We start from the raw sequence: 144,179 nt of genomic DNA on the forward strand, positions 1-144,179 counted from the left end.
CAATCCATAAATGGATTTCTCAAGCTTGCATACTCTATTTGGATGCTTCGCATCGACAAAACCCTCTGACTGATTCATGTAGACATCCTCAGCCAACTTTCCATTAAGGAAAGCGGTTTTCACGTCCATCTGCCATATTTCATAATATTGAAATGCAGCTATGGCAAGCATCACCCTAATAGACTTTATCTTCGCAACTGGTGAGAAGGTCTCATCATAGTCAACTCTGGGAGTTTGAGTAAAGCCCTTCACAACCAATCGTGCTTTATAAGTATGCAGTTTCCCATCCATGTCTGTCTTCTTCTTGAAGATCCACTTGCACCTGACTATCTTACGACCCGGTACATTATCAACCAAATTCCAAACTTGGTTGTCGTACATGGACTGAATCTCGCTGTCCATCGCCTCTTTCCATTTTGCAGACTCTAGGCCTGCCATGGCTTCCTTATAGCTGCTAGGTTCATCCAAATTTACTAGTGTACTATCACTAATAAATGTATCCCCTTCAGTAGTAATATGAAAACCATAAAACTGGGGTGGAACACTAGCCCTAGTGGAACGTCGAAGAGGTAAGGACTCGTCAACAGGTTCAACAAGAGTCTCCTCCTCAAGTTGAGTTCCAGTGTCAGAGGCTCCTTCATCATTTTGATCTTGAATCTCTTCAAGTTCAATTTGCCTCCCACTGTCTTCTTGGCTTATCAATTCCCTTTCTCGGAAAACTCCTCTTCTAGCAACGAAGACAACATTGTCACTCGGTCTATAGAAAAGGTAGCCAAAAGACTTCTGCGGATAGCCGATGAAATAACACTTCTCACTATGAGGTTCTAGCTTGTCGTGAGTCTCTCGTCTTACGAAAGCCTCACAACCCCAAACCTTGATATGTGCCAACGAGGGAGCCTTACCTGTCCACATCTCGTGAGGAGTCTTGAAAACCTTCTTGGTGGGAACTAAGTTAAGTATATGGGCGGCAGTCTCTAATGCATACCCCTAGAAAGCTATTGGTAACGAAGTCCGACTCATCATAGAACGAACCATGTCCAACAAGGTCTGATTACATCTCTCAGTGTGACAACCCGATATTTCAACTCTTTGTAACGACCAAAATGGGTCAAGTATTGTAACCACTTCTGAATAATAATAATTTACTTTCATAATAAAATGTACAAATAAGTTCTATTTAATTTCCTTCTATGATTGAATGTCTTTGAACCATGATCGTACATGAAAAGAACGCCCAAATCCGACTTCATATAGCGAAGTTATGATTTTTCCAAGTTCGGCTTAGCAACAGACAACTAAAAACTCGAATCGGAAATCGAGCGACTTTTGGCCGGAATGACCTAAACGAGAATCGAAGGTCTCGTCAATGGTATTCCAGCGGTAAAAAGTCTGGCAAAAACCGACATCAGATAAAGAAGTTATGAATTTTCTAAGAAATTCCTTAAACACGATGGATTTTTAATAAATAATAAAAATATAATTTTGGAATTTGCCGAAGGAGTCTAAACGAAAGTTGTAGAGCGTAGTCTCACCTACGCGATGATATAAAGACCATCGAAAACGGAGTTCGTATGAAGAAGATATGAATTTTTGAAGTTTATTAAATAAATTAATTATTTATTTAATTCAAAATTTGGATATTATCCGAAAGGGAGTCAGCATCCTCCTCCGAAGTACGCGCTGCGTACCCCTGTACGCCCCGCGTAACCGAGAGGATTGGCCTCTGATCGTCCATGTCGCACTATCCGAAGAGACCGACCCATCCGACCCGTCCGAAGCCCCCACCCATCCGACCCGACGTCCCATCCGACCCGGCGTCCCATCCGACCCGCGTACCCAGCAACCCGTCCCTTCCGAACCGAGGCAGTCGAGGCTTCGGTCATGCATGACGTACGCGTACGCGCTGCGTACGAGCATACGCCCCGCGTACCGAGGCAGACCAGCCTTACTATAAATAGGAAGCGAGGGTTTCCAAAGAAAGGGTTCATTTCTCTTCTCTCTCTCTCAACTTTGCCTCGTTTTCCGTGTCCGTTCAAACCTGAAGCTCTGGTCTTTTTGGCTCAAGTCCCGAAGGTCGATTTTACTCCCGAGATTCCCGAGAATCCCGAGGAAAATCCGTTTCCCGAGGTGAAACTCTGCCCGGTTTTCCATCTCGCTATCTCCAAAACTTTCAAGTGAGTTTCATACCCCTTAATCAACCTTTTTAATTATTCTAAATACTTTTATATGCTTTCAAGGGGGTATTACAAGTAAAACACACGAGTATTATCGTGTGTTACATAAAGAAACTCTTTTATATACTGTTATATATTCAAATCACATGCGATTTATAAACCTTTAAGGAACTTTTATATATATATATATATATATATATATATATATATATATATATATATATATATATATATATATATATATAACATATGTTACAATAGCATTCGATCTTTTAAAATATAAAGTTGTTGTAATGCCTGTATAAAACTAAACTGTTCTTAGATTATTCTTTTCTATCTTAGACTCTACACCAAAAATCTATGCTTTCATAAACAAGTGATTCTTTTTCCTAGGTATTTCTAAACAAACAAGACACACTTTTTGAAAACTATAATAGGTATAGTTTACGAACAAATTTCTAACTCTTATGTACTAGAAACATATATTTCAAGAAGTTTACTTTCGTATACAAGAACAAACGTAACATTTTAACAAGTAGATCTGTTTTTATACCACGGATTTGTGAGACACTAACTTCATGTACGTTCGAGTACACATTTCAAGTCCTATATTATATACCAGAATCCCTTGGAGGGGGAGCATGGTGTTTGTGTATAGATCTATACGGGCTTGACAACCCACGCCCTGACTGTTAGATGCAGTCCACCATTTGGGGTGACAAACGTCATAACATTCCAACGCCTGAAGAACGTTGTGTATAGGCATTCAGAGTCAATAGTATGGTTATAAAACTCACAAGGGGTATTAAAAATACATTGATTTACAAGGTTTTCAAACTCATTGGTTATTTTACATTTACATACATTTTGGAAACAAACATTGGTCTTGAGTGAAGGCTACTTTTATACTAATAGAAAATATAGGATTTTCTAAACACAAACAAACAAAGATAAAACATTTCATTTCATTCAAACATTGTCACTTAAATACTTATGAAATTCACCAGCTTAAATGCTGATCTACTCTTTCAAAATTACTTGTATGTCCCAGGAAATCAGTAATTTCAGGTATTCATTTCGCTTTTGATGAAGGGATGCTGCGGCGCCAGTTTAATCTCGTCTTTTGACATCATATTGTAATTGGGTTTTGAACATGTAACTTTTGACAAATGTAAACTTTCAATTATATATATGATGGTTGTATTACTTTCTTTACTATGTATTCATTTGTTACGCTACCACATGAAGTCATCCGCCCCCGAACGTTTCCGCCGTTCAGGTTTGGGGGTGTGACACTCAGCCACACCATGCAATTGTGGCGTCCTCGGAGGCGTCAATTGCGAAACGATTCCGCATTCTTTTAGATAGTCGTGAAACTCAAGACTTAGGTACTCTGCTCCTCGGTCTGACCGAAGCATCTTGATTTTCCTGCCCAGCTGATTCTCCACTTCATTCTTAAACTCTTTGAACTTTTCAAAGGTTTCTGACTTTTGCTTGATTAAGTAGATATATCCATATATGCTATAATCATCTGTAAAAGTCACGTAGAAGCGGCAAGCATCCCTTGTGGTGGATCTAAAGGGCCCACATACATCGGTGTGTATGAGATCCAATAAACCCTCTCCCCTTTCACAAGTGCCAGTAAAGGGTGAATTGGTCATCTTCCTAAGTAAACAAGATTCACACGTGTCATCGTCCCTAAGGTCGAATGACTCCAACACTCCATCCTTTTGGAGTTGGGCTATGCATTTCTTGTTGACATGGCCAAGGCGACAATGCCACAAGCATGCTTTGTCTAGACTAGTAGACGAATCAATATTCAAAACATTATTTCGTAAATTATCAAAAATCATCACAGATTCATAAATCCCATTACAAGGTAATGCATTGAAATAAAAGACACCATTCAAGTAAACGTTAATAGAAGCATTACTATTATCAAAAGAATATCTGAAACCTTGTCTAAACAACCCGTGAAAAGAAATAATGTTTCTTGCCATATCTGGCGAATAACAGCAATATTCTAAATCTATCCCTAACCCATTACTTAACACTAAAGAATAAACACTAACTTTGGTCACAGGCGACGATCTTCTGTTTCCCATAATCAGGTTCATCTTCCCATGTTCCATCTCCCTACTTCTTTTTAGGCCCTGCATATCAGAACGAATGTGGTAACCACACCCTGTATCAAGAACCCATGAAGTAGCAAATGATGAGTTATTAGATTTAATAGAATACATACCTGCAAAGGTGGGCTTGATCTTCCCATCTCTTATGTCCTGCAGATATTGTGGGCAGCTTCGCTTCCAGTGGCCCTTTTGGTGGCAATAGAAGCACTCTGCTTCTTTTGGATCGGAAGAGGGTTTAGCAGGGCCTGCTTTGGTCCCACTTGAGGATGAACCATCACGGGGTTTCCCCTTATGGTGGGTCTTACATGGAGCCTTCCTCTTTTTGCCCTTTCCTTGACCTATTGCCATCATAGGAGCGGCCACAGTAGGGGACGGTGCAACGGATTTGTCTTTGAGGTTGCTCTCAGCAGTCCTCAAGAGTCCTCGGAGCTTGCTCAAGGAGACCTCCTCTTTGTTCATGTGGTAGGTCATCCTAAACTGATTGTAGCAGGAGGGCAAGGAGTGGAGGATTATGTCGATAGCCAAATCCTCATCAAACTTAACATTAAGATTGAGAAGACGATCAACATACCTCTGCATTTTCTTCAAATGAGAGGTTAGGGATTCTCCACTCCCTATCTTAGCGGTGATCATGTTAGTAATGATCTCATAGCGCTCTTGCCTCGCGCTCTGGTGATATCTGTCCAGCAAATCCTGATGCATTTCATACGGATACATGTCCTCATAGGACTTTTGGAGTTCGAGGTTCATGGTGGCCAACATGATGCAGTGAACTTTCGTGGCATCATGCTCATGGGCCTCAAAGGCGGCCAATTCTTTAGGAGTAGCAACATATGGGATGATCTTCTCAAGCTTTTCATCGAGGACATATTCTTTGTCCTCGTAGCGCGTGATCATGCGAATATACCTCATCCACTCGTTGAAGTTTGAACCATCAAATGTCACTTTCTGACACAAGTTCATCAACGGGAATGACCCAGAAGCGTTGTTGTTGTTGTTGTTTGCAGACATCTGAAAAAAAAGGGAACAAAGTTTGATTAGAAATGAATCCCTAATTAAACACCCAAATGAGAAATTAGGGCTAGGATCCAACAACATTATTTACAACTTAGAAATGGATGCCATACTCTAAAAGTAAATAATTTGAAGGTAAGTGAATGGCGATTCACTAATTCTCTCCATGAAAAACAAAAAAGAAATTTAGGTTTTAAATGTATTGAAAACTCCTAGATCTTTGATATTAATTGAACTTTTCAATGGCATCTTTAAAGCTCTATATGCATTTCAAATTTGCGAATGGGATGCCGAGGATCGCACACAAATTTGCGAATAACCATGCGAATCAACGTGGTGCACTCAATGTCTCTATCACCTAATCAATGTGCCGGTAAACCACACGCGCTCCATTGATCTATGACAAGCATCGAGTCACCCTTCGCTACCAATGTCATCCCCAAATTGATGTGCCGGTTAACCACACGTGCTCCGTCAACGTTTGACAAGGGTACGAAGTGTAATTCCATGGATTAACACCATTTTCACATTTTACCCTAAAGTAACTAGGAATGGGAATTTATAAAACATGTAGTTACTTTATATTTAACATTATACTTTTAATGAGGAGAGGGTTGCCCTATCCTACCCATTCAGCTAACGACCCTCCACCAGTCAAGCAAGCGGTAGGTGTGAGTGTACACCCATTAAGCGCCATTTTATAGGCAGCAACCTTATACCCACCTTATAGACCAGCTTCGTGAAAGAGGCCTACTAACGGTAAGACTAGCATTTTAAGTTATACATATATATATATATATATATATATATATATATATATATATATATATATATTAATTAAACTTGTAATAATATATAATAGTATAGGGTTGAATTTTAAACTTGTAAACTTCTAAGGGTTTGAAATTTAAATTACTCAAAATTAAACTTTTAATCATAAATTCAAATTTCAAAACTTGAGGGCAAGAATTGAACTTTTCAAAACACAAGGGATCAAATAACAAATAATTCAAATTAACAAATTAATTTGATAATTATCTATATTTGACCTAATCTTATTTTAGCCATTAGATAATTACCAAATAACTTTAGATAATCCATATTTATCACATAAACAACTAATATTTAAAAGATTTGAAATTATCTATTGTTTTGGCAAGGATAATCACTTAATTAAGATAAAATTCGGATTTTAACTTCATAAAACCATTTAAGCATCAAATCCAAGTCAAAACAGCAGCTAAAACCCGAAATACCCTCTACCTAACGCACTGACTCGCCGAGTCAGAGCTGGACTCGCCGAGTAGGGGTCAACTCGCCGAGTCCAGATACTAACTTGCCGAGTTGAGTCGGCTAGGGGCCAAAAAATCAATTTTCAGCAACCAAAACAGTTAAGCATCACATACAACTAAAACCAATCAAAGCTCTGATACCACTGATGGGTTTTATGCATAAGAAACATTCCTATGTGCTCATACAAACCCTAATACTTGGATCTAGGTTTCTCTATTGAACATGCTTGATTCCAAGACTTACAAACCCTAATCTAGCATACAAATAACAAAAAATTACATATAGAATCAGATCTAGATATTTACCTCTTTAATTGTTGGCTTAGATCTTCTCTTTCTTCTTCTCTTGAGCTTAGAGTCACAAATGCAACTCCTCTAATGGTTCACAAACCCCACAAGCAAGAAGGCAATATAAGAGAGGGAGAGAGAGGCTAGAAATCGGCCTAGGGATCTCTTAGAATCAAGTGGTAGCCGAATTCAATGGCCTAGGGGTCATATCTATACTTACAGGTTACTAGGGTTTCAGTCTAAGCCCTAATGGACAGCTTAGCCACCAAGCAGCCCAAGGAACCTTCTGGAATAAGGCCTTGGACAAAAATATGATGGATACCCATCATAATTTCGTTCCCCCTTAAGCCGATTACGTTTCCTTAACCTAAAACTCAACTATCATACATTTGACAATTTATACCCCTTTATTCAATTAATCTCTTTTGATCACTAAATTAATTCCTAATTAATTTATGACCAATACTAATTAAATAATATGATTTCTCCTTTAATATATTATTCTTATAATGTATTAATAAATCATAATACTCTCTCTTTCTCCTTAAATTACCTTGTCAAGTTGCTTTGGAGAAGGCAACCCAAAAGGACCATGCACAACCGGGTCAAGTACATACCAAATATAGTTACGGGCTTAGACACTATTCTAACAATATGTTTACAAGTAATTAGTGATTTAAATTCTAATTATACACATATAGACATCCGAATGTGATTAAAAGCCTTATGGTCGAGTGCTAGAAGACTAATGGGTTGCAAGGAAAGGAGTATAAGACCTCACCATGGAGTTTACTCTTTTAAAACTCACCTTGAGTGAGTTTACGGTTGGGGGACCATTTCCTCCATGAGTTTACAGCCTTGAACTCATGGAAGAAGTGGGTTTTAGTGCTAAAAGGGTTCATACACAACTAGGGGCAGTTCTAGGGCTTAATCCGAGGCTTAAGGGGGGTGTTTAGGGTTAAAGGAGGGTACTCCCTTGGAGTTTACGGTCCAAGTACCACTCCTTGGGAGTTTACAGTCGTAAGTGTTGGATTAATGTCTAATTCAATAACTATAATTGGTAAGACTTGACCCGACCCGGCATGGTCCATTTGGGTTGCATGGCATCATGCACTTGGATAGACTAAATAAGAGAAATAAGACACTTATGGTTATTAATATATTATAAGTTCTAGTATATTAATAATAAGAATATTAAGATTATTTAATTAGTATTGATCAAGAATTAATCTAGGATTAATTAACTGATCAAAAGAAGACTAATTAAATATATGGGTTGATTGTGTAAATCATCCATACTTGTATAGTGGGCTAATGCTCCATGGATAATGAAGTTGGGCTAAAACCCATAGGATGGTCCATGGATGCTCCATGGTGTATTTGAACCCATGGATCCAAGGAAATGGAAAGTCATGACAATTAGGGTTTACACTAATTGTAACACTATATAAAGATCACATTCTTGGGAAAAATCGGCCACTAGAGAAATTAAGAAAGGGCTAGCCGATTTTCATGAAGTGTAGAATTCTATCAAGTCATTCCATTTGTATTTGGTGTTGTGTGAACCATTTGAGGTGTCACACTTGGGGCACTAGGCACTCAAGCTTCATGAAGACTTTCTACATCAAAGAGGGATATATTCTATCTTGTTACATTCATTGTTTTGTATGCTAGATTAGGATAATACCTTGGATGTTCTTATTTGCATGTATAATAGAAAAAACATAGATCCAAGGTATTTAGGGTTGCATGTACACTTAGGAGTGTTAGAATGCTCAAAACCCAACAGTGGTATCAGAGCCAGGTTTGTTTTCTTGTTATACCTGCAATAGAAGCTGAAAAAAACGAATTTGTTGCTGTCTGATCATCAGACTCGGCGAGTCCATCTGGAGACTCGGCGAGTCCATGCCTAAAATGTGATCAATTCGATCCTACTCGCCGAGTTGGTTCATGCACTCGACGAGTTTGACCACCAGACAGCATATTTTCGAGTTTTTTTGGCTAGAAATGGACTAGGAGCATTACCCTCAGTTGTTTTTAAACTTATAAACTTGTTTTTTGATGTGGTAATGTTCATGCTAATCCATTTTCAAAGATAATTGTCAATAGATTCATGTTTTGTATTAGTTTAAGGTTTAGACTAATTACTTGAAAAAGTTTGATTTGAATTATCTTGTTCTTATGAGTTGCTTAGATTAATAGGAAAGTTATGTGAAATTATTGTTTTCAATCCAAATTAATCTAAGAGTTGATTCTAAAATGTGTTTGTGTAACTTGTCCTCAAGTTATATGAAAAGTCACATTTAAGTTTCATAAAACTCATAAAAGTTGGCAATGGTTACAAAAGATGAAGAGTCTTGTCCTTAAGTTATGGAGGTTCAAGAGTCACTTCATTAAGTAATAAAATATGTAACCATAATTAAATCCATAAGTTATAAAATAAAGAAAAGTTAATTCTTTTATTAGTTTGAAGTCTTCCATAACTTGTCCTCAAGTTATGGAACTTGAAGAGTTTTTGGATTAAAACTAGTTTAAACACATAAGTTATGGAATTAATTAGTTTTGAATAGTTTCAAAACTTGCCCTCAAGTTTTGGAATTTGTAAAGTTTTCTCTTATGAATACTTTAATTCCAAGTTAGCCCTTAGAATTTTAAAAGTTAAAATTCAACCGTTATACTTTATAATATTATAAGTTAATAATACATATATATATATATATATATATATATATATATATATATATATATATATATATATATATATATATATATATATATGTATGTATAAGAGTAAAGTCAGTCTTACCGCTAGTACGCCTCATTCACGAAGCCGGTCTATAAGGTGGGTATAAGGTTGTTGCCTATAAAATGGCAACTTAATGGGTGTCCACTCTCACCCACCGCTTGCTTGACCGGTGGAGGGTCGTTAGCCGAACGGGTTTGACAGGACTATAATTCTCCCTTCATTAAAAGTATTAATGATAAATACTAAGTAACTAAACTCTTAATAATACCTAATCTTAGTTACTTAGGAAAAAGTGAATAAGGTGCTAATCCATGAAATTACACTTTGCACTTTGTTTAAGTCGGTTAGTGGAGCGTGTGTGGTTAACCAGCACACTAACTCGTATTTAACAAGGTAGGCAAAGGGTAACTTAATGTTTATCATAGTATCGATGGAGCGTGTGTGGTTAACCGGCACATCGATTAAGGGGTAAACACTTAAGGGTACCAAGTAATTTTAATGGTTACTTCACACCTTGTTTTGTGATCCTCGGCATCCCAGTCACAAAACCTGAAGGGAACACTCGAGATTGAAACATGCCTTTGAAAAGTTCAATGAATCTCAAAGATCTAGGAGTTTCAAAACCAATTAAAACCTAATAATACATTTCGTTTATCTTGGTGGAAATTGGTGAATCGTCATTCACCTACCTTCAAATATTTTATAGCTTGGATTACGGCATCCCTCTTCTAAGTTATAAAATAGTTTGTTGGGTCCTAGCCTTAATATTTCATATTGGGTGTCATATTAAGGACTTTAAAATCAACTATCTTGAATATCTCCCAAAAGATGTCTGGTTTAGACACCTATGATCTTCCCAAATCTCTTGAAACAAGGTTTCCTAATGAAGATGATGTCCTATGGATATCATACTTCTTTCTTCTCCTCCAATTATTCTCCCTAACCCACAAGTTCTTGAAAAGTTTAAGGTCACTCAAGCCCTATTGGCAAGGCAATGGCTAGGTGTGATCACATCTTGGAGATGTAGTCACATATTGACAAGCCGGGAGAGTTGGGTGTCAAAGTCTTGAGAAAGTTGGTGGTTCAACCACATTCTAAGTCACATAGTGAGTTCTTTTGGAACACCTATGAAACAGACTATGACAAGACCCTTAATGATCTTATCTATTTGCTAAGATCAACTTCCTTAAACTTTATGGACATTGACAATGATGACATTGGATATCTAGTAAAGCTCTCTCTTCCCAGTGGAAAGGGATCGACCACAGTCAACTCGGGTGACCAAATGGTAAAGAGAAAAGCTAAGTCTGTGATAGTCCCGTGTACCTTTATCAAAAGGGTCCATATGTTTATATTGCCAAAGGAAGGGGCATTGGTTGCGAAGCTGCCAAATTTACCTAAGGATGTTAAAGTCAATAAGTTTGACTCTACTTCAGGTAAAGTCCACTATCTAACTTTGTTAAGTTTCTATTCTGAGATTCTTGATACATGATGTGACTGGGTCACATGGTGATGTTTTAAGAATCAAAGAAAAGTGAAGAAACTTAAAGAAAGAATATGCTGAATCTGATCGCATAGATGGATTTCTATCGCATAGTTTGAAAAATCGGATTCTTGAGCTACTTCTTAGGAGTTATGAGATATTGCTTAGGAATAGATAACAACAAGTTTTCATATGGATTGTAAGGATAAGTTTTTCCGCAAAGTTTTAAAATAAAAGAAAAAATTTTAATTTTATTTATTTAAAATATCCTTACAATGGCATTAAAGGAAAAATTGTTGCTTATATGATTCCATTAAGAGCAAGAGTGGAAATATGAAATTGATTCTTTCATTTGTGGTAATGTCTAGATTTACCAAATAAGGAAAGATTCTCATCACCCAAGTTTCAATTGGACCGGGACTTGGAATCATGCAAGGTGTATAGCATGATGAATGAGAACTTTAAAGTTTTGGAAAATTAAGACTAATTACTTGTTCACATGGATGTGTGAGTCAAGTAAAGGACTAAGGGATCGAGTACACATTCTTGTGCACTGATTAAGTCCACCACAAAAGTTTGATAAGACTATTCATCATGGTTTACAAAAGCTCAGTAAATATGATTATACTTACATGCTTAAGTGTAATTCTGAGACATTGGAAAAAGGTTCCAATGTATGGCAGAACGAATAAGAAGAATCAATCTAGGCAGAAGGATAAAAGTTACTCAAATCTGAAAAGATGGGAGAGTACTTTAGTATTAGCTTTTGTGATCATCTTAATGATTAAGAAACCATATCACAATTAGTTCTCTAAGGAAATATCTTACGACTAAGAAGAGGAACTTGAATTGTTGAAATGGTTAAATCAAGAAGATGAGTCATACTTCATTCCAGAACAATTTTTAGAGTCATACTCCAAGATTGTAACTTGAGTGACATGTCTTAAAGAAGGTTTAAAAACACTTGTCAAATGTAAGAGTAAAAGTTTCCTACTCTTGTACATTTGAAATCGGTAAGTTGTGATGTTTTGGATAAAACAAAGACCAACTTAGGCCAATTGTGTGAAGTGTTTGTCCTGATTAGAATCCACACTATCTCTTGAATATCTGACAAGGGAGTCTTATATGTCAAGAGGACAGTGGGAGTCTTAAAGGTCTTGAAAGTCTCAAGAACTAATCAAGAATAAAACCTGAAGTTCTTCACTAGCACACGACTTGAGGTTTATAACCTATCGTGTTGACTTTTTCTATGCCCATTCCAGTTAAAGTTGGCTTTGCATATGAGTTCTTAGAGTTCTCAATGTGTTGCACAAACAAATTGGAAGCAATGGCAGGCCCTTGAGCTGCCAGGTGGCAAGAAATTAAGATTGAGTTCAATCCATATGTTTTGGATTTGTCATTATCTTTGTCTTGTGATTATGGTTTTGACAAATTCATATGGGTAGGAACTCATACACCATTTAAATCTAAGTGACATAAGGTTTCTCTCTGATTCATGAAAATGATGGTGAGGAAACACTTTCACTAAGTAGATTTTAGCTAGATAGCAATTGTGATATTTGCGTTCTCAAAGTTGTTAGTGGAGCGTGTGTGGTTTACCGACACACTAACCTGGACTTGTGAGAAGTGGCAAAAGGTCTAACCATTATGATTACGGCATCCCTCTTCATAATTGTTTAGACACACAAGTGTGCTATCTAAGGGAAGGTGTATGATTTTGACAAAGTTTTATCAAAACAATCACGTATCAGAAATCTGGACTTTGGTGAGAAAGTTAGCTGATTTCTTAGTACATGTCAAAGCTAGTGGGAGCATAAGTGTTATGCTAATAATCATCATGTTAGTAGGAGCATGATAATTATGATAAGTATTGCAAGTTAGCAATGTTAATTATAGAAAACAAAAAGTTTCAATTCGTGAGGTTGCAGGGGTTGAAAAAGTTGTTTTGCTATAATTAAGGGAGTGGAAATTATACTTCATCTCAAATCTATAAGCTTAGATCGTGAGGTTTTAATCATTTAGTCAAGGATATATATGAATTTCATGATGGAATGGCTCAACATAAGGAAATTATGTATATGAGTCCATTATTTTAGTTCTAAAATTCGATTATGATTACGGCATCCCTTTTCATAATCTGAATTATGAGAACTTGGCAAATAGAAATTGAATTGTTATAGCAAAAGACTGGTTTAGTCTTTATGTGAGACATCATGAATCGTGTCCCATATGCTTCGGATATAGGATGGATTACATGTGCTATATTCATCCTTTCTAAAATTTTCCAAATTCCTGGGGCATTAAGGAGGGAAAAGGTTTAGAACTGGATATGACTAAAAGGATTAAACAATTGTCGAGGACAATCTAAGGTTTACCAAAGATTGTTTACTCAAGGACAATTGGAAGTATAGTGATAATTCTGGAAGGACCATATTGACATAATCTGTAAGGAGGCAACTCTTGTTCATAAGTGATAGTCAAAATGGAATCTGGAAATGTTTCAAAGTTAGAATTTTCAATCTGTGTAAGATTAAGGAAACTTAATACAAGAAGGATATTTCCAAGGAGTTGATCTCCTTTGGAATACTCTGCAATGATTGTTGCCAAGTCTTTGTGGGTTTGTGCATAATCGTTACAAGAGGATCAATGCATATAAGTTTAGAATCTAACAGATTTCAGTAAATGGCAAGAATTTGGATTTCTTGCATTTGCAGTAAGGATTTTGGAGTGTGAAAAGAGAATCATTGAAGTTATGTTCAATTGATCTAGTTCACAAAGTAAAGATCATAGACAAACATAGTATGCATACTTGGTGTATGGCATGACTAGTGTTTAAGAAAACATAGTGTACATGCTTGGAGCATGGGACAACTATTATTTTAAATTCAAGAATAAAGTTGATAGCTGAAACAGTATACAATGAATAATGTGTAATCATATGGTGATAAATAAAAGGTGTTTTATTTATGTTCATAGGTTTTGATACCATATTGGATTCAATTATTATTGTGTTTCATTCTGCATGTTTTGACTTCCAGAATAAACTAGGTTATTCTTCCGGGATGACTAAGTTATTCAAACCATCCACAGTCGGTCATATGTTGGAGGTAGATATGAATTAAAACTGTCATGGGTTGGCTTGTAGAGGTCTAAGGTGTTGGACAAAGGGCTACAACACTCATGAGTGCTCATGAGTTCTAAGTATTGGATTCAACCCGTGCTCATTGGAATCACTTCATGGATTTTATCACGAGTGATCATGAGATGATAATATCTTATATTCTTCAAACCTAGAGATATGAGTTGATAGTACATTGATTGCACGAAAACGCATTTGGTAACTCGGTGCTATAAAACGTGCCTTTGTGTATGATTCAACAAGTAGTAGAACAAGCCATATGAGTCGAATTTTATCCGTTCCTTTTACCTTCGGGATAAAAGCGATATCTGTGGGCCCCTCGATGATTTGATGATGACAAATGAAAGTGCTCGGCTGGGCCAGGACTGATTTGATTTGTTCAATTAGTCAGTCGTCATAAATCGGAAATCGGGAAACAACAAATGGATAGAGAGAATGATTATAATCCATGTCTCAGTCCATATGATATCTAGAATGGAGGAATATATGATCCCTTATCTAATGGACAAGTCATTGACAAAGGTCAGAGTTCATCAACAAGGTCAGAGTTCGACAGAAGCTTTTGAGAGCTACGATTGCCAGTTGGTTCTTGAAGTCATACGCAATAATAGTTTTAGACTTATCCAAGTGGGAGACTGTTGGATTAATGTCTAAGTCCATAACTATAATTGGTAAGACTTGAACCGACCCAGCATGGTCCATTTGGGTTGCATGGCATCGTGCACTTGGATAGACTAAATGAGAGAAATAAGACACTTATGGTTATTAATATATTATAAGTTCTAGTATATTAATAATAAGAATAATAAGATTATTTAATTAGTATTGATCAAGAATTAATCTAGGATTAATTAAGTGATCAAAAGAAGACTAATTAAATATATGGGTTGATTGTGTAAATCAGCCATACTTGTATAGTCGGCTAATGCTCCATGGATAATCAAGTTGGGCTAAAACCCATAGGATGGTCCATGGATGCTCCATGGTGTATTTGAACCCATGGATCCAAGGAAATGGAAAGTCATGACAATTAGGGTTTACCCTAATTGTAACACTATATAAAGATCACATTCTTGGGAAAAATCGGCCACTAGAGAGAGTAAGAAAGGGCTAGCCGATTTTCATGAAGTGTAGAATTCTCTCAAGTCATTCCATTTGTATTTGGTGTTGTGTGAACCATTTGAGGTGTCACACTTGGGGCACTAGGCACTCAAGCTTCATGAAGACTTTCTACATCAAAGAGGTATGTATTGTATCTTTTTACATTCATTGTTTTGTATGCTAGATTAGGATAATACCTTGGATGTTCTTATTTGCATGTATAATAGAGAAAACATAGATCCAAGGTATTTAGGGTTGCATGTACACTTAGGAGTGTTAGAATGCTCAAAAACCAACAGTAAGCCCCATGGCTTAGGCCGTGAACTCTTGTGCACCCTCCAATCTTCGATTTTTAGGTCCTTGGCTCATTCCTAACAAGTTCTAGTGAGGGTAGAAGGCTTTTTTAGAGGTTTAGAGGGTCATTTAGCATGCTTTGAGGGAGTTTACGGTCTAAGCATATGATTGGGCCGTAAACTCTAGTTTACCCTTCAAATGATGATGTTTAGGTGTTCCAAGTCTGAAATAGTAAGTCCCTAAGTCGTATCTAAGCCTAAAATGGGGTTTGGAAGTGTTTTGGGCTTGATTTGCATGCTTAGAGGGAGTTTACAGTCTAAGCATATGCTTGGGCCGTAAACCCTATTTCAAGCCCTAAAACTTGTTGATTCAAGGCTCAAACACTTCTAGGTTTAACCCAAAGCTAGTTTCTAAGCCTCAAGGAGAGAGTTTTGGGCATTTTGGCACCATTTTAGGGGTTCACGGCCTAAGGAGGATCTTAGGCCGTAAACTCCTCTTTTTCAGCCTTCTTGCATGATTTTTGTGCTATATCAACAAGAAATGATGTTTAGAACAAGTTAGGGTAAGGGAACTTACGTTTTGAAGGCGGAAACTTGCGGTTTCGAGGTGAAATCGGACTTGAGGAGAGAGAGTAGAGAGAGAAATGAGTCTAGTGTGGTAAAAGGGTTCTAAGGAGTGTCCACCCACCTTTATATAGGGCTTGGATGTTGTACCCGGTATACAACTACCCGATACTTATGTTTAACGAGGTTTTAAATTTTTACCCGGTTAAATGGTCGTAATAAAAATAAACTTTTTCCAACTAAATGGAAATGTAATTTAGGTGTTTTTATTTATTTTATTAGGACGATAATAACATAAAATAAAAATAAAATAAAACATTTATTTATTTGTCGACCCCAATTTAACGGAACTTTTATAAAATAGAATATTTTATTAATGGGAACGGGTTATAATGACGGAATAAATTTTGGGTCGTCACATCGTCCCCCCGTTAAGGAAATTTCATCTCAAAATTTAGAATTCAAGCAGTTAAGTTATTACAGTACCACTAATCAAAGAGATAAGGATATTTGAGTTCCATTTGATCCTCACGCTCGTAAGTGAACTCCGGTCCTTGTTTGGCGTTCCATCGAACCTTCACAATTGGGATGCGGCTTTGTTTCATTCGTTTGACCTCCCGATCCATAATCTCCGCAGGTTCTTCCACGAAGTTGAGGCTCTCGTTGACTTCGATCTCGTCGAGTGGAATTACGAGAGTCTCGTCGGACAGGCATTTCTTCAAGTTTGAGACATGGAAGGTAGGATGTATGTTACTTAGATCATGGGGTAGGTTGAGTTTGTAAGCTATGGGGCCGATTCTAGCGAGAATCTCGAAAGGCCCTATGTACCTTGGGTTCAGCTTTCCACGCTTTCCAAAGCTTATCGTGCCCTTCCAGGGTGATACTTTCAAAAGGACTCGGTCTCCCACCTGGAATTCCAAAGGTTTTCTTCGTTTGTCTGCATAGCTTTTCTGTCGATCCCTAGCGGCTTTTAATCGTTCGCGAATCTGCACAATCTTCTCGGTCGTTTCTCGAATAATCTCCGGACCCGTGAGAGTGCTATCAGGAACTCGTCCTTTAGCTAACTGAGTGTCACCCACCTCAGCCCAGCACAGAGGGGATCTGCACTTCCGAACGTAGTGGGCTTCAAATGGAGCTGCCTTGATGCTCGTATGATAACTATTGTTGTAGGAAAACTCCACAAGGGGTAAGTGTGTATGGCTGCACACTCATGTGCTGGTAAGGGTACTATTTATAGTAGCTGAGTTGTGTCAGATTGTACTTTTTGCTGAACACTGCAGTGAGTGTACTTTCTCAAGGTGTACTTGACATTTATTCGTAATAGAGTAGTGCATGCTTGATGTTATCTTTCTTCTACTCCTTCTACATTTCATTTTGATTGCAATTAACTTCATTGATTACTGAATTGGATCCATAATTTTGGGGACTAACACTAGCCCTTGTTGCGAAGGGCAAAAAGGTTGCAAAATATGGTTCTAAGTCTAATCTTTCAGACTGTGAGCTTACAAATGAAGATTATGCATTTATGGTGTTGAATATGAAGCGATTTGCAAAGAAGAAGTTCCTTTCTAACAAGAACCGAAATTGACAGGGCAATTATAGCTCTGAAAAGGTAAAAGTGGAGACTGCAAACGGATCTCAGAAAGAGGAAGACAAGAAGGAGAAGAAGCTCATGGGTGACTCTAGCTATGATTTCAACTATTATCATGGAAAAAATCACTTAGCCAAGGAATGCATGCTGTGAAGGTTAAACCAGAAGAAGAGAAGGAGAAGAAGAATTAAGATGAATCTAATGATGTATTCAATAAATTGAGTGATGCTCCATATACATAGATTCTCTCACACACACTATTCTTCTCTCTAGAACATGCTCCTCCTTTCTCTCTCTTCTCTGGTCTTACACTCCCACATGCACTCCTTTATTTATAGCACTCCCAGCAGTACACGAATGTACAGTTGCACATGTGTGTACGGCCGTACACAGGGTGTGCGGCTGCACACACATGTGCAGCCGTACACAGCCACAAAATTACATATTACAATATAGAAAAATATATTTTCCTAGAAAAGCAAAGTATAAACCATATTTTTGACCCAACAAAAGTCAAAAGTCCCTAAAATATCACAAAAGTATTTGAATGAAATTGCCTCATGAAAAATCCTGAAAAACATGCAAAATGCATGAGTTTAAGCCTATATGCAATGTACTTTTATGAAATAAAGCTACAAAATGGGTACATGAAATAGACCTAACAGAACCGGACAAGAGTCCGATATTTCAGATAGATGGCAGATAAGTTGCGACCTGGGAGGTCTCGACTGCTTTTGGAAATCAGCTAGGAGGCATCATGATGTTTTAGGCAGTAGTAGTGATTTGGGATTCGTGTGTGTGGGGTAACTTGTTGATCGGGAACTACTAATTCACTTGTAATGGGATTAAATAATCTTAGAGTAACTGTTTATTCGAGTTTTCTATTAAGTATAAGTGTTCTGCAGCTGTTTAAGGTCATGCAGTGACCTTGTTTCCTTTAGCCGCATCAAGATAATTAGGGTTGGAGGTGTTTGGCTTAGTCTCTTTCATTGAGGACTTGGTTGGTGAGGAATCAGCGTGGGCGATCTGTCGGGGAGTCAGACCAATGTAGATTTTAGGTTTCAGAAAGGTAGAAGTGGATATCTTTAGGCGCTAAGGATTTGTTATTCTTTGGGTTGGAAGTTCCTGTTTGGGTTGGGTTCAAATGTCTTGGGAAGGTTGTTTATGTGTGGAATTTTCAGTTGCGTTCCTCAGGTCGTTTGGCATGATCTAAGTGTTAGTAAGGAGTGATTTCGAGGAAAAAATCTAATTTAGGCGGGTGATAGTTGTAACACTCGATTTCGAATTTGCTTCATTATTCGGACCTGAGGCCCAATCATCAGTTCTCATGAGGCTTATGGCTTGGGGAAGAATGAATTTGGCCCTTTTTCAGATGCGCGTATTATAGGTTAAGTGATCCGAGTGTTCGATGGTGCCTTCGGAGGTTAATGGTATAATTGTAATTTGATAATTTAGCCTTTTATGGATTTTGGGTTTTGTTCAAGAAGTTTTAAGGCTATGGTGTATCATTAGAAGTGTAGGGTATCATTAGAAGTGTAGGGATTCTCACCACCATTCTGTGGATATAAGTTTTGTTGGAAACGGACCAAAAATGAAGAAGTTATGGCAATTTGAAATTTTTGGTAGAAATGGCCCTTGGTGGAAAATGTTGGCAAGCTGGTCCCATGTGTGCATGGTTAGGAGGGCATGTGCATGGGTGAGTACGCCCAACGTAATGAGCAGAGTGCCAAACCCTAATTTTTAGGATTTTGGCACTATTTATACATCTTTATGAGCTTAAGGCTCTTTGATTTCTTAGCCTCTATTGTCTTTAAGCCTTATTTTGAACCCTATTCCCCTTGGTGGTGCTTGTTGAGCTCGGAGGTGGTTTTGAAGGATTCTTAGTGTTATTTCAAGGAAGTGGGTCTTGGTGATCAAGCTTTATGTAGCTTTAGGGTTTTAGATCCAAAATCTTCACACTCTCGGGAAGCTTCAGGAGGTAAAAAGTTCTTATCTTGACTTCTTTTTATGCTAGTTTGAGTTTAGGGCAAGATTTTAAGGGCTTTTGTGGTGTATTAAGTTCTCCTTGTGAGTTTGATGCACTCTAGGATCTTGGAGTGATAGATCTTGCCTCTTTTGATGATTCCGGTTCATAAAAATACTTTTTTTGATGTTTAAGAATGGTCCATGCATGATCTAGTTGGATTAGAATGAGTCTTAATGTATTAAGATGGTTGTTAGGTCCCACTGAGTCATGCAAATGCATAAAGGTGCCGACTTTATGCATTAAGAGCTTAGATTAAAGGTCTTCTGAGGTTCTGATGCAAGGACTTAACGGATTAAGTTGTAGTTTGGGTTTTAGAAAAGTACCGGTTACACCCCACATAACTAATGGTATGCCCAATGTAGCAAGCTAATGTCGCTATCTGGATTTCTCGAGTACGCCCAGTGTAGCTTAGCATACGCCCCACGTTCGGCTTGGAGTTGGGCTTGGTGTAATTTTGGGCTTCGCACCTTTGGGCTAGTTTATCGGAGTTGTTGCTTGGTCCTTTGGGCCATCTGAGATCAATTATTGGACTAAGGGAAGTTTTGGGCTTTAGAATAAGACCAATATAGGGTTGGGGCTAATTTGGAAAATTAGGCAATTAGTGGGCCTTTATGAATCTTTTTGGTTTTAGGTCCTTTAGGTCTTGGGTTTGGGCCTCAGTTTTGGTTCATGTTGGGTCAAGGGTAAAATGTTCATTTTACCCCAAGTATGGATTATGGATCATAGTTTGGAACCCAATTGCTAATTGGGTGTTATTTTGGTATTGATAGCTCGAGGAGTCGCCAAGGCAGTAGCTAGGGATTCCTTTTAATGAGCTTTTGCATTCGAGGTGAGTTTTCTCACTGTTCTATGGACCGAAGGCACCAATGCCGGCCCATTTGGTTTATATATCATTGGAAGACCCGAGGGTAACCCTTGGCAGCTTGTATGAAAGACATGGAGGCGGCTCCTGGCAATCTGTATGCAAGAGCAGAGTCTCAACTTTGGAAATTATTGGTTAAGTTGCTATAGATTTTATGCTAGTTCCCTTTTTTATGCTTGCATGGAAGACCAGGAGGTGGCTCCTAACATGTGTAATTAAGACCCAGGGCTTTCGCCCCTGGCCTAGCAAGGAAGACCACGAGGCGGCTCGTGGCATAATGGCAAGACTATGGTTGGCACATAACACTTTTATTGATTGTTTAGAAATGTATGACATGTATGCCTCGTATGATATGTATGGTATATGGTATTTTGGGAACTCACTAAGATTTGTTCTTACAGTTTGTAGTTTATGGTTTCAGATACTTCTGGTTCGAAAAGGAAGGGCCTGGCTTGATCGCAGTGCTCACACCTGTGTTTTTCCGCAACTTATGATTTTGGGAGTCACTCTAATAATTGTTTTGTTTTGGAATACTTTAAATGTTTGAATAGTGAAAATGGATGTTGAATATATATATATATATATATATATATATATATATATATATATATATATATATATATATATATATATATATATATATATATATATGAAATTTTTACCCATGATTTTTGGGACGTTACACTGACTTTGGTGCCTTCGACCTATATGCATAGTGAAAAAAACTCACCTTAAACCAAGATGATAGCTGAAAAGAATAAAACTCCGAATATCAACTCTACATGTCATCTATACAGCAAAAGAAAGGACACCACCCAAATTACCGTAAATTACCAAAAGTTAAACTTGGTCAAAGTCAACAGTCAAAGGTCAAAAAGTCAAAAGTCTACAACAGGCTGAGTATGCCCTACATACTCCATCTCTACGCATGGCGTTGAGTACCGTCCCCAATTACAGAGTTCAGACATGGTACATGATGCATAGTTCTAGGTACGCCCTGCGTACTCACTCAGATCCAACTTCCTTTTTACGTGATTATTTGCTTAAGGCCTTACTTATAATCTTAGATCTAACCCCAAATAACCTCCTTAATCATAAAGTTTCCAAATTTATGACTTTGCATGGCTAGAAAGTGTCCAAATCTAAAACCCTAACTTATCACAAGATTCTAAGCCCCATAACCCATGCATGGATGAAAGGAAAGGATCAAGATCACATTTTAATGACTTCATGCACTTCAAAACGTTTGAAAAGACTACTCATATGGTCTGGAGTAGCACATACTCAACTAGACCAAGATTATGGGACCAAAATTCACAAAAACCATAGAACTATCAGGATATGGTAAAGTATTCAACAAGTTCAAACTTTATACCTTATGGAGGTTGCTAAGGAGATGTAAGATCTATATCCACAAGGCTTGAAACTTCTAAAATGCTTTCCAAGAGATTCCTTCCTTCAAAGATGAGCACAAAACACTAAAAAGGCTCAAAACTTCACAAACGGAGATTAGGGTTTACAAGGGGTTGTTTGGGAGATTAAGGATGAAGGTGGAAGGTTTATGAGATTTAAGGTTGTTTAAATAGGCTCAAACCCTCAATATTAGGGTTTGCACTTTGGCCGAGTACCCCCTACGTACTCCTCAACTACACCCTACATAGTTCATTAATGTCCCACCATCATTCATCCTTCTACGCAACGCGTAGAGTCTATCTATGCCTTGCGTAGACTTAAAACTCACAACAAAAATTACCGATTAAAGAAGGGATTTTTACCTAAAATAAATGGGCGTTACAAATTTCTTAATGATTTTCCGTAGGTAATCTCAAAAAAGTGATAAAACATTAAGAAACAATAAATTAGTGATCAAAATGCCAAATAAATAAGTAAATAAATACACCTTATTAAAAAAATTGCCTTTCGTTGTTAAAATAAAAAAAATTAATTTTTGGATTTTACTAAATGTATGTCCAAAAGAATTAGTTATTCCTTTTACTAAAGATAGATTTTAGATTTCATTTATTATGTTATATTACAAAGATAAAAGTATGGTTCCAACTTCTTTTGATTTTAACCATGATTCATCAAATCAAAATATATTATCATCTCTCCCCCACCTCACCCGTCAATCGACCCACCCCACCCTCCCACACGCAGAAGCCCACACCAATGCCAAGAAGTATGTATAGGTTTGAATGGGTAAGAATTTAATTAATGAAAGTTTTATCATTTTTATTACAAATAAGAATAAATTAAAAAATCAATAAAATGATATTTCGGTCATATTTTATAATTGTTTTCTAATATTATTGATAAATCTGTAATTGTTAGAACACTGAAAGTGACCCTCTTGAACTTTCCAGAACCGCAGCCAACTTGCTACCGCAATGAAACCATCCACCGCAGTCAGAAGACAGCAAGCCTTAGTACTTAGTCTTTTTGTCTTTTCTTTATGCTTTCTATTTTACAGTATGCCTTGCATTGCTACTTCTAGAACTTATCTTTTTTAATGCTTGAGTCTCTATAAATAGAGCTCACTTGTTCTAAATCAAACACGCATCTTCAAGTATCTTTACTACTTATCTCAGAAATCTTCTCCTCTCTCATTTCTTACTATTATATCTGATCATAATCTCTCTTCGGAGCAAGTCCTTGTGACTTCTTCACTAAGTTTGATCTCACTTACTAACATTGGTTTGAACGCAATCCAAGTTATGAATCAACTTACGTGTATTCTTGATATAACAATTGCTGTCATTTACATTACTTTACTTTCCACATCTAACTCACTAACCTCTAACTATTAATATTATTGTTGAGCTAACAGATCCTTCGAGATTAACTATTCCGCTATATATTTGTTCTAACCATTTTTGTTTAAGTGTGTCTCAAAGTTTTTCTCTCAACAATTGGTATCAGAGCCAGAGTGGTTGCTTTTTGAATATCGAAACTCTGATTTTTTAAAGAGCCCTCTATACCACTGAAGCTCATTTCTAAACAAAATTTCTAATGGCACAATCGTTATCACTGAATGTTTCCAACAGTGTTGGTGGTTCCTATCAAGCCCCAATACTGGTTGCAAATGAGTATCACCACTGGTCTCAAAGGAAGGAGAGATATCTCAGACAACTTGGTAGAGACGCCTGGAGATCTGTAGAAGAAGGACCCAATGTTCTAGTCCTTACCCCTGTTCAAACTGATGGAGCCACAACAAGACTTGGAGGAGGTCAACCAGCCTTGAATCGTCCCACAAAAGATGATCTAAACAAAATGGAAAGTGATGCTATTGCCTTTTATGAAATCTCTTGTGGAGTTGCTCCTGACAACTTTGACATCATCATAAATTGCAAATCAGCAAAGGAGATTTAGGATGTTCACAAAAACTTGTATGAAGGTTCAGAGCAGGCTCAAGACATGAAGCTCACTACAACACTCAACGAATTCAATAATTTCAAAGCCCACTCCGGTGAAAGTATGGAAGATTCATTTAAAAGGTTCAACTTGATTGCCACAAAACTGTCCAATGTGGGTACCATCCGCAGCAATCATGAAACAAATCTGCAGTTTCTTAATGGCTTAGGAAGACACTGGACAACAACCAAAATGATTGTACAATGTGACAGGAAGATTCACTCCTTATCTCTCTATAAGCTTTATGGAGAATTGCAAGCTCAAGAGTCCACTGTACTCAAGGACTGCTCAGACTTTGGAGGACCAATCGCATTAGTAGCCCAATCACCTCACACTCAAACCTATCCCACCTCATATGACTCTCCACCGCAGTCATATGAAGCTGACTCAGAATATGACGACGAAGAAGAGTTTCAGAATGCCATTGCTCTTATTAGTCAGAAATTCAATCGCTTACCACCTTCATTTCGCAACAACCAACAATTTAATCGACCACCTTTCAACCGTAACTTTTAGAACAATCACTTTCGTTCCACTAAAAACCCTCTCCCTGCACCGCAGTCTCAGCAGACACAGACAAAAGAATTACCACCACAATCCCAATCAACTGACTCCGGTACCTCTATAGAAGACAAGAGTGATGTCATCATGTGTCACAAACGCAACAAGGAAAACCATTTTGCCAAAGTGTCACACCCCAAAACCGAGAACGAAGGCATACGTTTTGGGGTGGAGGACTTCATGTACAGTATCATAACAATTGCATAATAGTAAAAACAAGCGACAACAACCATTGCATTTACATAGTAAGTTTAATTACAAACATGTTCTGTAAAGTTTAATAGACACCAAAAGTATAACAAAATAAAAGATGGGTCTTGTATGTACTCCATCTTCTCCAAAAGCTGCACCAGTACCTGTCTATCATTGACCTGAGGATACAAGTTATTTTGAAAACGAGTATCAGCATAAAGCTGGTGATTTCATAAGAATTTAGTGTTGTTGTTTGTGTAAAAGAGAGTTTTACGAACATGTAACATAAAAACTAAAACTTATGTTTGTGAGTAGAAGAAATCCCTAGAAAATCCTATATTTTCCAGAAAGGTACATTTGTAAGTTAAAATCCTTTGAGTGTGTAAAAGTATTATTATTGAAACCTTCAGTTATAAAAGTACAGTAATAAAGCTCATTGAGTAACATAGCTGAAGAAATGTTATGCCTGCTAACAGTAGTAGTGGTGCAACTTCAATTAGTAATAGATATTTAATTACTTTGGGATATTAGCTTAGACTTTAAGTCTTAGTGTATTAATTAGAATATAGGTGTGACCCTTCATGTAACCAACTGAATGATAATAGAGAGCCCGATGACCTTCCCGGTCATACGTAGTGTAGTGATGTAGTGCCACCCCTGGGCCTGGTCGGCTCAGACTGTAGTTAAGAGTCGGGATGTAATTGCGTCTGTCTTGTATAGATCTATACATGTAGTGTTTCTTTCCTTCCGAGAAGCCCTGGTCACATGGTGTAAGCGCGGCAGAGTGCCTTATAGAGGGATAGTGTGTTATACTCTGGATTAGTGTATTCTCTTGTGTTATAGTATAGTAGACTTTTAGTATAGTTCATATAGTGTTCTTTCATTCGTGTATTAACTTGTAATAATAGCAGTTATAGTCAGTATAGTAGTAGTAGAGGTAACAAACAGTAGTCTTAACTATACTTATTATAGTTAACTAAAGTGTATGATTTCATGCCTTTGAATAACAAAGGTATTGTATAAGATGAAGAATTTCATATCTAACACAAATATATATATGATATATAACTAAGAAATCAACGATAGTCGGACGAACAACAGATACCCTAAGACCATATCAAACAAGAACAGGAAATAAGGCGAGCTATCGGTCCTAAGTCCTTCATGTCTTACTTATATAAATATATTAGTGTAGATATATTTTAAAAGAAAAGTAGTTTAAACATAGTTTTGAAAATAGTTTAACCACAATTAAATCTTAAAATTGCATTTGATAAATAATTAAAACAGTTTTATTGGTAAGTAGCTAAAAGTGTAGAAAAATCCCTTTTTGATGATAAATTGTGAATCACATATGATTTGATAATAAAACTTGTAGCATTATACTTGTATCCCCCCCACCCCCTAAAACATGTAAAAACATTTAAAAAGTTTCATTAAGGAGTATGAACTCACCTGCAATGAGTAGATCCGGTGGATGTGTCGGATGAGCGTTTGGTGTCAAGTAAAGACTTGTACACCCTTTATGACCCTAGTAACATATGAAGACATATGTGATGGGTTTTATGCATAAGAAACATTCCTATGTGCTCATACAAACCCTAATTCTTGGATCTAGGTTTCTCTATTGAACATGCTTTGATTCCAAGACTTAAAAACCCTAATCTAGCATACAAATAACAAAAAATAACATATAGAATCAGATATAGATGTTTACCTCTTCAATTGTTGGCTTAGATCTTCTCTTTCTTCTTCTCTTGAGCTTAGAGTCACAAATGCAACTCCTCTAATGGTTCACAAACCCCACAAGTAAGAAGGCAATATGAGAGAGGGAGAGAGAGGCTAGAAATCGGCCTAGGGATCTCTTAGAATCAAGTGGTAGCCGAATTCAATGCCCTAGGGGTCATATTTATACTTACAGGTTACTAGGGTTTCAGTCTAAACCCTAATGGACAACTTAGCCACTAAGCAGCCCAAAGAACCTTCTGGAATAAGGCCTTGGATGAAAATATGATGGATACCCATCATAATTTCGTTCCCCCTTAAGCCCATTAGGTTTCCTTAACCTAAAACTCAACTATCATACATTTGACAGTTTATACCCCTTTATTCAATTAATCTCTTTTGATCACCAAATTAATTTATGACCAATACTAATTAAATAAATATGATTTCTCCTTTAATATATTATTCTTATAATGTATTAATAAATCACAATACTCTCTTTTTCTCCTTAAATTACCATGTCAAGTTGCTTTGGAGAAGGCAACCCAAAAGGACCACGCACAACCGGGTCAAGTACATACCAAATACAGTTACGGGCTTAGACACTATTCCAATAGTCTCCCACTTGGATTAGTCTAGTAACTATATCTCACATATGACTTCAGAATCCGATTAGCAATTGTAGCTCTTATACTTCGCTATCAACTCTGATCAACTTGTCCTTTAGATAAGGGATCGTATAATCCTCTGTTCTAGATATCATGCTGACAATGCTTATTTTCCAGCAATAGTTCCTTGATTTTCGATTTGTTTGACATAGAATTTAGTTGAACACATCAACTTCATTCTGACCAGGCCGGGAACATAAGTCAAACCAAATCATCAAGTGGCGAATATATAACTTTTATTCTCATAGAATAAAAGGAATAGATCAACTTCGACTCATATGCATCTATTATTTACTAATGGATCACACACAATAATGTGTTTTATAACATCAAGTTACTGATGCGTTTACACATTAACAATGTATAACCAACCAACAAACAACAACCATATCTCTAAGTGTTAATACTATATGATGTTATCGCTTTGCGATCACTTAAGTTAAAACACCACGAAGTGATACAGCAAAATCGGGTTTAATCCAATGCTCAACTCATATTCATAAGCACTCATGAACTTTGCAACAAACATTTGCTATGTCTAAAACCTTTTAGACAATCTATAAACAATTCATGACAGTCTTCATTCATATCTACTTCCAAAATATGACCGACTGCGGACCTTTTTGAATAATCCTATTATTCAGGAAGTCAAAACATGCAAAATGGAAACAATAGATAAATAACCAACACAAGATAGTAGCTTTACTCATAAATAACACATTTTATTTATTCATCGAATGTCAAGTACAAACTATCTATTACACATTTCCTATCTAATCCAAACTTATATCATCCTTCAGCCCAATGCTCCTAGCGTGCTGCAAGTGTTTGACCCTACTCAGTCCCTTCGTAAGGGGATCTGCTGGGTTTTCTTCTGATGATACCCTCTTCACAACGAGGAGTCCCTCTTCTACCCGATGTATGATGAAATGGTATTTTCTATCAATATGTCGAGATCTGCCATGATCTCTCGGTTCCTTGGTCAAGGCAACCACTCCTTCATTATCACAGAAAATTTCCATCGGCTCTTTTATGGATGGCACAACTCCAAGGTCTCCAATGAAGTTCTTCAACCATATAGCCTCCTTTGACGCTTCGCTCGTCGCAATATACTTTGATTCACACGTTGAATCAGCTACGGTCTCTTGCTTGGAACTTTTCCAAGTCACTGCTCCTCCATTTAGGGTAAAGACCCAGCCCGACTGTGATCGGAAGTTATCCCGATCTGTCTGAAAACTAGTGTCACTGTACCCTCGTACCCATAAGTCATCACTCCCACCGAGGACTAGAAATCATTCCTTGGTCCTCCAAAGGTACTTAAGAATATTCTTAACTGCAATCCAATGAGCTCTACCAGGATTCCCTTGATATCTGCTGACCATGCTCAAAGCGAAGGCCACATCAGGGCGAGTACAAGTCATAGTGTACATGATAGAGCCTACTGCGGAAGCGTAAGGTACTCGGCTCATATCCGCTATCTCTGCCTCTGTACTCGGGCTCTAAGTCTTACTCAGCTTGGTATTGCTTTGGATTGGCAACTCCCCTTTCTTGGAATTTTCCATACTAAAACGCTTTAGTACCTTGTCCAAGTATCTATCCTGACTGATTCCTATCAGTCTCTTTTCCCTGTTTCTTACTATTCTTATTCCCAGAATATAAGCAGCCTCTCCGAGGTCCTTCAGAGCGAAACATTTCCCAAGCCAGGACTTGACCTCCTGCAAGGTTGGGACATCGTTTCCTATGAGTAGTATGTCGTCGACATACAATACGAGGAAGCTCACTATACTCCCACTGGATTTGACATACACACAAGATTCATCTTCGCTTCGCAGAAAGCCAAACTCTTTAACCTTCTCGTCAAAACAAAGATTCCATCTGCGAGATGCTTGTTTCAATCCATAAATGGATTTCTCAAGCTTGCATACTCTATTTGGATGCTTCGCATCGACAAAACCCTCTGACTGATTCATGTAGACATCCTCAGCCAACTTTCCATTAAGGAAAGCGGTTTTCACGTCCATCTGCCATATTTCATAATATTGAAATGCAGCTATGGCAAGCATCACCCTAATAGACTTTATCTTCGCAACTGGTGAGAAGGTCTCATCATAGTCAACTCTGGGAGTTTGAGTAAAGCCCTTCGCAACCAATCGTGCTTTATAAGTATGCAGTTTCCCATCCATGTCTGTCTTCTTCTTGAAGATCCACTTGCACCCGACTATCTTACGACCCGGTACATTATCAACCAAATTCCAAACTTGGTTGTCGTACATGGACTGAATCTCGCTGTCCATCGCCTCTTTCCATTTTGCAGACTCTAGGCCTGCCATGGCTTCCTTATAGCTGCTAGGTTCATCCAAATTTACTAGTGTACTATCACTAATAAATGTATCCCCTTCAGTAGTAATATGAAAACCATAAAACTGGGGTGGAACACTAGCCCTAGTGGAACGTCGAAGAGGTAAGGACTCGTCAACAGGTTCAACAAGAGTCTCCTCCTCAAGTTGAGTTCCAGTGTCAGAGGTTCCTTCATCATTTTGATCTTGAATCTCTTCAAGTTCAATTTGCCTCCCACTGTCTTCTTGGCTTATCAATTCCCTTTCTCGGAAAACTCCTCTTCTAGCAACGAAGACAACATTGTCACTCGGTCTATAGAAAAGGTAGCCAAAAGACTTCTGCGGATAGCCGATGAAATAACACTTCTCACTATGAGGTTCTAGCTTGTCGTGAGTCTCTCGTCTTACGAAAGCCTCACAACCCCAAACCTTGATATGTGCCAACGAGGGAGCCTTACCTGTCCACATCTCGTGAGAAGTCTTGAAAACCTTCTTGGTGGGAACTAAGTTAAGTATATGGGCGGCAGTCTCTAATGCATACCCCCAGAAAGCTATTGGTAACGAAGTCCGACTCATCATAGAACGAACCATGTCCAACAAGGTATGATTACATCTCTCAGTGTGACAACCCGATATTTTAACTCTTTGTAACGACCAAAATGGGTCAAGTATTGTAACCACTTCTGAATAATAATAATTTACTTTCATAATAAAATGTACAAATAAGTTCTATTTAATTTCCTTCTATGATTGAATGTCTTTGAACCATGATCGTACATGAAAAGAACGCCCAAATCCGACTTCATATAGCGAAGTTATGATTTTTCCAAGTTCGGCTTAGCAACAGACAACTAAAAACTCGAATCGGAAATCCAGCGACTTTTGGCCGGAATGACCTAAACGAGAATCGAAGGTCTCGTCAATGGTATTCCAGCGGTAAAAAGTCTGGCAAAAACCGACATCAGATAAAGAAGTTATGAATTTTCTAAGAAATTCCTTAAACACGATGGATTTTTAATAAATAATAAAAATATAATTTTGGAATTTGCCGACGGAGTCTAAACGAAAGTTGTAGAGCGTAGTCTCACCTACACGATGATATAAAGACCATCGAAAACGGAGTTCGTATGAAGAAGATATGAATTTTTGAAGTTTATTAAATAAATTAATTATTTATTTAATTCAAAATTCGGATATTATCCGAAGGGGAGTCAGCATCCTCCTCCGAAGTACGCGCTGCGTACCCCTGTACGCCCCGCGTAACCGAGAGGATTGGCCTCTGATCGTCCACGTCGCACTATCCGAAGAGACCGACCCATCCGACCCGTCCGAAGCCCCGACCCATCCGACCCGACGTCCCATCCGACCCGGCGTCCCATCCGACCCGCGTACCCAGCAACCCGTCCCTTCCGAACCGAGGCAGTCGAGGCTTCGGTCATGCATGACGTACGCGTACGCGCTGCGTACGAGCGTACGCCCCGCGTACCGAGGCAGACCAGCCTTACTATAAATAGGAAGCGAGGGTTTCTAAAGAAAGGGTTCATTTCTCTTCTCTCTCTCTCAACTTTGCCTCGTTTTCCGTGTCCGTTCAAACCTGAAGCTCTGGTCTTTTTGGCTCAAGTCCCGAAGGTCGATTTTACTCCCGAGATTCCCGAGAATCCCGAGGAAAATCCGTTTCCCGAGGTGAAACTCTGCTCGGTTTTCCATCTCGCTATCTCCAAAACATTCAAGTGAGTTTCATACCCCTTTATCAACCTTTTTAATTATTCTAAATACTTTTATATGCTTTCAAGGGGGGGATTACAAGTAAAACACACGAGTATTATCGTGTGTTACATAAAGAAACTCTTTTATATACTGTTATATATTCAAATCACATGCGATTTATAAATCTTTAAGGAACTTTTATATATATATATATATATATATATATATATATATATATATATATATATATATATATATATATATATATATATATATATATAACATATGTTACAATAGCATTCGATCTTTTAAAATATAAAGTTGTTGTAATGCCTGTATAAAACTAAACTGTTCTTAGATTATTCTTTTCTATCTTAGACTCTACACCAAAAATCTATGCTTTCATAAACAAGTGATTCTTTTTCCTAGGTATTTCTAAACAAACAAGACACACTTTTTGAAAACTATAATAGGTATAGTTTACGAACAGATTTCTAACTCTTATGTACTAGAAACATATATTTCAAGAAGTTTACTTTCGTATACAAGAACAAACGTAACATTTTAACAAGTAGATCTGTTTTTATACCACGGATTTGTGAGACACTAACTTCATGTACGTTCGAGTACACATTTCAAGTCCTGTATTATATACCAGAATCCCTTGGAGGGGGAGCATGGTGTTTGTGTATAGATCTATACGGGCTTGACAACCTGCGCCCTGACTGTTAGCTGCAGTCCACCGTTTGGGGTGACAAACGTCATAACATTCCAACGCCTGAAGAATGTTGTGTATAGGCATTCAGAGTCAATAGTATGGTTATAAAACTCACAAGGGGTATTAAAAATACATTGATTTACAAGGTTTTCAAACTCATTGGTTATTTTACATTTACATACATTTTGGAAACAAACATTGGTCTTGAGTGAAGGCTACTTTTATACTAATAGAAAATATAGGATTTTCTAAACACAAACAAACAAAGATAAAGCATTTCATTTCATTCAAACATTGTCACTTAAATACTTATGAAATTCACCAGCTTAAATGCTGATCTACTCTTTCAAAATTACTTGTATGTCCCAGGAAATCAGTAATATCAGGTATTCATTGTGCTTTTGATGAAGGGATGCTGCGGCGCCAGTTTAATCTCGTCTTTTGACATCATATTGTAATTGGGTTTTGAACATGTAACTTTTGACAAATGTAAACTTTCAATTATATATATGATGGTTGTATTACTTTCTTTACTATGTATTCATTTGTTACGCTACCACATGAAGTCATCCGCCCCCGAACGTTTCCGCCGTTCAGGTTTGGGGGTGTGACAGATTGGTATCCGAGCAATGTTTATAGTGAACTAAGTATATTGAACCACATAAGATATACAAACTATAAATGCTTAAGGGACTAATACTCTCTGACAAAACAAATTTTCTTTTTACACTTAAACAGCATTTCGTTCAACTTAAATTGATAGTTCATTTAAGTACAATTACATGCATACCACAAACTATTTTCATGTTATACAACTATACAAGTATTTAGACAAGTTGACACTACGATTGAGACTCGATATATGTAATCAGATTTTGGACAAATATAACATGATCAACTATATTCGCCCAAGATTGGACCAACGTATATCGAGGAATGATCGTAGTAAGCAACAAGTCAAAACCTTACCAAACCATTACAAGAATCAAACACAAGAACTTAAATACTATAGGAGTATTTGCTATCTAAACTAGTTTAACTTACATGTATTACATGTTCCGACTTTATTCAATTCTTATAACCCTATTTCTCGTACAGTCAAATGGCTGGATTTCACCACCCTGGCGACCCCTACTTTCCCAACCAAGGCAACGGAGGATGGATCGAAGATGATCCCGAAGAGGACGAGGAACCCATAGAAGTGGGTGATGACTCCGGTACCGACTCAGAGCCGGAAGTTATCGATCCACCACCCATTCAACCTCCTGTCTTCGTAAGGAACTTTCAAGGACCGACTCCCGTCTGGGGAAGTCACCTCCACCATTGGAGCCAACAGCAAATCCTACGCCCTCCATACGGCATGTGCCGGGACTTCTATGATGTCCGCGGCGGAGGTTCGGCTGATCGAGCACTCCCGGTAATGGTGGGTAAGTTAGCCAATCAGTCCTATCAGTCTGGAGTACAAGCTAGTCGACTCCGGGATATCAACGTGGAAGTGCAGGTTGACACTTCTGACATCCGTAGGCTGGACAAGATGCAAGACAACGCCCAATTCCAAGCTGAAGCGTTTCAAGCGCAAATGATTGCAGCCCTCGCCGAACTAAGGGAACAACAAGCCGCTTTCGTTAGGAGTCTAATGGAGTCAAAGCAATCAGATACGGAGTCAAGCTCCAAGCGCAACCTTCGACGCAAGTAGTGCTTGTCTAGGACTCAAATTTTGTTATAGATTAGGACCTCGGCTAAAAGTCTTTAAATTTCTCGAACTTTGTAATCGGAGACCCTTTTAGGGGTCAAGTTTTCATGATCGTTGTAACAACTTTTATATTAATATAAGTGGCACTATTACTACTATGTTAAGTATTTCGTTCGAACCTTGAATGGTCTTTGTGAACCCAAATACTTGTTTCATACCTTCAGTCTTACAAATAACTTTCATTCTTCTATTTTAAGACTCATACTATCATCTGTTGTTGAACTATAGCGATTCAGTTCATGAGACACATACATTTTCCATTCTATGAAATTCTTATCCTTGTCTTTTCAATCTATAGTTGAAGGATGCCTCCGCGTAGGAACCCAAGGCGAAACAACGGTGAGGAAGCACCTATACCACCACCACCTCCACCACCCCAATTTGATGCTGTAATGTTTCAAGCAGCAGTCACTGATAGGATTAATAACAACTTTTAATCTATGAAGATCGATTAGATCTTGAACAAGTATATGAATATGAAACAGTAAGAACACAATATTAATAACAAGACAGAACGCAATAATAAGAACAAACAGCTTGAATCAAACTTGTCGAATGATTAAATAAAATCCTTAGAAGAGCTCGATTAAGAACATCAACTGTAAAGGATTGGAAGATTACAAGAACGATTACTGGAAAATATTGTTCTCTTGATGAATCGCTATTTCGATAATCTCTAGAATCTTAACCTAATATGCATGCAAGCATTAACTTAAATACTATACATAAAAGGCTCTCGGTTGGACAGGCCCAAACCGGAGAATAAAAAGGCTAATCTAACGAGCCCAAAAGACGCAACATTAAAACTCTTTTCAGCCCAACAATCTCCCCCTTTGCGTCAATTTGGAGCGAGACCTTCACTTCCTACTTGGGCCGGCGGCTGAAGCTGGTACCTTCTTCTTCACGGTACTAAACAGACACTTGGTTATGGAAAGGATGGTCTGTCTAAACCGGATGTACCAATTGATCATATCATCGAAGTACTTGATATCATCAGCCGAATTGTCTTTACACCGCTTGACGATTGATAGGACGTGCTCCAAGCAAGTTGTGGTGTAAAGATGTTTGTCAGCTAAAGCGAAGAGACATTTCTGTCCTTCGGCTCTAGTGAACATCATAGAGTTTCGCCTCGAATCTATCTTGCCCATTTGCATTTGATTCAGATCACTGGCCGATCCCACAGGTTTGACTTTCGGTTTCTTCTTAAAAACTGTGGCAACCTCCTGATCCATTAGGGCCACCTCCATGATGTAGCATGCCAGCATCCTTTTGACATGGTCTAAGAGCGGACCATATTCGGCTTCGTTTGTCAGCAGGATATTGTACAAGACTATCCAATCATGAGGGTTCAGATTGGGCAGATCCGCCAGGGTGATCATGTGAGCAGTCCTTGCAGATCCACGGATAAGCTTGAACTTGACGTTTGTGAATCTCCCCACGGCAAAAGGCTTCATCACCCGAACATTGACAATCTTCTGGGCGCTCCATGTAAGGTATTGAGGGCGAGCGGCCTCCAGGTAGAAGTCAATGAGCTCCCTGTCAAGCTCATCGTTCGGATGCGGGACTTCAAAGATGTTGGAGAAGGCGTGGAAGATGAACGCCTTTCGAGTCAGTGGCATATCGAACTGCGAATCGATGGTGTTGTTGAAGTCGAACGATATCTCCGGCTCGAGCCATAGTATGCTTGGAGTCTCTATGGCCTCTTTTATCAAACGATCCCTGGTCCAGGCAGGGAAGAGCAACTTTCGGCTCTCAAGGAGATCGTTGGCTTCTTTTTGTTTACGTTCGGCTTCTTCAGCTTCACGTGCCACACGACTGACATCGTCATCAGTATTGCGACTGTTCTTTCTCTTTAACATGTCCGCAATAGTCTCCTTGTCTTCATCTTCATCTTCATCTCCATCCTCTGCTATGTGTTTGCCTTTGTTCTTCACACCCGAACCCGAGGCATGACCAGTTGGGGGTGGTTCGGTTATGTGAGTAGCTTTGGAGGACGGAGGTGGTTTCGATCCTTTCTTCTCATCTCCCCCTTGTTTCGGAATGGACACGAAACTCGGAAGGCCTTCAATTTTGCTTAAGAGGTCCATGGCCGGGGAGAGCTTTTCAGCGAGGGTGCGCCTCACCGAATGATTAAGGATTGGGTCGTGTGCTTCCAGGATGTTGGATAGAGCGGCGTGGACATCTGAAACACACGTCTTTATGACTTCCCTCTTGGATCGAAGAGCTGCCATTTGTTCTTGAGAGTTGGAAAGCTGTGTGCTCTTGACCCTTACGGCAGTTGTTTTACTCGCCAGAACGTCCATCAGAGAGTTCTCTGCCGCAAGATCCTCTTGTAGTTTTGCGAGACGGGCATCGATGGAGGCACGGAGTGCCGAGTTGTCGTCGCTGAGGTTTTGTCGTAGGGTAGCGAACGAAGTCAACTCCGTCGAGACTAACTTGGCCAATTGTTGAACAATCGGTTCCAGAGTTGTCTTTGTGGCATTGGCGCTTTCCTGCAGAGACTTTAGCAGGTCAGAAGCGTCGGAGAATAGTTTATCGACTTTTTCGGTCGCTGCCTCACAGGCTCGGGTGGAGGCGTCTATCGCAGCAGTTGCTGAGGCCACAGAGTCATGTTGAGCCCTGGAGAAGGCATCAACTATCCTCTGAAGGGCAGCTTCAGATAAGGATGACTGCTGGTTGGAAGAGGAGGCGAGAAGTTGATCAACCTTCTCGTTCAGCTCGCGAAGATGCTTCTTTGTTACTGGAGCATCATCCTTCTCATCACTTTGAACTTGAAACGGACTATAGTAGACCGAATCAAAGTTCAGGTGATCACCACCAAGATATTGATCATCACCATCGGAGGCGTCTTCTGGAGATTGAGGTGGTGGTGAAGCTGGGGGTGTTATGGGTTTGGTTGGTTCAGGTTGAGTGGGTGGGGGGTTAGTTTCGGGTGGTGGTTGTGTATGGGTTTCGGTTTGTGGAGGTTCAGTCACGGGAGGGGTTTCGGTTACAGGTGGTGTTTCGGTTGATGTGGTGAATATGGGTGGAGGGATAGGAATAGAGGTTGGGGGAATTGTGGGGTTTATGGTGGGAATGGAAATAGGTATTGTGGGTGGAGGGGAAGGAACTGGGGATTGGTGAAGTTCCATCTCCGGGGTTGGTGAGCGAGGGGGTGTGTTACCTCGCTGAGGAGATTCGTCTCCTTGGGATCCCTCAGAGTCCGAACTTCCACCTTCGGATTCACTGGAGGAGGGAATGAGTAGCTTTCGCTTTTGTTGGGTCTTCCTCCTTTTCGGTTGAGGGGATGAAGCAGCCTTCGGTTGTTTGCGCTTCTTGGGAGAAGGTTTTGGGGCTTTGGATGGTTTCTTCCCCTTGTCTGCCTTCTTACCCCTGGCCACCGGTTTGTCGGCATCATGAATCGATCGCAACATGTCCGATGTCAGTTCCCTCGGACCAGATGGCCCTAACTCCTTGATCGCCTTGATCATACTGCTGTCTGAAGGCACACTTCCATACATAGTCTCTGGGATGGAGCCAATGAAGGAGAATTTTGAAGCATCCGAGACGATGATCTTCTTGGTATGGAACGTACCAATAGAAGACATCGGGGCACCGTCAGCAGTTGGGACATCAAACCTGTCCATAGCCCATCTTGTGATCAAGATCCAGAACCGGGCTAGTGACACCTCGGAGTGTCGGGAAGAGGAAGAGAGGCTCTGAATCAGTTGTTGCCAAAGGACAAATCCATAGTCCAGATTGATCCCGTTGTATACCGCATACATAATCGACAGGAAAAGACGACTGGTCCTGTCCGATCCTGAGCTCCGTTCTGACAGTCCCTTGAAGAGAACTGTAAATAACCCATTCCACTGGGGCGGTAGGCAGGACTTTTTGAACCTTGCGACGGAGGTAAGAACTTCCGTGTAGCCCATGTTGTAGAGCATACCAACCGGAATTGTCTCCGGGTGAACACGCGATAGGTCAGCAGCAAACCCAAGCATGGTGCAGAAGCGGGGACGAGAAATCGACGTCTTGTATTCCGCCACTTCGAAAAAGACCCTGTCGACGGCCTTGTCGTAGTAAGCCGTTGCGTAGACCTGAGATAGGGCCACCATTGGCACCGTTTTAATCCGTGACAGTGCCGGAGCAAGCTGGGAGTATTTGAGACACTCGATGACCGGCGACATGTAGGGATCATAGGCCAGTGGGTTGAGATCAATCACGAGGCATTGCTGAGGACGGATTGGAAGAATTTGAGAAGTAGCATGGACGGAAGAGGATTCAGCCATTGTTGCAGGTTTGGAGAAGAAGATAACCGGGAGAGAGTTTGGAAGTATTTTTGCTTTGGAAATTATGGGGCAGTAAAGAGGTAAAAGGTGGTGTTGATGGGTTTTTATAGTAGGTGATAGGAGAGAGAAAGATCGTTTCAAATCTCTTATTGAAATACGGAAGGGTTTTTGAGTGACTGATTGGTGACAGTTGGGACGTGCGATGATCACGTAGGAGAGAGAGTGTCAGATTCCTAGGATCACGCCGCCCAATAAGCGCCGGTTCAGAGAGAGGAACCGTTTCCATTTCCACACGCGCCATTAATGCCAGATGGATGACGCTTCAATACTGCACACGCGTCCAATAGTGTCAGAAAAAGCGCGGCCGCTTCAAATTCATGGGCCCTCCTTTTGTACCATCGTTTGAATTTCTATCCTTTGAACTTCCGCCGCGTCAGCAACTTTTTGTCTTTTCCCCTTTTTAATCAGCTATATTCAATTTAGGACCCACGTGGCTAATTTTTGGCCACAACCTCATTAGTAATCCCTCAGTAATAAACCAGCCTGTAAAATAATTAGTAACGGAATTTTGAAAATCTTGGATTTTCGTGCAAAGAGTGTAAAAGATAAAGAAATAAAGCAACTCTTTTTGGGATAATCTGTGATGTCAATTATGACACGAAACTGATGATCCCGGGCACGAATCTCTTCCTTCAAGATCAAGAGAGACCTCAAAGTGTTAGTGTGGAATCCCGTTGAATTACGATCAAACATTTATTAATAAATGTTGAAAGGCTTCTTATAATAAGGCTAATTAAGGGTGGTTTCGCTTTGATTCAATAATTCAATTCTTGATATAAGAACGAATGTGAACAAGGTACTTGTGAGACCGGTGTAGTCTGTTGAACAAGTAGGATAGAGTTGATTTTTAAGTAGCTTGGATAAATATAAAATCTCAGATAAAAAAAATTAGAACTGGATCCCATGGGAAGAAATGTTATGGTGTGTAACAATTTCATTGGAATCACGAAAAAAAAATTGAGATTTCATGAAGGTACATTCGTCAATTCATTGGTGAAAACTTGATCAAATTAATTTGTCACCGTCAATTCTTTGGTGTTGAATTTTGGGTTTCACTTAACTCGTAGTGGCACGAAACTAAGATCATAAACACAGATGTTGTGTAACCATAAACCTCAGTGGTAGATTCTGAGAGTCTCAGGGGTTACAGGGATGAAACGAATGTAATGGAGAAGTGTAGTGGGGATGGTGAAAGAAAACATAGTACCTCTGCTGCGAAAGAAAGGACCAAGCAGGAGACTCTTAACTCATGTGAGAAGAGTGTGAGGTAGCTCACGATTAGAATAAATAAGTTAGCCTTATTGGGAAGACAAGGTTTGTGTATACCAGGTTGTGAAGGCAATTATTCAAAATCTTATGAGGCTTGGGACACATACAGCAGCATGCTTCTAGGGACACTTAAGTAATTTATCAAATATATCCTCATGAACAAACAAACACAAAAAGAAAAATGAAAGAAAATATTTTTGGAGTTTTTGAAATTTATATATAAAAAATTAATAAAAATAAATAATAAAAAAAAATAAAAATAAGACCTAAATAAAATTATAAAAGAGTAAAAAAAACAATAAAAAAAACTTGGAAAAAGATTGAAAAACCGAACCCGAGCGTTCGTTTGGTTTCGGTTCAGGGAAATTTTGAAAAACCGAACCCGAACCTTCGGTTGGTTTCGGTTCCACAAAATTTTGAAAAACCGAACCCGAACCTTCGGTTGGTTTCGGTTCCACAAAATTTTGAAAAACCGAACCCGAACCTTCGGTTGGTTTCGGTTCCACTAAATTTTGAAAAACTAAGAAATTTAGATACAAAAGAAATAAATACTTTTAACATAGAGAAAACCAAAATGGTACAAGAAATATACAACATAGAAAGACTACCTTTGAGGTGATGAGCGAGTCAGATGATTGAATCGAACTCAAACGTTCGGTTGGTTTCGCTTCTTACGGTTGAGTTTGAGAGGTAGTGTGAGGTACTGACTCTGATTCCATCATACCTTGCCCTTGCAAAATTTTATTGAATGATGCTTCAGGAAGAGCTTTGGTAAAGACATCAGCCAGTTGATCAGTGGTTCTTACGAAGTGAACTTCGACATTTCCATCTTCCACAGATCTTTGATGAAGTGATACCTCAGTGCTATGTGTTTGGTTTTAGAGTGTTGCACTGGGTTATGACAGATCGTAATTGCACTTTCAGAGTCACAATATAGTGGGATCTTCTTCATATTGAGTCCATAGTCTCGAAGTTGACTCTGGATCCAAATCACTTGTGATGTGCAGGATGCAGCGACAATATATTCCGCTTCAGCAGTGGACAGCGACACACATGTTTGTTTCTTGGATTGCCAGCTGACCAATTTCCCATCAAGAAATTGACAGCCACCAGTTGTGCTTTTGCGGTCGAGTTTACATCCTCCAAGGTCAGCATCAGAATAGGCTTGAACGAAGAAGCCAGAATTGGATGGATACCACAGACCTAAGGAGGTGGTTCGCTTGAGATAGCGTAGGATGTTCTTTACTGCCAGCATGTGAGGTTCGCGTGGGTTAGCCTGAAATCGAGCACAATAACACACAGAAAACATGATATCAGGCCTGCTAGCAGTTAGATACATCAATGAGCCGATCATTTGACGATAGAGCATGATGTCAACAGCCGGTTTATCTAGTGAAGGGGTCAGTTTGGTGCCGAATGCCATTGGGACTTTGACTTTTGAGTCTCCCATCATTCCAAACTTCTCTAGGAGAGTCTTTGTGTAAGCTTCCTGATTGATAAAGATGCCTTCAGGTCCCTATCTTATGTTTAAACCAAGGAAAAAGTTAATAGGACCCATTGAGCTCATTTCAAACTTAGTCTCCATCATCTTTCTGAATTCAGCTGTTAAGCTGGGATTCGTGGAGCCAAAGATGATGTCATCGACATAAATTTGAACTATCATAAGGTGGTTACCTTCCTTTTTGCGAAAGAAGGTTGGGTCAACCGAACCTTGTTTGAACTTGGACATCTTTAAAAATTTTGTAAGCGTTTCATACCAGGCTCTCGGAGCTTGTTTGAGGCCGTACACAGCTTTATCCAGAATGTAGCAATGATTTGGATGCTTTTCATTCACGAACCCAGGAGGTTGCTCCACATACACAGTTTCTTCAAGTTCTCCATTTAGAAACGCACATTTGACGTCCATTTGGAAAACCTCAAAGTTTTTGTGAGCAGCATAAGCCAGAAATATTCTAACAGATTCTAGGCTAGCTACTGGAGCGAACGTCTCTTTGTAATCTATTCCTTCCTCCTGACAGTATCCCTTGACCACGAGACGAGCCTTGTTCCTTATGACATTACCTTCCTTGTCCATTTTATTTCTGAAAACCCATTTAAGACCAACAACTGAAGCATCTGGAGGCGTTGGAATGAGACGCCAGACTTTGTTCCTTTCAAACTCGTTCAGTTCGTCTTGCATTGCTTGAACCCAATCAGAGTGATCGAGGGCAGTATTCACTGTCTTCGGTTCAACTTTTGACACGAATGAGTTAAACATACAAAACTCAACCTTTGAAAATAAGGATGTCTGTTTTGCCTTCAGTTGAGATCGGGTCAGAACCTTTTCAGATACATCACCAACTATTTGAGAGATGGGATGATCTCTGGTCCATTTGGTAAGAGGAGGGTAATTTGGATCGAAGGTTGGATCTAGTTCGGCGTTGATCATCTCTTCTGGCTCAGATTGGCTATCGAAATCAAGCGTCATATCATCATGCTCCCCCTCAATTGATGAGTCTTGAGAAACATGAGGTTCAGGGGTTTCTTGTGGTGCTGGATTTTCAGGCGTTGAAGCACCTTCGCTTGGAGAGAGATCTTCGGTTGAAGAGGTACCTTCGGTTGTAAAAGGACCTTCGGTTGAAGTAGTCGAGCTTGGCTCCCCCTGGACTTGTGAGCTTGGCTCCCCCTCGACTTGAGTACTTGGCTCCCCCTCGACTGAAGCATTGTTGGTTGGAGATTCATCAGTGGGCGATTCTCCTTCATGCATTCTTCTTGCAGCATCTTCGACCATCTGCTTCATATGATCTATTTTGTTGTCGGCTGCACCTGCTTCTGAGAGAGAAGCTTTTTCTGGCTCATCAAAGAGATCCAGAAAATTCTCGTACATATTGGCGATTGAGACTGTGACTTGACCAGTTTGAGGAAAGATTTCCCTGGCAGTGTCATCTATGGCCTGTAGCTTCTTGACATAGCTATCGTCGAAGGTCACATAGTATGTCTCTTCAATCCTTCTTGATCGTTTGTTTAGGACCCTGTACGCCTTTGAAGTGAGTGAGTAACCCAGAAAGATTCCCTCGTCAGCTTTGACATCAAACTTGTTGCGGTGTTCTTTAGAGTTAAAGATGAAACACCTTGAGCCAAACACATGGAAAAATTTCACGTTGGGTTTTCTGTTATTTATTATCTCATATGGTGTGAGCGTGAATCGCTTGTTGAGATAGGACCTGTTTTGTGTATAACAAGCAGCAGAAATAGCGTCAGCCCAAAAATAAAGAGGTAAGGAAGCGAAACATAACATAGTTCGGGCAGCTTCACACAACGATCGGTTTTGTCTTTCGACTATTCCGTTCTGTTGTGGTGTGTAGGGAGCTGAGAAATTATGACTGATTCCCTTTTCTACAAGAAACTCTTCAAACTCTTTGTTCTTGAATTCGAGACCATTGTCGCTCCTTATGTTGCGAACGACCTTCTTGAGCTGGACTTCAATTTGCTTGATAAACACTTTCAGCTTTTAAGTCGCTTCAGATTTGAGCTTTAGAAAGAACACCCATGTAAATCGAGAGAAGTCATCAACGATAACAAGAATGTACTTGCTACCACCGATGCTTTCAATAGATGAAGGACCACACAAATCGATATGAAGCAATTCGAGTGGTTCAACAACTTTTGTGTTAATTATTGATGGATGACTTTGACGACTCTGCTTTCCCATTTCGCATGCAGCACACAAATGCTCTCTGTCAAACTTTAGCAGTGGAAGGCCCCTAACATGACCTCCAGTGACAAGTCGGTTGATGTCTTTGAAATTGAGATGAGAGAGTCTTCGGTGCCACAACCAGCTTTCGTCGGATAGAGCTTTTGATAGCAGACATATGGCTGGGTTTCCTTTGATGGGTTTCATGTTCAGAGGAAACATTTCACCCTTTCGCTCTGACTTCAGAATCACTTTCTTTGTCTTTTTCTCTATGATTTCAGAACCTTCATCATCGAATGAAACTTTGAGACCTGTACTTCCAACAAGCTGAGATACACTGATGAGGTTGTGTTGAAGTCCTTCCACATAGGCCACCTTCCTTATGGTAAAATCACCATTCGTTATCATCCCATATCCCTTTATGGTGCCGAAAGAGTTATTTCCAAACTTAACATTGCCACCATTTGCAAGAGATCTGTATTCCCTAAGCTCCTCTTTCCTCCCAGTCATGTGACGCGAGCAGCCACTGTCGATGTACCATTCTTCGTCAAACTGCTCGTCACTTATAACCTGCAAAAATTAAGCAGATTTAGGAACCCAAAGTTTCTTGGGTCCATGTGAGTTTTTCATGGGAACAGGAATAGTAAGAGAGATGTCAACTAGATATGTTCGTTTTATTAGAGTTGTTTCATCTTTCTTTTTAATGGTGAAGACTTTTATTTTGTTAGGATTGGGTTTGTTCGGTTTGGACTCAGGTTTGAATTCATCGACCTTCTGCTTTCCCTTCTGTTCAGCAGATGGACGAGGTTTTTGAGAACCCACGGAATTAGCGTTAGAGCAAGATGGAGATGAACGAGAAGAATTAGGAAGAGAGGATTTGGATTTGGATGGAGGTGTCTTCCTTGCTGATGACTCTAGGTGACCCTTTTGCTTTTGATCGTTGGTGGAGTTAACCTTTGAGTCTTGTTCTCGTCTGACTTCAGAGCCGAACCTCTGAGTTCGGTTGGAGTTGTTCTTGGAACCGAACCTTTGGTTTCGGTTGAAATCCTTTTCAGAACCGAACCTTTGCTTTCGGTTGGTATTTTCATGCGAACCGAACCTTGGCTTTCGGTTGTTGTTTTCTTGCGAACCGAACCTTGGCTTTCGGTTGTTGGAATTATCAGGCTTTCTTACGGGATTATTTTCATACTTCAGATTCTTGTCCTTGTGTGAATAGTATGCATTCTGGGAGTGCCAGAATTGTTTCCTTTCAAAAAGGTTTTTCCTGTATCTTAGGTTCCTTTCTATCTTTTTATCCCTCATCTGTTTAGGTTGATGATGAACGTTCGCTTTCGCTTTTGATGTCACCTTGGCTGGTTCCTTTTGAACTTGAGGAGTTTTTCTTTGAGCCGAGGGAGCAGAGGGAATATCTGAAGAAGATTCAGGTTCCCTTGAGGAAGTGGAAGGAGTATCTGATGAAGTTTCACTTCGAGCTGTTGGCGATGAAGGAATGTGTTCTTTTGCTGAACGATCAACCTCTTGAGGAGTACCTTTTGTACCACTGGTGCTTGGTTCACTGAAATTATCAGGCTTGTTCAAGGGTTCAGGGATGTATCTACCTTTCTTCATCCAGGAGGTTCTTTCAGACAGGCCGACGGTTTCGTTTCCATTATCAATAGGAGCTTCCCAAAAATACTCATCACAGCCATCAGCATTGTCTTCGTTAACAATAGCTGTGAGTTCAGCTGTTTGATGTTCGGTTACTCCAGTCACCTTGTATACCTGATTCGGAGTGGTCCTGACCTTTTGATACACCACAGCTTTTTCTACTAATTTCGGGGACTTTTGTTGGGACAATCTAGCGAATTCCACAGAATTTTCAGAAATAAGATTTTTGTGGTTTTCAGTTTCGCTTTTAACAAATTCTGAGCAGTCAACCGTATCCTCCACAGAAATTTCACTCATGTTTTCGTCCTCGTTAAGCTCAGATGCATTTTCAACATCGATTTTGTTTTCTGAACTTACATTGGCGTTTAGAGTGTCAAATTGTTGCATGGTTTCGGTTCTCAGTTTAAGTCGGTCATTTTCGTCCAAAAGGTTTTTGAGCATGTCCTTGTGGTCTTTGGACTTAATGAAGGACTCAATTTTGTCCAGTCCAATTTTATAAGTTGGATTGACATCATCAGACGATATCACACTCTCACAATTGTAAGCTTCGGCATCGATTTCATCCTCCTTAAATTCTAGGAAGGGCAAAATCATGCGATGGATCTTTTGGCCAATCTCACAATCCAAGTGAAGTTGAGTAATATTGGAATATAAACGTTTAGCTATCAAACAAAAAACATTTCGTTGTTTTAACAATTTCAAATTGTCTCTCTGCAAATAAATGTTTTCGTCTTTAACTTTAATTAATTCCGACTCTTTTAACTCAATCCACATTCGCCGCTCCTCACTCTTCGACGCCACCCTGCTTAATTGATCAGTCAGGTTAGAATTGGTGACTCGAGTTTGAGTTAAGCTACTATCTAAATGAGAAATTCTTGTATTAACATTTTTTAGTTCTTTCTCATATGAGGATGATGGTACTTTAGATGAAATAAAAACAGATTGTACCTTCTTTATCAGTTCATCGAGCTCATTGAACTGTTGGCTGAGTGGTTTGGCCGTAAAGCACATATCCTCCTGCACCTTCGGTCCATTGCTTCCTCCATCGGTGTTGTATCCCCTCATTTGAGACACTTCAGTCACCATGAAGCATTTTCCACCACTGCTTTCCTCCTTAGCCACATATGCCTTTCCATGAGTAGGCTTCCTCACTTCTTCGTCTTCTGAGTCAATAGACCAAACTTCGGTGCTACCGAACTCATCGTCATTGACCGAACCCTGCACAATAAGAGCATTAATAGAAGGGTTAGCGGTAGACTTCTTCTTTCTCAACTCATCCAATCTCCTCTGCAGCACAGCTTCCTCATCATTTCCATTGTCCTTTTCAGCCATCTTCTTAAGAACACAGTCCTTAGCGTAGTGGTTCTTGCCACCACAATAGAAACAGCTTACTCCGGAATCGCCTTCTCCTTTCGGTTCCTTTTTGGGCTCCTCAGCCTTCGGTTCATTGTTCGCTTTTTCAGAGCTGTAACTCCCCTGCCAGTTTCGGTTTTTGTTGCTGGGGAATCTCTTCTTTATGAACCTCTTAGGATTGGATACCATCATGGCATAATCCTCAGTTGTGAGGTCATATTCTTCCAAGTTGAGCTCTTCGTCCTCCACCACAACTTTACTTTTAGATAGGAGGGCCAACGAACCAAGACTGGAGACAACATTCTTCTCTTGAACCACAATCTTCTCTTGGGACTTTAGAATACCCACCAGTTTCGCCAAAGAATATGATTTAAACTGTTCATGGGCTTTGACTGTGGAAACAACTGCTCTCCATTCAGATCGCAGTCCGTTCAAGAAAGTAACCTTTTGTTCAATAAGCTTCCTTTCAATGTCGTGTTTGATCATCTTGCTGAGAAGATGATTGAAGCGATCAAACGTCTGGGTCACAGTTTCTTCGGCCCCTTGCCTGAATTCACCAAATTCAGATAGAAGCAAGGTTTGGATGGAATGTTCAAGATCTTCGTCTGTTGAATACAGTTCGCGAAGTCTATCCCACACTTCCTTCGCCGTAGTGCATGAGCTGACCAGTCTGAATGTGTCGAACTGAAGGGCGAATCTGATCAACCTTAGTGCCTTAATATTGCACTGGAATTTATCTTTCTCTTCTTTATGAACCTCTTAGGATTGGATACCATCATGGCATAATCCTCAGTTGTGAGGTCATATTCTTCCAAGTTGAGCTCTTCGTCCTCCACCACAGCTTTACTTTTAGATAGGAGGGCCAACGAACCAAGACTGGAGACAACATTCTTCTCTTGAACCACAATCTTCTCTTGGGACTTTAGAATACCCACCAGTTTCGCCAAAGAATATGATTTAAACTGTTCATGGGCTTTGACTGTGGAAACAACTGCTCTCCATTCAGATCGCAGTCCGTTCAAGAAAGTAACCTTTTGTTCAATGAGCTTCCTTTCAATGTCGTGTTTGATCATCTTGCTGAGAAGATGATTGAAGCGATCAAACGTCTGGGTCACAGTTTCTTCGGCCCCTTGCCTGAATTCACCAAATTCAGATAGAAGCAAGGTTTGGATGGAATGTTCAAGATCTTCGTCTGTTGAATACAGTTCGCAAAGTCTATCCCACACTTCCTTCGCCGTAGTGCATGAGCTGACCAGTCTGAATGTGTCGAACTGAAGGGCGAATCTGATCAACCTTAGTGCCTTAATATTGCACTGGAATTTATCTTTCTCATCTTGCGCAATATTCGTCACGTCCTTGAGCAAATCGTTGTACTCTTTTTGCGTCTTGATTATTCTGGATGTCGCGGAATGAGAAAATGGTCCGTTGATGATAGCTTCCCATATGAGAAAACCATTGTCTTCCGATCCAATCACATAGTCTTCAAAATGATGTGCCCATACTTCATAGTCATGGGTGTACAAGATTGGAATCTTTGTCGTCGAACCGATGCTGTTGGAAATATTAATAGGGTTTGATTGCGTTGCGTCCATAATGATAGTAACAACCTGTTCAAAGATCAGACTTGTAATAAAGCAGATTAGGGCAAAACAATAAATACTAAGATACGTCAATTAAGATGACGGCTCAATAAATATCGATGATTGCGGAAAACCCTAATGGAAATCTTTTTCACAGAAAAGATGTGTATCGATTACACAGCCTCCCGCTCTGATACCAATTGATAGGATTAATAACAACTTTTAATCTATGAAGATCGATTAGATCTTGAACAAGTATATGAATATGAAACAGTAAGAACACAATATTAATAACAAGACAGAACGCAATAATAAGAACAAACAGCTTGAATCAAACTTTTCGAATGATTAAATAAAATCCTTAGAAGAGCTCGATTAAGAACATCAACTGTAAAGGATTGGAAGATTACAAGAACGATTACTGGAAAATATTTTTCTCTTGATGAATCGCTATTTCGATAATCTCTAGAATCTTAACCTAATATGCATGTAAGCATTAACTTAAATACTATACATAAAAGGCTCTCGGTTGGACAGGCCCAAACTGGAGAATAAAAAGGCTAATCTAACGAGCCCAAAAGACGCAACATTAAAACTCTTTTCAGCCCAACAGTCACCGCAGCGGTGGCAGCTGCCATGTCACAGATCAATAACTCAAGTGCTAATGGCTCGGGATCTGGCACACACCCATCCAACCATGGCGAGAGTCATGGACCACCTCGAGAATGCACCTATAAGGACTTCACTAATGCCAAGCCCCGGATGTTTTATGGTACTGGTGGTGTGATGGCCCTAAGGCAGTGGATTGAAAGGACGGAGGCAGTCTTTGAAATCTGCTCCTGCCCCGAGCACAGCAAGGTCAAATTTGCAACTTTCACCCTTCTCGATAAAGCTTTAACTTGGTGGAATGGCCACGTTAAAATACTTACCCTAATCGTCGCAAACTCCATAAGCTGGGAGAGCTTGAAGGCCATGATGATGAGGGAATACTGCCCACGGGGAGAAATTCAAAAGCTTGAACACGAGCTATGGACTCTCGGAATGGTGGGTACCGACATCGCTACTTATACCAACAGATTCTGCGAACTGGCAATCCTTTGTCCAGATATGATTGCTCCCGAGAGCAAGAAGATAGAAAGGTACATCTGGGGACTGACGCCCCAAATGCGATCAAGCGTGTTAGCTTCTAAACCTGACACCTTTGAAAGTGCTAAGGAACTGGCACAATCTCTGATCGACTACGGAGGTCATCAGAACTCAACCACTTCTGCACCAGCACCACAGAAAGGAAACAACAACAACAATGGCAGGAAGAGAGCGTGGATTAAAGGGAAGGGTGGGTCTTCCCAAGAATCCGCAAAGAAACAACTGGTGTCAGTAAATGCTGCCATTGTACCTGCTACAGCCCCTACAAATATCTACCCAACAAAGCCTTATATAGGCAACCTCCCAAAATGCACCAAATGCAATTACCACCACCATGGACCTTGTCGAGATATGCAGTGCGCCAACTGCAGCAGGAAAGGACACACAACCCGTTTCTGCAAGGAACCCGCAAAGCCGATCACTCAAGTTCCCGGTGTGGGTGTAGGGCAGGCTTGCTATGGTTGTGGCGAGGTGGGCCACTACAAGAGAAACTGTCCTAAGGCAGCAGGCACCGGAGGTGTGGGACGAGTTTTGGCAATAGGCCACGACGAAGCTGTAGCTGACCCAACTATAGTTGCTGGTACGTTCCTTCTCGATAATTCATACGCATGCATATTATTCGATAGTGGAGCGGAGAGAAGCTTCGTGAGTCAAAACTTTATTCATTTACTTAAACCTAAACCTAGCAAGTTAGAAAAATCATTCACTGTAGAGATGGCCAATGGAAAAACCGAAAACACAAATTGCATATACATGGGCTGTACGTTAACATTAGACGGCCATTCTTTCCCAATCAATCTCATGCCAGTTCAAATTAAAAGTTTCGACGTCATAGTCGGCATGGATTGGTTGAGTCTTCTTTGTGCCGACATCATGTGCTTTGAGAAAGCAGTCCGTCTTAACCTCCCTAACAACGAAACATTAGTTATCTACGGCGACAAATCTAGTGCAAACCTTCGCATCATTTCGTGCATCCAAGCTCGAAAGTGCTTGCGGAAGGATTGTCGAGCATTCCTAGCACACATCGTCGATACAAGTCAAGAACTGAAGGACATCAAGAGCGTCTCAGTAGTACGCGACTTTCCCGATATCTTTCCAGAAGAACTACCAGGATTACCACCACAACGTCAAGTCGAGTTCAGAATCGACTTAATTCCAGGAGCTACCCCAGTAGCAAAGTCGCCTTATCGTCTTGCACCAGCAGAGATGCAGGAACTTTCCAGTCAGCTTAATGAACTCCTTCACAAAGGATTCATAAGACCAAGTTTCTCACCTTGGGGAGCACCGGTCTTGTTTGTAAAGAAGAAAGACGGATCGTTCCGCATGTGCATCGACTATAGAGAGCTGAACAAACTTACTGTCAAGAACCGCTATCCTCTACCCCGTATTGACGACCTCTTCGATCAACTTCAAGGGGCGAACTACTTCTCCAAAATAGACCTACGATCCGGATATCACCAATTACGAGTTCTAGAGGGGGACATTCCAAAGACAGTCTTCCGAACTCGTTATGGACACTATGAATTCGTGGTGATGCCGTTCGGATTAACCAATGCACCAGCAGTATTTATGGACCTAATGAATATGGTATGCCGCCCTTACTTGGATCAGTTTGTCATCGTCTTTATCGATGATATACTTATCTACTCTCGAAGTGAGGAAGAGCATAGTCAACACCTACGAAAAGTCCTAGAAACACTGCGAACGGAGAAACTCTATGCGAAGTTCTCTAAATGCGAATTTTGGATTCGAAGAGTCGAATTTTTAGGTCACGTTGTTAGCGAGGAAGGTATACACGTGGACCCCTCCAAAATTAATGCTATTGAGAACTGGTCGGCACCAAGGACACCTACAGAAATTCGTCAATTTCTAGGTCTAGCTGGCTAATATCGCAGATTCATAAAGAACTTTTCGAGCATTGCGAAACCTCTTACTTCATTAACCCAGAAAGGTGTGGCCTTTGACTGGGAAGCGAAACAAGAGAAGGCATTCCAGACACTAAAGCAGGCCTTGTGCACCGCACCGATACTATCCCTCCCCGAAGGGATAGAAGACTTCGTAGTGTATTGCGATGCTTCAAATCAAGGACTTGGTTGTGTTCTTATGCAGAGAGGGAAGGTTATCGCTTATGCCTCCCGACAGCTTAAGACACACGAAGTGAACTATACGACACACGATCTCGAGTTAGGAGCAGTGGTATTTGCTCTGAAGATCTGGAGGCACTACTTATACGGAACAAAGAGTACTATTTTCACCGATCACAAGAGCCTTCAACACATTTTCGATCAGAAGGAACTCAACATGCGCCAACGACGATGGGTCGAATTACTAAATGACTACGAATGCGAAATTCGTTATCATCCTGGCAAGGCCAACGTAGTAGCCGACGCCCTCAGTCGAAAGGGATACACTGGTCGGAGGGTCAAATCTCTGACCATGACTATCCATTCCCACTTATCCACACAAATTAAGGAAGCACAAATGGGAGCTTTGCAACCTGAAAATGTGGCGGGTGAATCCCTGCGAGGAATGGAGAAGAATTTTGAAGTCAAGGGTGGCGGAGCCTACTATCTCATGGACCGAATCTGGACCCCAAATCATGGTGGTTTCAGAAACATAGTCATTACCGAGGCTCACAACTCAAGATATTCCGTTCACCCGGGTTCAGATAAAATGTATCTAGATCTTAAGAATCTGTACTGGTGGCCTAACATGAAAGCAGAAATTGCTACCTTCATGAGTAAATGTCTTACTTGCGCTAAGGTTAAGGTCGAGTATCAGAAACCGTCAGGACTACTACAACAACCAGAGATACCGGAATGGAAATGGGAGCGGATTACTATGGACTTCATAACCAAGTTACCCAAGACGACCAGTGGACTCGATACCATATGGGTCATTGTCGACAGATTGACCAAATCCGCACATTTCCTACCCATCAAGGAGACTGACAAAATGGAGATAGTAGTGCGACTGCATGGAAATGGGAGCGGATTACAAGAACTTACTTAAGGGAAGTAGTGCGACTGCATGGTGTTCCGATATCCATTATCTCCGATCGAGATAGTAGATTCACTTCAAGGTTCTGGCAGTCACTACAAAGTTCCTTGGGAACTAGGCTGGACATGAGTACAGCCTACCACCCACAGACAGACGGATAAAGTGAGAGAACAATACAAAATTTAGAAGACATGCTGAGAGCCTGCGTAATTGACTTTGGAAAGGCATGGGATATTCATATACCCCTTGTCGAATTTTCATACAACAATAGTTATCATACAAGCATAAAGGCTGCTCCGTTTGAAGCCCTCTATGGTCGAAAGTGCAGATCCCCTCTGTGCTGGACTGAAGTTGGCGATACCCAGTTAGCTAGAGGAAGAGTTCCTGAAAGCACTCTCACAGGTCCGGAGATCATACGTGAAACAACGGAGAAGATCGTTCAGATTCGTGAACGATTGAAAGCCTCAAGGGACCGACAGAAAAGCTACGCTGACCAAAGGAGGAAACCTTTGGAATTCCAGGTAGGAGACCACGTCTTATTAAAGGTCTCACCGTGGAAGGGTTTAATACGATTTGGAAAGCGTGGGAAACTAAATCCAAGATACATAGGGCCTTTCGAGATTCTTGCCAGAATCGGCCCTGTGGCTTACAAGCTTAACCTACCGCGCGAACTTAGTAACATCCATCCAACCTTCCACGTCTCAAACTTGAAAAAGTGTCTGTCCGACGAGACTCTTGTTATTCCACTCGATGAGATCGAGATCAACGAGAGCCTCAACTTTGTCGAAGAACTATTAGAGATCATGGACCGAGAGGTCAAACAAACAAAACAAAGTCGCATACCCATCGTGAAGGTTCGCTGGAACGCCAAGCGGGGACCCGAATTCACATGGGAACGCGAAGATCAGATGAAACAAAAGTACCCTCATCTCTTTCATGTTCACTAGTATCTTTACTACTTTAAATTTCGGGACGAAATTCTCTCTAACGGGGGGATGATGTGACAACCCGATATTTCAACTCTTTGTAACGACCAAAATGGGTCAAGTATTGTAACCACTTCTGAATAATAATAATTTACTTTCATAATAAAATGTACAAATAAGTTCTATTTAATTTCCTTCTATGATTAAATGTCTTTGAACCATGATCGTACGTGAAAAGAACGCCCAAATCCGACTTCATATAGCGAAGTTATGATTTTTCCAAGTTCGGCTTAGCAACAGACAACTAAAAACTCGAATCGGAAATCGAGCGACTTTTGGCCGGAATGACCTAAACGAGAATCGAAGGTCTCGTCAATGGTATTCCAGCAGTAAAAAGTCTGGCAAAAACCGACATCAGATAAAGAAGTTATGAATTTTCTAAGAAATTCCTTAAACACGATGGATTTTTAATAAATAATAAAAATATAATTTTGGAATTTGCCGACGGAGTCTAAACGAAAGTTGTAGAGCGTAGTCTCACCTACGCGATGATATAAAGACCATCGAAAACGGAGTTCGTATGAAGAAGATATGAATTTTTGAAGTTTATTAAATAAATTAATTATTTATTTAATTCAAAATTCGGATATTATCCGAAGGGGAGTCAGCATCCTCCTCCGAAGTACGCGCTGCGTACCCCTGTACGCCCCGCGTAACCGAGAGGATTGGCCTCTGATCGTCCACGTCGCACTATCCGAAGAGACCGACCCATCCGACCCGTCCGAAGCCCCGACCCATCCGACCCGACGTCCCATCCGACCCGGCGTCCCATCCGACCCGCGTACCCAGCAACCCGTCCCTTCCGAACCGAGGCAGTCGAGGCTTCGGTCATGCATGACGTACGTGTACGCGCTGCGTACGAGCGTACGCCCTGCGTACCGAGGCAGACCAGCCTTACTATAAATAGGAAGCGAGGGTTTCCAAAGAAAGGGTTCATTTCTCTTCTCTCTCTCTCAACTTTGCCTCGTTTTCTGTGTCCGTTCAAACCCGAAGCTCTTGTCTTTTTGGCTCAAGTCCCGAAGGTCGATTTTACTCCCGAGATTCCCGAGAATCCCGAGGAAAATCCATTTCCCGAGGTGAAACTCTGCCCGGTTTTCCATCTCGCTATCTCCAAAACTTTCAAGTGAGTTTCATACCCCTTAATCAACCTTTTTAATTATTGTAAATACTTTTATATGCTTTCAAGGGGGGGATTACAAGTAAAACACACGAGTATTATCATGTGTTACATAAAGAAACTCTTTTATATACTGTTATATATTCAAATCACATGCGATTTATAAACCTTTAAGGAACTTTTATATATATATATATATATATATATATATATATATATATATATATATATATATATATATATATATATATAACATATGTTACAATAGCATTCGATCTTTTAAAATATAAAGTTGTTGTAATGCCTGTATAAAACTAAACTGTTCTTAGATTATTCTTTTCTATCTTAGACTCTACACCAAAAATCTATGCTTTCATAAACAAGTGATTCTTTTTCCTAGGTATTTCTAAACAAACAAGACACACTTTTTGAAAACTATAATAGGTATAGTTTACGAACAGATTTCTAACTCTTATGTACTAGAAACATATATTTCAAGAAGTTTACTTTCGTATACAAGAACAAACGTAACATTTTAACAAGTAGATCTGTTTTTATACCACGGATTTGTGAGACACTAACTTCATGTACGTTCGAGTACACATTTCAAGTCCTATATTATATACCAGAATCCCTTGGAGGGGGAGCATGGTGTTTGTGTATAGATCTATACGGGCTTGACAACCCGCACCCTTACTGTTAGATGCAGTCCACCATTTGGGGTGACAAACGTCATAACATTCCAACGCCTGAAGAACGTTGTGTATAGGCATTCAGAGTCAATAGTATGGTTATAAAACTCACAAGGGGTATTAAAAATACATTGATTTACAAGGTTTTCAAACTCATTGGTTATTTTACATTTACATACATTTTGGAAACAAACATTGGTCTTGAGTGAAGGCTACTTTTATACTAATAGAAAATATAGGATTTTCTAAACACAAACAAACAAAGATAAAACATTTCATTTCATTCAAACATTGTCACTTAAATACTTATGAAATTCACCAGCTTAAATGCTGATCTACTCTTTCAAAATTACTTGTATGTCCTAGGAAATCAGTAATTTCAGGTATTCATTTCGCTTTTGATGAAGGGATGCTGCGGCGCTAGTTTAATCTCGTCTTTTGACATCATATTGTAATTGGGTTTTGAACATGTAACTTTTGACAAATGTAAACTTTCAATTATATATATGATGGTTGTATTACTTTCTTTACTATGTATTCATTTGTTACGCTACCACATGAAGTCATCCGCCCCCGAACGTTTCTGCCGTTCAGGTTTGGGGGTGTGACACTCAGCCACACCATGCAATTGTGGCGTCCTCGGAGGCGTCAATTGCGAAACGATTCCGCATTCTTTTAGATAGTCGTGAAACTCAAGACTTAGGTACTCTGCTCCTCGGTCTGACCGAAGCATCTTGATTTTCCTGCCCAGCTGATTCTCCACTTCATTCTTAAACTCTTTGAACTTTTCAAAGGTTTCTGACTTTTGCTTGATTAAGTAGATATATCCATATATGCTATAATCATCTGTAAAAGTCACGTAGAAGCGGCAAGCATCCCTTGTGGTGGATCTAAAGGGCCCACATACATCGGTGTGTATGAGATCCAATAAACCCTCTCCCCTTTCACAAGTGCCAGTAAATGGTGAATTGGTCATCTTCCTAAGTAAACAAGATTCACACGTGTCATCATCCCTAAGGTCGAATGACTCCAACACTCCATCCTTTTGGAGTTGGGCTATGCATTTCTTGTTGACATGGCCAAGGCGACAATGCCACAAGCATGCTTTGTCTAGACTAGTAGGCGAATCAATATTCAAAACATTATTTCGTAAATTATCAAAAATCATCACAGATTCATAAATCCCATTACAAGGTAATGCATTGAAATAAAAGACACCATTCAAGTAAACGTTAATAGAAGCATTACTATTATCAAAAGAATATCTGAAACCTTGTCTAAACAACCCGTGAAAAGAAATAATGTTTCTTGCCATATCTGGCGAATAACAGCAATATTCTAAATCTATCCCTAACCCATTACTTAACACTAAAGAATAAACACCAACTTTGGTCACAGGCGACGATCTTCTGTTTCCCATAATCAGGTTCATCTTCCCATGTTCCATCTCCCTACCTCTTTTTAGGCCCTGCATATCAGAACGAATGTGGTAACCACACCCTGTATCAAGAACCCATGAAGTAGCAAATGATGAGTTATTAGATTTAATAGAATACATACCTGCAAAGGTGGGCTTGATCTTCCCATCTCTTATGTCCTGCAGATATTGTGGGCAGCTTCGCTTCCAGTGGCCCTTTTGGTGGCAATAGAAGCACTCTGCTTCTTTTGGATCGGAAGAGGGTTTAGCAGGGCCTGCTTTGGTCCCACTTGAGGATGAACCATCACGGGGTTTCCCCTTATGGTGGGTCTTACATGGAGCCTTCCTCTTTTTGCCCTTTCCTTGACCTATTGCCATCATAGGAGCGGCCATAGTAGGGGACGGTGCAACGGATTTGTCTTTGAGGTTGCTCTCAGCAGTCCTCAAGAGTCCTCGGAGCTTGCTCAAGGAGACCTCCTCTTTGTTCATGTGGTAGGTCATCCTAAACTGATTGTAGCAGGAGGGCAAGGAGTGGAGGATTATGTCGATAGCCAAATCCTCATCAAACTTAACATTAAGATTGAGAAGACGATCAACATACCTCTGCATTTTCTTCAAATGAGAGGTTAGGGATTCTCCACTCCCTATCTTAGCGGTGATCATGTTAGTAATGATCTCATAGCGCTCTTGCCTCAGGCTCTGGTGATATCTGTCCAGCAAATCCTGATGCATTTCATACGGATACATGTCCTCATAGGACTTTTGGAGTTCGAGGTTCATGGTGGCCAACATGATGCAGTGAACTTTCGTGGCATCATGCTCATGGGCCTCAAAGGCGGCCAATTCTTTAGGAGTAGTAACATATGGGATGATCTTCTCAAGCTTTTCATCGAGGACATATTCTTTGTCCTCGTAGCACGTGATCATGCGAATATACCTCATCCACTCGTTGAAGTTTGAACCATCAAATGTCACTTTCTGACACAAGTTCATCAACGGGAATGACCCAGAAGCGTTGTTGTTGTTGTTGTTTGCAGACATCTGAAAAAAAAGGGAAAAAAGTTTGATTAGAAATGAATCCCTAATTAAACACCCAAATGAGAAATTAGGGCTAGGATCCAACAACATTATTTACAACTTAGAAATGGATGCCATACTCTAAAAGTAAATAATTTGAAGGTAAGTGAATGGCGATTCACTAATTCTCTCCATGAAAAACAAAAAAGAAATTTAGGTTTTAAATGTATTGAAAACTCCTAGATCTTTGATATTAATTGAACTTTTCAATGGCATCTTTAAAGCTCGATATGCATTTCAAATTTGCGAATGGGATGCCGAGGATCACACACAAATTTGCGAATAACCATGCGAATCAACGTGGTGCACTCAATGTCTCTATCACCTAATCAATGTGCCGGTAAACCACACGCGCTCCATTGATCTATGACAAGCATCGAGTCACCCTTCGCTACCAATGTCATCCCCAAATTGATGTGCCGGTTAACCACACGTGCTCCGTCAACGTTTGACAAGGGTACGAAGTGTAATTCCATGGATTAACACCATTTTCACATTTTACCCTAAAGTAACTAGGAATGGGAATTTATAAAAGATGTAGTTACTTTATATTTAACATTATACTTTTAATGAGGAGAGGGTTGCCCTATCCTACCCATTCAGCTAACGACCCTCCACCAGTCAAGCAAGCGGTAGGTGTGAGTGTACACCCATTAAGCGCCATTTTATAGGCAGCAACCTTATACCCACCTTATAGACCAGCTTCGTGAAAGAGGCCTACTAACGGTAAGACTAGCATTTTAAGTTATACATATATACATATATATATATATATATATATATATATATATATATATATATATATATATATATATATATATATTAATTAAACTTGTAATAATATATAATAGTATAGGGTTGAATTTTAAACTTGTAAACTTCTAAGGGTTTGAAATTTAAATTACTCAAAATTAAACTTTTAATCATAAATTCAAATTTCAAAACTTGAGGGCAAGAATTGAACTTTGGATAATCCATATTTATCACATAAACAACTAATATTTAAAAGATTTGAAATTATCTATTGTTTTGGCAAGGATAATCACTTAATTAAGATAAAATTCGGATTTTAACTTCATAAAACAATTTAAGCATCAAATCCAAGTCAAAACAGCAGCTAAAACCCGAAATACCCTCTACCTAACGCACTGACTCGCCGAGTCAGAGCTGGACTCGCCGAGTAGGGGTCAACTCGCCGAGTCCAGATACTAACTTGCCGAGTTGAGTCGGCTAGGGGCCAAAAAATCGATTTTCAGCAACCAAAACAGTTAAGCATCACATACAACTAAAACCAATCAAAGCTCTGATACCACTGATGGGTTTTATGCATAAGAAACATTCCTATGTGCTCATACAAACCCTAATACTTGGATCTAGGTTTCTCTATTGAACATGCTTGATTCCAAGACTTACAAACCCTAATCTAGCATACAAATAACAAAAAATTACATATAGAATCAGATCTAGATATTTACCTCTTTAATTGTTGGCTTAGATCTTCTCTTTCTTCTTCTCTTGAGCTTAGAGTCACAAATGCAACTCCTCTAATGGTTCACAAACCCCACAAGCAAGAAGGAAATATAAGAGAGGGAGAGAGAGGCTAGAAATCGGCCTAGGGATCTCTTAGAATCAAGTGGTAGCCGAATTCAATGCCCTAGGGGTCATATCTATACTTACAGGTTACTAGGGTTTCAGTCTAAGCCCTAATGGACAGCTTAGCCACCAAGCAGCCCAAAGAACCTTCTGGAATAAGGCCTTGAACAAAAATATGATGGATACCCATCATAATTTCGTTCCCCCTTAAGCCGATTACGTTTCCTTAACCTAAAACTCAACTATCATACATTTGACAATTTATACCCCTTTATTCAATTAATCTCTTTTGATCACTAAATTAATTCCTAATTAATTTATGACCAATACTAATTAAATAATATGATTTCTCCTTTAATATATTATTCTTATAATGTATTAATAAATCATAATACTCTCTCTTTCTCCTTAAATTACCTTGTCAAGTTGCTTTGGAGAAGGCAACCCAAAAGGACCATGCACAACCGGGTCAAGTACATACCAAATATAGTTACGGGCTTAGACACTATTCTAACAATATGTTTACAAGTAATTAGTGATTTAAATTCTAATTATACACATATAGACATCCGAATGTGATTAAAAGCCTTATGGTCGAGTGCTAGAAGACTAATGGGTTGCAAGGAAAGGAGTATAAGACCTCACCATGGAGTTTACTCTTTTAAAACTCACCTTGAGTGAGTTTACGGTTGGGGGACCATTTCCTCCATGAGTTTACAGCCTTGAACTCACGGAAGAAGTGGGTTTGAGTGCTAAAAGGGTTCATACACAACTAGGGGCAGTTCTAGGGCTTAATCCGAGGCTTAAGGGGGGTGTTTAGGGTTAAAGGAGGGTACTCCCTTGGAGTTTACGGTCCAAGTACCACTCCTTGGGAGTTTACAGTCGTAAGTGTTGGATTAATGTCTAATTCAATAACTATAATTGGTAAGACTTGACCCGACCCGGCATGGTCCATTTGGGTTGCATGGCATCATGCACTTGGATAGACTAAATAAGAGAAATAAGACACTTATGGTTATTAATATATTATAAGTTCTAGTATATTAATAATAAGAATATTAAGATTATTTAATTAGTATTGATCAAGAATTAATCTAGGATTAATTAACTGATCAAAAGAAGACTAATTAAATATATGGGTTGATTGTGTAAATCATCCATACTTGTATAGTGGGCTAATGCTCCATGGATAATCAAGTTGGGCTAAAACCCATAGGATGGTCCATGGATGCTCCATGGTGTATTTGAACCCATGGATCCAAGGAAATGGAAAGTCATGACAATTAGGGTTTACACTAATTGTAACATTATATAAAGATCACATTCTTGGGAAAAATCGGCCACTAGAGAAATTAAGAAAGGGCTAGCCGATTTTCATGAAGTGTAGAATTCTATCAAGTCATTCCATTTGTATTTGGTGTTGTGTGAACCATTTGAGGTGTCACACTTGGGGCACTAGGCACTCAAGCTTCATGAAGACTTTCTACATCAAAGAGGTATATATTCTATCTTGTTACATTCATTGTTTTATATGCTAGATTAGGATAATACCTTGGATGTTCTTATTTGCATGTATAATAGAGAAAACATAGATCCAAGGTATTTAGGGTTGCATGTACACTTAGGAGTGTTAGAATGCTCAAAACCCAACAGTGGTATCAGAGCCAGGTTTGTTTTCTTGTTATACCTGCAATAGAAGCTGAAAAAAACGAATTTGTTGCTGTCTGATCATCAGACTCGGCGAGTCCATCTGGAGACTCGGCGAGTCCATGCATAAAATGTGATCAATTCGATCCAACTCGCCGAGTTGGTTCATGCACTCGACGAGTTGGACCACCAGACAGCATATTTTCGAGTTTTTTGGCTAGAAATGGACTAGGAGCATTACCCTCAGTTGTTTTTGAACTTATAAACTTGTTTTTTGATGTGGTAATGTTCATGCTAATCCATTTTCAAAGATAATTGTCAATAGATTCATGTTTTGTATTAGTTTAAGGTTTAGACTAATTACTTGAAAAAGTTTGATTTGAATTATCTTGTTCTTATGAGTTGCTTAGATTAATAGGAAAGTTATGTGAAATTATTGTTTTCAATCCAAATTAATCTAAGAGTTGATTCTAAAATGTGTTTGTGTAACTTGTCCTCAAGTTATATGAAAAGTCACATTTAAGTTTCATAAAACTCATAAAAGTTGGCAATGGTTACAAAAGATGAAGAGTCTTGTCCTTAAGTTATGGAGGTTCAAGAGTCACTTCATTAAGTAATAAAATATGTAACCATAATTAAATCCATAAGTTATAAAATAAAGAAAAGTTAATTCTTTTATTAGTTTGAAGTCTTCCATAACTTGTCCTCAAGTTATGGAACTTGAAGAGTTTTTGGATTAAAACTAGTTTAAACACATAAGTTATGGAATTAATTAGTTTTGAATAGTTTCAAAACTTGCCCTCAAGTTTTGGAATTTGTAAAGTTTTCTCTTATGAATACTTTAATTCCAAGTTAGCCCTTAGAATTTTAAAAGTTAAAATTCAACCGTTATACTTTATAATATTATAAGTTAATAATATATATATATATATATATATATATATATATATATATATATATATATATATATATATGTATAAGAGTAAAGTCAGTCTTACCGCTAGTACGCCTCATTCACGAAGCCGGTCTATAAGGTGGGTATAAGGTTGTTGCCTATAAAATGGCAACTTAATGGGTGTCCACTCTCACCCACCGCTTGCTTGACCGGTGGAGGGTCGTTAGCCGAACGGGTTTGACAGGACTATAATTCTCCCTTCATTAAAAGTATTAATGATAAATACTAAGTAACTAAACTCTTAATAATACCTAATCTTAGTTACTTAGGAAAAAGTGAATAAGGTGCTAATCCATGAAATTACACTTTGCACTTTGTTTAAGTCGGTTAGTGGAGCGTGTGTGGTTAACTAGCACACTAACTCGTATTTAACAAGGTAGGCAAAGGGTAACTTAATGTTTATCATAGTATCGATGGAGCGTGTGTGGTTAACCGGCACATCGATTAAGGGGTAAACACTTAAGGGTACCAAGTAATTTTCATGGTTACTTCACACCTTGTTTTGTGATCCTCGGCATCCCAGTCACAAAACCTGAAGGGAACACTCGAGATTGAAACATGCCTTTGAAAAGTTCAATGAATCTCAAAGATCTAGGAGTTTCAAAACCAATTAAAACCTAATAATACATTTCGTTTATCTTGGTGGAAATTGGTGAATCGTCATTCACCTACCTTCAAATATTTTATAGCTTTGATTACGGCATCCCTCTTCTAAGTTATAAAATAGTTTGTTGGGTCCTAGCCTTAATATTTCATATTGGGTGTCATATTAAGGACTTTAAAATCAACTATCTTGAATATCTCCCAAAAGATGTCTAGTTTAGACACCTATGATCTTCCCAAATCTCTTGAAACAAGGTTTCCTAATGAAGATGATGTCCTATGGATATCATACTTCTTTCTTCTCCTCCAATTATTCTCCCTAACCCACAAGTTCTTGAAAAGTTTAAGGTCACTCAAGCCCTATTGGCAAGGCAATGGCTAGGTGTGATCACATCTTGGAGATGTAGTCACATATTGACAAGCCGGGAGAGTTGGGTGTCAAAGTCTTGAGAAAGTTGGTGGTTCAACTACATTCTAAGTCACATAGTGAGTTCTTTTGGAACACCTATGAAACAGACTATGAGAAGACCCTTAATGATCTTATCTATTTGCTAAGATCAACTTCCTTAAACTTTATGGACATTGACAATGATGACATTGGATATCTAGTAAAGCTCTCTCTTCCCAGTGGAAAGGGATCGACCACAGTCAACTCGGGTGACCAAATGGTAAAGAGAAAAGCTAAGTCTGTGATAGTCCCGTGTACCTTTATCAAAAGGGTCCATATGTTTATATTGCCAAAGGAAGGGGCATTGGTTGCGAAGCTGCCAAATTTACCTAAGGATGTTAAAGTCAATAAGTTTGACTCTACTTCAGGTAAAGTCCACTATCTAACTTTGTTAAGTTTCTATTCTGAGATTCATGATACATGATGTGCCTGGGTCACATGGTGATGTTTTAAGAATCAAAGAAAAGTGAAGAAACTTAAAGAAAGAATATGCTGAATCTGATCGCATAGATGGATTTCTATCGCATAGTTTGAAAAATCGGATTCTTGAGCTACTTCTTAGGAGTTATGAGATATTGCTTAGGAATAGATAACAACAAGTTTTCATATGGATTGTAAGGATAAGTTTTTCCGTAAAGTTTTAAAATAAAAGAAAAAATTTTGATTTTATTTATTTAAAATATCCTTACAATGGCATTAAAGGAAAAATTGTTGCTTATATGATTCCATTAAGAGCAAGAGTGGAAATATGAAATTGATTCTTTCATTTGTGGTAATGTCTAGATTTACCAAATAAGGAAAGATTCTCATCACCCAAGTTTCAATTGGACCGGGACTTGGAATCATGCAAGGTGTATAGCATGATGAATGAGAACTTTCAAGTTTTGGAAAATTAAGACTAATTACTTGTTCACATGGATGTGTGAGTCAAGTAAAGGACTAAGGGATCGAGTACACATTCTTGTGCACTGATTAAGTCCACCACAAAAGTTTGATAAGACTATTCGTCATGGTTTACAAAAGCTCAGTAAATATGATTATACTTACATGCTTAAGTGTAATTCTGAGACATTGGAAAAAGGTTCCAATGTATGGCAGAACGAATAAGAAGAATCAATCTAGGCAGAAGGATAAAAGTTACTCAAATCTGAAAAGATGGGAGAGTACTTTAGTATTAGTTTTTGTGATCATCTTAATGATTAAGAAACCATATCACAATTAGTTCTCTAAGGAAATATCTTATGACTAAGAAGAGGAACTTGAATTGTTGAAATGGTTAAATCAAGAAGATGAGTCATACTTCATTCCAGAACAATTTTTAGAGTCATACTCCAAGATTGTAACTTGAGTGACATGTCTTAAAGAAGGTTTAAAAACACTTGTCAAATGTAAGAGTAAAAGTTTCCTACTCTTGTACATTTGAAATCGGTAAGTTGTGATGTTTTGGATAAAACAAAGACCAACTTAGGCCAATTGTGTGAAGTGTTTGTCCTGATTAGAATCCACACTATCTCTTGAATATCTGACAAGGGAGTCTTATATGTCAAGAGGACAGTGGGAGTCTTAAAGGTCTTGAAAGTCTCAAGAACTAATCAAGAATAAAACCTGAAGTTCTTCACTAGCACACGACTTGAGGTTTATAACCTATCGTGTTGACTTTTTCTATGCCCATTCCAGTTAAAGTTGGCTTTGCATATGAGTTCTTAGAGTTCTCAATGTGTTGCACAAACAACTTGGAAGCAATGACAGGCCCTTGAGCTGCCAGGTGGCAAGAAATTAAGATTGAGTTCAATCCATATGTTTTGGATTTGTCATTATCTTTGTCTTGTGATTATGGTTTTGACAAATTCATATGGGTAGGAACTCATACACCATTTAAATCTAAGTGACATAAGGTTTCTCTCTGATTCATGAAAATGATGGTGAGGAAACACTTTCACTAAGTAGATTTTAGCTAGATAGCAATTATGATATTTGCGTTCTCAAAGTTGTTAGTGGAGCGTATGTGGTTTACCGACACACTAACCTGGACTTGTGAGAAGTGGCAAAAGGTCTAACCATTATGATTACGGCATCCCTCTTCATAATTGTTTAGACACACAAGTGTGCTATCTAAGGGAAGGTGTATGATTTTGACAAAGTTTTATCAAAACAATCATGTATCAGAAATCTGGACTTTGGTGAGAAAGTTAGCTGATTTCTTAGTACATGTCAAAGCTAGTGGGAGCATAAGTGTTATGCTAATAATCATCATGTTAGTAGGAGCATGATAATTATGATAAGTATTGCAAGTTAGCAATGTTAATTATAGAAAACAAAAAGTTTCAATTCGTGAGGTTGCAGGGGTTGAAAAAGTTGTTTTGCTATAATTAAGGGAGTGGAAATTATACTTCATCTCAAATCTATAAGCTTAGATCGTGAGGTTTTAATCATTTAGTCAAGGATATATATGAATTTCATGATGGAATGGCTCAACATAAGGAAATTCTGTATATGAGTCCATTATTTGCGTTCTAAAATTCGATTATGATTACGGCATCCCTTTTCATAATCTGAATTATGAGAACTTGGCAAATAGAAATTGAATTGTTATAGCAAAAGACTGGTTTAGTCTTTATGTGAGACATCATGAATCGTGTCCCATATGCTTCGGATATAGGATGGATTACATGTGCTATATTCATCCTTTCTAAAATTTTCCAAATGCCTGGGGCATTAAGGAGGGAAAAGGTTTAGAACTGGATATGACTAAAAGGATTAAACAATTGTCGAGGACAATCTAAGGTTTACCAAAGATTGTTTACTCAAGGACAATTGGAAGTATAGTGATAATTCTGGAAGGACCATATTGACATAATCTGTAAGGAGGCAACTCTTGTTCATAAGTGATAGTCAAAATGGAATCTGGAAATGTTTCAAAGTTAGAATTTTCAATCTGTGTAAGATTAAGGAAACTTAATGCAAGAAGGATATTTCCAAGGAGTTGATCTCCTTTGGAATACTCTGTAATGATTGTTGCCAAGTCTTTGTGAGTTTGTGCATAATCGTTACAAGAGGATCAATGCATATAAGTTTAGAATCTAACAGATTTCAGTAAATGGCAAGAATTTGGATTTCTTGCATTTGCAGTAAGGATTTTGGAGTGTGAAAAGAGAATCATTGAAGTTATGTTCAATTGATCTAGTTCACAAAGTAAAGATCATAGACAAACATAGTATGCATACTTGGTGTATGGCATGACTAGTGTTTAAGAAAACATAGTGTACATGCTTGGAGCATGGGACAACTATTATTTTAAATTCAAGAATAAAGTTGATAGCTGAAACAGTATACAATGAATAATGTGTAATCATATGGTGATAAATAAAAGGTGTTTTATTTATGTTCATAGGTTTTGATACCATATTGGATTCAATTATTATTGTGTTTCATTCTGCATGTTTTGACTTCCAGAATAAACTAGGTTATTCTTCCGGGATGAATAAGTTATTCAAACCATCCACAGTCGGTCATATGTTGGAAGTAGATATGAATTAAGACTGTCATGGGTTGGCTTGTAGAGGTCTAAGGTGTTGGACAAAGGGCTACAACACTCATGAGTGCTCATGAGTTCTAAGTATTGGATTCAACCCGTGCTCATTGGAATCACTTCATGGATTTTATCACGAGTGATCATGAGATGATAATATCTTATATTCTTCAAACCTAGAGATATGAGTTGATAGTACATTGATTGCACGAAAACGCATTTGGTAACTCGGTGCTATAAAACGTGCCTTTGTGTATGATTCAACAAGTAGTAGAACAAGCCATATGAGTCGAATTTTATCCGTTCCTTTTACCTTCGGGATAAAAGCGATATCTGTGGGCCCCTCGATGATTTGATGATGACAAATGAAAGTGCTCGGCTGGGCCAGGACTGATTTGATTTGTTCAATTAGTCAGTCGTCATAAATCGGAAATCGGGAAACAACAAATGGATAGAGAGAATGATTATAATCCATGTCTCAGTCCATATGATATCTAGAATGGAGGAATATATGATCCCTTATCTAATGGACAAGTCATTGACAAAGGTCAGAGTTCATCAACAAGGTCAGAGTTCGACAGAAGCTTTTGAGAGCTACGATTGCCAGTTGGTTCTTGAAGTCATACGCAATAATAGTTTTAGACTTATCCAAGTGGGAGACTGTTGGATTAATGTCTAAGTCCATAACTATAATTGGTAAGACTTGAACCGACCCAGCATGGTCGATTTGGGTTGCATGGCATCATGCACTTGGATAGACTAAATGAGAGAAATAAGACACTTATGGTTATTAATATATTATAAGTTCTAGTATATTAATAATAAGAATAATAAGATTATTTAATTAGTATTGATCAAGAATTAATCTAGGATTAATTAAGTGATCAAAAGAAGACTAATTAAATATATGGGTTGATTGTGTAAATCAGCCATACTTGTATAGTCGGCTAATGCTCCATGGATAATCAAGTTGGGCTAAAACCCATAGGATGGTCCATGGATGCTCCATGGTGTATTTGAACCCATGGATCCAAGGAAATGGAAAGTCATGACAATTAGGGTTTACCCTAATTGTAACACTATATAAAGATCACATTCTTGGGAAAAATCGGCCACTAGAGAGAGTAAGAAAGGGCTAGCCGATTTTCATGAAGTGTAGAATTCTCTCAAGTCATTCCATTTGTATTTGGTGTTGTGTGAACCATTTGAGGTGTCACACTTGGGGCACTAGGCACTCAAGCTTCATGAAGACTTTCTACATCAAAGAGGTATGTATTGTATCTTTTTACATTCATTGTTTTGTATGCTAGATTAGGATAATACCTTGGATGTTCTTATTTGCATGTATAATAGAGAAAACATAGGTCCAAGGTATTTAGGGTTGCATGTACACTTAGGAGTGTTAGAATGCTCAAAACCCAACAGTAAGCCCCATGGCTTAGGCCGTGAACTCTTGTGCACCCTCCAATCTTCGATTTTTAGGTCCTTGGCTCATTCCTAACAAGTTCTAGTGAGGGTAGAAGGCTTTTTTAGAGGTTTAGAGGGTCATTTAGCATGCTTTGAGGGAGTTTACGGTCTAAGCATATGATTGGGCCGTAAACTCTAGTTTACCCTTCAAATGATGATGTTTAGGTGTTCCAAGTCCGAAATAGTAAGTCCCTAAGTCGTATCTAAGCCTAAAATGGGGTTTGGAAGTGTTTTGGGCTTGATTTGCATGCTTAGAGGGAGTTTACGGTCTAAGCATATGCTTGGGCCGTAAACCCTATTTCAAGCCCTAAAACTTGTTGATTCAAGGCTCAAACACTTCTAGGTTTAACCCAAAGCTAGTTTCTAAGCCTCAAGGAGAGAGTTTTGGGCATTTTGGCACCATTTTAGGGGTTCACGGCCTAAGGAGGATCTTAGGCCGTAAACTCCTCTTTTTCAGCCTTCTTGCATGATTTTTGTGCTATATCAACAAGAAATGATGTTTAGAACAAGTTAGGGTAAGGGAACTTACGTTTTGAAGGCGGAAACTTGCGGTTTCGAGGTGAAATCGGACTTGAGGAGAGAGAGTAGAGAGAGAAATGAGTCTAGTGTGGTAAAAGGGTTCTAAGGAGTGTCCACCCACCTTTATATAGGGCTTGGGTGTTGTACCCGGTATACAACTACCCGATACTTATGTTTAACGAGGTTTTAAATTTTTACCCGGTTAAATGGTCGTAATAAAAATAAACTTTTTCCAACTAAATGGAAATGTAATTTAGGTGTTTTTATTTATTTTATTAGGACGATAATAACATAAAATAAAAATAAAATAAAACATTTATTTATTTGTCGACCCCAATTTAACGGAACTTTTATAAAATAGAATATTTTATTAATGGGAACGGGTTATAATGACGGAATAAATTTTGGGTCGTCACATCGTCCCCCCGTTAAGGAAATTTCATCTCAAAATTTAGAATTCAAGCAGTTAAGTTATTACAGTACCACTAATCAAAGTGATAAGGATATTTGAGTTCCATTTGATCCTCACGCTCGTAAGTGAACTCCGGTCCTTGTTTGGCGTTCCATCGAACCTTCACAATTTGGATGCGGCTTTGTTTCATTCGTTTGACCTCCCGATCCATAATCTCCGCAGGTTCTTCCACGAAGTTGAGGCTCTCGTTGACTTCGATCTCGTCGAGTGGAATTACGAGAGTCTCGTCGGACAGGCATTTCTTCAAGTTTGAGACATGGAAGGTAGGATGTATGTTACTTAGATCATGGGGTAGGTTGAGTTTGTATGCTATGGGGTCGATTCTAGCGAGAATCTCGAAAGGCCCTATGTACCTTGGGTTCAGCTTTCCACGCTTTCCAAAGCTTATCGTGCCCTTCCAGGGTGATACTTTCAAAAGGACTCGGTCTCCCACCTGGAATTCCAAAGGTTTTCTTCGTTTGTCTGCATAGCTTTTCTGTCGATCCCTAGCGGCTTTTAATCGTTCGCGAATCTGCACAATCTTCTCGGTCGTTTCTCGAATAATCTCCGGACCCGTGAGAGTGCTATCAGGAACTCGTCCTTTAGCTAACTGAGTGTCACCCACCTCAGCCCAACACAGAGGGGATCTGCACTTCCGAACGTAGTGGGCTTCAAATGGAGCTGCCTTGATGCTCGTATGATAACTATTGTTGTAGGAAAACTCCACAAGGGGTAAGTGTGTATCCCACGCTTTACCAAAATCAATCACACAGGCTCGCAGCATATCCTCTAAGGTTTGGATCGTCCTCTCACTTTTTCCGTCAGTCTGCGGATGGTAGGCTGTACTCATATCCAACCTCGTCCCTAATGCTTTTTGCAGTGATTGCCAAAATCTCGAAGTAAACCTACTATCTCTATCAGAGATAATAGATACAGGGACACCATGCAGTTGTACTATTTCCTTAATGTATGTTCTTGTGAGCTTCTCCATCTTGTCTGTTTCTTTGATGGGTAGGAAGTGCGCGGACTTGGTCAATCTGTCGATGATGACCCATATGGTATCCAGCCCACCCGTTGTCTTGGGTAGCTTAGTTATGAAATCCATAGTGATACTCTCCCACTTCCATTTCGGTAGCTCCGATTGTTGGAGAAGACCTGATGGCTTCTGGTATTCGACCTTGACCTTTGCGCAAGTAAGGCACTTACTCACGAAGGTAGCAATCTCTGCTTTCATGTTAGGCCACCAGTATAGCTTTTTGAGATCCAGATACATCTTATCTGAACCTGGGTTAACGGAGTATCGAGTGTTGTGTGCTTCCTTCATGACCAAGTCTCTGAAACGACCGTGGCGCGGAGTGCAGATTCGGTCCATGAGATAATAGGCTCTGTCATCCTTGACCTCCAAGTTCTTATCCATTCCACGCAGGGATTCTCCCGCCACATTCTCAGGCTTTAAGGCTTCGAGCTGAGCCTCCATAATCTGTGCGGATAGATGCGAATGGATAGTCATTGATAATGACTTGACCATTCGACCAAAATACTCTTTTCTGCTTAGGGCGTCTGCTACTACATTGGCTTTCCCCGGGTGATAACGAATCTCGCAGTCATAAGCATTGAGTAGTTCGACCCACCGTCGTTGCCTCATATTGAGCTCCTTCTGGTTCAGTATGTGTTGGAGGCTTTTATGGTCAGTGTATATTATGCTCTTCGTTCCATACAGGTAACGTCTCCAGATCTTTAGAGCGAATATAACCGCCCCTAACTGGAGGTCGCGAGTGGTGTAGTTAACCTCATGTGTCTTTAGTTGCCTTGAGGCATAGGCGACGACCTTACCTTGTTGCATCAAGACACATCCAAGCCCTTGGTTCGATGCATCGCAGTATACCACAAAATATTTTGTCCCTTCGGGAGGGGATAATACCGGTGCGGTGCATAAAGCTTGCTTCAGGTTCTGGAATGCCTCCTCTTGTTTCTCTTCCCAATCAAATGTTACGCCCTTCTGTGTTAACATGGTAAGAGGTTTCGCAATCCGAGAGAAGTTCTGAATGAATCTGCGGTAGTAGCCAGCGAGGCCTAGAAATTGACGAATTTCTGTAGGAGTCTTCGGTGCTGACCAGTTCTCGATAGCTTTATTCTTGGATGGGTCCATGTGGATTCCTTCCTCACTAACCACGTGTCCTAAGAATTCAACCCTTCGGATCCAAAACTCGCACTTAGAGAACTTCGGGTATAACTTCTCCGATCGTAGGGTTTCTAGGACTCGTCGTAGATGATTCCTGTGCTCTTCCTCGCTCCGAGAGTAGACGAGTATATCGTCAATAAAGACGATGACGAACTGATCTAAGTATGGATAACACACCATATTCATCAAGTCCATGAACACTGCGGGTGCGTTAGTCAGTCCGAAGGGCATCACTACGAACTCGTAGTGTCCGTAACGAGTTCGGAAGGCTGTCTTCGGAACATCCTCCTCAAGCACTCGTAGCTGGTGATACCCGGACCTAAGATCAATCTTGGAAAAGTAACTCGCCCCTTGCAGTTGGTCGAACAGGTCGTCTATGTGGGGAAGAGGGTAACAATTTTTGACTGTGAGTTTGTTGAGTTCCCTATAGTCGATGCACATACAGAATGATCTATCCTTCTTCTTCACGAACAAGACCGGAGCTCCCTAGGGTGAGAAGCTCGGTCTTATAAAGCCCTTGCTGAGCAGCTCGTTAAGTTGACTGGAAAATTCTTGCATCTCTGCAGGCGCTAAATGATAGGCTGACTTAGCTATAGGGGTAGCTCCTGGGACTAGGTCGATTCTGAACTCAACCTGACATTTGGGAGGTAAACCTGGAAGCTCTTCTGGAAAGACATCAGGGAAATCACATGCAACAGAGATGTCTTTTAGATCTCTTGCTTTCTGGCTTGTGTCGACGACGTGTGCAAGAAAGGCGCGATATTCCTTACGTAAGTATTTCTGGGCTTGAATACTTGAGATTATATGAAGGCTCGTACTGGGTTTGTCTCCGTAGATCAACAGAGTTTCGTGATTCGGTGTATTTAGGCGAATGGCTTTGTCGAAGCATAGAATATCAATGCGATGAAGTCAACCAGTCCATGCCAACAATGACATCGAAACTCTTGATCGAGACTGGTATCAGATCGATTGGGAATGAATGATCGTCTAACGTGAGGGTACAACCTATGTAAATTTCGTTAGAGCTTTCTGTCTCTCCGTTAGCCATTTCTACGACGAATGTTTCTTTTAGTGGTTGTGGGGAATGTTTAAGTAAGTGTTTAAAGTTTTGGTTTATGAAGCTTCTTTCTACACCACTATCAAATAAGACACAGGCATACGAGTTGTTGAGAAGGAACGTACCCGTGACTACTGCGGGACCCGCTACTGCTTCGTTGTAGCCAATAGCGAGTAGTCTTCCTGTTCCTCCCGCATTCCCAACCTTCAGACAGTTTTTCTTGAAATGGCCAGCTTCACCGCAGCCATAGCAGGCCTGGCTCACTCCCGAACTGGGGAATTGAGAGATAGGTTTGGGTTGGGATCTGCAAAACCGGACGGTATGGCCCTTCCGGCCACAGTTGGTGCAGTGCAATTTACGGCAGGGGCCGTTGTGATGGAAGGGGCACTTGGGCAGGTTCCCAACATAAGTTTTTACTGGCACCGGGGTAGCAGGAGTGGTGGCAGCGTGGACAGCCACGATTTGTTGGTCTTTGGAGGAGGTTTGAGTTTTCTTGCTCTTCTTCTAATCCCAATGCTTCCTCTTTTTGTCGTTTGATTTGGGGGGTGCAGTGGCAGTTGTGGTTCTTGTTTCTGGAGTGGAAGGAGTTTCATGATCAATCAACCAGTGGGCCAACTCCTTGGCGCTATCAAAGGTTGCAGGATGTGAAGATAGAACATTTCCTTGATATGGGGGCACTAAACCCCAGATGTGTCGTTCGATTTTCTTGCTCTCAGAAGGAATCATGTTAGGGCACATAGCTACCAGGTCTCAGAACCTAGCCGTATAAGCCACTATGTTTGTTCCCTTCATCTTGAGGTTCCAATGTTCCTCTTCAAGCTTCTGAACCTCCCCTCTAGGGAAGTACTCCTTTCTCAGTAGGTCCTTCAGTGTATCCCAACCCATGGCATTGGCTGTTACTAGAGAGAGTGAACTGACGTGGCCATTCCACCATGTCAGGGCCCTTTCAGTGAAGGTGGTAGCAGCGAACTTGATTTTGCTTTCTTCGGGGCATGAGCACATTTCGAAAACAGCTTCGGCTCTTTTGATCCATTGGGACAAAGCAAGGATTCCTCCGGTCCCATTGAAAAATGTGGGCTTACAGTTCATGAAATCTTTATAAGTACACGCCGGTGTACGAGAGGGAATTTTACCATGTCCAGAGTTGGTGCTCATTCCGGCTCCACTAGCATCCCTAGAATTCATTTGGGCCATGGCTGCCATCACAGCTACGGTCACAGCTGTTTGAAACAGCACTGGATCGAACTGCGAAGGAGGAGGTGGTGGAGGTGGAATTTGAGTCGCTGGTCTGCCTCTGTTTGGGTGCTTTCGAGGAGGCATCATTCACTGAAAGTTAATAGGATGATGACAATAGTAAGAGTGTATTGCAAATATGATAAGAGTGTTTCATGGACTAAATCAACATACTCCGAAAATCAGAGAGAGAGTCATAGCAATAGAGTTATTAACTGCCAATTTACTGTTATTAATGATGTAATACAAGTTTGGGAAAAGTGACCTAACAGTAGGTCTTACATCAAATCATAAGGAAAATGTTGGCAGTCTAGAGGCCTAATTAGAGTACTTTCAAAGTTAGGAGTGTTTATAGACAAGTGCTCTACTGAGCATAGAAAATAAAAGGCTAGTGCTTAAACAAAAGAGTGAGATGCTTCGACATCTTCTACTGGCGACGGGTCCCCATTGGGCGAACCCTCAGATCAGCTAGTTGGCACATAACCTCCTGAAGAAGTCGTTCATGAGTCCTATGACGTGCTCGGAGTTCCCTAACTTCAGCTCAAGATGCAGCTAGCTGTTGCTGCAGAGCCTCGTTGGTCCTCCTCATCCTATCCATAGCTTCTTCAAGTTGGCGGATCCGAACAGTGTTGAGATTTGAGTTGGCATCCACTTCTACAACTCGGCCAATGGCTGCTTGACCTTTCTCGATGTTCCTGGCAATCCTTCGGACTATGATGGGCAGAACTCGGTCCGCTGATCCTCCCTCGTTTATGTTGTAGAAGCTTCGATCTCCATTGTAAGGTAAAGGTTGACCCTGCTCCTCGCTCCATTGATTCAAGGTTATTGCCCACATGGAAGTGGGACCTTGAAATGCCGGACGGGGGTTGGGGTTTGGAGCTATAGGGGGTAGGTTGTTAACTTCTAGCTCGGAGTTGGAGCTATCCGAAAAGCCTTCTGCATGATGATCATCCAAAGGGATCGGGTGGTCATCTTCGGGCTCCTCATCGAGCCATCCTCCAAAGCCCTGGTTTGGATAATATGGATTGCCGGGATGGTGGAAGCCAGCCATGCTATCTACGTGAGAACGGGGAAAGAAGGGTTAATAGACGTACTTATCTAGGATACTTATGAGATAGATCGTTATTGGTCGACCCAATACTTGCGTAGTGCATACCAATTACATGTAGCCGAAGCAAGATAGTCCTTCGAATAAGCAACCCTAACTTCAGATCCCCAATCAAATAAGAACAGGAAATGAAGCAAAGGCCACAGATTCTGAGTCTATAGGGCCCTGGTCACATGTAACCATGGTGTATCGACTTAGCGACTATTGTCCTACCAGTAACGACCCTTTTAGTTGTTGAATATTCCTATAGTATTCTTGTTCTAATGTGTCTTGTGGTAGTGTTGGTAAGTTTTTAGACTTGTTGCAACACCACAACCACTCTTAGGCGCATGCTAGTCACTCCTGGTAAAATGTAGTTGATCAAGCTACATCCACCCAGATGTGACTATATGTCTCTAAGCTTAATTGTGCTGTTCAACAGTCTTAATACTTTTGTTCTATTCTAGTATGATACTGACCCTTTTGTAGTTGTGAATGTATATATATATATATATATATATATATATATATATATATATATATATATACATACATAATTAAATATTTTAGTATTTATAAGTATATCTTCTTGGTCTGAGTGTTTTAGTCCCGAAGTGTTTATAGTTCGTATATCTCTTATAGGTTGATATACTTGATTCACTATAAACAATGCTCTGATACCAATCTGTCACACCCCTAAACCGAGAACGGCAGAATACGTTATGGGGTGTAGGAATTCATTTACAGTATCATAACAATTGCATAATAGTAAAAACAAGCGACAACAACCATTGCATTTACATAGTAAGTTTAATTACAAACGTGTTCTGTAAAGTTTAATAGACACCAAAAGTATAACAAAATAAAAGATGGGTCTTGTATGTACTCCATCTTCTCCGAAAGCTGCACCAGTACCTGTCTATCTTTGACCTGAGGATACAAGTTATTTTGAAAACGAGTATCAACATAAAGCTGGTGAGTTCATAAGAATTTAGTGTCGTTGTTTGTGTAAAAGCGAGTTTTACGAACATGTAATATAAAAACTAAAACTTATGTTTGTGAGTAGAAGAAATCCCTAGAAAATCCTATATTTTCCAGAAAGGTACATTTGTAAGTTAAAATCCTTTGAGTGTGTAAAAATATTATTATTGAGACCTTCAGTTATAAAAGTGCAGTAATAAATCTCATTGAGTAACATAGCTGAAGAAATGTTATGCCTGCTAACAGTAGTAGTGGTGCAACTTCAATTAGTACTAGATATGTAATTACTTCGGGATATTAGCTTAGACTTTAAGTCTTAGTGTATTAATTAGGGTATAGGTGTGACCCTTCATGGAACCAATTGAATGATAATAGAGAGCCTGATGACCTTCCCGGTCATACGTAGTGTAGTGATGTAGTGCCACCCCTGGGCCTGGTCGGCTCGGACTATAGTTAACAGTCGGAATGTAATAGCGTCTGTCCTGTATAGATCTATACATGTAGTGTTGCTTTCCTTCCGGGAAGCCCTGGTCAGATGGTGTAAGTGCGGTAGAGTGCCTTATAGAGGGATAGTGTGTTATACTCTGGATTAGTGTATTCTCTTGTGTTATAGTATAGTAGACATTTAGTATAGTTCATAGAGTGTTCTCTCATTCGTGTATTAACTTGTAATAATAGCAGTTATAGTGAGTATAGTAGTAGTAGAGGTAACGAGCAGTAGTCTTAACTATACCTATTATAGTTAACTAGAGTGTATGATTTCATGCCTTTGAATAACAAAGGTATTGTATAAGATGAACACTTTCATATCTAACACAAATATATATGATGTATAACTAAGAAATCAACGATAGTCGGACGGACAACAGATACCCTAGGACCACATCAAATAAGAACAGGAAATAAGGCGAGCTATCGGTCCTAAGTCCTTCAAGTCTTACTTATATAAATATATTAGTGTAGATATATTTTAAAAGAAAAGTAGTTTAAACATAGTTTTGTAAATAGTTTAACCACAATTAAATATTAAAATTGCATTTGATAAATAATTAAAACAGTTTTATTGGTAAGTAGCTAAAAGTGTAGAAAAATCCCTTTTTGATGATAAATTGTGAATCACATATGATTTGATAATAAAACTTGTAGTATTATACTTGTATCCCCCCTAAAACATGTAAAAACATTTAAAAAGGTTCATTAAGGGGTATGAACTCACATGCAATGAGTAGATCGGGTGGATGTGTCGGATAAACGTTTAGTGTCAAGTAAGGACTTGTACACCCTTTATGACCCTAGTAACATATGAAGACATATGTTTACAAGTAATTAGTGATTTAAATTCTAATTATACACATATAGATATCCGAATGTGATTAAAAGCCTTATGGTCGAGTGCTATAAGACTAATGGGTTGCAAGGAAAGAGTATTAGACCTCACCATGGAGTTTACTCTTTTAAAACTCACCTTGAGTGAGTTTACGGTTGGGGGACCATTTCCTCCATGAGTTTATGGCAATGAACTCATGGAAGAAGTGGGTTTGAGTGCTAAAAGGGTTCATACACAACTAGGGACAGTTCTAGGGCTTAATCCGAGGCTTAAGGGAGTGTTTAGGGTTAAAGGAGGGTACTCCGTTGGAGTTTACGGGCCAAGGACCACTCCTTGGGAGTTTACGGTCGTAATCCCCATGGCTTAGGCTGTGAACTCTTGTGCACCCTCCAATCTTCGATTTTTAGGTCCTTGGCTCATTCCTAACAAGTTCTAGTGAGGGTATAAGGCTTTTTAGGGGTTTAGAGGGTCATTTACCATGCTTTGAGGGAGTTTACGGTCTAAGCATATGCTTGGGCCGTAAACTCTAGTTTACCCTTCAAATGATGATGTTTAGGTGTTCCAAGTCCGAAATAGTAAGTGTGACAACCCAAAATTTCCATTCTGAACAAACCATATCAACCCAATAGAAGTTAGAACAGTTTCAGTAAAATTTCCAAACTTTGGGTATAAGTTTGAGTTTTTCAGGATTTACACTTAAGGAGATATCAGGAGAGTGGTTGCACTAGGGTTTTGTGCAACACTGTTATTCCCATACTCTAGGATATTAGAGTTCATTCCGGGAATAAAATATTTTCTGCCCAAAAATCTCAGGACTATATATAGGAATCTGAACCAAATAATTCATTAGTTACATTTCCAATTAGAGAAAAGCCAAATGCTCTCTCACGGATCTTCGGGTTTTTATCCCAAATCGTCAGTACTTCTATCTAGTTGTATTATATAGCTTAGATTGTGTTTAGAAACATCAAAATCATGTCAAAACCCCAGGATTTGGGAGTTTACCGCCCAAGAACACTTGGAGAGTAAACTCCATTTTAGGGCCAAAAGTGTGCCCAATGTCCCTCAAAGCCTTGGAACTCAAACTAGAAGCCTCCATTACATGTTTTAGACCAGAAAATAATTAAGAATCATGGCTAGAAGTGAGTTCACGGCCAAGGAAGTTCTTGGGCCGTGAACTCCATTTTAGGTTGCCAAAATGCCCTAAATGCCTTCATTGAGCTAAGAGACTAGCATAACACATTACCTTGATGTGTCTAGGACGCAAAACAATCAAAATACCAACACCTATGGGTGTTCACGGCCGCAAACACATGGCCAAATGGTTCATGGGCCGAAAACACAAGATAGGGGTGTTTTGATGCCACAAACACTTCCTAAGGCTTAGGCATGAATTTAGACATGTACCCTAAAGTGTTTATAGCCTATAAAACATAAGGAATCACTAGTATTAAGGAGTTTACAGCCAAGACAAGTTCTTGGGCCGTAAACCCCTATAAAGGGGACAAATGACACCCAAATTCCTTCCTTATGCCTAGGAACCATCATAGATCATATCCTTGAAGTGTTAGGAACCTCAAAACATCAAATGGTACTCCTTACCATGAGTTTACGACCGTAAAATCATGGGGGAGTGGTCCTAGGGCTGTGAACATAAGGCAAGGCCATTTTAAGGTCTTAAACCCACCCAAACACTTGTTTAAGACTAGAAGCTCTTCACCACTTAAGTTGTATTAATGTTAAGCTTCATTTTGTGACCTAAGAGAGAGTTTACGGCTAGGAGTTTACTCCCCTGGGCCGTAAACTCCAACACATATGGTCTTTTGACCATCAACTCCCATAAGAGGTCTTGCACTCCTTTGTCGCAACCCATTAGCCTCCTAGCACTTGACCAAAAGTGTTTTCCTCACATTAGGATGTTTATACATGCTTAATTAGTGTTATAATCACTAATTGTTTATATACATATGTCTTCATATGTAATTTGGACCATTTTGTGTGTCTAAAGTCTTCACTTGACACCTAGCAGTCCTACCTCATCAGTTCATCCGTATCAACCACAACAGGTGAGTTCATACCCCTTAATCAATGTTTTAACTGTTTTTAAATGTTTTATGGGGGGGATACAAGTAGAATTATGCTAGTTACTATATCAATCACATGTGATTAGTAAGCAACATTCATATGATTTGCTACTCATTAGCCATTTTACCAAACAGTTTCCTTCAAATGATTTTCATAAACATTTTATATGATTAAAACTCTTTATTAAGTTGTACACTTTACCCTGTACACTTCATTTCAATCTCATTTATAATTATGTTTCAAACAAATGTTCTTTTATACTTAAACTGTTTTATCAAACCCATGCTTTCAAACAGTTTTATAGATTGACATCAAGTTGATCGTTTCTTAGATAATAATTTTTTTCAAAGGTTTTACCAAACTTATTTTATGCTTTTATATTATCAATTGCATGCCTATATATGTATCAAGTGTACATATATAGTCATAAAGGTTCTTCCAGTTCATTCAATACCCTTAGGTAGCAAGGGTATACATCTATGTCCATACATACCAGTTAGATCACTAGTAAACTACCAAAGGGGTAGTTTAGGAAGATACTAGAACTATTATGAGAACACGATATCATAAAATGAGTCAGTTCATTCATGAGTCAATACTTTCTAGATAGAGAGAGAACACACGTTACAGCTAGCACACGCAGAACATTTACATGATTACATTTACATGATTTCCTTTACATGAGTACGTTTACATAAACACGCTTACATGAGTACATTTACATAGATAATATATGATGAGTTATTATTACATTTTATATGTATAGATTACGTTATAAAATCCTCATGCTTATCTTTACCTTGTGATACAATCACATAATCAACGAGATAGATTGGATTTAATATCCTAGTACCAAAGGATACTTTGTGGGACTTACCATTCCTATAGCCACTGTTAGCTACAGAGGATAATGAACATCTACGGATGCCTACGGTTGATACCATTACAGGTATACTTTAAGGGATTTAGTATTCCTACACCCAGCTGTTAGCAACAGAGGTAAATGTACATCTACGGATGTCTTAAGTTAACACTGTTAGTTACCCTAGGACCAAAGGGTAATACTTAGGTTAGTTATATTATTACCTTTATTTTGTGACTCATTCACATAACCGATAAGGTAAATTATATTTGAGTATCCTAGTACCAAAGGATACAATTTCTTATTATAATAATAATAGTAACACAGTTGGGTCTTGGTAGAAGACTACATTCAGAGCAGTTAGGTCTTGGTAGAAGACTCCCTTTCATAATAGTAGGAATCATAGGGATTTCTAGGGTTTTTCAAACGTTAATACTTATGATCTCACCAGCTTTAAAGCTGATACTCTCTTTCAAAATAACTTGTATCCTCAGGTCAACGATAGACATGTACCGATGCAAGGTTTAGAGAAGATGGAGCCCGATCAAGACTCATCTTTTATTTTGATTGTACTTTAGTGTCTATATTATGATTTGACAGAACACACTTGTACTAAAATTATATTATTAATGCAATGGATGATGTTGTTGCTTGTTTACTACTTTTCATTTTTGTGATACTGTACATGACGTCCTCTGCTCCAGAATGTTTCCGCGGTTCTTGATTTTGGGGTGTGACAGTAAGTCCCTAAGTTGTATCTAAGCCTAAAATGGGGTTTGGAAGTGTTTTGGGCTTGATTTGCATGCTTAGAGGGAGTTTACGGTCTAAGCATATGCTTGGGCTGTAAACCCTCTTTCAAGCCCTAAAACTTGTTGATTCAAGGCTCAAACACTTCTAGGTTTAACCGAAAACTAGTTTCTAAGCCTAAAGGAGAGAGTTTTGGGCATTTTGGCACCATTTTAGGGGTTCACGGCCTAAGGAGGTTCTTAGGCCGTAAACTCCTCTTTTTCAGCCTTCTTGCATGATTTTTGTGCTATATCAACAATAAATGATGTTTAGAACAAGTTAGGGTTAGGGAACTTATGTTTTGAAGGCGGAAACTTGCGGTTTCGAGGTGAAATCGGACTTGAGGAGAGAGTGTAGAGAGAAAAAGAGAGTCTAGTGTGGTAAAAGGTTTCTAAGGAGTGTCCACCCACCTTTATATAGGGCTTGGGTGTTGTACCCGGTATACGAATAACCGATACTTATGTTTAACGAGGTTTATAATTTTTACCCGGTTAAATGGTCGTAATAAAAATAAACTTTTTCCAACTAAATGGAAATGTAATTTACGTGTTTTTATTTATTTTATTACGAAGATAATAACATAAAATAAAAATAAAATAAAACATTTATTTATTTGTCGACCCCAATTTAACGGAACTTTTATAAAATAGAATATTTTATTAACGGGAATGGGTTATAATGACGGAATAAATTTTGGGTGATCACACAAAGATTGCAAGGAAAATGTAGTAAAAGATAGAGCATTCTATCTTCGAATGGCTCAAGAACTGGAAGATAAAGAAAAGGGAAATGCCTACGTTGCTCAAGTGAAAAGGAATCATCAAGTGTGGTCATCAGGAGATGAAGATGAAGAAGTCCTTAGCAAAGGAAAAGGCAAGATCTGTATGATAGAAACTACTGATGAAGATGGCTCATCCAATCCAAGGAAGAACCATTGCTATATGGCTAAAAATGGAACTCTCAGCATTGTGGAACAGGTAAAACTCATGATTCAAACTTTAAATTACAACATGCATTGATAAGTTTAACTCTAAACTTGAAGATCGATTAGATCTTAAACAGATAAAATAAAGAGTAAACAGCAAGAACACGAAAACAGTAAACAACTCAAGAATGAATCAAACGTGTCGAATGATTATAAAACAATCCTCAGAAGAGCTCGATAAAGAACATCAACTGTAGAGGATTAAACGGTTTACAAGAACGATAAAGAAAGAAATCTGTAATGCTATCATCTTTTATCAATCGTATTCTATCGTTCTCTATCGTTAACCTAATATGCATGCAAGCATATTATTATATACTAAACCCTACAGCTCAACGGTTGGACAGGCCCAAACCGGAATACAAAATATTGGACTATTAACCGAGCCCAAAGACACAATACAAAATAAATCTGCGCTACCCAACAATCTCCCCCTTTGCGTCAATTGGAGCAAGATCACTTCGTTTTCTTACTTGGGCCAGCAGCAGCAGGAACCTTCTTCTTTACAGTTTGAAACAGATGCAAGATAAGGGCAAGTATCGTCTGTCTGAATCGGATGTACCACTGTATCATATCATCGAAGTATTTGATATCATCCGCTGTATTCTCTTTACACCGATGGATGATCCCCAGCACGTGCTCAACACAAGCAGTGGTATAAAGATGTTTATCCGCTAAGGCAAAGAGACATTTCTGTCCTTCAGCCCTAGTGAACATGACCGAGTTTCGACTTGGGTCAATCTTTCCCATTTTCATCTGGTTGAGATCACTGGCTGAACCAACAGGAGAGATCTTCGGTTTCTTCTTGAAGACACTGGCAATCTCTTGATCCATCAAGGCGACCTCCATGATATAGCACACCAACATCCTTTTGAGATGGTCTATGATCGGACCATATTCAGCTTCATTCGTCATAAGGATGTTGTGTAGAACGATCCAGTCATGGGGGTTGAGGTTCGGTAGATCTGCTAAGTATATAAGATGTTCGGTTTTTGCAGACCCTCTGATCACCCTGAACCGAACGTTGATAAATCTCCCTTCAGTGTAAGGCTTTAGCACCCGAACGTTAACGATCTTCTGAGCGCTCCAGGTTTGATACTGGGGTTGAGCGGCCTTCAGATAGAAATCGATCAGTTCACGATCAACCTCAGGATGAGGATGAGGAACTTCGGCAACGTTAGCGAAGGCGTGGAAGATAAACGCCTTTCGGGTTTAGGGCATGTCGAACTGCGAGTCGACAGAATTGTAGCAGTCGAAGGAGATCACCGGTTCGAGCCATAGGATGCTCGGAGTATCGATTGCCTCCTTGATCATCCTCTCGAGAGACCATGCAGGGAAAAGAGTCTTCCTGCTCTCGAGTAGGTCGTGGGCTTCTTTTTGTTTGCGTTCGGCTTCTTCAACTTCTTGCGCCACACGAATGTTGTCATTATCAGCATTGCGACTCTTTTTGCGTTTCAGCAAGTCGGCAATGGTTTCTTCATCATCTTCATCTTCTTCCTCAGCTATCTTCTTTCCTTTATCCTTCACACTCGAACCCGAGGCTTGGCCTGTAGGAGGAGGTTCGGTTGTGTGAGCAGCTTTTGAGGAAGGAGGTGGTTGAGATCCGAACTCCTTTTCTCCCCCTTGTTTCGGAGTGGACACGAAACTGGGTAGCCCTTCTATTTTGCTGAGAAGATCTAGGGCAGGGGCGAGTTTTTCTGCAAGGATCCGCCTCACAGAGTGGTTCAAAATGGGATCGTGCGCTTCAAGGATGTTGGATATTGCAGAGTGTACATCCGAAACACACGTCCTTATGACCTCCCGTTCGGATCGAAGAGCTTCAAGCTGTTGTTGAGAACTTGAAAGTTGAGCACTCTTGACCTTGAGGGCAGTGGTCTTCCTTGCGAGAGCATCTATCAACGAGTTATCATAAGCAAGATCCTCTTGGAGTTTAGAGAAACGCTCATCGATAGAGGTCCGAAGGGCAGAGTTGTCGTCAGTTAAAGTCTGACGAAGGGTAGCGAATGACGTCAACTCTGTAGAGACGAACGTGGCCAATTGTTGAACAATCGGTTCCAGCATTGTCTTGGTTGCAGCAGCACTCTCCTGTAAAGATTGTAACAGGGCAGAGGCGTCGGAAAATAGTTTATCGACTTTTTCGGTCGCAGCCTCACAAGCTTTCTTCGAGGCGTCAATAGCTGCAGTGGCAGAAGCGACGGAATCATGTTGAGCCCTTGAGAAGGCATCAACAATCTTCTGAAGAGCGGCTTCAGAGAGAGAGGATTGAGAATTGGAAGATGAGGCAATAAGCAGGTCAACCTTCTCATGCCTCTCCTTAAGATGCTTCTTTGTTACAGGAGCTTCCTCATCGTCGTCGCTTTGGACCTGAAACGGACTGAAGTAGACCGAATCGAAGGTCATATTTTCCCCTCCAAGGAAAGGGTTATCTCCATCAGAGGCATGATCTGGAGATTGTGGTGTTGGTGAGGCTGGAGGTGTAGTGGTATGGGTAGGTTCGGGTTGAGTGTGAGTGGTTTTGGGTGGTGGTTGGGTTTCAGTTGTATGTAGGGGTTCGGTTACAGGTGGTGGTTCGGTTGCATCGGTATGAACCCCCGTATCAGATACGTTGGTTGTAACCTTTGTAGTTGTTGTTGTTGTTGTTGTATCGGTGAAAATGGGTGGTGGTATAGGGAAAGAGGTTTTAGGAATTGTGGTAGAGGGGTTTATGGTGGGAATGGAAGTGGGAATTGTTCGAGTAGGAGAGGGAATTGGTGAGATATGGATTTCCATGTCTGGGGTAGGTGATCAGGGTGGGGTGTTGTCTCTTGGAGGGGTTTCGACTCTTTGAGAGCCGTCCGAATCCGAACTCTCACCCTCTGATTCACTCGAAGAGGAAGCGATAATAAGCTTTCGTTTCGGTTGAGTCTTGCGCCTCTTCTGCTGCGGGGACTGTGCAGCTTTCGTGGATTTCCTCTTCCTAGGAGAGGGACCTTTAGCCCCTTTGGCCACCTGTTTGCCTCTGTCTGCCCTTTTGCCTCTCGAAAGAGGCTTATCAGCATCATGTATAGACTTGAGCATCTCTTGCGTGAGTTCCCTCGGTCCAGATTGCTTAAACTCCTTGATAGTCCGGATGATTCTGCTGTCAGCTGGGACATCAGCATACATTGTCTCCGGAATAGAACCAATGAAGGGGAATTTTGAGGCATCTGAGATGATAATCTTCGTGGTATGAAAGGTACCGATCGAAGACATCGATGCACCGGCAACAGTGGGGACATCGAACTTATCCATCACCCACTTGGTGATGAGAGTCCAAAACCTTGCATACGACACCTCAGAAGGTCGTGAAAAAGAAGAGAGGCTTTGGATGAGTTGTTGCCAGAGAACCAACCCATAGTCGACGTTGATACCGTTGTAAATGCCGTACATGATCGACAAGAAGAGTCGACTGGAGCCGTCTGAACCTGAGCTCCTCTCAGAAAGACCCCTGAAAAGGACCATGAACATGCCGTTCCATTGTGGCGGCAAACAAGATTTCTTAAACTTCGCGACGGAGGAGAGCACCTCTGTGTACCCCATATTGTAGAACATTGCTGTAGAGATGCCCAATCGGAATCGTCTCCGGGTTAACCATTGAAGGGTCAGCAGCAAACCCTAGCAATGTGCCAAATCGTTGCTTAGAAAGCGAGGTTTTGTGATCAGAAACCTCGAAGAAAGCCCTATCGACTGCTTTATTGTAATGTGCAGTCGCATAAACTTGCGATAGGAGCTCCATAGGCACAGATTCAACCCTAGAAAGTGCAGGAGCGATGGGCGAGTATTTCAGGCACTCGATGATCGGGAACATGTAGGAGTCGTACGCCTGAGGGGTTAAATCAATCACCAAACACTGTTGAGGGCGAATGGGAAGGATGTGTGAGGTTGCATGGACGGATGATGAATCTGCCATTGTTGAAATTGGGAAGAAGAAGATGAACAGTAAGGGTTTCAGGGAATTTTTGCTCTCTTGGGAAATCTGATGTAGTAAAGAGGTAAATGGGAGAAGACGTCTCTTTTTATAGTGGGTTTTAGGAGAGAGAAAAATCTGCACAAATCTTCTATCGAAATACAAAAGGTTTTCCCGGAATTTGACTGATGCGTGACAGTTAAGGTATGCGATGATCACGCATGAGAGAGAGTGTCAGATGCCTTGAAACACGCCACCCAACAAGCGTCGTTTCCGAAGAAACCGTTTCAAATCCACACGCGCCTTTTTGTGCCAGAGAGGAACCGCTTCATATTCGCACACGCGTCCACAATGTCAGTTAAAGAATGGACGTTTCAAATTCGCATGCGTCATACCACCGTTTGAAATTCAATCCAATAGACTCCCTCCTGAGTCAGCAACCCTTCATCTTATCCCTGTAACGGCATCTTTTGAATAAAACTCCCACGTGGATGATATTTGACCACATCTTTTAAGTAACCACCAATCCAGTAAAACAACCTGTAATTCTTAGTACCAGAATTTTGGAAAATCAAAGATTTTCGTGCTAAGAGTGTAAAAAGAAAAGAAATAAAGCAAATCTTTTTAGGAATTATTGTGATGTCAATAATGACACGAAACAAATGATCCCAGGCACGAATCTCTTCCTTCAAAGTCAAGAGAGACCTTAAAGTGTGAGTGTGGTTTCCCGTTGAATAACGATCAAACACTTATTAAGAAGTGTTGAAAGGCTTCTTTTAATTAGGCTCCATAGGGTGGCTTTATCTTTGATTCAACAGTCCTAATCTTGAAATAAGATAGAAAGTGAACAAAGTACTCGTGAGACCGGTGTAGTCTGTTGAACAAGTAAGTAGGAATTAATTTAAAAGTAGCTTGGAAAATATAATATCTCAACAAAAAATTAAAAAACTGGATCCCAAGGGAAGAAATGTTATGGTGTTTAACAATTTCATAGGAATCACACCAAATAAAAATTTGAGATTTCATTAAGATACATCCGTCAATTCTTTGGTGAAAAACTTGAGCAAATTTATTGTTCACCGTCAATTCAGATTTGGAATTGAATTTTGGGTTTCACTCAGCTCGTAGTGGCACGAAACTAAGATCATAAACACAGTGTTTGAGTAACCATAAACATCAGTGGTAATTTCTGAGAGTCTCAAGGGTTACGTTGGTGAAACGAATTTGATGGAGAAATTTGATGGAGATGGTGTAAGAAAGCAAAGTACCTCTGCTACGAAAACAAGGACCAAGCAGAAAACTCTTATCTCATGTGTGAAGAGAGTGAGGTAGCTCACGATTAGAATAAATGTGATAGCCTAATTGGGAAGACTAGGTTTGTGTATACCAAGTCATTAAGGCTATTATTCAGAATCTTATGAGGCTTGAGACACATACAGCAGCATGCTTCTAGGGACACTTAACTAATCCAATAAGGATATCTCTATAAACGAACGAACACACACATAAAAATTAAAGACAAAGGAAAATAAAGAATTGAACAAAATATTTTTGGAGTTTTTGATATATATTAAAAAAATAGGACTTAGAAAGAAAAATAAAAGAAGTAAAAAAAACTTTGGAAAAGAAAAGAAAAACTTTGGAAAAAATTTTGGAACTGAACCCGAACGATCGGTAGGTTTCGGTTGAGAAAATTTTGAAAAACCGAATCCGAGCGTTCGGTTGGTTTCGGTTTTGGAAAATTTTGAAAAACCAACCCCGAGTGTTTTTGTTGGTTTCGGTTTTGAAAAAATTTTGAACAACCGAACCCGAGCGTTCGGTTGGTTTTGGTTTTGAAAAATTTTGGAAAACCGAACCCGAGCGTTCGGTTGGTTTCGGTTTTGAAAAATTTTGTAAAACCGAACCCGAGCGTTCGGTTGGTTTCGGTTTTGAAAAATTTTGAAAAACCGAACCCGAGCGTTCGGTTGGTTTCGGTTTTGGAAAATTTTGAAAAACCGAACCCGAATCTTCGGTAGGTTTCGGTTTGGAAAAATTTTAGAAAACCAAGGAATTTAGTCTTGCAAAAAGAAAATACTTTGAACAATAAGATAAACAACTTTGTACATGACATTTACAACCAGAAAAACTACCTTTTAAAATGATGAGCGAGTGCAGATGATTCAACCGAACCCGATCGTTCGGTGAATTTCGCTTCTTATGTTCTAGAGGTAGTTTGTGGTACTGACTCTGATTCCATCATACCTAGCCCTTGTAGTATTTTGTTGAATGACGCTTCAGGAAGAGCTTTGGTAAAGACATCAGCCAGTTGATCAGTGGTTCTAACAAAGTGTACTTCGACGTTTCCATCTTCCACATGATCTTTGATGAAGTGATACCTCAGTGCGATGTGTTTGGTTTTGGAGTGTTGCACTGGGTTATGACAGATCCTAATTGCACTTTCAGAGTCACAATATAGTGGGATCTTTTTCATATTGAGTCCATAGTCTCGAAGTTGACTCTGGATCCAAATCACTTGATAGGTGCAGGATGCAGCTGCTATGTATTCAGCTTCGGCAGTAGACAAAGACACGCACGTTTGTTTCTTTGATTGCCAGCTAACCAACTTACCGTCAAGGAATTGACAGCCACCAGTGGTGCTTTTTCTGTCGAGTCCACATCCTCCAAGGTCTGCATCTGAGTAGGCTTGAACGAAGAAGCCTGAGTTGGAAGGATACCATAGACCTAAAGAGGCGGTTCGTTTGAGATACCGTAAAATGTTCTTCACTGCAAGCATGTGGGGTTCGCGTGGGTTTGCCTGAAATCTAGCACAGTAACAAACAGAAAACATTATGTCAGGCCTGCTAGCAGTGAGGTACATCAGAGAGCCTATCATTTGACGATAAAGCGTGATATCAACAGCCAGTTTGTCTAAGGATGGGGTGAGCTTGGTGCCGAACGCCATTGGAACTTTGACTTTGGAATCTCCCATCATGCCAAATTTTGCTAGGAAAGTCTTTGTGTAAGCTTCCTGATTAATAAAGATGCCTTTGGGTCCCTGTCTAATATTTAAACCAAGAAAAAGTTAATAGGACCCATTGAGCTCATTTCAAATTTAGTCTCCATTAGCTTTCTGAATTCAGCTGTTAGGCTAGGATTCGTTGAGCCAAAGATGATATCATCGACATAAATTTGAACGATCATAAGGGTGGTTACCTTCCTTTTTGCGAAAGAAGGTTGGGTCAACCGAACCTTGTTTAAATTTGGACATCTTTAAGAATTTAGTTAGCGTTTCATACCAGGCTCTCGGAGCTTGTTTCAGTCCATATACGGCTTTATCCAGAATGTAGCAATGATTTGGATACTTTTCGTTCATAAAACCAGGAGGTTGCTCCACATACACTGTTTCTTCGAGTTCTCCATTAAGAAATGCACACTTGACGTCCATTTGGAAAACTTCAAAGTTTTTGTGGGCAGCATAGGCTAGAAATATTCTTACAGATTCCAGCCTAGCTACAGGAGCGAAGGTCTCTTCATAATCAATCCCTTCCTCCTGACAATATCCTTTCACTACTAGACGAGCTTTATTCCTTATAACATTCCCTTCCTTGTCCATTTTGTTCCTAAAGACCCATTTGAGACCAACAACCGAGGCATCTGGAGGAGTTGGAATGAGGCGCCAGACCTTGTTCCTTTCAAATTCGTTCAGTTCATCTTGCATGGCTTGAACCCAATCGGAGTGATCAAGAGCAGTGTTAACTGTCTTTGGTTCAACTTTTGATACGAATGAGTTAAACATGCAGAATTCAACTTTGGAAAATAAGGATGTCTGTTTTGCCTTGAGTTGTAATCGGGTCAGAACCTTTTCAGGGACATCACCAACAACTTGAGAGACAGGATGATCTCTGGTCTATTTGGTGAGTGGAGGGTAGTTTGGATCAAAGGTTGGATCCAATTCATCATTTATCATTTCTTCTGGTTCGGACTGGCTTTCATAGTCATAAGACATATCAGCTTGCTCCCCCTCGGTAGATGAGCTTTCAGGAATGCTTTGCGAAACTTGAGCTTCAGAGGTTTCTTGTGGTGCTGAGCTTTCGGGCGTTGAAGCACCTTCGGATGGTGAAGCACTTTCGGTTGGTGAAGTGCTTTCGGGAGCAGTTGGAGACCTTGGCTCCCGCTCGACATGTGAGGTCGGCCGAGTTGATGACGGTTGATCCTCCCCCTCGACTGAAGCATTGTTTGATGGAGGTTCGTTAGAACTTGATCCTCCTTCATTCATTCTCTTGGGAGCTTCTTCAACAATTTGTTTCATATGATCTACCTTATTGTCTGCTGCACCTGCTTCTAAGAGAGTGGCTTTCTCTGGTTCGTCAAATAGCTCCATAAACTTCTCGAATAGATTAGCGATCGAGACTGTGACTTGGCCAGTTTGAGGAAAGATTTCCCCAGCAGTGTCTTCATTGGCCTTTAGCTTTTTGACATAGCTATCATCAAAAGTCACATAGTAAGTCTCTTCGATTTTCCTCGAACGCTTGTTTAATACCCTGTATGCCTTAGAAGTGAGAGAATAGCCCAGAATATTCCTTAGTCGGCTTTGACGTCGAACTTGTTACGGTGTTCCTTACAGTTAAAGATGAAACACCGTGAACCGAACACATGGAAAAATTTCACATTGGGCTTCCTGTTGTTGAGAATCTCATAAGGAGTGAGCGTGAATCGCTTGTTGAGATATGACCCGTTCTGTGTAAAACAAGCAGCATAAATAGCATCAGCCCAAAAATAAAGAGGTAAGGAAGCGAAACTTAACATGGTTCGGGCAGTTTCACACAAAGATCGGTTTCGTCTTTCGACAATTCCGTTCTGTTGAGGTGTGTAGGGAGCTGAGAAGTTGTGACTTATTCCCTTTTCTGCCAGGAATTCTTCGAATTCTCTATTTTTGAATTCTAGACCATTGTCGCTCCTGATGTTGCGAACGACCTTCTTCAGCTGTACTTCAATCTGCTTGATGAACACCTTTAGCTTATGAGTCGCTTCAGATTTAAGCTTCAGAAAGAACACCCATGTGAAACGCGAAAAGTCATCAACAATAACAAGAATATACTTGCTACCACCGATGCTTTCGATAGATGATGGACCACATAAATCAATCTGAAGTAATTCAAGTGGTTCAACAACTTTAGTGTTTATTATAGATGGATGACTTTGACGACTCTGCTTCCCCATTTCACATGCAGCACACAAATGATCTCTATCGAACTTGAGCATTGGAAGACCTCGAACATGACCTCCAGTGACAAGTTTGTTGATGTCTTTAAAGTGGAGATGAGAGAGCCTTCGGTGCCACAACCAGCTTTCGGCAGATTGTTCTTTTGATAACAAGCAGATAGCTGGGTTTCCTTTGATGGGTTTGAGGTTCAGAGGAAACATTTCACCCTTACGCTCCGATTTGAGAATAGCTCTATTCGTCTTCTTCTCAATTATTTCAGAACCCTCATCGTCGAATGAGACTTTGAGACTGGTACCTCCAACAAGTTGAGATACACTGATGAGGTTGTGTTGTAGTCCTTCCACGTATGCCACTTTCCTTATCGTGAAATCACCATTACTCATCATTCCATAGCCTTTTATGGTGCCGAAGGAGTTGTTTCCAAACTTGACGTTTCCACCATTCGAAAGAGACCTGTATTCCCTTAGCTCTTCTTTCGTCCCTGTCATGTGACGCAAGCAGCCACCATCAATGTACCATTCTTCGTCAAACTGCTCGTCACTGATAACCTGCAAAAATTAAGCAGATTTAGGAACCTAAAGTTTCTTGGGTCCTCGTGAGCCTTTCACAGGTACAAGAATAGTAAGAGAGATGTCAACTAAATATGTTCGTTTTATTAGTGTTGTTTCATCTTTCTTTCTGATGGTAAAAACTTTAATTTTATTAGGATTTGGTGCTTTCGGTTTTGACTCTGGTTCAACCACTGAAACCTTCTGTTTTCCTTTTTGTTCAGCTGATGATTGAGATTTTTGAGAAGGAACAGAGTGGAATTTAGGACGAGATTGAGAAGAGTTAGAAGAGTTTGAAGAATTGGAAGACTTAGAAGAATTAGATGACTTCTTGGCTGGAGACTCTAGGTGACCCTTTTGCTTTTGATCATTGGTGGGACCGACCTTAGAGTTTTGATTTCTTTTGATTTCAGAACCGAACCTTTGCTTTCGGTTGGTTTCGTTATCTAAACCGAACTTCTGCTTTCGGTTGGAGTCATTCTCAGAACCGAACCTTTGCTTTCGGTTGGTATTATTTTCTGAACCGAACCTTTGCTTTCGGTTGATATTTTTCTCCGAACCGAACCTCTGCTTTCGGTTGTTGTGACTTTCTTTCGTTTCAACAGGATTTTTCTCAGACTTTAGGTTCTTGTCTTGATGTGAGAAATAAGCATTCTGGGATTGCCAGAACTGTTTTCTTTCAGAGAGATTCTTCTTGTTTCTCTGATTCCTTTGACGTTTCTGATTTCTCATCTGCTTCGGTTGATGATGGATGTTGGCTTTAGGTTTCGGTTTTTCTTTGACTAGTTCACTCTGAACTGAGGAAGTTTCACTAGAGGGAGTGTCTTCCTTTGCCGGACTTCCATTTTCTTGAGGAATGTCTTTCGTACCACTAGTACTTGGCACATCAAAGTTATCAGGCTTGTTCAAGGGTTCCGGCACGTATCTACCTTTACTTTTCCATGAGGTCCTTTCTGATAAACCTACCGTTTCATCAGCATTATCGATTGGAGCTGACCAGAAGAACTCATCGCACCCATCAGCATTGTCTTCGTTTACAATTGCTGTGAGTTCAGCAGTCTGATGTTCGGTTACTCCTGTGACCTTGTACACTTGATTTGGAGTGGTCCTAACCTTTTGATATACAACGGCCTTCTCTGCAAGGATCGGGGACTTTTGTTGGGACATACGAGCGAACTCCACTGAATTTTCTGAAACTAGGTTCTTGTGGTTTTCAGGTTCGTTTTTTACAAATTCTGAACAGTCAACCGTGTCCTCTACAGAAATTTCACTCATATTGTCATCCTCATTAAGCTCAGATGCATTTTCAACATCAATTTTGTTTTCTGAGCTCAAGTTGGCGTTTAAAGAGTCAAATTTTTGTATGGTTTCGGTTCTCAGTTTCAGTCTATCATTTTCATCCAAAAGGTTTTTAAGCATGTCCTTATGGTCCTTGGATTTAATGAAAGATTCTATTTTGTCCAGTCCATACATATAGGTCGGATTAACGTCCTCAGATGATATCACACTCTCACAATTATACGCTTCGACATCAATTTCATCCTCCTTAAACTCAAGAAAGGGCAAAATCATGCGATGAATCTTTTGTCCTATTTCACAATCCAGATGAAGCTGAGTAATATTAGTGTAAAGACGTTTAGCAATCAAACAAAAAACATTTCGTTGTTTCAAAAGCTTTAAATTGTTTCTTTGTAAATGAATGTTTTCATCTTTTATTTTGACTAATTCCGACTCCTTCAGTTCGATCCACATGCGCCGTTCCTCACTCTTCGAAGACACCCTGCTTAATTGATCAGTTAGGTTAGAATTGGTGACTCGAGTTTGAGTTAAACTACTATCTAGATGAGAGATTCTTGAATTAACACTTTTTAGTTCTTTTTCATATGAGCATTGTGGGACTTTAAATGGAACAAAAACCAATTGTACCTTCTTAATCAGTTCATCAAGCTCGTTGAACTGCACGCTGAGCGGTTTGGCTGTAAAGCACAAGTTCTGTTGCTCCTTCGGTTCATTATCTCCACCATCAGTGTTGTATCCTCTCATCTGAGATACGTCAGAAACCATCAAGCACCTTCCTCCACTGCTTTCCTCTTTTGCCACACAAGCCTTTCCATGAGAAGGCTTCCTCACTTCATCATCTTCAGAGTCGGTTGACCAAACCTCCACGCCACCGAACTCGTCATCAGCAACCGAACCCTGCACAATTAGAGCATTCATAGAAGGGTTAGCGGTAGATTTCTTCTTCCTGATCTCATCAAGCTTTTTCTGCAGCAGGGCTTCTTCATCCTTTTCCTCATCCTTTTCAGCCATCTTCTTGAGGACACAATCCTTTGCATAGTGGTTCTTTCCCCCACAATAGTAGCAGCTTACTCCAGAATCACCCTCAACCTTCGGTTCCTTCTTAGACTCTTCAACCTTCGGTTCATCTTTAACTTTTTCAGAACTGTAACATCCCTGCCAATTTCGGTTTTTGTTGGAGGGAAATCTCTTCTTGATGAACCTCTTGGGGTTAGACACCATCATAGCATAATCCTCAGACGTGAGGTTATAATCCTCCAAGTTGAGGTCTTCGTCCTCCATCACAGCTTTACTTTTTGACAAGAAGGCCAACGAACCTAGGCTTGAGACCACATTCTTCTCCTGCAACACGATCTTCTCCTGAGATTTGAGAATGCCCACCAGTTTCTCCAATGAATATGATTTAAATTGCTCGTGGGCTTTAACTGTGGACACTACTGCTCTCCACTCTGATCTGAGACCATTTAAGAACGTAACCTTCTGCTCAATAAGCTTTCTTTCAATGTCATGTTTGATCATCTTGCTGAGAAGATGATTGAAGCGATCGAACGTTTGGGTCACAGTTTCTTTGGCTCCTTGCCTGAATTCACCAAAATCAGACAAGAGTAAGGTTTGGATGGAGTGTTCAAGATCCTCGTCTGTAGAGTACAATTCACGCAGTCTGTCCCAAATCTCCTTTGTCGTCGTGCATGAACTCACCAGCCTAAAAGTGTCGGACTGAAGGGCGAATCTGATCAATCTTAACACCTTGATATTGCACTGAAATTTATCTTTTTCATCTTGCGCAATATCTTTAACATCTTTCAGAAGATCATTATACTCCTTTTGAGTTTTAATAATCCTTGAGGTTGCAGAATGAGAAAACGGTCCAGAAACAATTGCTTCCCATATGAGGTATCCATTATCCTCAGATCCTATAACATAATCTTCAAAGTGATGCGCCCAGACTTCATAATCATGGGTGTACAGGATGGGAATCTTCGTGGTTGATCCAATGCTGTTCGAAATATTAATGGGATTTGATTGCGACTCGTCCATAATGATCGAATAACCTGTTCAAAGATCAGACTTGTAATAAATCAGATTAGGGCAAAATAATAAATATCAAGATACGTCAATAATGAGATGACGGCTCAATAAATATCAGTAATTGCGGAAAACCCTAATTGAAACCTTTTTCACAGAAAAGAAGTGTATGGATTACACAGCCTCCTGCTCTGATACCAATTGATAAGTTTAACTCTAAACTTGAAGATCGATTAGATCTTAAACAGATAAAATAAAGAGTAAACAGCAAGAACACGAAAACAGTACACAACTCAAGAATGAATCAAACGTGTCGAATGATTATAAAACAATCCTCAGAAGAGCTCGATAAAGAACATCAACTGTAGAGGATTAAAGGGTTTACAAGAACGATAAAGAAAGAAATCTGTAATGCTATCGTCTTTTATTAATCGTATTCTATCGTTCTCTATCGTTAACCTAATATGCATGCAAGCATATTATTATATACTAAACCCTATAGCTCAACGGTTGGATAGGCCCAAACCGGAGTACAAAATATTGGACTATTAACCGAGCCCAAAGACGCAATACAAAATAAATCCGCGCTACCCAACATGCATGATTGTCAACCTTTCATAGAAACACTCAATGAAACTTGTGCTGCCGTCCTTACAGATTGCAATAAAGCCCTAGATGAGAAGAACATCGCTTCGTAGGAGATGTTCCATGTTAGAGGATGTTTGGACAATAAGAGACTCGAAATGGCAATGTTAGAGAAGGATTTAATGTTAGAAAAGGATGCTAGAATGTTTAGTGAAACTCAATTAGAAATAGCCTTAAATCAAAGACATCTAGCACAAAATGAAATTGTATGTTTAAATCTTTTAATTGAAAAGCTGTTTAATGAAACTGAGCACTACTAGAAAAACAGCCTTTTACGACGCTCATTGCACGTCGTAAAGGGCTCAGATGACGCGCAAATACACGTCAAGGAAGACCCTATCATAAAGAGAGACGATACACATTTACGACGCTCATTTATGACGCGTAATTACGACGCTCGTTTACGACACGCAATGTGTGTCAACAAAGGCCCTGTCATAAAGGAAGACGACACGCATTTGCGTGTCGTAACCTTACAACGCGCGTGTTAATGACACGCAATGCGTATCAAGAAAGCTCCTGTCAAGAAAAGCCATGTCATAAATGAAGATGACACACATTTTTGCATATCATAATTTTAAATGTTTTAAAAAAAAATTATTTATAGATTTACTAATTTTCAAATTAAATTTCCATTTAATGTCTCATAATAGAAAATAAAATACCATATACAAAAAATATAATACGTTGCACTTGTTAATGTCATACAAATAATCAGTCCAATAGACAAATGGATAAATCTCAAAGGGATCAAAAATATGTTTGTCTTCTAATAGAACTTATACACAAGAAAGTACTGAATCTGCTATTGAACTTATACACAAGAAGAAGGTGTTTGAATTCAGAAAATGTCTCAGCAACTGAATTGGCCCTGGAAGCTTGTGGTTTGACTGCAACTGAGATAAGGATACCATGTTTACTCTTCTTAAGCTTACTAAACAAACTTGACAATAAGATAATATAAAACTGAATTATTATTAAGATTAAGCCACAGATGCAATCAAGCTATACATACCAATGGTGATGGTCTTTCTTCAGTTGCACGTGGAAACCCACTACCATAAACAGAAGTATCAAAAAAGTGCTTTAGTCAAAAAACTCATATTACTATTGTAATCATAATAAAACACACCGATTATGTATAGTTTTATACAAGAAGTGTTCCAGATCATTATTTTAGTAAATAATGAATAAGAGAGGATACATTACTTACTTTATACTGGAATAACTCATCGTGATCTTTTCTTAAGTTGTGATATAGTTCAGCCAATGAAGGTTCCATGAAGAACTCCAAGTATCCTCCCAACATTTTCAAGTGCCCATCCTGTTTCATAATCATGAAATGGAATGGAATTAAAAAAGAATGGAGTAAGAAAAGGTAATAGACTCACTATATCGCTTTTTGAGATGCTTCCACCAAACAGTAGCAGGATGAAGTCGGAAACAACAGTCCTATCCAGGAGAAAAACAGAGTTCTATTTGATCTTCTCATTAAAGACCAACCACGAGAATGGAATTCTCAAAGCCCGGGAATTAAGCGAGTTCTATAGAATTAAAAAAACTGTAAGAATTTAGAAAAACGAACTTACCGAGTGTAAAAGCACCTGACCATCCGCCATGGTTTTCAGCGAGAATGACTTTTCATTATGCTAATGTCAACAAAAGTGAGTTATTATTTATAAAGAAATTGTTTAAAAACAAAAGGGAGAATGACTTTTCCTTCTATGAACTTATGTCATCCCACCTAATCATAAATACCAAAACTACCCCTTGCTTTTCAATCCCACATGTACTCAATAGTAGAAACTCAATGAGATTGAATCCCATGAATTCATGCAATCATGATTCCAGCATGACATTTAGAGCATCAGTAACTCTATCCTTCTTCTCACCAACTTCAGTTTCACTCGCTCCTCCAATCTGACCAATCATAGCAACACATCATTTACATAACAAAATTATTTAGAAAGAAAACAAAAATAAGAACCGTACCTTCAAAACAGCAACACCACCAGAAAGTTTTGCTAATCTCTCGTAGAGCTTCTCCTTATCATAATCAGAATTGCTTTAAACACCATGTAGCTCCATTTGGAACATTTTTTTTGTTTTTAACTTGCTCTTAGATTGTATGCATGTTACATTTCATAATAGTTGATGTTATTAATCCAGGCATATGCTCTTACTGCAAAAGGGATTAGGATGGTTGGTACAAATACGACTGGAGCCAACATAACCTCTGTAGTACTTAAAACATAGGGAAGCAGATCACTCAAAGATAACATCATTACAATATTTGGCATGAGCACTTTCAACTGCTGAGAACCTATGAGTCTAGTTATATCAGATTCCTGCAAGGTGGACGCGTTTCTTTCTAAGTCGGGCAATAGTTGTGGACGAAATATAGGTGACATACAATATTTTGTTTATAAATGGTCGACCTGTTGACATGCCAAAAGTCACCAAGATTCTAAACGAATTGTATAGATCTGCAAACTCAAAGCAATATCCAATTGCAATCATGAATTTTATTGTTCCAACCAAGGTGTACGATGTTAATGTAACACCAGACAAAAGAAAAGTCTTTTTATCTGATGAAGGCTCTCTTTTGAAGTCCTTAAAAGAAGCTTTGTTGGAGATCTATGCCCCACATCTTGCTAGCTTTTCAGTACAGGGACCTAAGGAGCTCACTTAGGGAGGAAACAACTTAAAGCTTTGTTCTCCTCATGGTAAGTCTTTTTCACAGTTTTCATTAAAGCAAGCATCACGAGATGGCACTGAGAGCAAACAAGAAGCATACAGTGAGAAGCAACATGTATAAGTTGACACTGATATGCATGAATGTGAAGAGACATTGAGATCCTCACATGCTGTTAAACCAATAAATCTGGATGATTATAGTTCATCAAAGACAGACTTTACACTTGAATTTCATGGTATGAAGAAAGCTGACACCTTTTCTGGGAGATATAGCTATAGTAGGAAGCATACAACTATAAGTAACAACACTAGAAATAATTTGCAGGCAACATCATACAACTCAACAATGCAGAAAGGAACAGATTCACCTCATTCTGCAGGTGCTATCCTGTCGCTGCTTACAGCATTTGTGTCTGTAAACAAAATAAAGCATGAGAGCATCAGCAGCAATACTTTATTTAAGGTCCTTGTTCTTAAAATTGAAAAAATAGATATGGAGGATTTGATTTCAAGATTGAATCAAGAAATAGCAGTTAAAGATTATCTTACAACAAAGGTATGAGTATGAATATGTTTTTATAATTTAAAAATGTATATATATTTATCGAACTCTGATGTTTATATAATAGGTGAAAGATTTGGAGGAGGAGCTTGAAACTACAAAAGTGACAAGTAAAGAAAATCTTCATCAAGCAATTTTAATGGAAAGAGAAAAAGTTACTCAAATGCAGTGGGATATGGAAGAACTTAGAAGGAAATCACTAGAAATGGAGTTTAAATTGAAGTCTCAATCTCAACAGGTTTTATTATTATTATTATTATTATTATTATTATTATTATTATTATTATTATTATTATTATTATTATTATTATTATTATTATTATTATTATTATTATTATTATTATTCCATTTTGTTTTTTTATTAAACTAAGTTTACAACAATTATTAACAAGTTAAAGATTTTTCAGGATGAAAAGGTGGAAATGGAAGAAAAAGATGAGTTACTTGAGGAATTGGAAGATACCAAAAGTAAACTTGACCAATTGTCAAAGAAATATCAAGAATTAGAAATTAAATCAAATGCAGATGTGAAAATTCTTATGAAAGAGGTTAAATCACTTAGGAGCTCACAAGCTGAATTGAAACAGTAGCTTAATCAATCACTTATCGGGAAATCAGAGGCAGAGGTAATTCTTTATTTTTGGAATAGAAGGGTAAAATAGTCATTTTAATGTTTTTGAAATTTGTGGTTAACAGAAACTAGTGCAACAAGAAAAGGGAAGAATGGAAGTTGGTAGAATGAAGCTGCTTCATGAAGCTGCTCCTGTATCTTTCACTTTTTTTCTTCTTCCGATCTGCCTCGTCATCTCGTGAATCATAAATAAATAATTAAAAATGGAAATTTTTAAAATAAAAATATAAAAAATAACGAAGTTATTAGCTGATACCATCCATGAGCATTCTGCATAACTCAGCAGCTTCATCTTCATTTTCCACATCATCTTGAGCTTGTGAAGGCATGCGTCTCATTTTAAGGCCTTTAACACCAGCCACCAAGTTATTAGAATCATAATTATTATTATCCTCTTCATCTTCATCACATTCTTCAGCATCTAGAAGGTTCAAAAGATCCCCTGCAAATGAACCCCCTGGTGATTGATTACATAAATATAAAAACAAACTGTTAATATATCGCTATTATGGGTAATAAAAAAGTAAAGCAAAGAGTAAAATTTCACCTGAAAAATCATAGAATAGCTTTTCCTTTGAGAGATAAAACAGTCTCCTCAGCATCTACATGAAACTTGCTCCTTTTCCCTCCCAAGCTTTTCAATACAATTTTCATTGACCCTTTTGTAAGCAGCTTTCCTTGTTCTTTAAGTGCCACCAAATTTTCATGAGGATACCATAAAGCTTTTGGCCTATGAAAATAGGCTATATCTTTACTGCAAATACAGTAAAGAAAAATGATTTTACAACAGAGTAAAAGAAAAATGACACTAGAGATTTTGTGGTTACTTGCTAAGTGTGGCTTTCATTGTCAGTAGCTTGAGAGCAGGTATGGAATGCAAGAATTTAACACAATGTGATATGCGTTTCTTGGAATGTGATTTCAACTGTTGGGAAGATTTCCTATTGTAATAGAATTTGTCATTAGCTATATTAAATTTCCCCCCTCCATAACCATGTAATAGCTCCAATGAATCTGGTGCTGACTCAGCAGACCGAGTTGTGATCATGGCTCCAACATGAAGCTGAAGATCATCTCCATGTTTGTTATCCAATATTTCAAAAAGCATATGTTCATCTTGAAGATCAAGAAGTAATTTCGGCTTTGTAACAGATTGATTTGGGTCCCACACTATTCGATCCATCCAAGATCCATCAAGAACATCTTTATTGCGTAAAGTGAGTTTGTTGAATCGTTTAATGATGTCACTTTCAACTGTTGTATCTTTAGTAGCATCATCTATTTCCAATCGTGATTCTAATCTCAAAAGCTGGGGATGGTATATGGTTTCTGCAGATGAACTGTATGATTTTGGAGATTTTCTTCAACCTCTCTCCATCGGAGACCTGAGAATGAAAGAAGGAAAGAAATTACAGTGATTTTGAAAGAAATTTGAATACAAGAAAAAACACTTTTTTATTTTATTTTTTAATAGACAAAAAAGCATATAGACACAATTCTCATTTGCAAGTTCTGGATTGCTTGCAAGATCTCTCACATGCGAAAAATTTAGGGTTAATACAAGCGGACTAATTGAGACAAAAAGTTGAACCCAAAATAGTAAACATGTGGATGTGTGTGTGGTGCTGTGTGCGACTGTGAACAACTATCATAACGAGATTAAGAAACAGAAAAATAGGGGAGATAGATGTCTCACCTGAGCAATAAAAAAATACGAGAATAAGGGAGATGGAATAGAGCGTACCGGAGATGCTTAGAGTGTAGAATTGGGGATCAAGGAAGGAGGAGGAAATCATGATTAATATCCGTATCGCTTTTCCAGTTAGGGTTTTACAGAGGAGAATACGAGAAGAATCAAAATCGAAATCAAAGGTATGAATATAGGAGAAATAAGAACCTGGATCTTTTCTTTGACATTCTCGATGGTGTCGTTGTTGTCATCAAAATTAAAGAGGGCTAAATACATATTTGGAAACAGAGATCGTATGAACTCCAAACTGACAACGGAGGGTGTTAAATATATATAAAAAAAAGAGGATGGCGGTGGGAGACACTCAGAAGGGTCGAAGAATTAGCAGATGGTGGAAGGTGAATGGAGGTTTGAGAATCGAGAGAGAAGAAAGAAAGAAAGAAAGAAAGGGGGGTTTTAGGCGGGGATGAGCTAGGGTTTTCAGCTGGTGGAAACAAAGCGGGTTTTTAATTTTTAGATTTCATTTCCCCCTCGGATGAAACGCGCGTTTCATTAAAAATTATAAAGCGACATGGTTGGACGACACACATTTTATTTAAGCTGCCCTCCATGTTTTTTTTAATTGACACTAATTTCAGGGCACGCAAAAATGTTTGTCTTCTATGCTTCATATTTTGGAAAACTGACATCAATTTTTAAGGTACTCACAAATGCGTGTCTTCTATCAGCGTGTGTCATTGATTGCGCATCGTAAAAGGCTGTTTTTCTAGTAGTGGAGGCCATTGAGAATCTTGTCAATAATGGGAATGTTGATAACACTTTTAACTGGGGTTGGTCCAATGGTTACCTAACTGCAACGGACTCATCACCTCGGTTCACACCAGAACGTCCCTATGTCCCACCAGACCGCAACTTCTTATTTCCAGTCAATAACAAAACATTTCCTGAGGATATCCAAGCCCACTTTGGAAAACTTCATGATTTGAGTAATAATTGTGTTATAGAAGAAATTCTCCCTAAATGTTCTACTCATGTCAACAACACAGATTCTCAGACATCATCTGTAGTTGATGAGGAAATTGTTATTAAAAGTCCTGAAGTCTCTTTAGAATTCCCATCCTTACAGTCCGACCGCAGTATCTCTGACTAAATCCACATACCGCAATCTGTCCCATTACCTAATATCAATTGTCCCAAAGAAGTATTCACCAAGACTTACTCTGCGGTAGTCCAAAACACGACTCCATTGATTGAAGTCAAGAGTTCTATGATCATTGAGCCAATTAATCATGAATTTGATGGTTTATGGTCATAAGACATCCTATGTGCTCATACAAACCCTAATGCTTGGATCTAGGTTTCTCTATTGTACATGCTTTGAATCCAAGACTATAAACCCTAATTCTAGCATACAAGTAATCATATTAGATATTAGAATAAGTTTATAATGTTACCTTGATTGTTATGTAGCAATAACAATCCCAATTCCTCCTTGAATTGACTTTGGAAGGCTTAGAGTCACAAGTGTCACTCCTCTAATGGTTCACAAACACCATAAGCAAGAGGATGAAGAGGAGAGAGGTTAGAGGCTGCCCAAAAATGTGTGAAACCCTAGAAGGTTGCGTGTCCACGTTTTTGAGGCATAAGGGGTCTTTATATAGTAAGGCTATTAGGGTTATCTAACAAGGAAACCCTAATTTGGTTGCTTAAGCCCTAAGCAACCCATGGAGCCCTTTTCTTAAAGCCTTGGACGACTTCATATGGGCTTCCCCCATAGAATTCGTCCACCTTATAATAAAAGGCAATCCATGGCCCTAATTGTAATTATCTTATAGTTACAATTCTAGTCCCTTAAGTTTAATTAATCTCTTTTAGTCACAAAACTAATTACCAATTAATTATTGACTAATATTAATTAAACAATATGATTTCTCCATTAATATATTATTCTCATAATATATTAATAAATCATATTTAATCCTTTCTCTCCATAATTCATCCTATCAAGTTGCTTTGGTGAAGGCAACCCAAAAGGACCATGCACCATCGGGTCAAGTACATACCAAAATAGTTATGGACTTAGACACTAATCCAATAGTCTCCCACTTGGATAAGTCTAATAACTATTCTGCGTATGACTTCAGATCCCAATCTGCAATCGTAGCTTTCCAAAGCCGCTGTCAACTCTGATCATATCAAGTACGCGTGTCCTTAGATAAGGGATCATATATTCCTCCATTCTAGATATCATATGAGATATGATTTCAAATCATTCTCTTTGTACTATATCTCGATTCTCGATTTATGACGACTGACTAATTGAAAAAATCAAATTAGCCCTAGCCCGGCCGAGCATTTACGTTTGTCATCACTAAACCATCGAGGGGCCCAAAGATATCGCTCTTATCCTACCTTGGATAAAAGGAACGGATAAACTTTGATACAATGCTTGCTTGCACTCACTCACCGAATCACACACAACAATATGTTTTATAACACCAAGTTACTAGTGCGTTTACATATTATCAATGTGCAACCGATTCGCAAGATACAACTCACACATCTCGGTTTCAAGAATATAAGATGTTATCGTCTCACCAATCACTCGTGATACAATCCATGGAGTGATCCAATTGAGCGTGGGTCTAATCCAATGCTCAAATCACATTCATAAGCACTCATGAACGTTGCAGCAAACATTTGCTTATGTCTAATATTCTTTTAGACAATCCACACACCAATTCACGACAGTCTTCATTCATATCTACTTCCAACATATGAACGACTGTGGCCCGTTTGAATAATTCGATTATTCTTAATAAACTCAATTATTCTGGAAGTCAAAACATGCAAAGTGAAACACAAGAATAATACTAATCCTATATGGCCTCAAACCTTTGAGTATAAATAAATAGCCTTTTATTTATCACCATATTGATTACTCATTATTTGTCGTTTCGGGTAATCAACTTCTTACTTGAATTCCAACACTTGTCCCATGCTCCTAGCATGAACACAATGTTTACCTATGGTTCTTACTTTGTGAAATAGATCTCATTGAATACATTTCCAATCCTTCTCATTTCACAACTCCAAATCCGTTTTTCATAAGTCAAAGAATATCAAATTCTTGCTACTTATAGAATATGCTAGATTCTAACATTCTATGCAACTATCCTTTCGTAATGTCACTGCACCAAAGTCACAAAGACTATTGCCAATGATATTACAAAGTCCTCTATCGGAGATTGTTACAAGACAATTCCATAGACGTGATGTCTCTCACTCAAAGTACATTCTTTGAACATCCTTTTGCATAGAAGTTTTTAATCTAGTCATAGATTTCTCGATATTCAATTCCCAATATGGACACACTTCCATATTTTCCATATGACAACTCATTCTTAATATAATCTTATCTATTCGTAATGATGTCGATATGGTCCATCCAATATGGAAACATTTCCATATTTTCCAATACTATACTTCCAACTATTCACAAGCGACCAATCCTCGTCGAACTTTGGGTTGTCCTTTGACAGTTGTTTAATTGTTTTTAGTCAAAACCAATTCTAGTCCCTTTTCCCTCTAAATGCGCTCAACATTTGGAAAATTTTAGAATGGTCAAACATTAAGCATTTGCAATCGATCCTATACCCGAAGCGTATGGGACACGACGCATAATGTTTTATTTGCTATGTTCTCAAAATTCGAATTGTGAAAAGGGATGCCGTAATCATAATCGAAATTTTAAGAACACACTATGTACCTTTGACTAAATTTATTAACATTTCTCAACCTAATCCTTTAGATTTGAAATGAAGCATAATATTCTCTCCCTTAATTATAGCAAAACAACCTTTCAACTCTTACAACTTTGCAAAGTATGACTCTTGTTTTCTATAATTAATATTGCTAACCTTGCAATACTTTCCTTAATAATCATACAATCATAACATTTATGCTCCCACTATCATGATGATTATTATAAAACATAACACTTATGCTCCCACTAGCTTCGACATGTATTCATAAACATCTTAACTTTCAGAAAACCATACTTATTGAATTTCTTAAGTTCATGTTTCTAATACTTAGTGCTTTGATAATCCTTTATCAATGCTTCTTGAACTTATACACCTTTGCCTTCGATAGTTCATATGTGTGTCTAAACAATTAAGACTAATTGCCAAACCTCACAATTCAAATTATGGAAAGGGATGCCGTAACCATAATCGAATTCGAGAATGCAATTTTACAATCACTATCTTCTTAAAATCTCACTCAGTGAAAGCATTTCTTCACAATCATTTTCATGAAGGAGGAAATCTTATGACACTTAGATTTGAGCAGTGTATGTGTTCTTATCCATGTGAATTTGTCAAAACTAAAGTTTACGACAAATTCAAACTCTTATGGATCGAACTTTCTTGATCTCGATTTCTTGCCTTTATGGTAGCACAACTGCCCACCATGTCTTCCAAGTAGTTAAGCAGTTCACCCTTTCCTATCAATGTACCTTTCATTGATTAAGGTGCTTTGCCTTTTATGTTTTCAAAATGAGAACTCATAGAACTCACATGCATAATTAACTCGATTGGATTGGCACAACATCAAAATAATGTCAACACGATAGGTTGTAAACCTCAACTCGTGTGCTAGTGATGATCGATAAGGTTTATTTGATTTGTTCTTGAAACCTTTCAAGACCATTAAGACTCCCACTGACTCCTTGACATATACGATTCTCTTGTCAAAACATTTCTTGACAAACAAATATTCAAGAGTTAGTGTAGCTTTAATCAAAACTCTTCATAAATTGGTCCTAGTTGGTCTTTGTCTTATCCAATACATCACAACTTTCCACATTTGATGAATGTTTCAAACCTTCTTAAGACTTTTCACTCAATGTCACAATCTTAACTTTAAGACTTGTTATTGGAATGAAGTATGATTGACTTATTGATTTAACCATTTCTTCAATTCTTTGATTCCTCTTCTTGGACATACAATTGTACTAAGACTCACTTAGAGGATCAATTGAGATATGGTTCTTAATCATTAAGACCTATCATAAAGCATAAAAGGTACTCTCCCTTCATCTTAGAATGGAGTAACTTTTATCTTTCTGCCTACTTGATTCTTTTTATTCGTTCTGCTATTGATCTAAACCCTTTAATCAATTCAGAATCACACTTAATCTTGTAAGTATAATCATATTTACTAAACCTTTAGTAAATCATGACGAATATCATTGTTACTCTTATGGTGGACTTTGATCAACACGCAACTTTGTGTATTCGATCTCCTAGTCCTTCACTTGACACTTTGTCAATGAATTAGTCTAATTTCCAAATACGAAATTTCTCATTCATCGTGCATCCACGTTGCATGATTCCAAGTTTCTCTCCAATTGAAACTTGGGCGATGAGAAACTCTCCCTATTTGGTAAATTCTCGACTTTCCATAATATAATAAGAAACAAATCCATTTGTTGTAGAAGTATGCAAACACCAATTTTCATAACGATTTCATTGCAAGGAAATAAACAAATAAATAAGTCAAACGAAAATTTATTTTATTTATAAAAGCAGCGGAAAACATATGTCCTTACATTGCAAAATCCATTGAAAACTATGTATTTCAAAAGAAAAATTTCTAACAACTCTATCATAACTATCTAAGATCAAAATCTAATCTTCAAGTCCATGCGATCAAGATCCATTCCTTGTGATTAGATTCATCTTGCTCTTTCACCAAGCTTCCTTTCTTTTCACCGATCCTGTAAAACATTCAAATGCAATCTTATTACATTATGTATTAAGAATTAATGAATAGGAACTTAATGGAGTTAGATAGTGGATTTTACCTGAAGCGCAACCATACTCTTTGACTCTCCCATCTTCTGGACTCTTCAGGCTCTTTGGGCAGACTTGTATCCAACGCCCTTTCTTTTGGCAGTAAACGCAAGTCGGTTCTCCTAGAACGTCCTCGGAAGCATGGTCGGTTGATTTTTCTAACAAATACGCTCCATTGCTTCGCCAAATCATTTCTGATTCAGCAGCAATGAGCATGTAAGTTAGGTCAATGAGGTTGTCGTCATGATTCATCATATAATACTTTCTTTTGAACACATTATATGATTCGGGAAGTGACTGCAAAACCCAATTCACAGCCAACTCATCTGGGAATGACACACCTAACATTATCAACCTATCAATGTGTGATTTCATTCCTAGAACGTGGGCACACACGGGTTTACCATCTTCATGTTTCATAGGGCATTAGTGATATTGAACCTTTCAATTCTTCGATCTTGTGGGTTAGGGAGAACAATAGGAGGAGGAGGAGGAAGTGAAGCATGATTTCTCGTTCCTCGATTGAATCATGGAATACCATCTTCATGTGGAATGCTTGTTCCACGGGATTTGGGAAGACCATAGTTGTCGAACTTTGACATCTACAAAACGGGAGAAAAACAAATTCAAGTTAGTTGATTGATTGAGTCCTTAGTAAATCACCCAAATGAAATACTAAGGCTAGGACCCAACACAATATTCTACAACCTAGAAAAGGGATGCCGTAATCTAGTTGCATAATATTTGAAGGTAAGTGAATGACGATTCACTAATTTCCACCATGAAAAACGAAAAAGAAAATGAAGTTTTAAATCTATGAAAATTCCTAGATCCTTTGAGATACATTGAACTTTCAATGGCATGTTTATATCTCGATATGCCCCTCTTCTTTGTGACTGGGATGCCGAGGATCACAAAGCGGGTGTGAATAACCATGCAAACTACATGGTGCCCTCACATGTTACAGTCACCTATTCGATGTGCCGGTAAACTACACACACTCCACCGAACTATGACAAACATTGAGTCACCCTTTGCTACCTTTGGTTAGACCCATTTAGTGTGCCGGTTAACCACACACCCTCCACTAACGTCTTCGCAAGGGCACAAAGTGTAATTTCATGGAATTGCATCAATTCACTTTTGCCTAAGTAACTAAGATTGGGAATTTTATGAAAACATTTAGTTACTTTAGTAATTCATTATACTTATAATGAAAGGTTTCGTCCTATCCTACCCGTTCGGCTAACGACCCTCCACTAGTCAAGAGTGCGGTGGGTAAGAGTGGATACCCATTCAATCGCCATTTTATAGGCAATTTCCTTAAACACCCCTTATAGACTAGCTTCGTGAATGAGGCCTACTAACGGTAAGACTGACTTTTACTCATACATATATATAATTTTAGACTTTTAATGTTATATATATAGTATAGGGTGTATTTTATACTTTTAAAATATTAGGTGGTCTAATTTAACAATTAAACTTTTAATTCAATTAAATTGTAAACCTAAACTTTTATGAATTTATTAAATCTCTATTAATTATACACCTTAATTAATTAATAAACCATAAGGGTGTGATTTGAACTTTTTCAAAACTATACTAGAGTTTTAGAATTTAACATTCCTAATTAAACTTTTAATCAACTTTTAAATTCCAAAACTTGAGGGCATGTTTTTTGAAACATTTCAACACATTAGGGTTTAGAATTTAAATATACATCAAAATTAAACAATTAATCAAAATTTAAATTCCAAAACTTGAGGGCAAGTTTTGAAACCTTTTTCAAAACATTAGGGTTTCAACTATTTAAATTTCAAAACAACAAAACTTTTAGGTTCAAATTTAAACTATAAAACCTAAAGGGCAAAATATGAAACTTTTCATAACAACAAGGATCAAATAACAAATAATCTAAATTAACAATTAATCACATAATTATCCATATTTGATTTATTTAATGATTTCTTGCAAAACAATTTATCAATTTACTCAAAATAATTAATCAATTATCACATAAGGAAACAATTATCTTATTAATTCATAAATATCTTCAGTTAGATCAAAATTATGGTCAAATATATCATATAATCGGATTAATATTGATCTAACATGATAAGGTAACTATCCATAAGCAAAAACAGCAAGAAATCCCGAAGTACCCTCCTTCTGACGAGTTGACTCGTCGAGTCAGGCTTGGACTCGTCGAGTCTGCATGGACTCGGCGAGTTCAGCCATGGACCCGGCGAGTCTAGCCTCCAGAATGCAAAAAATGGAATTTTTCAGTTACAACAAGCATCAATACAATAGAAACCAATCTAGGCTCTGATGCCACTGATGGGTTATGGTCATAAGACATCCTATGTGCTCATACAAACCCTAATGCTTGGATCTAGGTTTCTCTATTGTACATGCTTTGAATCCAAGACTATAAACCCTAATTCTAGCATACAAGTAATCATATTAGATATTAGAATAAGTTTATAATGTTACCTTGATTGTTATGTAGCAATAACAATCCCAATTCCTCCTTGAATTGACTTTGGAAGGCTTAGAGTCACAAGTGTCACTCCTCTAATGGTTCACAAACACCATAAGCAAGAGGATGAAAAGGAGAGAGGTTAGAGGCTGCCCAAAAACGTGTGAAACCCTAGAAGGTTGCTTGTCCACGTTTTTGAGGCATAAGGGGTCTTTATATAGTAAGGCTATTAGGGTTATCTAACAAGGAAACCCTAATTTGGTTGCTTAAGCCCTAAGCAACCCATGGAGCCCTTTTCTTAAAGCCTTGGACGACTTCATATGGGCTTCCCCCATAGAATTCATCCACCTTAAAATAAAAGGCAATCCATGGCCCTAATTGTAATTATCTTATAATTACAATTCCAGTCCCTTAAGTTTAATTAATCTCTTTTAGTCACAAAACTAATTACCAATTAATTATTGACTAATATTAATTAAACAATATGATTTCTCCTTTAATATATTATTCTCATAATATATTAATAAATCATATTTAATCCTTTCTCTCCATAATTCATCCTATCAAGTTGCTTTGGTGAAGGCAACCCAAAAGGACCATGCACCATCGGGTCAAGTACATACCAAAATAGTTATGGACTTAGACACTAATCCAACAGAATTACCAATTGAAAACTTTGAATTTGGTCAATGTTCTCAAAGTCCTAATTTCTCAAGTTCGGATGAATCGAGTCACTATTTTTCAAAATCCTCTAAAGATTCTAGGAAACCTCAATTAAATATCACTGACCGCGGTTCTCCTAAGACCGAAGCAAAAAGAGTTTTTAAAGAAGAATTTCGTTCTCGTGGCAAGCAACGAGAAATTTGCTCAAAAGTCAAAAAATCTCTGAAATGTCCTAAATCAAAAGGTCCTAAGAAGTTTGTTTTTTCAAATTATCATTTCAAGAAACCTGTTTCCAAGAAAACAATAAGAAAGGAGTTCACTGTTTCTGATAATACTCAAAACAATCAAAACATGAGGATAAGTCTTTTCGTTCAAATGGATTTCAAATATATTATATTAATGACCCAAAAAGGAAAGGCATCTTTCCTTTTCCAACCATTTCAGTATCACAGTCCCAAAAATGGAAAGGAATTTTGCCAACTCCGGCACCCAAAAAGTCATTTCAAACGTTTAAGAAATCACATCACAAAAGGTCAGCACGTATCTTCACACCTGCCAGATTTGAACAAAACACCTTTTCAAAACACACAAACAAAAAGGTCAAATCTGACAATCCTCGGAATGGACAAAAACATACTTTATCTTCAAAACCTCAGACCGGGTCAAATGTCAGGAAAAATGACAAAAATTTCTCTTGTCAATGCCAATGTGAAAGAATTCAAAAAATTTCAAACACCCAGGATTTCAGGGTCAATCCTAATAATTATTCACAATTTCACAAAACTCCAAAGATCTTCAAACACCCAGGACTAGGTTTGAAAGTTGACTTAAAACCTGTCCATGCCACCTCGCATCATGCATCGATTAACACATCGTATGTGACCTCGGGCTCCAAACTCACTTGGGTGCCGAAATTAACCACTTAACTTTGTAGGCATTGTGCAAGGAGGATCAAGAAGAATAATGGTTGATCGATAGTGCCTGCTCCTTGCACATGACCGGAAGGTTAGAATACCTTCGGGATTTCAGGCCTATATGCAATGGTGGAAATGTCACCTTTGGAAACAATGCAAATGGCATCATACGAGGCTACAGTGTTCTCACCATGTGGAACTTTTCCATTCAGAAGGTTGCTTATGTAGAAAGCCTTAAACACAATCTCATCAGTGTTGGCCAACTATGTAAAGCAGGTCATCGAGTGGAATTTGATGATAAATTATGTTACATTATGACGGGTGACCGAAGCACTTGCTTAATCAAGTGTCGCTCAAAAGGGACAATGTATCCTCTGGATATTTCTCTCATCATTGGAAAACCGCAGCTGTGTTTTCTTTCTAAAGTTGTATCCGAAGTCAGCTGGCTATGGCATCGCAAGCTAGCTCATCTCAACTTCAGATACATGAACAATCTAGTCACTAGAGAACTAGTCTGCGGTCTCCCTATTCTCAAATTCAACAATGATACTCTCTGTCCAACTTGTGAATGTGGAAAACAAGTCAAAGCCAGTCACCCTCTGATAATGGATTCGTCAATTTCAGAGCCTCTGGAACTATTACACATTGATCTGCGCCGTCCTTCAACTGTAGCCAGTCTCCACCACAAAAGATACATACTGGTTATTGTTGATGATTTCACTCGCTTTACATGGGTCTTCTTCCTCAGACTCAAATCAGAGACACCGCAGATCTTTATCAACTTCATCAAAGAAATAGAACTTCAGATCAAGCTTCCAGTCAGACGCATCCGCAGTGATAATGGAACTGAGTTTACTAATCATCTTCTCAACAGTTTCTTGGTGTCCAAGGGTATTTCTCACAACTTCTCAGCACCCTACACTCCTCAACAAAATGGTGTCGTCGAACGAAGAAACCGCACATTAGTAGAAGCAGCCAGATCCATGCTTAACTTCACCCATCTTCCTCTCTACTTCTGGGCTGAAGCTGTAGCAACTGCATGCTTTGTCCAGAACCGAAGCATTGTGTGAAAACATCTCAACAAAACACCATACGAAGGTCTTAACAACCGCAATCCGAATGTTCACTTCTTTCACATCTTTGGGTGTAGATGTTTCGTAATCAACAACAGAGATCCGCTTAATAAATTTGCACCAAATTCTGATGAGGGCATCTTCCTTGGTTACTCCAATAACAAGGTTGCTTATCGAGTGCTTATCAGACGTACAAGGCTGATCATTGAAAGCTTCGATGTGAAATTCGATGATTCACACATCCGCGATGCCCCTTCATCCACTGAAACCACTGCAATCATGGAATGTGACATTCCTGCATCTTCTGGACCCTTAAACCTAGTCGAAGTCAATTATGATGATCTCTTTGAACTGGTGGAAACGGAAAAACTATCAGAAGTTCTTATATCTCCCACCGCTCAACAACAAAATGCTGACATCTCTGGACCATCTACATCTGAAGAAGTTTCTCTCAATACTTCCACCTCTCCGGTTGAGGGGGAAAGCTCTACTCCAGATCTAGCCGCAACCATCGAGGTTCCAGTACTTAATGTTGTTTAAGTTCCTGGCAGCAGAGAGGCATTTCCATCAAATGTATCCTCAGATTCGGATGATGAACTCATAGAGAATATTGATACTAGAACAGATCCAAGAATTGTCACTCTCCTATCTACAGTCCAAGGGGAACCTTCTCAGGTTCCAGATAGACTCCCTTCAACAATCCAGGGGGAACCTATCAAAGATAATGACTCTCTCACTCCAACAAGTCAGGATGACTCAGCAGGCTGTTCTCAAATCCACGGGGAACTTCCTTCCTCACTTGAAGCAATCTATGATATTGAAAACATTCCTTCTACCGCAACTATTGATCATCTGATGCCTCGCCTACATGTATGGATGAAGGATCACCCACCAGGTTAAATTATTGGGAATCCATCCGCAGGTATACAAACTCGATCTGCCAAAGATTTATCTGATCATTGTCACTATGCAGCATTTATGTCTGCAGTCGAGCCTCGTTTTATCAAAGAAGCCTAATTGAAACCAGATTGGATTTCTGTAATGCAAGAAGAACTGGAAGAATTTGAAAGAAACAAAGTGTGGCAACTTGTTCCCATTCCACAAGGTCATACTATTGTTGGTACCAGATGGGTTTTCAAGAACAAGGTAGATGAATCTGGTGCAGTCATCAGGAATAAGGTAAGGCTAGTTGCTAAAGGTTTTAGCCAACCGGAAGGTTTTGACTACAATAAAACATACGCTCTGGTAGCTAGAATGGAAGCAATCAGAATATTATTAGCGTATGCCTCTCACAAAAACATCAAAGTGCACCAAATGGACGTTAAGAGTACTTTTCTCAATGAGGAATTAAAAGAAGAGGTTTATCTTCAACAACCTCCCGGATTTGAAAGTATCGAGTTCCCTGATCATTGTTACAAGCTTCAGAAAGTTGTCTACGGTCTAAAACAAGCCCCTAGAGCTTGGTATGAAACTCTTTCTGAATTCTTAGTCTCTTCAGGATACAAAAGAGGAGTGATTGATCCCACATTATTTAGAAAAGCAAACGAGACTCACCTTATGCTTGTACAAATATATGTTGATGATATCATCTTCGGATCATCTGATCAAGGAATGGTGGATGAATTTGCTAAGCTCATGAAAAAAAAAATTTCAAGTGAGCATGACTAGAGAGATTAACTTCTTTCTAGGTCTCCAAGTCAAACAAATTCAGGAAGGAATATTCATTTATCAAGAAAAATACACTACTGAACTTCTGAAGAAATACTCAATAGACAACTGTTTCTTCTGCTAAGGTCCCTATGGCCTATGGATATAAAATCTCTGCTGATCCCTTTGGTGAATCTGTGGATCACAAGACTTATAGAGGTATCATTGGTTCGCTAATGTACCTCACCGCAAGTAGACCTGACATTGTCTTCGCATCCGGTGTGTGTGCAAGGTACCAGGCTGATCCAAAAGTGTCAAACATGACCGCAGCCAAACAAATTCTTCGGTATCTAAAAGGAAGCAAATCTATGAGTCTATGGTACCCCGTAGGCAATGACTTCAGTCTTCAAGCATTTACTGATGCAGATCATGCCGGATGCAAAGTTGATCGAAAGAGTACATCTAGTGGTTGCCAATTTTTAGGAGGAAAACTTGTCAGCTGGTCCTCGAGAAAACAAAGTTGTGCATCTTTATCTACCGCAGAAGCAGAATATGTGGCCGCAGCCAGCTGTTGTTCCCAAGTCCTTTGGATGAAGATATAATTACTAGACTACGGGTACGGAATGCTGTGGATACCAATTTACTGTGACTCTGAAAGTGCCATAGCGATCTGTCACAATCCTATTCAACACTCCAAGACAAAACATATCGAGTTACGGTATCATTTCATCAAAGATCATATTTCTGAAAGGTACTATTGAACTCATCTTTGTTCCAACTCATGAAGAGATTACTGATGTTTCTACAAAAGCACTTGACTCTACAAAACTCAATGTATTCCTACAAATGTTGGGAATGATGAATCCATACCCGCAATTCTTTTTGAATTGTTAGCTACCGCAGACCATCATTGGTCATCGTTGCGGTTCTAACTGAGAATTACATATGATTGATGGTTTTGGTACCGCAGTCTAGGTACCACAACCATATGTCATACGTATCACTTAGGGGTCCTAATGGTTTGTTGTTATTAATTTTTGTTCCAAGTGTTTTCCTCTCAGCTCCTCACTGCAGCCTTTCCTTTGTTCATCCGCATTGACATCTCCAACCGCAATGAAGTTTTTCATCTGTGATCTTTGTGATAATTTCTCAACTGCTGTTTTCAAGTAAGAAAAAAAAAGAAAAAAAAATAAAAATAAATCAAATTAAATTAAATAAAAAAAACCTATTATCAGACCTATTTTAGGGCTGACGACAAAAAGAGCATATTTCCATCCAACTCATTCTTAATTTGTCCTTTCCTTTCCCAAACACGTCCCATCCATTAGCACTTCCTCTCCCATCACCCACAATTACCTGACGTATAAACATGCGTCGGTCTTTACGTTAAATGCAAGCCCTTTTTGGATATCTCTTAAAATCTTTTTCAATCCGTTTTTAATATCTATGGCTGGGATTCACATTCATCGTTTGCCCCCAATAAAACCCAATCGTCGTTTTATCCTCTTCTTACCCTTTACCAAGGGTAAAACCTTTTTCACCCCCCTTTATAAACCCATCTTCTTCTCCATCAATCCTTTACGCTTTCTGAATATCGATTGTCTCTCAACTTTCAAAAACCTCCATAACTCTCAAGAACTCTGTTTCTCTTTTCTCACAATGGTGAAATCCGGTGCATCCAAGAAGCAATCCAAGGCTTCAGGTTTTGCAAATCCCACAGGTTCAGACTCTCCATCAATCGCCTCCAGCAATTTCAGAGTTGTATTTGAATATCATCCTTCATACAATGCTCCCATCAAGCTCATGATCAAGTTCCTATAAAATCACCCTCTGTTTGGACCCTTTGATGCATTTACGGAAATCATACCGATTTCCACCTTGTTCAAGTGTGCATTCTCATCATATCGACCACTCCAAAACCCTCAAGAAGTGCATCTCCATCTTGTGAATGATACATTGGTCATTCTGACCAAGGAGAAGTTTCTAAGGTCCATCAACCTACTGGTTCATCCATCGATGAAGTTCTTCTCTCCATCAATGGCGGATATTTCTGCTGCACTATACCAAATGGGATACCAGAAAAGAATTGTAACACCCCGTTTATAAAATAAATAAATAAATGTATAGAAGCCCTAAAATGAATAATAATTGAGCGAGGCGGTAGTTTTGAGGAGTTAAAAGTCATAATTACAGAAGTCAGGGTGCGTTTGGTAATTAATGGACTTAAATTGAAAAGATTTGAAGGCTTATGGTTTTATTGGTAATTTAGAGATCTATTATGAAAGGAATTTATGGGATCAGGGTTTAAAAGGTAAGTTTTGGATTAAAGTTGAAGTGGTTTTGGGAAGGAGGGACCGATTATGCCAATTTGGGTGAACTTTTAAAGTAGGACGGGAGTCTAAGAACCGTCCATCCCTCCTGTGTATTGGAGCCTCGTTCAAACCAAAACCCTAGGGTCACCACTCTCTAGCCGCCACCATCGTTTGGAGCACCTTGGAAGTCGGTTTCATCACCAAACCCTATGGCCGCAGCTTCAGCACCGTCGAGCATCGTCATCACTCGCCTGTTACCGGAGACGTCGAGGAGTAACCAGAGGACCATCAAAGAGGAAGGAATCGTCGTGTTTGTCGCTGCTCGAGTCGTGAACTACTGAGAAAGTCACTGGTAAGGCCATCTGTCGCTTCTTCTTCCCATTCCCTTCGTCATTTTCGTGTTTTGACATCGCGATTGCCGGCTGTGGGTATCGGCTGCCCTTGAATCGCCGCTTCTACTCATTCTGATGACCAAAGCATCCTAGTCGGTGGCTAGGAGCTTGATCTCATGTCCTTTTCGTGCATAAGGTTGCTGCCATGAGTCGAATGTGTTACTATTGGAGTTATTTGACTAAAAACCCATCGTCACCACCACAAGGTGGTGGCTGCCATCATTTTCCGCCTCCCTCTTCCGCCACCAGCCACCGTAGGAGGTGGCTGTGTGTGTATTTATTAATTGTGAAGATTGTGTGTGTGATTTTCTTGGACATGAACCATCACCATCGGAAATGGTGGCTGCCGCTGCTGTGCCGCTGCTGTTGCTATCGGACCTTCGTATGCCACCATGAAGTGGGTGGTCGTGTGCATTCCCGAGTAAGAGACGTATTTCGTGGTGTGTTTTGTCAAGCCGGAAAATCAAGAAAAGCCACTGCCACCACCGTGAGGTGGTGGCTGCCGCCTTGTACCACCGCCGACCACAACTAGGGTGGTTGTGTGTGTGTGTGTTACTTAGTTAGTGTGTGTGTATAAAGCATTGTAATTGTAATTTCCAAAAGATTAATGAAAAGAAATGGAAAACCACCACCTTAGGGTGGTGGCCGCCGCCGTGAGCCGCCATCAACCACCACTACCCGAGGTGGTAGTGGGTGGTGCCCCGCTAGCAAACCCTAATGGGCTTAGAGATTGGTTTTGGGCCTATTGGGCCATGTTTGGGTGGAAAACCCTAATTATGAGTATTTAGGCCTTGAACTTATTTGGACCCATTTTTGGGCCATTGGGATTGGATTGTGAATTAAGCCCAAACTATTCCAGACCATTTATCTAGTAGAGTAAAGGACTTAATGGACTAAGTCCTTAATGGGCTATTTGAGAAAATCCTAATATTTGAGAAATTATCAGGAGACACACAAGAATTATTTAATAAATGAATATTAAATAATAATCATTGGCAGAAATTAATCTAAGCTATAATGGACTTAATGGATTAAGTCCTTAATGGATTAAGTCCCTAGTGTGTTAAGTCCTTAATGGGTTAAGTGAGAAACACTTAATCCTAATTATCATTTTATGTGAAACCCTAATTTCACTTGGGCTTTGTGTTGGGCCATCCGAGAATAATCAAATGGACTAGAGTAATTAGTTGGGCTCTAGGGTAAGGCCCATATGAAGGATTGGGCCTAATTTGGAAAATTGGACCATAGATGGCGATAGTTTGGGCCTAGATGGTTGTATGATATTGGGCCCTTAGAATGAGACATGTTGGACTGGACTGAGCAATTGGGCGTTAAGGGAAGTCGATGTAGAGGTTTGGGCCAATTTGAAAAATTGGGCCATATGTTGGGCTTTGATCCCTAGTTGACTTTAGGCCTATGGATTGGGCCTTGGGCTTGGGTAGCCAAGCTAGGGGTAATGTAGTAATTACCCAAAGTATGTATTTATAGTTATGTGTTAGAACCCAATTATTAATTGGGTGTTATTTTGGTGTTGATAGTTCGGGAATCTGTCATCCAGCAGCTAAAGTTGAGTCTGCGGGACTTCAGCAGTATGAGATTGTGTCTACGGGACGTCAGCAGTGTGAGGTGAGTTTCCTTCCAGTAGGAATGGGTCTACGGCCACAATGCCGGCCCGTTTAGTTAGCAGTATGCAATTATGTGTACCGGACTATGGTCTGATGTAGTATGCAGTATATGTGTTCATGTTATATGCTATGATTATGTTATGTTATGTTCAGTTAGTTCCGGACCTCGGTCCGATGCAGTAGTTAGGGTGCTTGATGTCTTTGTGATTCAAGCATGTTTTGTGTTATGAGTTCCGGACTCTGTCCCGATGCAGTATGCAGTATATGTGTTCATGCTAGTTCACATGTTATGCTCTGTTATGATTCAGTGAGTTACGGACTTCGGTCCGATGCAGTAGTTCCGGACTTCAGTCCGATGCAGTAGTTCCAGACTTCGGTCCGATGCAGGGGACAAGGTCCCAGTTAGTTCCAGACTTCGGTCTGATGCAGTTAGTTCCGGACTTCAATTCAATGCAGTTTCCGGACTTCGGTCTGATGCAGAGGGCAAGGCCCTGGTCAGTTTCCGGACTGCGGTCCGATGCAGTTTCCTGACTTCGGTCCGATGCGGTGGGCAAGGCCCAATATTTATTTATATCTTATTGTATGGTATGTGGTAGTTTAGGGGAGCTCACTAAGCTTCGTGCTTACAGTTTCAGTTTTGGTTTCAGGTACTCAGTTTTCAAAAGAGGAGCTCGGGAAGATTGCAGTGCACACACCATTTGTTCAGCCTGGGATGTTTATACTCTAATATACTTGACAGTTGTTATGATATTTTGAGATACATTGCTTATGATTTTTATATGAGGTTTACCGACTATTGTTTTTATTATTAAATTAAATGAAATTTTCAGACTATGTTTTTGGGATGTTACAAGTTGGTATTAGAGCCTTGGTTTGAGGGATTCGGGCACACTCCCGAGTGTGTCTGAACTCAAACTAAGGAAGTGGTATAAAGTTTTCAAGAGAAAAACCATGGTTACAAAAGAATTTTGAGAAAAGAAAACAATTTTAGAAAAAAGTATAAAGAAAGGAGTTTTAGAAATATCAAAAAGTGTTTCGAAAAGAGAAAAGGGTGTGGTGCATGCAATCAGCTGAACTCAAGTAAGTACTCCCAAATTACCCATAAAAGTTTATGTTATGATTATCAGTTTCAGTTTCAGTAGAACAACATGCTAGAATAGGACTAAGGATCTAGGAGGATGCCTTATGTGCCTGCTATATGTGTTTCAGCTTTATGAGAATTGCATGCTAGTATTGAGTAGACAGTAGTAGGATAGCATGTTTAGGTTATGCCTGATAGTATGAGCTTAGCATTGTATGCTAGTACAATTTCTCGTTATGAGAATAGATTTGCTTGAGTAGTTTGATGTGTCCGAATGCTGCTTTCTTTGTGCTTAGTAGGACTCTGAGTGATGGGAGTTAGCCGTTAGGTGAATACGTCACGTCACATGTGATCAGGGTTAAATAATCTCAGAGTGCTGGATTTGGCCCTATTGTGCAGCTCTTGTATGAGTCTAACCGTTGTAGGGACGAGTATTTTACTCGAAGGATTATCTGAGCCTCGTCACATGTGATGATATTCAGGTGATGGCTAATTAGCATTACAGGGAGACCTTCAACAGATGAGGATTGGATTTTGGTAGAGTTAGAGATTTCCCTAGGGCAAGCCTAGGATGAGAGTAGCAGAGATCAGTAGTAGTAGAAGTGACTTGGTGGAGTCGAGGCAGTACTTGAGGAAAGTATGGATAGATGTGGAAGGTAGTATGGGCCCGTACTACTGAAAGCAGAGGATCCGTACTCGAATCAAGGAAGGTTGAGATGAATCCAGGAAACTTGTAGTGTGTGAGATCCCTCGAGTTTTGATGAGCATTGTGATGTTAGTGGTGGTATATTACCGAGTATAGTGACGCTACGTGGTAGACCAGATGGTAGTTTTGGCGTCGACTAGGGATCAGGCTCGGACTCTGGAGCCGGGCAGATTGATGATCAGATGAGGGAGCTCATTCCATCCGAGAATTTCACGTAGTATCATTGACCAGACTCCTGTGATCCTCAGTGATCAAGGAGAGCATTAAATAGATTTGTGATGAGAGGCCGAGTGCATTCTGCAATGAGATAACAGTCATGATGGAGACCCGTACGTTGATGTTTTAGGAATTTAGATTTTGTGAGGCTTCAGATTGTCATGGGGCTTAGGGACCCCATTGTTAGTAGCAGATGGTTGGCAGATGTCACCAACACTTTTCATACCAGACGTTGTCTCGAAAGGAGACAAGATCTGACTTACTTCCTGTCTCCTAAGGGACAGAGCACGAGATTGATAGGAAGAGGCTGGTACAAGGTTGAGTGATGGTGCGGTTGATTCTATGTCATGGAATAACTTTTAGACCAGATTCTGGGCAGAGTGTGCCCAGGAGATTGAGGCGCAAGAGTTGTTAGATCTCCACCAGACAATTGAGACTGTGGCAGAGATCACTGCCAAGTCTCAGGAAAGAGCTTATATGGTACCACAGTATGTAGCAGATGAGGCAATGAAGACGGTAAGTTATTAGAACATAATGTTGAATGATAGCAGGGAGATTGTGAGTATCTCGGGGTGCAAGACCCTAAATGATACGACTTCTAGAGCTTGAGAGCGGGATTGGAAAGTACAACATCTCCTTGGTTTATTCCAAGGCTGAGGAGCAGCACGAAATGCACCTGAGGGAGATGATGGGTTTTGAGCACTCTAACACTTCCTAAGTGTACATGCAACCCTAATAACCTTGGATCTATGTTTGTCTAATTATCATGCAAAGTTGAATTCCAAGGTTATATTCCTATCTAGCATACATGGGGAACAATTTTAACTTAAAGTATAGATAGAATAACTTACCTTGTTGTTGCTTGTGTTCCTTGAAACCTCGTGAGCCTAGCACCCCAAGTGAGATGCCTCAAATGCTTCACACAACACCAAATGCTCTTGGAAGAACTTATGAGAGAACACACACTTCTCAAAAATCGGCCAAGCCCTCTTGTTTCTTTAGTGTCTATAAGTGTGTAGCCGATTTTGGTGGAGAATATGTTTCTTATATAGTGTTGACACATCTAGGGTTACACCATGTAAACCCTAATGTGTCATGACTCTTCATTTCCATGACCCATGGGTTTGTAACTCCCATGGAGCATCCATGGAGCATCCTATGGGTAGAACCCAACTTGATAATCCATGGAGCCTCTTAGCCCACTATACAAGATATGGATGATTTACATAATCAACCCATATATTTAATTAGTTATCCTTTGATCACTTAATTAATTCCAAATTAATTCTTGATCAAACTAATCAAATAATATTATTAATATATTAGAACTTATAATATATTAATAATCTCCAAGTGTTATTCCTCTCATTTAGTCTAACCAATTGCATGGTGCCATGCAACCCAAATGGACCATGTCGGGTCGGGTCAAGTACAAGCCTGAAATAGTTATGGACTTAGACACCTTATCCAACAGTCTCCCACTTGGATAAGTCTAATAACTATATCTTCTAGTACTTTAGGAACCGACCGGCAATCGTAGCTCTTTCAAGGTTTCTTGGAACTGAGAAGATGATGGTACGCCATTTAAGATAAGTGATCATATAATCCTCTGTTCTAGATATCAGCCGGACAAATACATGGAACATTGTCTTGCTTATTGTCCAGCATTTGTTTCCCGATTTCCGATTTGTTTGACATAGAACTTAATTGAACACATCAACTTAGTTCTGACCGGGCCCGGTACATGGGTCAAAACAAAATCATCGAGGGGCCCAGATATCAGCTTCTAATCCAAGAAGGAACAGATAAACTTCGACTCATATGTTTGTTCTACCACTCATTGAATTACACACAAAAGTACGTTTTATAACATCGAGTTACCAATGCGGTTTCGTACAGTCAATGCATAACCAACTTGTAAGTAACAAATCATATCTCTAGGTTTGAAGACTTCTACGATATTACCGTCTCACGATCACTCGAGATAGAATTCCATGAAGTGATTCCAGTGAGCGTGGGTTGAGTCCAATGCTCAGAACTTATGAGCACTCATGATTGTTGTAGCCTTGTCCAAGACCTCTACAACAAACATGACAGTCTTGATTCATATCTACTTCCAACATATGACCGACTGTGGAGGTTTGAATAATATGTTATACCAAACAAAAATTATTCTGGAAGTCAAAACATGCAAAAGAAATATAGTAAACGATCGACAAGAGATAGCAACACTTTACTCATAAATAAAACTCCTTTTATTCGTCATCTAATGTCAATTACACTTTACAAATTTCTGGGTTATCTAACTACTGAATCTAATATCATCCTTCAGCCCTATGCTCCGAGCATGCTGGAGATGCTTAACCCGAGTCAGTCCCTTTGTGAGGGGATCTGCCGGATTCTCATCTGATGATACCCTCTTTGCCACGAGGAGTCCTTCTTCGATCCGATGTCTGATAAAATGGTATTTTCTGTCGATGTGTCTGGATCTCCCGTGATCCCTTGGTTCCTTGGCTAAGGCAACAGCACTTTCACTATCACAGAAAATTTCCATTGGCTCTTTAATAGCTGGTACAACTCCAAGGTCTCCAACGAAGTTCTTCAGCCATATCGCCTCCTTTGCTGCCTCGCTAGCTGCAATATACTCTGATTCACAAGTAGAATTTGCCACTGTCTCTTGCTTGGAACTCTTCCAAGAAATTGCTCCTCCGTTTAGGGTCAAGACCCAGCCCGACTGAGAGCGGAAATTATCCCTATCAGTCTGGAAGCTAGCATCACTATACCCTACAACTCTCAAGTCATCACTCCCACCGAGGGTAAGAACCCAGTCCTTAGTCCTCCGTAGGTACTTGAGGATATTCTTTACCGCAGTCCAGTGTGCCTTGCCAGGGTTCGCCTGATACCTACTAACCATGCTCAAGGCAAAAGCTACATCGGGTCGAGTACACGTCATAGCATACATGATCGATCCTACAGCCGAGGCATAAGGTGTTCGACTCATTTCTGCTATCTCAGCCTCAGTGCTAGGGCTTTGTGCCTTACTCAATCTGGTGTTACTCTGGATGGGTAACTCTCCTTTCTTGGAATCCTGCATGCTGAATCTCTTCAGCACCATATCCAAGTAGGTACTCTGACTATCTCCAATTAGTCTTTTACTCCGATCTCTCAAGATTCTTATCCCTAGAATATAGGTAGTTCACCAAGGTCCTTCATAGCGAAACACTTCCCAAGCCAGGACTTAACTTCCTGCAGGGTTGGAATGTCGTTTCCTATGAGTAGTATGTCATCCACATACAATACCAAAGAGCTAACTATACTCCCACTAGCCTTGACATACACACAAGATTCATCTTCACTCCTAGTAAAGCCAAATTCCTTGACCTTCTAATCAAAGCAAAGATTCCATCTGCGAGGTGCTTGCTTCAATCCATAGATGGATTTCTCAAGCTTACACACTCTATTAGGGTACTCGTTGCTGACAAAACCCTCTGGCTGACTCATGTAAACATCTTCAGCCAACTTTCCATTAAGGAAAGCGGTTTTGACATCCATCTGCCATATTTCATAGTCATGAAATGCAGCTATGGCTAACAGAACCCGAATAGACTTAATCTTGGCTATCGGAGAAAAGGTCTCATCATAGTCCACTCCAGGAATTTGGGAGAAACCCTTTGCAACCAGTCTAGCCTTATAAGTGTGTACGTTACCATCCATGTCGGTCTTCTTCTTGAAGACCCATTTGCACCCTACTGTCTTACGACCTGGTACATTTTCAACCAAGTTCCAAACTTGATTGTCATACATGGATTGTATCTCGCTATCCATAGCCTCTTTCCATTTAGCAGACTCGGGGCCTGCCATGGCTTCCTCGTAGCTGTTAGGGTCATCTTGACTTACTAGTGTCTCATCACTATTAAGTGTCTCACCTTCTGCAGTAATATGGAATCCATAGTAATGCTCAGGTGCACTCCTAACTCTCGTGGAACGCCTCAGAGGTACAGATTTGTCAATTGGCTCAACAGGAGTTTCCTCCTCAAGTTGAGGGCTAGAGTTTGAAGTTCCTTCACCGCTTGATTCTTGAATTTCTTCAAGATCAACTTGCCTCCCACTGTCTCCTTGGCTTATAAACTCTCTTTCTCGAAAGACTCCTCTTCTTGCTACAAAAACCACATTGTCACTAGGTCTTTAGAAGAGGTAACCAAAGGAATGCTGTGGGTAACCGATGAAAATACACCTCTCGCTTCGAGGTTCGAGCTTATCATGAGTCTCGCGTCTCACGAAAGCCTCACAACCCCAAATCTTGATGTGGTCTAGTTTGGGTACTTTACCAGTCCACATCTCGTGAGGAGTTTTGGCAACTTTCTTTGTAGGGACTAGATTAAGGATATGGGCGGCAGTCTCTAAGGCATACACCCAGAATGAGATTGGTAGCGAAGCTCGACTCATCATGGAACGAACCATATCTAACAAGGTTCGATTACGCCTCTCAGCCACACCATTCAACTGTGGTGTCCTGGGAGGTGTCAATTGTGAGACTATCCCACATTCCCTTAGATAGTCGAGGAACTCTGAACTAAGATACTCACCACCACGATCGGATCGAAGCATCTTAATGTTCCTGCCCAATTGATTCTCGACTTCCTGTTTAAATTCCTTAAACCTTTCGAAAGTCTTTGACTTATGCTTGATCAAGTAGACATATCCATATCTACTATAATCATCAGTAAAAGTCAAATAATAACGATTAGCATCCCTTGTGGCATGTTTGAATGGTCCACACGCATCCGTGTGTATAAGGTCCAACAAACCTTCACCCCTCTCACACGAACCTGTGAAGGGTGACTTTGTCATTTTTCCAAGTAAGCATGATTCGCAACTATCATCTGACTTTAGGTCAAACGACTCCAAGACTCCATCCTTTTGGAGTTGGCCTATGCGTTTCTTGCTTATATGTCCAAGACGACAATGCCATAAAGATGCTTTATCCAAGTTATTATTATTAATAGAATCAATACACAAAACATTATTTCCTAAGTTATCTATAACAGATACAGCTTCATACACACCATCACAAGGTAATGCTTTAAAATAAAGAACATTATTAAAGAAAGCATCAATCGAACCAACTTCATTATTAAATGAAAAGGTAAACCCTTGTTTGTACAAAGCATGAAAGGAAATAATATTTCTTGCCATTCCTGGCGAGTAACAACATTTATTAAAATCTAAACTAAACCCACTAATTAGCGATAAAGTATAAACTCCAATCTTGGTAACAGGTATAGCTTTCCTATTCCCCATGATCAAGTTTATCCTTCCTTGCTCCACATCCTCACTTCTTCTTAGTCCCTGCAAGTCACAACAAATGTGAATACCACAACCGGTATCAAGGACCCAAGAATTAGAATGGGGTGAGTTATTAGAAATGATAGTGTAAATACCTGCATGGTTGGGTTTGACTTTCCCATCCTTCACATCTTGCTGGTATTTTGGGCAGTTCCGCTTCCAATGAGATTTTTCATGGCAATAGAAGCATTCAGCCTCTTTTGGGTCAGAAGAAGGAGTAATGAAACCTTTCTTGGTTCCACTTGAAGAAGAGCCATCAAGGGTCCGAGCCTTGGTACCCTTCGAAGATCTCCTCCTCTTCCTCCCTCGACTTTTCCCGATTGCCAAAACCGGAGTTGAGTTTGGAGTAGGAGTGATAGCAACCGACTTCCCCTTAAGACCTGATTCTGCAGTCTTGAGAAGTCCCTGAAGTTTGCTGAGGGTGACTTCTTCCTTGTTCATGTGATATGTCATGTGGAATTGATCATAGCACGATGGTAAGGAATGCAAAATAATATCTATTGCAAGATCCTCCGGGAAGTTCACATTAAGCTTCAGCAAACGATCCACATACCTTTGCATTTTCTGCATGTGGCTCGTGACGGATTCCCCGTCCTTCATCATGGTTGTTATCATGGAGCAGATGATTTCATACCTCTCTTGTCTTGCACTTTGATGGTATCTTTCCATCAAATCTTGGTGCATTTCATAAGGGTAGAAATCCTCATAAGACTTTTGGAGTTCCGCTGTCATCGTGGCCATCATGATGCAAGCCACTTTCGTAGCATCCCTTTCATGTGCCCGAAATTCTGCGATCTCCTGAGGAGATGCAGTGGTCTCATCAATCTCCTTAAGCTCCTTGTCAAGGACATATTCTTTGTCCTCGTAGTGGGTAATCATCCTGATGTTTCTGATCCACTCATTGAAGTTGGATCCATCAAAAGTGACTTTCCCACACAAGTTCATAAGGGTAAAGGAGCCATTAGGATTAGAGCCAGAAGCATTGTTGAAAGACATCTGAAGAAAAGAGGACAAGATTAGTTTAGATATAAGAGAGTCCTTAATAAAACACCCACATGTAATATTAAGGCTAGGATCCAATCACAATATAATATAACTTAGAAGAGGTATGCCGTAATCTAAGCTATATCATATTTGAAAGGTAGGTGAATGACGATTCACCAATTTCCACCACGAAAACCGCAATATTTAAGTATTAGGTTTTTTCCGAATGGTTCTTAGAAATTCCTAGATTCTTTGAGATTCAATGAACTTTTCAAAGGCATGTTTCAATCTCGAGTGTGCCCTCCAAGTTTTGTGACTGGGATACCGAGGATCACAAAACGAGGTGTGAAGTAACCATGCAAATCACTTGGTACCCTTAAAGTTTATCACTCAATCGATGTGCCGGTAAACCACACACGCTCCATCGATACTATAATAAACCCTAAGTCACCCTTTACCCACCTTGTTAAGTCCAAGTTAGTGTGCCGGTTAACCACACACGCTCCACCAACGACTTAATCAAAGTGTAAAGTGTAATTTCATGGAATAGCACCTTATTCACATTTTTCCTAAAGTAACTAAGATTGGGAATTTAATAAAACATTTAGTTACTTTATAATATTCATCATACTTTGAATGAGAATTAATAAGTCCTTGTCTTACCCGTTCGGCTAACGACCCTCCACCGATTAAGCAAGCGGTGGGTGAGAGTGGACACCCATTAAGTCACCATTTTATAGGCAACAACCTTATACCCACCTTATAGACCGGCTTCGTGAATGAGGCGTACTAGCGGTAAGACGACTTTGTTCTTATACATATATATATATATATATATATATATATATATATATATATATATATATATATATAATTATTAAATCATAATAATATAAGTATAAGGGTTGAATTTTAACTTTTAAAATTCTAGGGGTTGGAACTAAAGTTTTAGCTTAACTTTACTTGTTCCAAAACTTGAGGGCAAGTTTTGTAAACTTTCAAAACTTTTCATTTCTTGTAACTTATGAGTTTAATAGAGTAATAAAATGAGGACTTTTCATTTTTCTAACTCTTGTGTTCTTTTAATGGTTTTTTAATCCAAGAGACTTTTGGTTTTCCATAACTTGAGGACAAGTTATGAACTCCATTAAAACACATTATGATCATGAATTAATCTACCACATAGGTTACAAATAATTCCTATGATCATCTAAACATCATAAGAACAAGAATATGAATATGAACACATTCAAGAATCAAAATCACATTTAATCTTTGTAATTTTGACAACTAGTTGTTGTAAATGAGTTAGAAAAGACATTACACCTTCTAAAACAAGTTTTCAAGTACCAAAACAGTTTAGGGTAATGTTTCTAATCCATTTCCAGCAACTGAAGTCGAAATTCTGCACTCTGTCGACCCTACTCGCCGAGTGCATAAACCTACTCGCCGAGTAGGTTGAAGATACACATGAACTCGACGAGTCCTCCCCATGGACTCGCCGAGTCCATCAGTCAGACAGCAAGCTTTTCGACTTTCTTCAACTTTTAAGCACAAATAACAAACAAACAAGCCTAGGCTCTGATACCACTGATGGGTTTTGAGCACTCTAACACTTCCTAAGTGTACATGCAACCCTAATAACCTTGGATCTATGTTTGTCTAATTATCATGCAAAGTTGAATTCCAAGGTTATATTCCTATCTAGCATACATGGGGAACAATTTTAACTTAAAGTATAGATAGAATAACTTACCTTGTTGTTGCTTGTGTTCCTTGAAACCTTGTGAGCCTAGCACCCCAAGTGTGATGCCTCAAATGCTTCACACAACACCAAATGCTCTTGGAAGAACTTATGAGAGAACACACACTTCTCAAAAATTGGCCAAGCCCTCTTGTTTCTTTAGTGTCTATAAGTGTGTAGCCGATTTTGGTGGAGAATATGCTTCTTATATAGTGTTGACACATCTAGGGTTACACCATGTAAACCCTAATGTGTCATGACTCTTCATTTCCATGACCCATGGGTTTGTAACTCCCATGGAGCATCCATGGAGCATCCTATGGGTAGAACCCAACTTGATAATCCATGGAGCCTCTTAGCCCACTATACAAGATATGGATGATTTACATAATCAACCCATATATTTAAGTAGTTATCCTTTGATCACTTAATTAATTCCAAATTAATTCTTGATCAAACTAATCAAATAATATTATTAATATATTAGAACTTATAATATATTAATAATCTCCAAGTGTTATTCCTCTCATTTAGTCTAACCAATTGCATGGTGCCATGCAACCCAAATGGACCATGCCGGGTCGGGTCAAGTACAAGCCTGAAATAGTTATGGACTTAGACACCTTATCCAACAGGAGATGCTAGAGACTTCGAGGAGGGAGAGAATTTTCGCAAGGTTCCCTAATTGTGAGTTCTGATTGCATGGGGTGCAATTTCTTGGACACCTTGTCAATCGGAAGGATATTTTAGTTGATCCGGCCAAGATAGAGGTTGTGATACAGTGGAGTATTCCGAGGTCTCCAATTAAGATTCGGAGCTTCCTAGGTCTAGCAGGTTATTACCGGAGGTTTATTCGGATTTTTTTTAGAAGTTGGGTGATATTTTGGATTAGCTGGTGTTGAAAACACTAGAAAGGGTAAGTGTGGTTCTAGCAGATTAGTCATGGGTGGTAAGAAGGATCAGGAATCCTTTCCAGACAGTGAACTGTAAGGAGCTAGTTGAATCGAAGTGGGGGAGGAACCCTCGTATAGTTAGGAACGGAAGAAAGTACAAAGCTGGGATGAGTTCACAACTTTGTTGAGCAGGATAGTAGTCCGAGTGGCTGATCGGATTGAGAAACGAGTGAGTTGGGAGTTGGGAAACTCCCCAGTATTAAGTGCGTGTAATATCGATCAGTAGATGATTGGTTTGGGAAACCAGGTTGAAGATTTTCTCGGCAGGACATGACATTAGTTAGGATGTAAGACTACGGGACAGCCGTAGCATTCACCAGCAGGTAGACAGTACGGGAAGTGTAGCGAGGCTACAGGATGACCATAGTAATCACGTTAGACGATAGCTGGTTTGGAAAAACCAGGTTGGAGGATCGCCGACAAGATTCGATTAAGTCAAGATGCAGATTTAGTGAAGGTCCGGCATGGGATGCTTTTAGATTAGTAGGCGTTGTAGAGTTAGAATGGAGAGTGTAGCAGGACTGCGGAACAGCCACAACATTCCCTAGCAGCGAGTTAGTGAGGGAAGTGATGTAAGTCTGCGGGTGTAGCTGTAGCATTCACTAGCAGTCAGATAGTATCAGAGTGTTCTAAGTCTACGGGTGTAGTCGTAGCATTCACTAGCAGTTAGATAGTATCAGAGTATTGTAAGTCTGTAGGTGTAGCCGTAGCATTCACTAGCAGCTAGACAGTGATAGAGTGTTGTAAGCCTGCGGGTGTAGCCGTAGCATTCACTAGGTTATTAGATAGCGTTTGTGCACCGTTAGGACGCAAGAAGGACAGTAGTACCCACCCGTTCGGGTATAGCAATGAGGATATGGATATCCATAGATTGGATTTCAGAGTTTCCCAGACGGATTAGACCTGGTTAAGCCAGTCATAAGACTGTAGAAGCGCGACTACAGAGAAGAGAGCAGAGAAGCAGTGGACTGCTTGAGGTCATTTATGACATAAGGCTACCAATGGTCATGTAGTAATCACTTTTAGCCTTGGGTTTGGTGACGTCAGGACTCGATCAGTTAGATCAGCAAGTTATTAGAGCCTCAGTGGCATGGTAACTAGTGGCAAATAGTTCTAGAGAAGGAATTTGTTCAGAAGTCATGTGAGGCGACTAAGTAGGGAGCCCTTTGGCTCCGCAGTTGGGCTGGAACCTGGTACTTCAGATGATTGTCGAATCAGTTTAGACCAGGAAGGCCTAGATGGATTTCGGAAGCAGCCATGTGGCAACATACTACTTCAAGCAGTTTAGTGTTTCAGAGAGTCAGTCTTTCAGGCAGTTTAGTGTTTTCAGGCAGATCAGTGATTCAGACAGTTGTGGGTCTCCAACAGTAATAGTATTTGAGGATCTAATGTATGATAAGCGTAACAGATTGTTGAGTAATCCTTAGTCAACCACCGTGGGGTTCATCTATAACGATTTAGTATGAGTGGTCTGTTAGGGATTCAGATCATCTAGAGATAGTAAATTCCAGATAGAGTACATGTGAGCTTGTTGTGAGGGATTAGTTCACCTGCAGATGTTAGGGCTTTGTGATGATTGGTCACAGCTACCCTGAGAAGGTTAGGGTGCGCCTAAGATGGTGACCATGTTACTTGAGTGGTTAGCGTGTAAGGTATGATAAGGAGTGATTTGAAGGAAGAAATCTAATTTAAGTGGGGGAGAGTTGTAACACCCCATTTATAAAATAAATAAAGAAATGTATAGAAGCCCTAAAATGAATAATAATTGAACGAGGTGTTAGTTTTGAGGAGTTAAAAGTCATAATTACAGAAGTCAGGGTGCGTTTGGTAATTAATGGACTTACATTGAAAAGATTTGAAGGCTTAAGTTTTTATTGGTAATTTAGGGATCTATTATGAAAGGAATTTATGGGATCAGGGTTTAAAAGGTAAGTTTTGGATTAAAGTTGAAGTGGTTTTGGGAAGGAGGGACCAATTATGTCAATTTGGGTGAACTTTGAAAGTAGGACGGGAGTCTAAGAACCATCCATCCCTCATGTGTATTGGACCCTCGTTCAAACCAAAACCCTAGGGTCACCACTCTCTAGCCGCCACCATCGTTTGGAGCACCTCGGAAGTCGGTTGCATCACCAAACCCTATCGCCGCCGCTTCAGCACCGTCGAGCATCGTCATCACTCGCCTGTTACCGGAGACGTCGAGGAGTAACCAGAGGACCATCAAAGAGGAAGGAATCGCCGTGTTTGTCGCTGCTCGAGTCGTGAACTACAGAGAAAGTCACTGGTAAGGCCATCTGTCGCTTCTTCTTCCCATTCCCTTCGTCATTTTCGTGTTTTGACGTCGCGATTGCCGGCTGTGGGTATCGGCCGCCCTTGAATCGCCGCTTCTACTCATTCTGATGACCACAACTTCCTAGTCAGTGGCTAGGAGCTTGGTCCCATGTCCTTTTCGTGCATAAGGTTGCTTCCATGAGTCGAATGTGTGACTATTGGAGTTATTTGACTAGAAACCCATCGCCACCACCACAAGGTGGTGGCTGCTAGCATTTTCTGCCTCCTTCTTCCGCCACCAGCCACCGTAGGAGGTGGCTGTGTGTGTATTTATTAATTGTGAAGATTGTGTGTGTGATTTTCTTGGACAGGAACCATCACCATTGGAAATGGTGGTTGCCGCCGTTGTGCCGTTGCTGTTGCTATCGGACCTTCGTATGTCACCATGAAGTGGGTGGTCGTGTGCATTCCTGAGTAAGAGACGTATTTTGTTGTGTGTTTTGTCAAGCCGGAAAATCAAGAAAAGCCACTACCACCACCGTGAGGTGGTGGCTGCCGCATTGTACCACCGCCAGCCACCACTAGGGTGGTTGTGTGTGTGTGTTAGTTAGTTAGTGTGTGTGTATAAAGCATTGTAATTGTAATTTCCAAAAGATTAATGAAAAGAAATGGAAAACCACCACCTTAGGGTGGTGGCCGCCGCCGTGAGCCGCCATCAACCACCACTACCCGAGGTGGTAGTGGGTGGTGCCCCGCTAGCAAACTCTAATGGGCTTAGAGATTGGTTTTGGGCCTATTGGGCCATGTTTGGGTGGAAAACCCTAATTATGAGTATTTAGGCCCTTGAACTTATTTGGACCCATTTTTGGGCCATTGGGATTGGATTGTGAATTAAGCCCAAACTATTCCAGGCCATTTATCTAGTAGAGTAAAGGATTTAATGGACTAAGTCCTTAATGGGCTATTTGAGAAAATCCTAATATTTGAGAAATTATCAGGACACACACAAGAATTATTTCATAAATGAATATTAAATAATAATCATTGGCAGAAATTAATCTAAGCAATAATGGACTTAATGGATTAAGTCCTTAATGGATTAAGTCCCTAGTGTGTTAAGTCCTTAATGGGTTAAGTGAGAAACACTTAACCCTAATTATCATTTCATGTGAAACCCTAATTTCACTTGGGCTTTGTGTTGGGCCATCCGAGAATAATCAAATGGACTAGAGTAATTAGTTGGGCTCTAGGGTAAGGCCCATATGAAGGATTGAGCCCAATTTGGAAAATTGGACCATAGATGGCGATAGTTTGGGCCTAGATGGTTGTATGATATTGGGCCCTTAGAATGACACATGTTGGACCGGACTGAGCAATTGGGCCTTAAGGGAAGTCGATGTAGAGGTTTGGGCCAATTTGAAAAATTGGGCCATATGTTGGGCTTTGATCCCTAGTTGACTTTAGGCCTATGGATTGGGCCTTGGGCTTGGGTAGCCAAGCTAGGGGTAATGTAGTAATTACCCAAAGTATGTATTTATAGTTATGTGTTAGAACCCAATTATTAATTGGGTGTTATTTTGGTGTTGACAGTTCGGGAATTTGTCATCCAACAGCTAAGGTTGAGTCTGTGGGACTTCAACAGTATGAGATTGTGTCTACGAGACGTCAGCAGAGTGAGGTGGGTTTCCTTCCAGTAGGAACGGGTCTACGGCCACAATGTCGGTCCGTTTAGTTAGCAGTAGTTCCGGACTTCCGTCCGATGCAGCAGTTCAGTATACTTGGTGTCTTTATGATACATACGTGGTATGAGTTATGTGTACTCGACTATGGTCCGATGCAGTATGCAGTATATGTGTTCATGTTATATGCTATGATTATGTTATGCTATGTTCAGTTAGTTCTGAAACTCAGTCCGATGCAGTAGTTAGGGTGCTTGATGTCTTTTTGATTCAAGCATGTTTTGTGTTATGAGTTCCGGACTCTGTCTCGATGCAGTATGCAGTATATGTGTTCATGCTAGTTGACACATTATACTATGTTATGATTCAGTGAGTTCCGGACTTCGGTCCGAAGCAGTGGTTCCGGACTTCAGTACGACGCAGGGGACAAGGTCCCAGTTAGTTCCAGACTTCAGTCTGATGCAGTTTCCGGACTTCGGTCCGACGCAGAGGGCAAGGCTGTGACAACCCAAATATTTCCATTCGATAAAACCATCCACTACAATTGAACTCAAATTTATTTTTGGTAACTTTGAAACTTTTGGGATAAGTTTGAGTGTTTTAAAGTTAGTGCTCCATAAGATATCAGGAGAGAGGATACACTAGGGTTTAGTACGTAACAATAAGTGTCCAAAACTTTAAGAGTTTAGAATATTACGGTCCAAAAATGGTATTCGGACCGAAAACCCTCAAGACTATATAAGGAAAACATAGCCATTTTGGATTCATTTGTTACATTTCCAACTAGAGAAAAGCCGATTTCTCTCTCAAGGATCTTCACCCGATCACCCCGGATTGTAAGTACTTCAACCTAGAGTGTATTTAAGTGTGTTATATGCCTTGATAACATGAAAAATCAGCCAAAACACCAAGGAAATGGTGTTCACGGCCCAAGATCTTCTTGGACCGTGAACACTAAATTTAGGGCCAAAGTGTGCCCAATGTCCCTCCAAACCTTGGAACTGAACCTAGAGACTACCCATGACTTGTTTAGACCTCAAAAACATTAAGAATCAAGGGCTAGAAGTGAGTTCACGGCCAAGGATGTTCTTGGGCAGTGAACTCCATTTTATGGTGCCAAAATGCCCTAAATGCCTTCCTTAAGCAAAGAGACCAGCCTAGCACTTTACCATGATGTGTTTAGGACTCAAAGCAACCAAAATACCAACACACATAGGTGTTTACAGCCGCAAACACATGACCAAATGGTCCATGGGCCGTAAACTCAAGATAGGGGTGTTTTGATGCCCCCAAACACTTCCTAAAGCTTAGACTTGAATTTAGGATGCTTCCTTATGACCTTTAGGACCCTCATAAGCATAAATGGCCATGAGTTTATGATAGTAAACTCATTTGGGCCGTGAACTCCTCAAAAACTCCAAAGAAGGGGGTCTTTCTCATCCTAGGGTAGAGCTAATGTCCCTAAATCATCCCTAGCCTTCAAAACTTGCACTTACATATGAGTAGCCATGAGTTTACGGCCGTAAACTCCCTTAGGCCGTGAACTCATGGTAGTAAACTCATGTGAGTGCCTTTATACCTTCCTATGTTGAATCACATGTGATTCCAACACTTGGTCAAGGTCTTTCCTAGTCCCTAAAGGTGTTTTCTTTCATATAGTTGTTTATAAACACTATATTCATGTCAATATGTGTCTTTATATATATCATTTAGGACTTATTGTGTCTCGGGACTTCATTCGTGGAACTTCTCATCCTTACATGCATACCTGTTTGAATCACCTACATCAGGTGAGTTCATACCCCGTATTGAATCTTTTAACTATTTTAACTATTTCAAGGGGGGGAATACAGGTTGAACACAATGTTAATTGTGTAAATGTTTATTGTTAAACATCTTTCAAAATGTTACTTATGTTAATTATAAGTTGTCAAAACATTTCAATAACTCGTTTAAAGTTATGTTACTTGATAGTTATACAAAACTCCGTTTGTAGATTAAAAGCATAACTTAGTAGAGAAATGAGTCTTTTCAGTTCAGTCCAAGTAGAGCATTAGTAAACTATAATACGTATAGTTTAGGAGAATGCTATTCATTACTTCTAGTACAATGAAGCACACAAGAAATCAATACCAAAGAGAACAAATAGTGAAGAGAATCAAACAATACCATAACAGAACATAACAAACAAGTTAAGTTGCTATAGCATGATAACACACAGACAAGATCTAATTATACCAATGAATCACTAACGCATTAGTGATAGTTATATTGGGTATACATGATCATATAACTTTAACGTGAATTACACGGCTTGCATGGATTTGCTGGGGTCGCGTTCGGTTCCCTCAATCTGTTTACATTGAGAGCGTTTAGTAAGGGATTCTAGCTTTCACATTATAACAGTAATAAAACAAATATGTTTTAGGTTATTAGTACATCCACAGGTCATTATAAACGAAATCTGTGTAATTGCTTCTCCCATTACTTTCATAAAGTGTCGGTACCACTTGAAAGTTGATCTATTTTCTAGTCAAGATAGTTATAAACTAGGGAGAATATACTTTACATTTGACAAAGGAACAGTCGGGTTTAACTCAGATCAGAAGATGCCTTGGTAGAAGGCTACGATTAAAGGTTAGGATCATAGTGCTAGCTTTATGATTCCTTAATGTATACACTGTAGAATACATATATGCCAATAGATTCCGACAGTTAATAGGATGTGTGCCTTCACTTCATTTCCTGTTCTCATTGGATTGTGGTCTTGAACCGAGTTCCCCTAATTTATTATCTACCCAAATATATATATATATATATATATATATATATATATATATATATATATATATATATATTTATGCTTAGTGTACATTAAGTCATCATAAGGGTACCAAGTATGGATCAGGTTATAGGACACAGAGTCGAAGCACAAGTTTTCTAGTACAAAACTTACTTTTCAAAGTTAGTACTTTTGGTATACAAAACTAGAGATTTCCCAGTTAAGGGCTTAATCCATTTTATTAAGCTAGTACAGTTTTAGAGACTTTAAGTGAGTTAACTCTATAACACCTTAGTTTATACACCATGTTTATATATAAAACTAATATCCGATAGATAGCTAAATGTGTGTTTTCCCCCGACGTCCTGTTCACGTTGGATGTGAGCTTAGGGCAGATTCCCCCAATTAACTATCTACTCGATATCAATTTATATATAGCAGTATAAACAAAGCTATTATAAAAGTAACCACCATAGTCAATATTTTACTATAAGAAAAATAGGTTTTCTTACAAGAACTCTCCATTAGATATAAAGGAACCATTACAAATAACTCCATGAGTAACAAGTGAATACACCAAGGTTATATATGACAACGATCTAACAACCAATGGAATGTGTGCTATCCGCCTTACTTGCTGTTCCCCGTTGGGTTGTGAGTTTAGGGCAGATGCGCACAATCGATTGTTTATTTACTCTAAGTATATATAACTTGTACCCACTTAGTACACATAGAAAGGTTTGTAGTGTCATTTTACTTAACTTCCATTAAAGTAGGAAATATAGGATTTTCTAGAGGAAGAGGCGATCATTTCAAAACAAAACTTACAACTTACATCACTTGTGCTTATACATTTTCAACCACATTTTTACAGCTTACTCACATCACTAAAATCTTATGAACTCACCAGCTTAATTGCTGATCAACTCTTTCAAATAACTTGTATTCTCAGGAGACTATTAGACAGGTGCTCGTGGTGGGACTTCAGAAGATGGAGCATTATAGCTCCAAGTCTTGTTTTGTTATTTGTTTATGACTTCTATGTTTTGCGAACACATACATTGTAAACGCTTTCTTTCTAAATGAAATGGTTGTTCATTACTTGCTTACCATATACATATCTCGTGATACTTGACATGACGTCCTCAACCCCGAATGTTTCTGCCTTTCCGGTTTTGGGGTGTGACAAAGGCCCTGGTCAGTTTCCGGACTGCGATCAGATGCAGTTTCCGGACTTCGGTCCGATGCAGTGGGCAAGGCCCAATATTTGTTTATATGTTATTGTATGGTATGTGGTTGTTTGGGGGAGCTCGCTAAGCTTCTTGCTTACAGTTTCATTTTTGGTTTCTGGTACTCAGTTTTCAAAAGAGGAGCTCGGGAAGATTGCACTGCACACACCATTTGTTCAGCCTGGGATGTTTATACTCTAATACACTTTACAGTTGTTATGATATTTTGAGATACATTGCTTATCATTTTTATATGAGGTTTATCGACTATGGTTTTTATTATTAAATTAAACAAAATTTTCAAACTATGTTTTTGGGATGTTACAAGAATCAAGGGTATCGGCGAATTCAAGAAAAATCAACTGCCCGCAGTGTGGCAATATGTGTGCCACTTCATCATCCGAAGCCTATCCGGTAGAACCGGAGGAATCGACAATATGGGGCTTAAGCTCCTTGAATTGGTTTGGAGCATATTCACAGGGCATGATGTGAATTACGGGCAAATTCTATGGGATGACTTCCTTCAATACATCCCTAAGGAACACCGCAAGGAAAACCCAACAGAACTCACCTTTGCTAGGTTCTGGTCACTATGCATCCTGGATCTACATGTTGATGCAGCCATCCCCATGCGCAACGACATCAATCTTTTCGCTACAAAAGATCTCAAAAGGAACACTCCTTCATCCGATCAATCTCTTTTTGGACCAATCCGCAAGCTTCCCAACCATTTTCTCTCTACTCTTGGTCCTGAGACTGCTGATGTCTCAGACCATATTGAGGCTACGGAGGGTATTGCCCCATACCCTTCTACCCCGCCTCTTCTATCCGCAACCATTATCCCTGAGGGTACTGCAGTCCCCTCTGCCACTACTATATCCAATCTTTCTCAAAGAAGAAAGACGTTGGTATCTAAAAGGAAACAAAAAACACCATAGATGGATGCTCCCAAACCAACCGCACCCACTAAGAAACACAAAACCAAACCCACCACTGTATTTGGAAGTGATTCAGAGGAAGATAGACAACCAATATCAATCCTCAAGAAAAGAAAAACCACCAATACCTCTAGCCAAATGCATGACCGGACTGATACCTCATCCTCTCCACAGGCTAAGGTAGTCATTGGGATTGTCGCAGCTCCATTCAATACCACCATCGAATACCACTCAAGCTCATCATGTGAGCTTGTTTCATCATCATCATCATCATCATCTGAACGTGGAGACAGCCCCCCAGTTCTATCTCAAGCAGATAAATCTGGACATCGTCTTAAGGTCTCCAGGGCTTCCCGACTGCATGTTTTTTCTCCCGAGGAGTTAGACTCCATCCTCTTGAATATATCCCAAACACTTCAAACACCAATCCATCTGCAGGGCAATTCTTTCGCTCATGCCAGAACAGAGCCAAGGCCAAACGTGACCACGGGTCACGGAGACCAAGGAAGCTCCGAAAATCCTACACTGCTTCCATCATTTACAGGTGGTTTAGGCATGGTGAGCACACATGTGCAAGGATCCGTGAACCCAAGGGACACCTTGGTGTGCACTCAAAGAATTGAAGAAGATGATTTAGGTGATTCTTGGAGTCGGTATCAACCAACTACTGATGCCGAAATCAAGAAATATGCTGACTTTCGAAGGGCATTCCAAGCCCAAAAGGATCAACAAATCAAGCAGCAACAGCAAAAGGAACGAGAACTTTAGGTGGTTGCTAAGTATTGGGCTGATGCAATAAACAATGCCTATACTGTAGCTGGAATTCTTCATATTCAAGACTGGATGTCTCAAAAGGCCGATCTACTCCTCAAAGCTCAAGCAGCATCCACAGTCCAACATACCACCCAAATTCCTCCCACTACGGTTCTTGAAACATCACAAGACGAAGGTCCTGAAATAGCAATCAACTCAGCTCCTATCTTCGGTCTTGATGATGATCAGGTACAAGAAGTAAACAAACCCTCTCCTTCTGACGACGACCTCATGATGTTTCATCAAGGTGAAGAATCAAGTGGTTCTCACCACTCCACCTCAAAGCCTAAGAAGAAGAAGAAGAACGCAGTCACCAAAAAAGAGTTTCTATCTCTCCAGGCAAAAGTCCATCAAATCCTGGCTGCGGTCAAGCGAACTCAACTACAACCAAAGGATATTCCTGGACCTCAATCGCTGACTGAGAGGATAGAAAGACTAGAAGCAAGAGAACGACTGGCTGCGGAGCACATATCTTTAAAAGTCGAAATCGGAATCCGATCCCTCGACAACAATTGTAAAGCAGACCACAAAGACTTCATGGAAGCCACTGAACGCCTTATCTCCAAAGTCACTACAATCAAGAATGAACTTCAAACTGCTATCAAAGATCAAGCCTCTCAGTCTTAAAAAATAATAGATGAAACTCATACCGCTTATGAGTCTACCATCTCGGTTCTTCACTCCACCATCAACCGCCTTCAACGATCATTAACAACCAACTTCGATGGCCCTGAAATCCTTCAACTCACTTAGGAGATTCATTGACTGCTGTTCAAATTATCCTCTCCAACCAATCAACAACTCACAGACGCTATCAAGGCTCAATTTCAGGAGGCTTCTCCAAAAATGATGGCCTTCGGACATGGCTTGAGGAAGCTTCGGTTTGGACTTCCTCAAGTGGGGGAAGTGAAAAAGATCAAGCCCATCAATCTCATCAATCAGATCACGATCATCAATATCAGCAATCAATTTCACCACATCAAACTCCAGCCATCACCACTGGCAAAATTCCCTCACCGCAACCATTATCTCACACCACGCCTCACATTCTGGAGAAACCTCAAACTCCCCCAGACTTCAAACATCTTGAGGAGCATATGTCATCTTGAAGCTCAACAGATTCTCCCACCACCGCCTAAAGGAAGAAAGACTGGAGGGCAGCCAAACTTGGTGAAGAGATCTGGAGGCTATGCGAATTTGATACAGTCATGGATGAAACTCTGATCAATTCTTGGGTTAATCCACACCGAAGACTACTGGATGAAGACTACGTCCCTCATCTTACATATGTTGAGCCCCCTACTGATGGTTACTGGGATATCCCCATCTCACCCAATGCCAAATACTTTACTGTGTTTGAGCCATTTAATCAAAGCCTTCCAGATGCCAAACGATTGCCTATGGAATTTGAGAGATTTTTCTCAATTCTTTTCAAAGCATGCTTCTCCCTTTGAGCATATTTGGTCAAATGATCGACCATCCGCAGTGGTAAACTACAGAGCCAGAAAATTTATGAAGGCATAGTTTTTCCAATACACACTGACCCGAAGGGAACAAGATTATATCCGGAACCAAGCTGATTTTCCTTGCATGAATCCAGAGGACATTTTCCTCATTGCAAGAGTGTTCCAGGGAAAGGCAGAGAAATATCCGAAGATGCAGATTGCACTTGATAGAGTCAACAGCTTTTTGATGGATACTGTATGCGATTTTGCTAAAATCGATGCAGATATCTATCCTATCATTGCGAAGAAGCGTGAGTTACCTCCACTTGATCCACCATCGATGCCCTCCGAAGGATTTGAAGAAAGACCCTTACGTGCATCCAACTTCCCTGAACTTGGTGTCGTCTTCAAAAGAAAAACCGATAATGTCAAATATTTCATCCCTACCTCTACTATTCATCGTCTAACAAAGAAGCAGCTTGACATCTATCGGACCGCAGTTGAAAAGTCAAAATATACCACTCCGGAAGTAAATTTTGAAATTCTAAGGAGGATCACTTGGTTAGAAAGTGTCAGGAAGTTTTGGTGGATTCTAATCAAGCATCTTCGTCTTGATAAGTGATAAAAGTTAAAGAGGTCACTTAGGGGGAAATTGTTAGAACACTGAAAGTGTCCCTCTTGAACTTTCCAGAACCGCAGCAAACTTGCTACCGCAATGAAAACATCTACCACAGTCATCCGAAGTCAAAAGACAACAAGCCTTACTATTTAGTCTTTTTGTCTTTTCTTTATGCTTTCTATTTTCCAGTATGCCTTGCATGGCTACTTCTAGAAGTTATCTTTTGTAATGCTTGAGTCTATATAAATAGAGCTCACTTGTTCTAAATCAAACACGCATCTTCAAGTATCTTTAATACTTATCTCAAAAATCTTCTCCTCTCTCATTTCTTACTATTATATCTGATCATAATCTCTCTTCGGAGCAAGTCCTTGTGACTTCTTCACTAAGTTTGATCTCACTTACTAACATTGGTTTGAATGCAATCCAAGTTATGAATCAACTTACGTGTATTCTTGATATAACAATTGCTGTCATTTACATTACTTTACTTTCAGCATCTAACTCACTAATCTCTAACTATTAATATTATTGTTGAGCTAACAGATCCTTTGAGATTAACTATTCCGCTATATACTTGTTCTAACCATTTTTGTTCAAGTGTGTCTCAAAGTTTTTCTCTCAACAGTAATATAAGATTAACTTATGAGAGATGTTTTTTCCAAACAGGAAGAAACATCAATTAACTGTTTGGACCATATCATAAAAAAGTCAAATATTACAAATGGACTTCTATATCCATTCACATGGTTGTTTGGAAAACAAACAACATATTAGTAAGGCTATTGCCAACAAGTCATTTATTGCATTTAGAAAAATCAAAGTTGCAAGAGACATTGCACAAACAATCGGGAAATCTCAAAACCGTGTGCTTTTGAACTTAGATGAACTTCTACACAACCTTCAATCATTTAAACTTGATAGTGTCTTGTAAATAATTAGGATGCAGACCATGTTTATCATAAATAAAATAAACGTCTATCATGTTTTTTGATCGAATGACAAAAAATCTTTGGATATCAATCAAATATGGTTTTCTTAAGATTGTTTTTGTTACACCGGGTATGAATCGATGAAAAGACTTTGTATGGGATATTTTTGATGATGAGGATCGAGTTCTTTCCTTAGTTCAATTCATTTATGACAATTCATCCGTTGCTACAAATCTTTTATGCTAATAATTTGGCTATCCTTTTTCAAGGATAAGATAAGATTGTTCCTTTCTAGTTGTTGTGAAAACACATATAGCCAATTACCATGCTCTTTCCTCATTTTAGTAGTATTTCACTGGTTAGTGCGAGGAACAATAGGACTCAGTACCCGACTTTATAATCCGACCTACTCTATAACTACCGGTTCTGGAACCTGAACTGATGCCAATGGTTCCATTTCCGGTTCCTTAATGTCACACCCAAAAATTTACACTAAATTTAAACTTTTAATACTAACAAAAGAGTCAAATTGTAATTCTTTTTACAAAACATTTCCAATCCGTTTATCATCAGAGTGTCCCAAATTAGGTCATGAGGATGAGGAGCTGTACGGTCATGCCTTCGCCTTCCCTCGCTCTCCTGAAGTACCTGAAACAATAGACTGAAACTGTAAGCCCGAGGGCTTAGTGAGCTACCCTCAAAATACCAATACCATACTGACTAAAGCCACAGCCAAAACGATTAATCAAACAACATACATATTGGGCCATTGGCCGAACTGGTCCGCTCTACTGGGCCTACAGTCTATCTGAATCTATCCAGAGCCTTCGACATGACTGGTCCGCCACGTGGGCCTACAATCTCCCCGGGCTGCTCAGTGGGTGTGTTGGCCTTTATCACAAAGCAGGACCGCCTCAACCCAACCAACAAGCAACTAACCATGTACGCATACAATCATATACTGGCATATACACATAGCAACATATCTATCTCATTGACCATCAATCATAGAGTTTTACTTGTAACTAGAGTATCGACCTAACAGATCACTAACATACCGATCCTTACGGATCATAAAACATACCCTACTATCTATCCTGATTCCGATCTAACAGATCCGAATCATATGTAGCATACCATAACAATCGATCTAACCGATCTCTAGTATAGCAACCATCCTAAACAGGATGAATTCTAACAAAGCAATAACATTACACCCATCCTGAACCAGGATGAAATCTAGTATGGCAATAACAAGCAACCATCCTAACCAAGATGTAATCATAAAGGGCCGGCCTTGGTGCCGTAGACCCTATCAATATAGTGAGGATAACTCACCTCTTAGATGTCGATTGAAATGCAAACTCCAGCTATCAGATCACTTGACACCGGCACCACCACCTATAACCATGGCACAATATACTCATAAGTTCTTATTCTTATGAGACACCCCAAAATCTCTTAGAAATCCCTGAACAAGATCAGAGTCCTCAGTCAAGGTCAACAGTCCATGCTGACCTCAACTCGCCAAGTGCACTCGGCCACTTGTCGAGTCCGAGGAGCACATTCCAACTCGCCGAGTCATCAAAGAGACTCGTCGAGTTCCTTCGAATCCCGATAAATCCTTAAGGGCCACCCATCGAGTTTTGTCCTTGCAACTCGACGGGTACACACGCATGCCTATCCAAGGGAAAAGTCATCCGACTTGCCGAGTTGTTCTTCACCTCGTCGAGTTTTATGGTGATCTTCATCAGACTCGCCGAGTTGTTCATCTAACTCGCCGAGTTCAATGACCATCTTCATGTGACTCGCCGAGTCATCCTTGAGACTCGCCGAGTCCATCCAACCCTCTATCCATACAGACCTGTTTTGAGCCATGCAGCGGCTCCAAATCACAGATCCATGCTTCAAGAGCATACTTACCACGGAAAGTTGCAAACTTTACGTGCATGAATGGTTATAAAGGCTCCAATTGTCTATTTTAAGTTCTTAATGGAGCTTCTAGTCCAAGAGGGACTCCAACCACAACCAATACATAAACTTTATGACTCTAGCATCGAAGGAGGGTCGAGATCTGAAGTTACAACTTCAGATCTAGCCCATAGCTCAACATCCCAACTTGAAAGTCCATAAAAAGCCCTAGAATCAACCAAAAGGAAGAAAAGGGAAGTAAGAATGGTACTTTGATACCTTCAAACATTGCTAGCTGAGGCAAAAACCTGCTTCCCACTCCTTTCTTGCTTCAATTTCCTTTACAATATTAGCTTCCTTCCTCCAAGATCCTCTTTTCCAAGCTTCAAACCCACACCAAGGCACACACATACGAATTAGGGTTTCAAGGGTTCTCAAAGACTGTAAGGAGTCCCAAAGGAGGCTGAGGCTCCATTAAATAGGGGTGCAAACCCTGGGATTTAGGGTTTCCACTGCCAGCTCCTACTCGCCGAGTAGGTCACTAACCACACTTTCTCACCCCGCTGCTACTCGAGGAATAGGTCGACTAACTCGTCGAGTAGAGCTTTATCTAGAAATTATTAATTAATTAATACCTGAGGATCGAGGCGTTACAATTCTCCCCCACTTGAACTAGACTTCGGCCTCGAAGTCCGCTGAAGGAAACAATGTCGGGTAATGCTCGTGCATTTCTGCTTCCAGCTCCCACGTCCACTCGGATCCCCTCTGATGTTCCCACTGCACCTTTACGAAAGGTATTTTCTTATTCCGCAGAATCTTCTTCTTCTTTTCCAAAATAGCTACAGCCCTCTCCACATAGTTTAGGCGCTGATCAACCTGAATGTCATCCAATGATACCACCACCTCCTGGTCCATGATGCACTTTCACAATTGCGAAACATGAAATGTGTTGTGGCTCCAGCTAAGTTCCTCCGGAAGCTCTAGCCTATAAGCCACCTTGCCAACCCTGGCAACAATCTTGAACGGCCCAATGAATCGGGGACCCAATTTTCCCTTCTTCCTGAAACGGATCACACCCTTCCAGGGTGAGACCTTCGGGAGAACCATGTCACCCACCTGAAATTCCAACTCAGATCGGCTTCGATCGGCATAACTCTTCTGTCGACTCTGAGCGGTCTGCAACCGCTGTCTAATCTTCTGTATCATCTCGGTAGTTTGCAGAACTACCTCTGTCCAACCCATCACCCTGTGCCCAACCTCGCCCCAACAGAACGGGGTCCTACACTTCCGCCCATACAACAGCTCGAAAGGCGGGGCGGCAACACTGGAATGATAACTGTTGTTATAGGCGAACTCTGGAACTGGTAGGTGGGAATCCCAACTTCCACCGGAATCAATGGCGCACGCCCTCAACATATCTTCGAGGGTCTGAATGGTCCGCTCAATCTGCCCATCTGTCTGCGGATGGAACGCTGTACTGA

Source organism: Lactuca sativa, chromosome 1, assembly GCF_002870075.4.
Source record: "Lactuca sativa cultivar Salinas chromosome 1, Lsat_Salinas_v11, whole genome shotgun sequence".
Classification (NCBI taxonomy): Eukaryota; Viridiplantae; Streptophyta; class Magnoliopsida; order Asterales; family Asteraceae; genus Lactuca; species Lactuca sativa.